This window comes from Apium graveolens, chromosome 1, assembly GCF_009905375.1.
Source record: "Apium graveolens cultivar Ventura chromosome 1, ASM990537v1, whole genome shotgun sequence".
In the NCBI taxonomy this organism is placed as follows: Eukaryota; Viridiplantae; Streptophyta; class Magnoliopsida; order Apiales; family Apiaceae; genus Apium; species Apium graveolens.
The window spans coordinates 111,106,164-111,250,342 of record NC_133647.1 but is presented as its reverse complement, the minus strand read 5'-3'; positions in this window follow the sequence as shown (position 1 = coordinate 111,250,342).

Sequence of the window (144,179 nt, the reverse complement as noted above, 5' to 3'; positions counted from 1 at the left end):
TTGTACAACTATCACTCAGTGAATAACTATTGACACGTAAGTAAACTCCATTAGTAGTCCAACTTATCGAGTCATCTTCAGTGAACTTATTCCCTAATAAGCACCTACATACTAGCTATAATGTTACCACACAAATGCCTATGAGAACAGACATCCTCCTGAAGGGAGCAAGCATAGTATGTACCAATCTCCGCGGATTGACTAACTTCCGATTAGTTATCCTATGATCAAGAACTATTTAAGTCTAAAGTTATCATCTTCTAGATCTCACTATTACAATCTCATTATAATTCTAGAAGTTTTACTCTAAACTATGGAACATCTTATTCAAAACACTTTAAATAGATAAATCCCATAATAAAATCTTTTGGTTGATTTAGCTTTAGAGAAAACATTGAGCATCTGCTAATTCAAGCTAGGTTGAAAGGAAGGGATCCACCCAATACAGTGATCAAAAAGTAAAAAAGCACAGGAAACAACAATGTACGCGTTGGTGGGTACTGTACACAATTATAAGAAAAAATACATCAAGAATATGTGATAGACATTTATTGAGCCCGGAGCCATTTTATATAATAAAGTAAATACAGAAACTCTGTCTCTAGTTGAGAACAATAAGTTAGTATTTCTGAAACAAGTAGTTGAATAGACTTCAAATAGGCTAAAATGACAATTGGCGTGACCAATTTGGTTTCCATACACCATGGCTCTGTTCAAGGAAAAAAGCATTTAACGGCTTTTGAAAAGCTCAGAAAATCTTACATTGGCTTGTCCGAGAGCAATGAGGATTACACTGTACAAAACATGAAAGACTAAAAGGACAAATATAAACATGTGCAACTGGTGTACCCCTTTAAACGAAATTAATGAAATTCTTCCCTGGCCCGATAAAAAGATTGTTAGGCCGGTTTCATAGTATATACTAGTGCACTACATAGTTACATATGAGAGGATGTATATTGACAGCACGATAGTGTTCATCCCTAGCAGCCAAACTTCCATACAATATCACGGTCTCTGCATATGAAAGCAGTTTTCTCCTGTCACCACCTTCATTTTCTCCCTTATTGTCATAGAGACCTCCCTCATTGTAGTCCTGGCACGGAACCAGTATCTTTCCAAGTTTGATAGGGATGCATATTTTGACAACGCAAGTCATCTCACACTTAGTAACAAAGATATAAATCCTAGTATCATCAATTCTGCATATCAACAGCAATCAACCCATAGTCAACTCTCTACTTCAGAATCACTTCAAACAAACAACTGAGTAATAGTATTTACTTGTATTTTTTCTAACCTGCTTTCATTCTTTCCAAGGCTTCTGTCATGGCCTTCTTTTATCGCTTATGAAATAACTGTCATAACCCAAATAAACAAGTAGTACAACATATTCATTAGGTTAAATCAATAAATCTCATAAGTCATTAGCCATATATAGAAATTCGATAAATGAATAATAACATTAATATACCTTGCCAAGAGAAAGAATTCCATGTTCAATGGAAATAGATATAACAACAAAAACTGCACATACCAGGGCAACAACCCATGTCAGTATTTCTTGCAGTGACCTATTGTCCAACTCCCCTTTTTCCATTGCAAGCCGCAAAAAGAAATGCAATGTGTGTGTTGTGTGCAGCAAGTTTATAGTTATCTTGAGCACTTCTGATAGAGCTAGTACTCCTAATTGGTAGTGAAAAAGTCTTCGTATAAGTTTTAACAATCAAGTTTTTATATTGCAGGTCGGGACATTGTTGTCTTCTCTAATTTATAAGCTAAATGCTCAGTATATTACTATGTGTAGAATGTGCATTCTACACATTCAAATTTGTACTTAAGAGCCTCTACAATTATCAATCAGGTACACCTGAACATAGATGTGAATGGCTTTATATATACTATAGAATTGTTAGATAATTTAAGCATCACTGACTAAACTTATTCTAAATTTTGCACCTAGGCAGTGTTAAAATTTTGCACCTCTGTAATAAATCACACAACAAAACACAAAGATACACAGATATATACATTAGTAATAACTCAGTGAGGCTCGTATAACACACAGGATTACCTAAAAGTTAACACATGTTATATGTACACATAAAAATGTACATAGGCGCAATGTATCCTCCTAATTTCTCATAATGACACATAATTCATAAATAAAAATATAAAAATAGATACCCACATATACATCAAAATTGACACTCACGTAAATAATTTAAACAATTACTCAACTAAATAAAAGTTTAACATGCTCAATTCAATCAATTACTCAACTAAATAAAAATTAGGGTTTCAAATTAAAACCCCTGTTTTAAAATAAGGGTTTAAAGTATACCCAATTCAAGTTTTAACCTTCTAATTGAGCTTTAAATTTTGGGTTGAACTTTAGAAAACCTCCGACGACCTTTTCAAAGTTCGGCGAGAACACACAGAGAGTAATGGAGAGAGCAGCCGAGCACATAAAGATTGAACACATAAAGCACAGAGATAGTGCGCATAAAGGAGAAAGAGAGATCAATATTTTTTCTTCGGTTGAGCGAGTTAGATGGAGTTGTTCTTCAGACGACGAGAGAGAGGGATATAGAGGAGAGTTTTTGATTTATTTGATTTTTCTTACATTTTATGTTTTTAGATATGAGAGTATGTATATGTGTTTTAATTTAAATTTAATTTTATTGTTATGTGTAAAGTAAAAAAAGGGGATATGAGGACTTTAAATTTTCTAAACGGGGGAGTTTTTAAGACGGAATGAATTATTTGGCTAAGGGGAAAATAGGGGAGGCACTCTAGATCATTTTTTTAAAACAGACTTATTACATCAGTTGGTATAAAAATACTGATGTCTATCTGATATGGAGTAAAATAAAGTCCTGATTGCGTAATTAATATCACAATATTATATCAGAATTAGGCTGATAGTAAAACCCATTAGAAAGGGCCCAAAACCCTGGATATTAATTAATTTCCTGATTAATTAATAAGGGATAAATCAACTAATAAATAAAGTCCAAGTAAGGACACAATTCCTTGGAGATTGGCCTCCACGAAATCTGATAGGATAAGGAATCAGTTTCCTATTTTCTAGGACTCCAAAGTCCATTCTAATTCAGAGACTTGCCCACCAAGTCTCCTAACTCTAGTCCAATTTAAGGATTCCCAACATCTATATAAGGGGCCTCACCCGACAAATCAGAACTACATTTTTTGACTTGATCCTTGGTAATCAGCAAGGTACGTAGGAATCTTATTAAGGCGGATCAAGACACGAGACACAAGTGCAGTCAAATCGAGCCTCAAAGCTCACGAACCCTAGTGATAAATACAGCAATTAATATACCCTAGTTTTCAATCCATAAAATTTGGCGCCATCTATAGGAAATCATAACAACAACCATGGTGAGAACGCGGAGTGGAAAAAATACCCCTAAAAGAACACCAGCTGGGACAACTCAAATAATTTCTTCAACAATGGAGATACCCCCACACTCGTCCTACGCCTCTACCCAAGGAGGAGTCCTTATAGGGGCAACCGAGGCTCAGCCACAAGGAGGAATCCCCCGGCTGTACAAGGGATGAATCCCACGGCTCCTCAAGGGACGAATTCCTAATTTCAGCAACTACATACACCTGTGAATTCTCAACCCGTTGGGTATGAGTATTCTACTATTGTGACCACTAACCCCCCATATGGGATGCCCATATACCCTGAGGTTGGATAAAGTTGACATGCTAATCGGAGTGAAGCACAAGGGCAGACGCTCCAATATATACGTGGTTTGGCTCCTATCCCGAATGATCAAGAATTATTTGGCTCTTACACTAAGAGAGACTCCGAATCATCAAATGATGATATGGCCCCAAGAAGGAGGCGTACTGGTAAGGAGTCGATGCCTGATGGTAACCAGCGTCCAAGGAGCACCCGAGGGATGAATTCCCAAGAAGTGCAGGAGAGAATCAGAGCTCACGAGGCTGAGATTCAAAGGCTGAAGCGCGACCTGGAGGTGCACCTGACACCCAGACCCCCACTATCACCGAGGAGGAGAAATCCTCCTCCAATCATAGACCTGGATGGTCCACAGCAAATAAGGGCTATTTTTCTAAGGACTGATCCAAGTGATCTTCTGCCCCTAGGAGCACCTGATGATCCCACACCACCTTTCACTGAAGAGATAATGAATGCCCATATCTCAAGAAAATTTAAGATGCCCACCATCAAAGCTTATGATGGCACCGGAGATCCCGTTAATCATGTCAGGATATTCTCTAATGCACTGTTGCTGCAGCCCGTGAACGACACTATTTAGTGTTAGATCTTTCCTAAAACCCTGTCGGGAATGGCTCAAAGATGGTATAGCTGTTTGCCTCTAAATTCTATTGGATCCTTCAAAGAGCTAAGTCAAGCTTTTATTAAGCAATTCATCTATAGGAGAGCGCATGAGAAAAGTTTAGCATTCCTCATGAGCATTGTGCAGGGAACAAAAGAGTCATTGATAGACTATCTAAATCATTTTACCAAGGAAGCTTTGAAGGTCCCAGACCTTGATGACAAGTTAGCTATGATAGCACTACAACAGGGAACTAGGGACGAGTTCTTCAAGATGTCATTAGCCAAGCGCCCCCTGAAAGCATGTTACAGCACCAAGACAGGACCGGGAAGTACATCAAAATGGAGGAGAGCATGAGAAAGACGGTAGTGAATAACGAGCCCGCTAGTAACAAAAAGTGAAAAACTGATCTGGAATATATTGCTAAGGACAAGTATCCTAGAACTGAGCAAAGCAATGATTCAACCCCGAAGAAGGGAGGTCCTGAACAAAAGTTCACTGAATATGCTAAGTTGAACGCTCCTAGAAGTCAGATGTTGATGGAAATTGAGAAGGATAAAGATGTTCGTTGGCCTAATCTTCCGAAGGCTGATCCTACTAAGGTAGATAAGAGCAAATATTGCAGATTTCTCAAGGATGCTAGTCATGACACCGATGAGTGTAGACAATTGAAGGATGAAATTGAGTTCCTCACTCGAAAAGGAAGGTTGAGTAAGTATACTGGAGATGGAGGATATATAAATAATAATGGAAGAAAGAATTTTGATGAACGTAGGAGGGATCAAGACGATCAGGGGAGAAATCCCCAGCCCAGGGGATCGGTGAAAAATGCAATCTTTGGAGGGCCAAGACCCCGAGGGCCAGTGATAAATACGATTTTTGGGGGAACAACTGCTGCGGGCTCATCCGGAAACTCGAGGAAAGCCTAGACTAGATAAGTTATGCATTTTGTCGTTGAAGCCCCAAAGAGGGATAGGACATGAGTCACAATGACGTTCAATGATTCTGACTTGGAGGGTGTTAAATTTTCACACGATGACCCTCTGGTCATAAAACCAATAATAGGGAACAACCCAGTGAAGAGGGTCCTAGTAGATAATAGTGCCTCGGTGGACATTTTGCTTCATGATACCTTCATAAGAATGGGTTATATTGATTCTCAATTAACCCCTACTGATATGCCGATTTATGGATTTGCTGGAGTGGAATGCCCCGGGTAAGGGATAATTAAGTAACCAATGACCATCGGTCAGGAACCAAGACAAGCGATACAGATGTTAGACTTTCTAGTGGTAAAGGCTCGATCAACTTAAAATGCAATCATGCAAAGAATGAGAATACATGGTTTCAAGGCAGTCCCTTCTTCCTACCATTCAGTAATGAAAATTCCAACCCGGAATGGGATTGGTGAAGAGAAAGGAGATCAAAAGATGGCAAGGAGTTGTTATGTGGCTTCTCCTAGGGAAGATTGAGTTTGGGGGGCAGGTTTACGCCTATCGAAGATCTGGATATTGTGAGAATGATGAGAAAAGAGGGAAGCCAGTAGAAGATTTGGTTCCGATTCATTTGGCTCCCGAGGATCCTGAAAAAATAACCTTCATAAGAGCATCACTAAAGGAGCCCCTTAGAGGGAAGTTGGTTGGGGTTTTACAAGAGAATAGTGATGTATTTGCATGGTCAGCAGCTGATATGCCTGGCATAGACCCGGAACTGATCACTCACAGGCTAAATGTGGATCCAAATCTGAAGACTGTGAAACAAAAGAAAAGAAGTTTTGCTTCCGGAGAGGCAGGTAAGCTATTAAGCAAGAAGTAGAGAAGCTCTTAGAGGTCGGTTTCATTGAAGAGATACAATTCCCAAAATGGTTGTCAAATCCTGTAATGGTAAAGAAGGCTAATGGAAAGTGGGGAATGTGCGTGGACTTCACTGATATAAATGATACATGCCTAAAGGATTGTTTCCCGTTGCCGAGGATAGATACATTGATAGATGCTACTGTTGGTCATGATATGTTGAGCTTCATGGATGGATTTAGTGGATACAATTAGATCAAGATGCATAAGAATGACATCCCATAGGTATCATTCATTACTAATTCTAGTGTTTTTTGTTATATTGTTATGGCGTTTGGTCTCAAGAATGCAGGAGCTACCTATCAAAGGTTAGTAAATGAGATTTTCAAGGACCTTATTGGCAAAACTATGGAAGTTTATGTTGATGACATGTTAGTCAGGAGTTTGATAAAGGCTGATCACATAATCCATTTAACGGAAGCCTTTGAAGTGTTGAGATATCACAAAATGATGCTAAATCGTGCAAAGTGTGCTTTCGGAGTGGGATCTGGAAAGTTTTTAGGTCTGATGGTCTCCAAGAGGGGAATCGAGGCCAATCCTGATAAAATAAAGGCTATCCTGGATATGGAACCACCACGTTCCATAAAGGACATTCAGAAACTCACTGGAAGAGTTGTAGCTCTAGGACATTTCATCTCAAAATCCGGAGACAAGTGCTTGCCATTCTTTAAATCCCTGAAGAAGGTTAAAGATTTCATATGGACTGAGGAAAGCTAGGAGGCATTTGAATAATTGAAGAAATATATGGTTCAAGCCCCATTGTTGGCCAAGCCAGCTCTGAATGAAACTTTATACTTATACTTGGTCATCTGAAACAAAATCTTTGAGCGTTATATTGGTTAAGGAGGAGCTTAAAGTCCAGAATCCCATATACTATGTTAGTAAAATTTTGCATGGAGCTGAGTTGAATTATTCAACTATTGAGAAGTTTGCTTTAGCCTTGGTGACGGCTTCAAGAAAGTCCCGTCCTTACTTCCAAGCTCATAAAATTGAAGTGCTAACAAATCAGCCCTTATGAAACATTATTCATAGTCCCAAAGCTAGTGGGAGGCTGATTAAATGGGCAATAGAATTGGGAAAATTTGACATCAAGTATAAGCCACAAATGGCAATAAAAGCCCAGGCATTGCCTGACTTCCTGGTGGAATGTACCATACCCAACCAAGAAGTCGGGGGGCAGGAAGATACTATACCTCAAGACATAGAAGATGATAAAGGAGACAAAGATTAGGGTGTTAAAGAAAAGGATAAAGGAGATAAAGAAAAGGGCGTTAAAGAAAATGAATATTGGGTTTCTTATTTTGATGGGGCATCAAAAACAAATTCAAGCGGAGCTGGGCTAGTTTTACAAAGCCCAGATGGGTTCCTGATCGAATATACTATGAAGCTAGACTTCCCAACTATGAATAATGAAGCAGAATATGAAGCCCTGATAGCTGGCCTCGGCCTAGCAGGAACACTGAGGGTCAAGAACTTAAAAGTCTGTGGGGATTAGAAGCTAGTCAGATCCCAGGTCAAGGGAGAGTTTGAGGCAAGAGATGATACAATGGCTAAGTATGTACGCCTAGTAAGGGCTGTGATGACTCAGTTCGATGAAAGCCACGTTGAGCGAATTCCAAGGGAGGAAAATGTTAAGGCGGATGTGTTGTCTAAGTTTGCTTCATCAGAGATAGAGAAAAGTTTAGGAAGCTTATACTTCCGCATTTTAAAAACACAGAGCATTGATGTTAAGCTTGTAACCCCTATAGGGCTGGGGACATCATGGATAGATCCCATTAAGGCCCATATTCAAACTGGTTGGCTACCAAATGATGTGACTGAAGCACAAAAATTGACTATTCGAGCACTGAGATACTCCTTGATTAATGGGACTTTGTACAAAAGATCTTATGTGGTTCCTTATATAAGATGTCTCAGACCTGATGAGGCACTTTTGGCTCTTAAAGAAGTACACGAAGGTATCTGTGGGCAACACCTGGGGGGCAGAGCACTGGCTCATAAGATATCCCGTTTAGGCTTTTATTGGCCAGAGATGATGGCCGATTCCAAATACTATATGAGGAAGTGTGAACGTTGTCAGAAATATGCACCAGTTATTCGACAACCTCCTGAGATGCTGAATTCCATTAATTCTCCCATCCCTTTTGCTATGTGGGGAATGGATATACTTGGGCCTTTTCCCATGGCCACAACTCAAAGGAAGTTCTTGATTGTAGGCATAGATTATTTCACTAAGTGGATTAAAGCCAAACCTTTGGCTAAGATCACAACTAAGCAGGTTGCACAATTCCTGTGAGAAAATATCATGTGCCGATTTGGAATTCCCTGTATCCTGATCACTGATAATGGAAGAGAATTTAACAATGAGGAATTCAAGAAGTATTTCGAGGAGAATAAGATTGAGTTGTGGTTTATCTCCGTAGCTCACCCGCAAGCCAATGGGAAAGGGGAAGTGGTGAATCATATAATCTTGGATGGACTGAAGAAGAGGATCGAGAAATCAAGGAATAACTAGGTGGATGAAATACTCCCAATACTATGGGCTTATAGGACTAGTTATAGAGTAAAAACTGGAATAACTCCCTTTATGTTAGCATATGGGGCAGAAGCGGTTGTTTCGGTGGAAATATCACACTCGTCCCTCAGAATCCAAGCTTACAATGCTGAAGAAAATGAGGAAGGGCAAAGGCTAGCACTGGATTTAATTGATGAAGTACGAGATGAGGCACAAGCCAAGATAGTGGAATATTAGAAAAAACTTCTTTTTACAACTTAAGGGTAAAAGAAAGGTTTTTCAAACAAGGGGACTTGGTTCTGAGAAAGGTGGAAGCTTCTAGCGTTGGATAGAAGGAAAAACTCGCCCCAAATTGGGAATGGTCGTACAAGATCAAAGGTGTTCAAGGAAGGTGATCCTACAAGCTGGAGACTATGGATGGTTTTGAAGTCCCAAGAACCTGGCACACAGAAAACCTGGAAATTTACTATGTGTAAGATGGATGAACATGACTCTCACTTGTCCAAGTGACAAGTAGGTTGAAAAGCACCTTGAAGCTTTTCTTGCTTAGGATTTCATGTTTTAGTTTTATAAGACTACTTTTTCAAATTTGAGGTTTATTAAGACTTGTGTAAGGGATGAGTCCCAAAAGTTTATTGAATTTATAAAATTTCCAAAATATGTTTAAAGTCCCTATGGCATAACAGATGAACTTAATGCAAGAATTCCAATAAGAGCATAATGTTTGATAAATAAATCAAGTTCGTATAAGAAATATAAAAGATAGTCTCAAGGATAAAATAAGATAAATAAGACACCCAGGGCTAATAAAACTCTAAGGAAAGGAGATGTCCTCGGCATCCATATTATCGTCCCCTCTACTCTCGCTAGATGTCTCATCAGTCCTAGTCTCTGAGGAAGAAGAGCTGTGGTCAGCTGATGAAGGCCTAGAAGATGACTTGGGAGGAGGAAGATGGTCCTGAGGGATGTCATCTAAGATGACTACATGGGTACGAAACTTCTCTAGTAGTGTCTCATCATCAGGGCACACATAGTCTGCTGGGTTGATATCAGGATAATCCTCGTTCACGGTCCCAAAGGTCGTGTCCCAGCCAGTCCTAAAAAACCCAGGGAACACCGTGTTGTCCCTCACCCTCATAGACTGAGTAAACTCCTCCGAGTCCAAATAAGAATCATTGGTTCTGTCCTTCTTGACCCTCAGCACGACAGGTTTAGCATTTGACTCTCCTAGCACCTCCTCCTTACTCTTCATCCTTCTCTCTAACGAAGCGTACTTCTTTTGCTCCCTCCTAAGAGCGTTATCTGAGGCCTTCTTCCACGATTCGACTTGCCTTACAGCAGCTTGGAAATAAGCATTAGACTGAAACAAAACATTAAACAAAAAATGTAGGTAAGAGAATGCTACAAGTGTATAAAAAAAGGAGTTTGTGAAGAGGGGTTGCACCAAGGCCAGAGATTGAGCGCCCATAAACTTTATTCTCTCCATATTTGGGCCAGCCACGATGTTACTAATGTCCTTGGGGGTCACACCATGGTAGGACCAATCCCATGCATGTTTCATGGATCCAACCACGGTATCCCCACGTCAGAACCCTAGAGAGGCTGGAAAGCACCAGTGGCAACAGAAGTTGGAGCAGTAGCAGAAACAGGGGCATTTGGGACTTAAGTTCCCCCTAAGGAAACCTCCACCATAGGCTCCTTATGCTTTCTCAAAAATCCAGGTTCCAAAGCTTTTTCCCAGGTATCCGACCCTGCGAGTCAGGCCTTTTTCATCCTCGCTGTCTCCTCAATAACGGGTAGGTTATCTTCATTAATTTCCTTAGCAGCTGTAAAAAGAAAATAGAAACAAAAATAAGTGGTGTCAATAATGCATGAAAAAAGAAAAAACGAGAAGGGAAGAAAAATACCCTGTACAGAAACTGAGGAGAGCCCCACTTGGATAACAGAAAACTCCTCTAATAAAGTCCAGCTGGGAGTGGAACCGTTATCCTGGATGAGCTCATTATAGATAATATTCTCCTCGGGGGTTAGGTGAATGGATTTGAGGCTACCATCGCTGACCTTCCCGAAGGAGGATCTGAAGATGGTGCCCCAGTCTCCATTCTCCCACCTAAGCCCGATAAAACTACTCATCCAATGTTGGTTATTGTCGGGGATTGAAGCACTATTAAAGATGTGTTTGCATTTGGGCCTTTGTCTAATATAGACCCAACCACAGGTATTTTGAGAACTATTGTAACATTGAAAGATTTTCCTAAACACATCTACTGACAAGGGGAAACCGCTCCTAAGACACAAGAGCATGAAACATAAAATGTTTCTCCAAGCATTAGGGGAAGCTGACAAGGACTAATTTGTAAGTCCTCTAGTAAGACAGGAATGAAATCATGAAAAGGAAATCTAAGCCCAGTGGTAAGGGCATCTGCATAAATGAATAAAGTGTCAGGCTTCCAATGGCACGTGCGGTCACCACATTCAGCCGAAACTAGCCTAAGAGGGGGACAAACGTTATAAAGTGTGTTAAGATTATAAAAATCTATATTGTACCATTTGTCACAGTAGTCAAATGAATCTAGATGTGCATTAGATGAGTATTCACCCGCCTAGTGTTAATCTTGTCTAATAAGGTCATATAAGAAGAGCAGATTTTGATATCGTTACCTCGTTTTGAAGCAGAAGTGATCTTAACCGCTCTCTTGGAGCTTTTATCTGCCATTGATGAAAATAGAAGATAACTTGAAACCTTGGAAGGAGGATAAGAATGTCGGAAAAGGATAGGTGATTACCGAAAAACTTCTTGAGGAAAAGAGGGAAGAGGAGTGTTTGATAAATGACAAATGAGAAGTGCGATTTCTCATTTCCCTCTGCCCCTTTATATAGTAACAACTATCCGGTAATTGGGCCGGTGAAATAGGAGATTCTAGAATAATAAATGTATGTATAAAAATAAATATGTATATATATATGTTCAAGAGAGTTCTGGAAAGCCCTAAGGAACCCATATATTTTTGGGCCTGGAGAGTATATCAAGCCTGTGTTAAAGGGCCCAAAGAAGCCCAGTATTAGGGCCAAAATCTAGAATTTTCTAAAGAAAAGAAGAAAAAGGCCCAAAGAAAGGCCCAGGGTTGAGGCCCAATTATGGTAAAAACAAAAAGGAGCCCAATTTACAAGAATTAGAAGTTAATCCTGACTTAATTTCGGTCAGGATTCTGGCAGGATTCCTGATCGAAGCAGTGTGGTCGAAAACAATCATGACCAGGTATTAATTGGCCCATTATTCGGTAAGAAAAAAAGGACGAGTATCAGATTTTTGACCGAAAATTTGATCAGGATTTTTGATCGAAGGTTTCAGGTCGAAAAGTTCACGATCAGAAAATACTGAGCAATTCTCCGGTCAAAAGATAATAAATCCTGACCGAATTTCGGTCAGGCTTCTAGTCGAGAAGGTCTGGTCGAAGTTGTACACGATTAGGATAAAATGAGAGCTTTATTCGGTCAAAACAGGAAAAATCCTGACCAAATTTTGGACAGGATCCTGATCGACTGTTTCTGCTCAAGATGGCTATCGACCAGGGCAAATTGACACGTTGGTCGAAAGGATTCCTGGTCAAATTTACATTAGAAAAGGGAAAGAAAAAAGAAAAAGAAAAGAAAAAGAGAATAAATTAAGGGAAAATTCCTGTAAATTAAGGAAAAATCCTAAAAATCAGTAATAAATCATGAAAATTAAGGAAATTCCTTGAAAATTCCTAAAAATTATGAATATTTTCTGAAAATTAAAGGAAAACTCAAATAAATCCCAGAAATTAAGGGGAAAATCCTCGAAATTAAGGAAAAATACCATAAAATTTCTAAATAATAGGAATAAAGGTAAAGAAAAGTAATGTGGAGGTTCTAAAACAACCCTGAAGCCACGTAAAAGGCAAATCGATGAAAATGTGTAGGTCACTCCACACTTTATGCAAAAACGTTACCCTGTAAATGAACAAACGAACTTAACTCCTGAGAAATCTTTTACGGTTTCCCAGAAGTTGGGGGGTAAATGATAAGGAGTAAAATAAAGCCCTGATTGGGTAATTAATATCGTATTAACTATATCAGAATTGGGCTGACTGATAAATCCCATTAGAAAGGGCCCAAAACCCTGGATATTAATAGACTTAGAAATATGTAATTTAGAACTGAAATAAACATAGACATATATATTACATTTTAATATATATAAAAACACAAGCATCCTCTTCTTTTTCACGTTTAGATTTAACTAGCTTGCATAAAACTATTTTATAAATCATGTATGTATAGAAGAGGAATGTTCAAACTTTTTTCATATACAAATGATTTCTAATCTAATTTCTTAACACATTTATATAAAAGAACAAAAGAGTACTTTGGAAAATTATTTATCCTTTACTCTAATACATATGTGTAACACCAGAGTCAACGTGGATAAGAATTGAAACTTTTGTTCAGATTATAAGGCAAAGTACTACTATTATGTGCACCAACAAAGTACTACTTTTATGGGCATGTGGTGGGCTAGTTGTTACCCAAGTTGTACACTAGACTTTGACTTCTTTTGAATTCGGAATCACAACTTGACATGGTTCTTGAAAAAGACTCAAAATTTGACCTGGGTTGTCACATACGGTATCAAAGCCACCTCTCGAAATTTTGATGCATCAAGTTGTCAGAGGCTGGTGGTATTATCCTACAATGGACAGAGATACAGAGGTTGCCACAATGGCTAAAGAGGTATTAGTTGGACCTATGGGTTATTTGGTTGGCCTGACGGGGATGTCAGGAGTTTAAGTGGGGGAGTTTGTAACACCCCAGTCCAACATCGATAAAAATTGGAACTTCGGTTCAGTTTAGAAGGCAAAGTACTACTATTATGTGTACCAACAAATCATGATATTTTGGGAACTTGTGGCGGCTAGTCGTTGCATAAATTGGTTGCATTTGGAACGGTGGGCTTCAGATTATTTGATACGATTTCCGAAAAAGGTTGAGAATTTAACCTGGGTTGTCATAATATGTGTATTAACACGTGTGTTGACGACACCATATATCTAACGATTAAAGAATACCTATGGAATATTTGTTTTGGTTTAAAAAATATAACCAATGACGGCACAACCAAGTGGACGCATATGTTAGATATATGCTTTAGAGTATATCAACACCAATTTCAAATTTTTTATATCTAACACAAGTGTGTGGAGAAACAGTTTTGTGTTTTGTGTGATTATAAACTTCTTAATATATTAAACAAATAAAAATTTAATAATAAAGATGAGATAAAAATTTATAAAATTAGAGTTTTCAATCCGATGAATGTCTAATTTGTGTTTCTTGTCTCCTAAAAAAATTCTTTTAATGCTATAAAATCGTCTCTCAAAATCTATAATATACAATTATAAGTGAAACATGATGTTGTTTGGTTGGTTGGTTAACACATTCGTAAAAAGTACACTAACACCTTGCAAAATAATGTTTTAAAAAAATCAAGTATCTAATATAACTACAAACTCTATGAATTGTTATCCAATTTAATATCTAATTGCACACGTTAATTTTAGTAATTCAAATTAATTTTAATAGGAAACCAACTTAATTCTTAATTATCTTTTTTGTAGGAAACTAAACACGTTCAACATTAATTTTAGTAATTCAAATTATAATATAAAAATATAATTAATAAATCAAAAAAATAAAAAAATTTATTTAAAAACTAATATCAATCTATCTCTACTATATTATACTATTATAAGAAAAACATTGTTTTGTTTGGTTAATTGGTTAACACTTTCCAAAAAAATAGCCTAAAGCTTATCAATTTTCATTAAAAAAATATAAATAAAATTCTACGCTACACAGTACGCTGACTCAATATATGCCTCTACTTCTCAGCAAAAAACACTTTTAGTTCATCGTGCAGACTAAAATTATATATAATTAATTTAAAAAATGATATATAGACAAGTTATACATCCATTAGTTGCGCCAAAGTACCCACAACACACTTGACCGTCGTTGTCACACCACTCGCTATTAAAAACCTACTTCATTGGCCATTTAATTATATCAAAAACATATTTGAATAAATTATGAAATAAATTTGAAAAAAGTAATATAAAATAATTTATATTAAAATTAATATCATAATTTCAAAAACTTATTTATTTTGTTTCGTAATTATCTTTTATAATAAAAATTAAATATAATAATGATAATAAAAATATGATAATATGTATTAAAATCAAACCATACATCACACATGTTATATGTTATTTTAAGCGTAATAGGCTATTTTAGGCTTAATAAACTATGATTGCCGCAAGGGCGGACCGAGGATTCTAAACCTACACGGGCTCGGGCAATTTTTTTTTCAATCGTATATAAAGATAAGATAGCAAACTAGCATATACATGTAAAGCAAAGAGTTCAAGAAAAATAATAAATTATTAATTTACAGTGGAAAAATAAAGTAAAATTTACTTAGAATAAAAATAAATATTTGACATAACACTCATTAAGTGCATTAAAATAAAAAGATACACATATTTAATTCAACGGTACATTGGTCTCACATTCAGTCACTTGCATTAGATTCAATTATAAATAAAAAGAAAACTAAATAACTTCAAAAAGAGGAATAAAATAAATCAATCAACCCAACTGATCAAATAAATAAATAAATAACTTACATAGTTAAAGGGCAAAAGTCGATTCTAGGATGATTGTTGAACAATATGATAGTGTGCCATAAAAATACCTCATTTTTTATTTGCAGTAGTGTAGCCCGAGAACGTGTCGTGTCCTTTTTCCTACTTTGTTTACAACATTAAATATTGTAATGGACTGCCTTACTTTTTCAAGATAATGGCCCATTTAGTTTTCATATTATTATGTAATGGCTGAAAATCTAAGTGGCATTATAAGTGGGGCTTCTCAAATATTTAACTGGGCTAATGTATAGTAGGCTCGAATCATATATAAAATTTTAATGGGCCGCTAAAATTTCATCTCGGCCGCATCCAACCCTAGCCATGGGCTAGGTGCGCCCGTGATCGGTTGTTTGCTTAATACCTTCCTAAAAAATAGTTAACAAGACTTATGAAAACATTATTAATATTAAAAATATGAAAAACATATATCTTTGCCTCTTCTAAAATGAATTAAATTATAATTCTCTACGAGTCGGAGACCAAATAATCTTATAATCAATTAATTCTTAATACTTAATACGCATCATATGGTCACAAATACTATATTTAAAAATTAAATTAAAAATACATGAAATTGGAAAAAACATAAAACTTGCATTCTATTACGGTCTTAGATAGGCCATCATGAAATATGATTCCTTATGTTGAAATAGAATTTCTGATATTTAAAAGCGCCGATAAAAAAAATTTATGTTTTTGAAGTAAAAAGAAAATTTGACTTTTATTTTGTACACTAAAATTTTCTTTTTAAAATAAAGAATTTATGGTATACATATAAAAATAAGAGTAGTAATATCACATTTTTAATATCTTTTGATTTTAATAATATTGTATTGACATTTGATGGTATTATTAAATTTTAATATAAATATATGAGAATCGTTACATTTATTATGAATAATATTCTAAGTCTTAATATTTTAAATATCCATCAAAAGTATAATATAAAAAATATAATATAAAATAATATATGTATCATTAATTTCAATACTTCATAGTTATTATATTTTATTTAGTTATCTTTTATCTTTTTTTATTTTTATAAAAATTTATCATATAAATAAAAATATTATATTATAATCACGAGGTGCATCGCACGGGTTACAGGCTAGAATATTATTGTACTTAGAACTATTTGAGCTCAATTATAGACTATTAAAAGAAAAGAATGATGAGTGTCACAACTCTCATATCATCTCCCGATCTAATACTTAACATGTGTCTATCATATCATTTATAAAAATTACAATTCTTCTCCCGATTCTTATTTTCTAACATCCAAATCGATAACTGAATGCATACCGGACCTGGCACCCCTCATAGGTCAGTCCGAAAAAGCTATTGATTTGGTACATATTAGTTTTTCACTTGTATTTATAAAGGATGTTACAAACACCGCCTCTTTTTGGATCAAGCCGAATTCTTCTTCTTGCCCGCAAACACATATGGAACCTAGACAATGCCTCTGCAATTCCGGATGGTAGAGCTCTGATACCATTTTTAACATCAAAGCCCGCGGTCGAAAATATACCAGACATAACCCACTACTTTTATATCTATCGATGTGGGATGTTACCGTTATAATCACTATAACAAAATAGGCCAATTACGACGTCCAACTTACTACGGAAAAAATGCGCGCCCAACTTACGACGGAAAAAAGTAAAACGGAGTTTAAAATTCGTTGTAAGTTATCAAAGTGGGAAATTTAACCTTTTCCCCAAAATTTTGGCGGAAAATTTTGACTTTTCTCAAAATTTTGGCGGTAAATTTGACTTTTCTCAAATTAGCACATGATTTTTGATAATTTCAATTTTTAAAAATATTATTTCATGATTAAACCATATTAATGTCAACATTTATTTGTTTGGGTGATATTTGAAAAATTTCAGAAAAATTTATATATTTTGATAAAATAATTTACTATGAAACATTGATTATATCAATAATATATATAGATATATATTGTCATCCATACAGTTGTATCGATGAAAAATCAAACCATATATACCATATTAATGTCAATATATAATATTGACTAGTTAGCTATACTAGTCAAGCTGATGCTTGACTGTTAAAATGTAAAACTAAATATTATTATTCCGATATGAAATTTTGGTTACATCACTAAAATATATACATATTGATATCCATACAGTTGGATCGTTGAAAAATATTTTTAAAATAATCGAAACACTAATTCAGGATTGAACACTAGTTAGTTGTACTAGTCAAACTGAAGCTTGACTGTTAAAATGTCAAACCAAATAAAATTATTTTGATATGAAATTTTATGTTATATCACTAATATATATCTATTAACATCCATACGGTTGGATCGTTGAAAATTATTTTTAAAATAATTGAAACACTAACTCAAGATTCAACACTAGTTAGCTGTACTAGTCAAACTGATGATTGACTGTTAAAATGATAAACCAAATAAAATTATTTTGATATGTAACTTTGGTTATATCACTAATATATATATCTACCTTCTTAACCACTTCTCCACCATCAAAGAAACAGAAAAGAAAAATTAAGTCTACACCTCCTCTAACCTCAATCAAATTCACTCAGAAGCCAAAGCCTAAGCCACAAGCCTCAAAGGATGATTATGTTCATATTTGTGACATAAAGGAATTTACGGACATTGAACTCTATCTGGATGAGCTGGAGGAAGTAAGGGGAATAGATGCCTATAGACAGCTACTAGAAAGACTAGTGTTCAAATACAAAGGAAGTGGGGAAAGGACTTGGCCCCTTTACAGAATTCTGGATGAAGGCTATTCTACCTTGGTTAGAGTCTACTCAGCTATAAAAAGGGATTCTGGCTTTACCAGAACTGCCAAAACTGAGATTCTCAACAAGATTCCCAGCATAAGGAAAACTTGGTGAAAGTCAAATGCCATGCCTAGAACATTACTCATCCCAGAGTGTGGAGTTACAGTTCATAAATCACCTCATTGGTTGATGGAGTTCAGAGACAATAAAGGAGTTAGAAGATTTTTCAGACTTGAAGATCAGCTCAAGATTGCCAGTAATGAAACTCTCAAGGATATGCAATCTAAGTTGGACATCAATGAAGAAGATGAAGCTGAATTCTATAGAAAACTCCAACTCCAAATAGAGGAGAATGACAGGAGGCTAGGGAAGAAAACAAGGGATCAAAGGAAAAGGAATTAATCTACTCAGGCTAAAGGATCACCCTTGGAAATAATGTAATTCTTCAATTCTGTCTCAGTATACACACTTTTGTAGCACTTTTGAATTGCTACTTTATTTCAGTTCATATGATTATTAAGTGTTTTGTTATCATCAAGTTAAACCCAAATTTATGCCTACAGTTCTAGTAGACATATATAGGGGGAGATTGTTAGGAATATGTGTATTAGTTTGATGATAAGTTCAACAAAACACTTAAGTAGAAATCTTGTGTTTGTAGCCTCAACGGATAAGATCATTATGGCTATCTGTTGAAGGAGTAGCTTTACTTAGAAATAAGTTTAGTATTGTAGCACATTTCACTCTCTGTATTTAAGTTGTAATTCTTAGTTGTTGTGGGAAATTATGAGTCATGTTGACTACTAGTGGATATGCAAATAGGAGGGCTAATTGTAAATATTTCATGCCTTGTAATTTTGTATAAGTGAAGTAGTATGAACTAATATTAAAGGCCTTCAACGGATGAGAAACAAAGCTTCAACGGATGTCTCTAAAGCTTCAATGGATAACATCTATCAACAGAAGAGTACATCATCGAATAAAGCTTCAACTGCTAATGTATCAACGGATAAAGCTTCAACAGATAAAGCTTCAATGGATAAAGCCATCAACGGATGAAAGCTTCAACGGATGCTAAGTTCAATTGCAATTGATAGTGACAATTCATAAGCTGACAGAGGCACATGGGTTGACAAAGACAAACTGGAATGTGGTAGCCTCTTGGAGGAATCAAGAAAAAGCAGCATTTCCATTCTGGTGCAAACAAGGAAGTATTCAAAGATTCACAGCTAAACCTAAATTGCATTGGATAGAGAAATGAAGAAGAAATATGAGAATAATCTTTTAATTGTATTTTACAGTTTTGTCTTCACTTGTAAACTTGGTGATATATAAACCAAGTAGCAGCTAATAATTAGATGGTGAATTTTCAGAGCTGTTTAGAAAAATCCAGAGAGAAAATCATCTAGTTTGTACTAGGACGCAGCTTTGATCAATTTTTTGATTCATAGATTTTCTGAAATAACACATCTCTGGTGGAACAACAAATCCACCAAAAAAGTTTTTAAGTTCTTTGTGTTCTTTACATTTATGCTTGAATATATATCTTTCTGTATTAGCTTAAAGCAATTCACACACATTTGTTCATTAAAACACTTAGTCTTAGAAACTGCTCAAAACTTGAAAAAATTTTGAGATTTACATTCAACCCCCCTTCTGTAAATCTCATTGTTAGTCCACTGGAAATAACAATTGGTATCAGAGCGAGCTCTTAACATACAAAGAGTTTAAAGATCTATTCTGCTAACATCATGAGTAAGAAGGATATTGGTGTAAAGATTCCAATCATGGAAAGAGATAACTATCATCACTGGAAAGTGAAGATGCATTTACATCTTCTCTCTCAAGATGAAAGCTACATCAACTGCATTGAAAATGGTCCTCACATCCCTCACAAGATGGCCACAGCTGCTACTGCAACAGTTGCTGTTGGACAGTCTATTCCCAAGCCAAAAGCAGAATGGACTGTTGAAGATATTGAAGAGGTTCACAAGGACAAGAAAGCCATGAACATTCTGTTTAATGGCCTAGATCAAGATATGTTTGACAATGTCATTAACTGCAAAACTGCTAAGGAAATTTGGGATACTGTGCAACTTATCTGTGAAGGTACTGAGCAAGTTAGAAAAAACAAAATGCAGCTTCTCATTCAAAAGTATGAATATTTTCATTTTGAAGAAGGAGAATCATTTAATGATACCTTCAACCGATTTCAGAAACTGTTGAATGGATTGAAGCTGTATGGCAGAGTGTACCAAGTCAAGGACTCCAATTTAAAATTTCTGAGGTCTCTACCAAAGGAATGAAAGCCTATGACTGTTTCTCTAAGAAATTCTCAAGATTATAAGGACTTCACACTAGAAAGATTATATGGAATTTTGAAGACCTGTGAACTTGAGATGGAGCAAGATGAGCTGTTGGAAAAGGGAAAAAGAAAATGTGGATCAGTTACACTTGTAGCTGACAATGAGAAGATTGAAGCCAGGAGTGAAGAAAAGACAATGCCAAGTCTTAAAATTGGCACAAGCAAATCAGAATCAAGGAAGGGAGAGGAGCAAGTAGCTGAGGTTAAAGACAATTCCAGTCAAGATGACTCTGATGATGTTGATGAACATCTGGCTTTTCTGTCCAGGAGGTTTGCAAAGATGAAATTCAAGAAAAATGCAAAATTCACTAAGTCAAACAAGAACATGATGGACAAATCTAAGTTCAAATGTTATAACTGTGGCATAAGTGGACTCTTTGCAAATGAGTGCAGAAAACCATCCTCTGACAAGAAGAAATTTGAGCAAGTTGATTACAAAAAGAAATATTTCGATTTGATCAAACAAAAGGAAAGAGCTTTTCTGACTCAAGATGATTGGGCAACAGATGGAGCAAATGAAGATGATGATATGGAATATGTCAACCTAGCCCTGATGGCTAATTCTGATGAAAATGAAACTAGTTCATCAAGCAACCAGGTAATTACTACTAACCTCTCTCAGCTTTCTAATATTGAATGCAATGAAGCCATAAATGATATGTCCAGTGAATTATATCATTTGTGTGTTTTCCTTAAATCACTAGCAAAAGAAAACACAAGAATCAAAGAGAATGATGTGTTTTTAAGTGATAGGAATGCTGTGTTAGAGGGTAAGGTAATTGAGCTTGAAAAGAGTAAAATCAAATGTTTGACTGTTGAGAGTGAACTAGAAGAATCTGTTAAGAAAGTAGAAATTCTTTCTAAACAATTAGAACTTGAGCAAGAGGTAATCAAGGCCTAGAAAACATCTAGGGATGTTAGTGCTCAAATTATCAAGGTTCAGGGAATTGAATCACTCTGTGAGAATGCCTGGAAGAAAACCAAAAAGGAAGTTGAATTAATTGATGGATTGTCAACGGATGTGGAATCAACGGATGATGAAAGTTATCCGTTGAAGGAAGAAAAAGAGCATCCGTTGAAGGCTCATCAATTAAAACAGGCAAGTGATTTTAAAAATAATAATTTGAAAAATCTCAATAAGAAGTTTGGTTCAACTTCCAAGAACTTTGTCATGGAAGAAGCTAGCACATCCAAAGATGACAGTAAGGTGAATATAGGACACATGACTTTAGATCAGTTGAAAAATAGGCTTAAGTTGGTTGAGGATAAAAAGGAAACTAAAAGAAAATCTAATAGAAATGGAAAGGTGGGGATTAACAAACACAACAATTACACACCTGATAAGTATGCTTCTAGAAAAAGCTGTGTGCATTGTAAAAGTGTTAATCATCTACCTGATAACTGCAAATCTGTTAAGAATGCTCCCATGCCTTTAACTCCTTCCATGCCTAACATGTCTATATCACCTCTGCATGCTATGCCTGTTATGTCTCATCAGAATTCTCATGCACATTTTGCAAACATTCCATATGTTAATAATCCTTATTTTACTGCATTCAGTATGCCTCAAATGCCATACAACAAGCCTATATAGAATAATATATTTGCACAATCTATGCCTTATCAAATTCAACCAAATGTGCTAAATGATTATGTGACTAACCCCACCCTTCAAACAACTGCATCTGAGATCAAGGTTGACCCAAAGTTGCCTAAGTCAAAAGATGCAGGAGGAATGAAGTCTAGGAAAAAGTCTAACAAGGCTGGACCCAAGGAAAGTTGGGTACCAAAATCAACTTGATTGATTTTGTTATGTGCAGGGAAAAAGAAGGAATCTATGGTACTTGGACAGTGGTTGTTCAAGGCACATGACAGGAGATTTCACCCTGCTCACAGATTTCAAGGAGAGAGCTGGCCCTAGCATAACCTTTGGAGATGACAGCAAAGGGTTCACTATGGGATATGGCTTGATTTCAAAAGAAAATGTCATCATTGATGAAGTTGCATTAGTTGATGGTCTCAAACACAATCTATTGAGCATCAGTCAACTATGTGACAGAGGGAATACTGTTTCCTTCAATTCTGAAGCCTGTGTTGTCACAAGTAAGAAGGACAACAAAGTGGTTCTAACTGGAGTTAGAAAAGGAAATGTGTACTTAGCTGACTTCAACTCTACAGATTCAGAATCAATTACTTGTGTTCTCAGCAAAGCAAGTCCAGATGAAAGTTGGCTATGGCACATGAAGTTGTCCCATTTGAATTTCAAGACAATAAATGATCTAGTCAAAAAGGACTTAGTTAGAGGAATCCCTCTAGTGGAATTCACAATGGATAGACTGTGTGATGCTTGTCAGAAAGGAAAGCAAAAGAAAGCATCATTCAGTAAGAAGCTTGAATCAGCAATTGATGAACCATTACAACTACTACACATGGAACTTTTTGGACTAGTCAATGTATTGTCAATTTCAAGGAAAAAATATTGCCTAATGATTGTAGATGATTTCTCAAAATTTTCATGGGCTTATTTTCTTGGATCAAAGGATGAAGCTAGTGAAATCATTATCAATCATATCAAGCAAGTCAACAATCATCCAGATTTAAAAGTAAGGAATATCAGGAGTGACAATGGAACTGAGTTCAAGAATTCAACCATGAAGTTGTTCTGTGATGAAAATGGGATCATGCATGAGTTCTCAGCTCCAAGGACTCCACAACAGAATGGTGTGGTGGAAAGGAAGAACAGATCACTAATTGAAGCTTCAAGAACAATGCTTGAAGAGTCAAAACTCCCAACATACTTTTGAGCTGAGGCTGTTAACTGTGCATGTTACACTCAGAATATTTCTCTAATCAATCAGGCAAAAGGTATGACTCCCTATCAATTGTTCAAAAGAAGAAAACCAACTTTAAACTTTCTTCATGTCTTTGGTTGCAAATGCTACACTCTAAGGAATCAACCTGATCACAAAGGGAAGTTTGATGCAAAGGCTAATGAAGGAATATTTGTTGGTTATTCTGCTGGAAAATCATATAGGGTCAACAATCTAAGAACCAACATTCTCATGGAATCTGTGCATATTGTGTTTGATGATAAAAAGATTGATGGACTAACAGATGAGGGACATCATGAAGGACTCAAATTTGACAACATTGAGATATATTGTGATTATAGTGAAGATGAGAATGATGGAGAAGGCACCTCGAAAAGAATTTAAAATCTGCCTTTAGACAATGCACAGAATGCTGCATCCGTTGAAAGTCATAATTCAGCTTCCGTTGATAGAAGCAATGCAGCATACGTTGAAAAATAAAGTGCATCATCCGTTGAAGTTCATAATGAAGTATCCGTTGATCACAGTCTGTCAACGGATAATCATTTCACTTCATCAAGTAATAGAACTCCCAATTCCTTTCAAAGGATCAACGGCTCAGGGGGAGTTTCAACCAATCAATATTCTATCTCACATCATGACAATACCGAGGCAACCTCATCTAGAGCTAATCTACCACCTCAATGGAAATGGACCAAGAATCACCCTTTTGAATTGATCATTGGTGATGCTACATCTAAAGTGCAAACTAGAAGGGCTACTCAAGATGAATGTCTATATAGTAGTTTTCTATCACAGGAGGAACCTAAGAGAGTGGAAGAAGCCCTTTTGGATCCAGATTGGATTTTAGCAGTGCAAGAACAGCTAAACCAATTTGAGAGGAACAAAGTATGGAAGCTGGTACCCAAGCCAAAGAACAAGAGTTCTATTGACACAAAATGGGTATTCAGAAACAAGATGGATGAAAATGGCATTGTCATAAGGAATAAAGCCAGATTGGTTGCTAAAGGCTATTCTCAATAAGAAGGAATAGATTTTGATGAGACATTTGCTCCAGTTGCCAGACTTGAAGCCATCAGAATCTTTCTAGCCTATGCAGCCTATGCCAATTTCAAGGTCTATCAAATGGATGTTAAAAGTGCATTTCTGAATGGAGAATTGGAGGAAGAAGTTTATGTAAGTCAACCTCCAGGATTTGAAGATCCAAATTTTCCAGACTATGTGTATTATCTGTTGAAATCACTCTATGGACTAAAGCACGCACCTAGAGCCTGGTATGAGACTTTGTCAAAATTTCTTCTAGATAATTACTTCACAAGAGGTACTGTTGACAAAACTCTTTTCTTTAGAAATGTTAATGGCTCTACAATACTTATTCAAATTTATGTAGATGATATTATGTTTGGTTCTACAGATAATAAGCTTTGTAAAAAGTTTGCTAAGTTAATGCAAAGTAAATATGAAATGAGCATAATGGGAGAGCTAAATTATTTTCTTGGTTTACAAGTTAAACAAGTTAGTGGTGGAATTTTCATTAGTCAAACTAAATATATTTTTGATATCTTAAAGAAGTTTGACTTAATGGATTGTTCATCTGCAAAAACTCTCATGACCACTGCCACCAAGCTTGAGTTAAACAAGGCTGAAAAGTCTGTGGATATTTCAAGTTATAGAGGCATGGTTGGCTCACTTTTATATTTAACTACTAGTAGACCTGATATAATGTTTTCTACATGTCTCTGTGCTAGATTTCAAGCTAACCCTAAAGAGTCTCACTTAGTGGCTATTAAAAGGATTTTCAGATATCTCAAAGGGACTCAAAATTTAGGAATTTGGTACCCTAGAAAGTATGGTTTTGATATAATTGGCTACTCAGATGCAGATTATGCAGGTTGCAAAATAGACAGGAAAAGTACAACTGGCACATGTCAGTTTCTAGGGAATAAGATTGTGTCATGGTTAAGCAAGAAGCAAAATTATATTTCTACATCAACAGCTGAAGCTGAGTACATTACTGCTGGTAGTTGCTGTGCACATATACTGTGGATGAGAAATCAACTATTTGACTATGGACTAACTATTGACAAAATTCCTATATTCTGTGATAACACAAGTGCCATTGCCATTACTGAAAATCCAGTGCAGCACTCAAGAACCAAGCACATTGACATCAAGTACCACTTCATAAGGGAACATGTTATGAAAGGTACAGTGCAACTTCATTATGTTCCAAGTGAAAAGCAGATTGCAGACATATTTACCAAGCCACTTGATGAATCAACATTCACAAGATTAGTAAGTGAGCTAGGTATGCTTAATTATTCATAAATTCATGTCCTCATTATAATCTGTATTGGAGCCTGAAATGAATGTGATGCAAGAACAAAGTTGGCTTTAAGTAAAGATTATTCTATCAATGGATATTCCCTATCCGTTGAAAGCCAAAATTGTTCTATCAACGGATGTTCATTATCCGTTGAAAGACAAATACATTTCTGGTAATTTCATCCTTCAACGGATGAAACTGTGTTAATCTTCAATGGATAACTATTTACCTCATCCGTTGAAGTGTTACATCAGTTACTTTAAGTGAGTCACAGTCGTTGATTCTTTTAACTTAACCGTCGATACATATACAGTTGTATGCATTTGTATTAAAGGCAGTTTTAAGAATTTCTACCGTTTATTTTATGATCAAACGGCTGTAATTTTCTTAAAAACTATTTAATTCAAGAAAGTATAAAAGCCCCCTTGAATTCTTATTTTCACTTTACGCTTTCTCGCTATTTTTCAAAAGATTTTATTCTCTTTCTCTCCCAAAACTCTCAATCTTTCTCTGCAACCTCTACTCACAACTATTGCACCAGTAGTCAAGATTACGTCTCAGTCTGGATTTGTTTATGAAAAGAACAATTTCGTAGCCTTGGTTGAAAAGAATGAGGCCCACTCTGATTATCACAAGATGATGGACTTAATCAAAAACTGCAAACTAAGCTATGTAATGCTGGAAGCCCCAACTATCTATTGTTAGGTAATTGAGGAGATTTGGACAACTGCAGAGTTCAATTCCATGGATATGACCATTGCTTTCTCGCTCAAAGGTAAGGATTACTGTATTAACTGTGATGATATACAGTCTTGCTTTAAGCTACCTGAGAATACCATGACACCACACACTGATAATGATGTATCTGCTATGATAGATTCTATAGGCTATTCTTTTGATTCTGCTAGTTTAGGGAGCATTAGAAGAAAGGGCCTTAGGAAAGAGTGGAGTTTTCTTGGAGATGCCTTCATCAAGGTTTTCTCTGGGAAGATTAGCAATTTTGATGCCATAACTTCATCTCTTGTTAATATGCTCTATATGCTAGGTACTTTAATTTTAGCAACTATGGCATGTTAGAATTAAGTTCCAGGTTAGGTAACAAAGCTAATAGACCTCATAACATCTACTATGCTAGATTCTTTATGTTATTGGCTAACCATGTTGCTGAAGGTTTGGTCATAACTAATGACAGCAATAAACTCAAATGTTGGGCACAAGAGAAAAGGGTCCTTGCAGACCTTTTGAGAATTAACCTCAACAGCCAGGTGCCATTGGTATATTTACCAATAATGAATGCACCTCAGGTAAGTGAGGTAAATACTTCTACAACTCCTACTTCTTCCAACCCCAATGTTTCTTTGCCTTCTAGTGTGGTAATGAAATCTGTGTTTTTGTCCCAATAGATTCCTACCAAAGCTACCAAAACTAAAATTCCAAAACAGAAGTCAAGGAAAACCACCTCTGTTTTTTCTCAAAAGACAACAGTTGTAACAACTACCATAAACCCTGAAGGGAGTGAACAGGGTGTGAGTGGTGAGGGGAGGGGTGAACATCAAGAAACCCCCAGGATAAGGTGGGAGAGGTAATTGGTAACCTAGCCAGCCAAGCCACAGTTTCTCAAAAGACTGTGGTGGTTCAAAAGGATTCAAATACATTCCTAGTTGCATCTTCCCAAAAGGATGCAGCTATTGAAAATAGTCCTCAACCAGGGACACAAAACAAAAGAAGGAGGGACACTGAAGCCACATATTCACCTATCAAAGCCTTTTCAAGAAGAAAGAAGGCTAAAACCCTAGTTTCAACATAGGGGGCACACACTACACAGATACATCCACCTGTATTTTTGCCTTCTCAAATTCAGCTTGATGTGGCTCCAGCAAATGTGGAGTCACAGTCCCATTCTCTCATAATAGACACACATCAATCACCAAATTCTCCATCACCATCTCTGGATGTGGATTTGATATTCACATCAATTCCTGATTCTCCCTCTTTAAAACTCAGGGAGGAGCCCCACTCAATTCCTGGTGATCATCATCTTTTAGATGATTTGTTGGATCATCAGCCAATTCTTTCAGACCTAGTTGAAGAATCTGTGCCACCTCACTTAAAATCAATCCACAAAGATTCAACAATTATGTCACTTGCAACATCTACATCTTTTCCTTCTTCAACGGATATCGCTCATCCGTTGACAAGTGGTTGTTCTTCGATGGATAAGCTTAACAGCAGTTATCCGTTGATATCATCAGTTTCTACTTCAACGAATACTCCCTATCCGTTGATGGTCTCTACAAATATAACTGAATTAATTCCAAGTGTAGAAGACATGGTTACTGTACAATCATTTCTAGGATTGAGGGAAGGGAGTGATAATTTGAGTGAGAGGCTGCGTTGCTCCCAGGAAAAAGGAGAGGTTGAGAGTCAAAATATGCATGCTATTTCTTCTAGCATGGCAAAAGTGATTGAGAGAAGTGCCACCTTAGTAGGTCAGGGTGAGGGTGTGAGGGTGTGTGTGAGCCAGGGGGAGCCCCTGATGCAAGAATATAGAGAAAATGAGAGAAAAGCAGGTACATAAGCTATAAGGGTGGATCCAACCATTGCTAGTGAGTCAATGATTGTGGATGATGCTGAGAAGGAAAGACAATTTCAGCAACATTACAAAGCTGAAATTGATAACATTTCCTTGGATGCTGGCACTTTTACTCATCCTGTTTCAGCCTATCAACTCTTGGCTGCTCAGGGCAATGTGGAGACAGAGCAGACTTTGAACTTAGTACACACAGCAGAATCTCTTCAAAGAGATAAAGCTGCTGTTAATAGGATGCCTTCTCAAGCTGGTGAGCCATCTGAAGAATTTGAAGTAAATTCTAATGATGATGATTCTATTTCTTTGGATGGAAGCATGAACTTAGGGGGAGATGAAGGCCTAAGTTCTGTTCCAAATTTACCTGAATGGGCATGGACAAAGAAATCTACACCAGGACAGTTTGGTGTAGCTTTGGTCAAGCAGGTTATGGCTATTCAGAAGGCCCTTCAGGAAACTTCAGATACTGGTACCAAGGCTATTCTTCAAGCTCATCTAGACTCTTTGCATCTCCTGCAGTTGCAGCACATCAGACAGAATTTGAGTGTGGATGTACTCAAAAAGGATATTGCTGACATGAGAGCCTACAGTTCTGAGAAGTTGGATTCAGTCATGCCTTATGGTACAATGCAAGATTTGTTGCTGAGACTGAGGAGAGAATCTGATGCTACCAAGAGGCTGGTCAAGTTGGAAGACAGAGTTCAAGTCACTGAAAACTCTAAGGTCACCATTCTTCAAAATCAACAATCTCAGACAGGTCTACTATTGCAGCTGGGAAAAGCACAAGGCTTGACCCCTATCCTTGATGATAACAAAAAGGGGGAGAATAAAGGGGAAAATAAAGGGGAAGGGGAAGGAGAGCCATCAATTAAAGTTCAAATATCTAAAGTGCTAGTTCCTGCCATGACCACTTCTCCTACACCTCAATTCAAAGGAAAGCTTGATGGAATTGATCTAATCCAGATAGCAACAGCTGAAATGAAAGTCAAAGAGCAAAGGAGGAGAATTAATGAAAGGATGCAACAAATTTTTGGTTCTACAACTTCAAAATCACAATCTGTGAAGCATAGCACAAAGGTGGAGCTAATCATTATGGAGCTCAAGCAAGTAAGGATGAATAAGGTTGGAGAGACCTCTTCCAAGAATCTGAAACCTATGGTTCTCAAGCCCAACAACTGATCCAACAAGGACTCTACAAAGAACCCTTTAAGCCTTGCTCAGTTGAAAGGAGTGGACTTTCCTCTTCCAAAGCCTGATGAAGACAAGGTTTTAGGTGGTAATATCATAAAGCACAAGGAGACCAAGGATGTGGTTGAAAGAATGAACATGGCTATTATCTTCAGAGAGGGAAAAAGCATCTGTGTGATACAAGGACATCCCAAATTCTGAATAGCCAAGAGGGAAGAAACCAGAAGGTTGAAGGAAGAAGCTGAAAAGCTAAAGGCTGACAAAAGAGCACAAGCAAAGCTCGAAAAACAGCTAAAGTCAAGTCAAACTGAAGAAAAGAAAGAAATTGAAGACAAGGGTGGAGATGTAGGTATGGGGGACATGTTAAGTGATGATGTGGAAAAAAGAAGTGAGGAAAGAAAGAAGTGGCAGAAAGGGAACAAAAAGAAGGTCAATGCAAAAAGGAAGATTGTAGATGAAACTGAAGAAACCCAATCAAAATCCAAACGACTACCTTCTATTCCTGAACCCATTATGCCTGACCCCTTCATAAACATCCATGGTGAAACAACCACTCCTAAGGAGGAACCAATTGATTAGGACACAATCAAATTGCCCACCTTCTTAACCACTTCTCCACCATCAAAGAAATAGAAAAGAAAACTCAAATCCACACCTCCTCTAACCTCAATCAAATTCACTCAGAAGCCTAAGCCTAAGACACAAGCCTCAAAGGATGATTATGTTCACATTTGTGACATAAAGGAATTTACAGACATTGAACTCTATCTGGATGAGATGGAGGAAGTAAGGGGAATAGATGCCTACAGACAGCTACTAGAAAGACTAGTGTTCAAATACAAAGGAAGTGGGGAAAGGACTTGGCCCCTTTACAGAATTCTGGATGAAGGCTATTCTACCTTGGTTAGAGTCTACTCAGCTATAAAAAGGGATTCTGGCTTTACCAGAACTGCCAAAACTAAGATTCTCAACAAGATTGCCAGCATAAGGAAAACTTGGTGGAAGTCAAATGCCTTGCCTAGAACATTACTCATCCCAGAGTGTGAAGTTACAGTTCATAAATCACCTCATTGGTTGATGGAGTTCAGAGACAATAAAGGATTCAGAAGATTTTTCAGACTTGAAGATCAGCTCAAGATTGCCAGTAATGAAACTCTCAAGGATATGCAATCTAAGTTGGACATCAATGAAGAAGATGAAGCTGAATTCTACAGACAACTCCAACTCCAAATAGAGGAGAATGAAAGGAGGCTAGGGAAGAAAACAAGGGATCAAAGGAAAAGGAATTAATCTGCTCAGGCTAAAGGAGCACCCTTCGAAACAATGTAATTCTTCGATTTTATCTCAATATACACACTTTTGCAGCACTTTTAAATTTCTACATTATTTCAGTTCATATGATTATTAAGTGTTTTGTTATCATCAAATTAAACCCAAATTTATGCCTACAGTTCTAGTAGACATAAATAGGGGGAGATTTTTAGGAATATGTGTATTAGTTTGATGATAAGTTCAATAAAACACTTTAGTAGAAATCTTGTGTTTGTAGCCTCAACGGATAAGATCATTCTGGCTATCCTTTGAAAGAGTAGCTTTACTTAGAAATAAGTTTAGTATTGTAGCACATTTCATTCTCTGTATTTAAGTTGTAATTCTTAGTTGTTGTGGAAAATTATGAGTCATGTTGACTACTAGTGGATTTGCAAATAGGAGGGCTAATTGTAAATATTTTATGCCCTGTAATTTTATATAAGTGAAGTAGTATCAACTGATATTAAAGGCCTTCAACGGATGAGAAACAAAGCTTTAACGGATGCCTCTAAAGCTTCAACAGATAACATCCATCAACGGATGAGTGCATCAACAGATAAAGCTTCAACTGCTAATGCATCAACGGATAAAGCTTCAACGGATAAAGCTTCAACGGATAAAGCCATCAACGGATGAAAGCTTCAACGGATGCTAAGTTCAATAGCAGTTGATAGTGACAATTCATAAGCTGACAGAGGCATATGGGTTGACAGAGACAAAATGGAATGTGGTAGCCTCTTGGAGGAATAAAGAAAAAGCAGCATTTCCATTCTAGTGCAAACAAGGAAGTATTCAAAGATTCACAGCTAAACCTAAATTGCACTGGATAGAAAAATAAAGAAGAAACATGTGAAGAATCTTGTAATTGTATTTTACAGTTTTGTCTTCACTTGTAAACTTGGTGATATATAAACCAAGTAGCAGCTAGTAATTAGATGGTGACTTTTCAGAGCTGTTTAGAAAAATCCAGAGAGAAAATCATCTAGTTTGTACTAGGACGCAGCTGTGATCAATTCTTTGATTCACAGATTTTCTGAAATAATACATCTCTGGTGGAACAACAAATCCACCAGAAAATTTTTTAAGTTCTTTTTGTTCTTTACATTTGTGCTTGAATATATATCTGTCTGAATTAGCTTAAAGCAATTCACACACATTTGTTCATCAAAACACTTAGTCTTAGAAACTGCTCAAAACTTGAAAACGTTTTGAGATTTACATTCAACCCCCCTTCTGTAAATCTCATTGTTAGTCCACTGGGAATAACATAATCAATACTTAATATTAAATTATTATATCAAAATATTTAATTTTTTCTGAAATTTTTGAAATGTCACCCAAACAAATAAATGCCAGCATTAATGTGGTTGGATGATGAAATAATATTTTTAAAAAATTTAAATTATAAAAAATCATGTGCTAATTTACGAAGGAATACGTCATAAATTATTATCTGCAAAAAATTTGAGAAAAAAATTTACCGCCAAAATTTTGGGGAAAAGGTTAAATTTCCCTGTTTGATAACTTACGACGAATTTTAATTTCCGTCGTAAATTGGATATTCGACTATTTTCTTTCACAAATATTTCATCGTAAATTCAGATAAAATATTTTTTTATTTAATTTCAAGATAAAATTTTAATAATAATATTTAACTTACGACGAAATCTTCAAATCGTCGCAACTTCAAATGATTTTTGTTTTCCCGCCAATTTTTTTGGGAAAAAGTCAAATTTCCCTCTTTGATAACTTACGATGAATTTTAATTTCCGTCCTAATTTGACGATCCGATTTTTTTCGTCGCAAATATTTCGTTGTAAATTTAGATAAAATATTTTTTTATTCAATTTCAATTTAAAATTTTAATAAAAATAATTAACTTACGATGAAATATTTAAATCGTCGTAACTTCAAATAATTTTTATTTTTGTTTAATCGTGTCATTCATAATTTTATTAATAAAATACTAAACTTACGAGGGTTCCGGGTTTCGTCGTAAATAATTACGACGTTTTACTTTTTTCGTCATAAGTTGGGCGCGCATTTTTTTCCGTCGTAAGTTGGCCGTCGTAATTGGCCTATTTTGTTGTAGTGTTTTGATCTATCCTTTGGTGATCTCTCGAAAGATTTACCATTTCCCCTGTCATATTACACACTCACAGAGACCGAACTAGAACAAAATGGTTACTTCCGTAGTCAATCAGGTGACAATATATATACAGCATACCATTTACTTTTTATCCTTTATTCCCTTCACGTTTAAGTTGTTTGGTTGTTCTTGATAAAGCTGATGATATACATCTTTTGTGCAGATTTTATTTCAACTCTTCCGTGTCCTTCAGGAGCTCCTACCCACGAAATATTGGCGCTTGATTGTGAAATGGTAAGGCAGGGTTCAGATGTTCAGTGTTGTTCGATGTTTCTGGCCTGGAAGTGCTATATCATTATTATATGTATATTATATTTCATTTCAAATATTGAAGTTATGTACTATATTCGTTCTTCTAATCAATTTACGGTATAGTTCCAGATCGGATTTTCTTAGTCAGACTTGTTAGTTATTGATGTTGCGGATTGAATTTTGATGGGATAATGACAGTTTCTCTATTGCATATGCTACAGCAGTATATGTGACTGTATATTCGGTACATATATTGATTAATAGGGTTGCAGTGAAAGATTTGGTAAAACTATATTGCTTTTTATCTGTTCATTTTGCTTGGTTTAGGTGGAAAGTTCTTAAAAAAACTTGTTCTATTGATTGGCAGGAAATCTGGTAAACCAAGCAAGAGGAAGCCATACTTGCCTGTTGATAAACAGTTCCTGATAACCAGAAATGGTAAATTTAATCTCAATATCCCTGGAATGTTTAGTTTCCTGTAAGATGTTTTTTTTTTCTTTTTTACTCAGTAGATAGTTTTTTTTGTTATAGAAACTTATTATTTTATAATTGATTGTGATCATTAACTTGTATTATCTATTCTAGTTATAGTATCTTTAGTTAATATAAGTATATAATATTGCCCCATGTGTTGTGTTCAATAAATACGTTTGGTATGTTGTTGTAAGAGGGCTCTCTCTAAGCAGTGTATAAAGCTGTCTGAATAGGGTTTAATACGTTGTGCGTAAATGAGAGTTTTCGTCACTTGCAGAAATTAGTTGAAGGATACTTGCTTAGGCTACTCAGAGGAGTGACATATTCACGCATATTCTGATATGGCATTTATAGGTGGGAGGTGCTTTTTGGTTATTCTCCCCATTTTAATTAATTAATTTCAGTTTATTCAGAGTTTTAAAGCTTAACTATTATATTTAAGAATGGCAGGGGAAGTCTTGTGAACCAGAGAGTGGGAAAGAGTCAAAGGAGAAGGATACATCAGTTGCCCTAAAGGTATACTTGTATAAAAAATCAACGTTCTCATACTCGCTAAAAAAAATTAATTATTAATTGTTTATTTTTTTGGTACTCGAAAAATGTATGATTAGATGAGAATATTTTTACTACGAAAACTTATGTTCCCCATTCTCTCTGTGCAAATTGTCAGCCTCGGTTTGTAATATAAACTGATTACTTTAATTTTTCTAAACTGATTACTTTAATTTTTTTAACCTCACCTATAAAATTTGACAATATTTTAGTTTATTTAGAAATCTTTCTTTTCTTTTCTTCTTTCATCTAATAAGTTATAAATGATTATACACTTATATTATATGTATATTGTCACTGTGTCACAGGCTATGGCTGAACAAATGGAGGAGCTCCGCATCAAGGTATCTGAACTAACTGTTAGATATTAACATGAACCTCCCTATATATTTCTACTTTCTATGAAGTATAAGTACCTATAGAGTAGTGTAGTATAAAAAGTCCTATTAAGAATTAATGAATGTAAACAAAAACGTGACCAAACATCCAATATGTTCTCCATCTTACAACTCTTTAAATCCAATATTGAGATTAGTTTTTATGGATGTATACAAAAGGTGAAAAGCTGAGCAAACATTAAATGTATTCAAAGACCCTTCAAGTGCTGGTCTGATTAGTTAGGCTTAGCTTGCAGGGATTTTATTAAGTGTGAAAGTACTGGGAGCTATATGAATTATATTAGTTGTATGATCAGTTCTAATCTTCTATCATTTCCATCATTCACATATTGTAATAAATAAAGAGCCAAATTATGTTTTACTGTTTTGTATTGGCAGGAACGTCATCTTGGGGATGTCAACAAACAGCTGAAAATCAAGGTTTCTTTTAAATTGTCTTTGGTACTCATTATCCCTATGAATTTAACATATGTGTAGACCTGTGATAGTGTATTTGCTATTTTTAGTGACAAGAAGTAACTTTTTGATTGTTTTGAAAAATGCAGCAAGAGTCAGGAGGACAAGAGTATAGGGGTGCTCTTGCATTTGGATTTTGAAAATTGAAATAATTATGTAACTTTAGATACTTGGGTATCATGTAACATGGATCACTAAAGATCCTTATTTTATCATTCAGGAGTGTTTCACTTACAACTTTGAACTTGTATTTGCTACTGGGTTTGATGTAATAAAATCATAAATGTATATGTTGTTGGAATTATGCTTAGGACAAAAGACTTTGGTTTAGAGTTTGTGATTGTATTAAACTTTGAAAGGTTTAGAATTTAAATTGGAAGATGAAAATGGCAAATCAGAATTTGGCTATTCTGGAAATACAAACTTACGACGGTCGTTCATCACATATTCTGTCGTAAGTTGGCCCCAGTTCCTAACATACGACAGTTTTTTCTGTCGGAAGTTTCTAATTTATGACGTAAATTTGTGTCGTATATTTATGTTATATTTTATCAAGGTGGGACCCACAAGAAAATATCCGACAATTTTTCCGTCGTAAGTAACTAACATACGACGATATTTTCCGTCGTAAGTAGATTTATTATTTTATTGAGTATGTGGGCCCCTTCTTCCTAACTTGCGACGCAATTTTATCTTGTGAAGAAAAAATGAACTTACTACTCGACCAAAAACGACAATTTTTTTCCGTCGTAAATGGCTCAATTACGACGATTTCAGTTCAAAAAAACCGTCGTAAATGGCCATATTTGTTGTAGTGAATTCCTATGACATAAGTAAAGGTTCAGGACTCCTGATTCGTTATAATTTCTTTAAGTACAATCAAAATGTTCGTGATTCCCTTAATTAAGTTAAGCTCTAAATGACACATTAACCATCATAATAAAAACATATTATAACCAAACAAACACAAGAAGCCTAAAAATTACATTACCCTTGGATCAAGAGATTAGCTAATCATGAGATGATAAAACAAACATATATTAACATTATAAACAATGAGCGTAAGAGTTAAATCATAAAAAATATAACTTTATAATTTACTTCGAAATCCAGACGAATCTCTTTGCGTTTTTATATTATCCAAGTGCCCTCAAGAGTAGGACTATCTAATTCTATTTTATTCTATAATACAATATATTATGATTCTTCTATATAATATCTCTAAAACCTAATAAATTAAAGAGTTTTATTAATTTTCAAAAAAATTGAAGTAATATTTTAGAACTCGAGTTATGGCCCAAGCATTGTTGTATTTGCATGTACGACAATAAATCCGAATTTTCTCATTCTTTCTCACTTTAGAAAATCTTTATTTCCCGTCATAAAGTATTAAACTCTAATTAGTAATAGTTAATTATTTATAAATTACTATAAACATGAGAATAAAATCCTATAAACATATATAAACAAATGCTCTATTAGCATACTTCACGTAATACCTAGAATAGCTTAATTTATTTTTCTTTTCACCATGTTTTATGGAGAAATGCTTGTTGATCCCTGATCTCCAAGAGCCCATGTCTGATGGTGATGGACTTAACTAAGTTAAGGGCATATTATATACATCTCTCCTTTGTTGTTGCAGAAATTGAAATTTCATCACACATTGTTGTAACCTCAGCAATGGGACCTATATTGTTAAACATTAAACAAACAAACACAAGTAATTAAAAAATATGATCACTGCTAATGGTGATATGTAATTATATACATATACTAAGAATCTTGAAAATCAGTCAATATACATTTTGATTAAAAAAATAGTATTATATGCCAATAAAGTAAAATCTGAGGGTTTCATTTGAAATATAATATCTGAGGAAAGGCAGGAGATATAAAATATGGGAAACCTGAGGGTTTCATTTGAAAACATATCCATACACATATTTTATAAGATTTTGTAGATTATACTTGTAACTCAATATTCAATAACAATTTTAAACAAGATTATTCTTGTAACTCATTATTCAATAAGAATTTTAAACAATTTACTAAAATTATGTGATAGTTAACGAGGATATTTGACCATATTAAAAGGATAAGTTATTTTTGACGGGTACTAGTAAAATCTATATATTCACATCCATCACAAATATTCATGTACAACCCATATTTATTAAAAAATATTAAAGTTAATCTCAACAATTAAAAAAAATAGTTACAGATAATTGTTTTTATAATTTTATAATTAAAATATGATATCTTATATTTTAAATTAATTTTGAATTAAAGGTGGCACCATGAATTCGAAATATTAAAAGGCTAGCATTTAATCACAAATTGGCATCGGTGCCGTGCAACTATTTTCGTAAAGGACTTAAGGATCATAAAGTTAACTATTATCTAAACTTAACTGAGTTATTAATACAAAGTTAAGGCTTTTTTTTGTAAATGTTGGGTTAATTCTATTATTTTAATTTTTTATTAAAAGTATTGCATTTATAATTTTTAATATTGAATTTGCAAAAGTACTATTGTATTACATAATATATGATGTTGCCTCAACTAGAATTTTAGTGCTTGCATTAGACTATGTGGGCTCACTGATGACGTGCCAATGTGAGACTCACTGCTGACGTGGATCTCAGAGTCCCACATATAATGTCTATGTTGTGGGCCCACTACTGACGTGTCACTGATGTGGGACCCACCGATGACATGACACAAGGTGTACGCCTGCCAGGTCATTCTATTATACCGAATATATATGGAACCCACTGTGGGCCCGTACTGATGATGTGGCAGCTATGCGGCCAGATGCTTAGGTGTGAAGTCCTAACATATGGAGTCCTACGTGGTGGTGGGTGGCCCCGGGTCTAATGTGGTTATTATCGAACCTACGGATGATGTGGCATTCCAAGACTCACGGCTGACGTGTTTGTTTAATATTTATGCAACAATATTTGATTTTGTATAATAGGCTTATTGTGTTGTAATTTGTCTAAATACATTGATATTTGTTGTTATAGTTGATGGTAAAAAAATAATGCACTATGGATCAAATCCAACCCTCGCGGGTGCAACATTATGTTTTATTCTATTTTTCAAAAACAAGCTTAATATAACACTTTTTTGGCGTATTGATTCATAAAAAAAAGTAACATATGAGCACTTTTGGTGTAGTGTTTGGTGTTTTAGTAGGTGTAAATAAAGTTACCATAGGTCTCTTGGTAACACAAATATGATGTCACAACAATTATAGTGGTGTGACTATAACATTGTGTTCGTAAAAATCTTTTGGAAAGAAAAGAAAAGAATTAAAAAAAAATTAATTTCTTCAGTTTTTTCTTGAATATTTTTTCATAAATAAAAGAAAAAAAATATGAAGATTGAAAAATAAGTTTTCTCTATTTTTGTTTCCAAAATTTTATTCCTACTTTTGGGATGATTGGGAGAGAAAAGAAAATTGGTAATCTTCTTTTCTTTTCTTTCCTAAATTAAGAGAACACAACCTCGGTCTATGGTTACAGTAATACTGATGTTAAAAAAATGGGAAAGTGTAGGTATTAGACCCTTTATGATTATTCTTTTATTAGTGTAATTTAAAACTCAAAAGTGTAATCATAAACCCCTATGGTAGCGCCCACATTATTTACGAACTGGTATTTCAAAAAAGTATGACCATAGCCCTTTTTTTAATTACAACAACACTTTTTTGCCTTCAACAACACTATTTTTGTGTTACAAGAATGCCATATATGTTGTAGTAACAATAAACACCGCATGTACTACCGGAGAAACGAATCATGTCACTGTCTTGCCAAATAGCACACTAAACTATACAACGATAGTGTGTTCCATAAGCACATTCCCCGAAGGTACATGTATAATATGCATCTGATCCATATCAGATAATATAGTTTGTACATTAGGGTTTGGCGTCTACTACATATCCCATCAGGTACTACAACTTGTGCGTTGGGATCAGCCGTCGTGTTAATCTCCATAAGCGTCACTCAAACAACCAAGCAACTCCAATAATTTTAGGATTTTTAAATGATTTGTGAAAAAAATCAAATATAAAGTGCGTGCGTATAAGAGTTAAAGTGACAAAGAGACGTAACGAAGAAATGATAAAAAAGAAAGTATTCGAAATGAAATGGATATTGAATTCGAATCCAATACTGAACTATCTCCTTAAAGCTCATAAGCCCTCACCTTATGTATGAGCGAACAACTTCACATAATTAAATGAATCACGGTGAAGGTCGCAAACGATTGTCACTCTCAACGAGCTTGAAAAGAATTAAAACTATGATTGATGGTGAATGAAAAGTGCAAAGAATAGATAATACGGGTTGTGATGAGCGACTGTATCAGATACTCGACCCTAAATCTATAATATTATATTTATAGTAGAGGAGAGATGAAGATTTGGGTGAGGGAGGGAGAGGATATAGAGAGAGGTGATAGTTGATACAGAGATGGTGAGAGGCATGTGGGAGAGAAAGAGATATTATTGTTTAAAATTTAGTTTTTAATGGTTTTCACTGAAACATTGGTGGATAAAAAGGGAAAACTAATTGGCCTAGGAGAAGAAAAATTTGGTAATAATGGGGAAAATTTTGACTAAAAGGGAAAAAAGAGGGCAAGCGCGCATTAAGTTTTTTTAGGTAGTTTTATACAATAATTGTTAAATAATAGATGTCTTCAAATAACAAAGACATGAGATTAACACACGGTGATGTTGCTACATCTTTTAACACCATTGCTATCAGCAACCGATGTCATTGTGTGATATCTATTTAACTTTTTCTTGTAGTGTAGGCTCTGAATAACTTGTGTTGTACTTTGTGCAATTAATTAAAATGCACTAATTTATTCAACTAATCTGTAACTGAATCAAATTAATGTTATTCCAAATCACTTATAATAATTCGTATCAAAATAGAATTAATTATTTGAGAGCCAAAACCCATTAAAAATTAAATTTAATAAAACTAGTGAGTGATTATTTGGACCAATTTTTTGCTACATTCATGTCCATATGTCACACACACCAGCAAGCTAGAAGGATTCACAAGCCTAATATTGCCTCCCTAAAGCCCATAATTTGCACCCCTAAGCATCCATGTAGATTATGGTGCAATATGAAGCCTACAAAAGTGAAACTACAAATATGTGTTGCTATGTAGAGGTGTGAAAATCTCTTTTCCATTTTAATGTGGAATTTAATAGTAACTAGCTAACTAATTTTCCAGTACTAATAGAGAAAGTTTAATGATCATATCTCATTTATCTCCTTGTCATTTGAGTGATATAAAGTGCCTAGGAAAACTCTCTCCATTTTTGACATTGAATGACAAACTATTATTATATTTTTTCTTGAATTCTATCAGAATTTAAAAGTTACACTTTTTTTAATTTTTATAAATTTCAATTATTTTTTTTTTAAAAAAAATGCATCTCTATCAAAGTATAACAATCATATATGTGTTACTCAATAAAATCATATTTATAAATAGATACATATATGTGACATATAAATAATATTGGGTGGACATCTATAGAACTCACAAATTTTATATTTCACTATATAGTTAAGTAATATATAATAGTAGTTCAATGTTATTATAGTTTATACTTGTTAAGTTATTGTTATGATACATTTTCAACCATTGTGCATAAAATCATGAATTACATATTTCAATGTATTGTTGACCTCATATTAGACAATTAGCAAACAAATTTTGAATCATCTCTTGTGTTTTCTTTAATGATCTTTATCTAAAAGTTCAAATATATGATATGCTTTCTAATTGTTTTCCATTATATAGAGTAGGGTATTTATTCAGTTTAGAACCAAATAACAATTCTAGGGTATTCATTAAGTTTAGAACACCAATAATAAATATATCACCTTCCATCACAACAGCAGCAAAAAAGAAAGTGACAAATTTTATATAAAATTAAATTATATATATATATATATGTATTTAATATTATTTACAAATTGAATAAATAAGATACATGCTAATATATAAATTTCATATAAAATTTCTAAATTAATTTTTCTTTAAACTTCAAATATTTAAATATAATCTGGTAAATCTAATGACTATCTTTCTCTTTGATTTCAGGTGTTTATATTTGAGCTTGCAATTAAAGGCTTCATTCTTAGGTATTTTTTAATTTAGTGTTTTGTTTTAAAGTTTCGTGTTCGTCTTAATTTATATTTAATGGTATTTGGTTTATTGTAATTTTGTTATATATATGTTACTATATATATAGGTGTCGTTCGTGTAAGATAATGAAACTGGAGAATAAACTCATTGCTTTAATAAACTTGATTACAGAGAAAAACTTAACTTAAGTACATTATGCCAACAATATAGAAACTACCTATCACGTACTGGACTCCTAAATAAACGCCACTAACTGATGTAGTTGATACTCATCCTAAGGACTCTCCAGTGCATCATGACTTAGTCAGCAAAACAAATACAAACACCAAACATTAATTCAAATAAACACCGAAATAAATCACTTATATTTAGATTATTCCAACATAACTCCCCCTTAATCTAAATCATTCTTTTAACTGCAAGTAGCTCCCGCATTTGGTCAAATTTAGCTGTGGCCATTGCTTTCGTGAGTATGTTTGCGCGCTGCTCTTCTGAACTCACGAACTTAATCACAATGTCACCACGCTCAATGCATTCTCGGATAAAATGGTAACGCACGTCTATGTGCTTACTTTTCCCATAAAATACCGGGTTTTTGGCTAAATCTATGGCAGACCGGTCGTCAACATATAACACCACTGGACCTGTGTTCTCACCTGTTATGTAACTCAATAAATTCTTCAGCTGAATGCCCTAACACGCTGCTGCATTTGCCGCCATAAATTCTGCTTCGAAAGTAGACAACGCAATACAACGTTGTTTTTGTGACACCTAGGTGATCACACTTTCACTCAAGTAGAAAACCAGCCCACCTATACTTTTCCTATCTTCGGTATTGCCTGCAAAGTCGCTGTCACTAAAACCTGATAGCAAATGGTTCCCAGACTTTCTCGAATAAACCAGTCCAAAGTCCAGCATCCCTTTTATATACCGTAATATCCGTTTGACAACGTTTATGTATAACACTGTTGGTCTTTCCATGTATCTGCTTACAACTCGAACCGCATATGAGATATATGGTCTTGTATGTACCAGATATCGTAAGCCCCCAATAATACTCTTAAATTTTGAAGCACCAATAGCCTTGCCAGTAGGATCATTATCTAGTTTTATTCTTGCCTCCATTGGGTATCGAGATGGATTGCAATCTTGCATACCATCCTTCTCCAACATCTTCCTTGCATAAGCTGTTTGTTTCAGTTTAATAAAATCCTTCGCTTGCTCCACCTCAATTCCGAGATAATATGACAGTTTTCCCCTTGTCACTCATGTCAAATTCTTTGCTGATTAATTTTTTGAATTCAAGTATGTTCTCAGCCTTCGTACCTATCATAAGTAGGTCATCCACATAAACACCCACTATGATACATTCGTTCCCTTCCTTCTTTGCATACACAGCGTTCGTATGGGCACTTTGTAAAATACATCCTTTCAAGGACTCTTCTTAATCATGCATACCAGGCCCGTGGGGCTTGGCGAAATCCATATAGAGCCTTTATGAGTTTATACACTTTATTCCTCTGATTCTCCTTTTCAAAACCTTCAGGCTCCATTACATATACTTCCTCATCGATTTCCCCATTCAGGAATGCGGATTTGACATCGAGATGATGAACTTCCCATCCGTTTTTGACTGATAATGCAAGTAACAAACGAACTATTTCCATGCGACTAACCGGAGCAAATACCTCCTCAAAATCGATCATCTGCCTCTGAACATGGCCTTTCGCTACTAGACAAGTTTTATATTTCACCACTTCACCATTTGTGTTCTTCTTTACTTTGTATACCTATTTTAAACCAATAGCTTTGTTCCCTTTTGGTAGCTCAGTTAGTACCCATGTGTTGTTTTTCTCGATGGCATCCAACTCAGCTTCCATTGCCTTTCGCCATTCACTCTCTTGGGCTGCTTCCTTGTAGTTCGCTGGTTCCTCAATAATGATCAGCAACACATCATCTTCTATCTGCACTTCCTCAGTCTCGTTGTAGATATCTGACACAAGTCTGAATCTTTTTTGTTCGGAACTATATTCACTCGAAGCTGAAGAGCCTTCTATTGTATTACTCCACTGCTGAACACTTGAACCTCTAATTTGTTGTGGGGTGACAAAACCATGCTTTACTTCTGTTGCATCACCTTGATCATTTGAATTCCCATGTATAGTCACAACATTAGCAAATATGACGTCCGCCTCATCCATTGTTTGTTGTTCCCAAGGCCACATCTTATCCTCTTGGAATACGACGTCGCGGCTAACATGAATTGAACCAGACACTGGATCAAACAGGCGATTTGCCTTTATCCCGGGCTTCTTTCCCAAATGTACCACTGATTTTCTATGGTCATCAAGTTTCTTGACATGTACCTGTGGTATTTTCATGAACGCAACGCATCCAAACAACTTTATGTGCTGCAGATTTGGCTTTGCTCCTTTCCAGGCCTCATAAGGGGTCTTTCCTGCTAATACTTTGGTTGGCAGTCTGTTAAGTATATAGACGGAGTGCCTTACAGCCTCTCCCCAGAAATGAGACGTTAGATTGGCTCCCCTTAAGAAACTCCTCGTCATTGCAGCAACTGTCCTATTCCTCCTCTCCACCACCCCATTTTGTTGCGGGGTGTAAGGTACGGTGTAATGTCTCAAGATTCCAGCCTCTTCACAGTATTTTGTAAATATTTGAGAGCAAAACTCCCCTCCTCTATCAGTGCGGAAAGTCTTTATCCTCCCGCTCGTCTCATTTTCAACCAGAACCTTGAACTTTTTGAATGCTTCAAATGTATCCTTCTTGTCCTTCAACATGTAAACCCGCATCTTACGACTAAAATCATCGACAATGAGGAAGAAGTACCTGTTTCCAGCAGTCGTTGGTGGTGATATTGGCCCACAAATATCCCCATGTATTAAATCCAGAACGTGTTTGACGTGGAACAAAGATTGTGATGGAAACGGTCTTCGTGTTTGTTTTGCCATGAGACAGCCTTCACAAGTTTTCTTTGGGTTCACAAGCTTTGGAATACCATGTACCATCTCTTCTTTTGACATAAGAGACAATGCCTGAAAATTGACATGCCCAAGGCGAGCATTCCAAGTCCAGGTCACCTCCTCTGCCTTGGTTCACATACACTGTTGTTGACCTTCTTCGAGTATTATTTTATAAAAATGGTTGGCAGACATTTTCACCCTCATAAGCAGTTGTCCTCCTTTATCATACACCCACAAGTAGTCACCTTTCAACACAACTTTGTTGCCAGCCTCCGATAATTGACCCAACGAAATGATATTATTGCACAGCGTGGGGATATAATACACATCTCTAAGTAAACAATCCTCACCATTTTTACACTTGAAAAGAATTGTAACTTTACCTCGAATTTCTACTATTGAGCCGTCACCAAATTTCACACGCCCGGTTACATTCGTATTCAATTCTTTAAATTTATCACGTTCCCCAGTCATATGGTTGCTTGCGCCATTGTCTAAGTACCACAACTTCGACTTGTCCTTGTTTTTTTCGTTCAGATTTGGCACCACACCTTCCTCATTCAGCAAGAATACTCCTTGTTCAACCTCCGTGCTTTCGGACAATAATAGAGTAGGTTCATCCTCTTTGATTTGTGACAAGTTTACTTCTTTACTCGTGTCTTTCTCCTGTTTTGGTTTTCGATACTCCATCACAAAATGTTCGAATTTTTGACAATTATAACACCTCATCTTGCTCTTATCGCGGCCTGGATAATTGCCTCTGCCATGGCTTGCATGTCCACCTCGATCATTATTGTCATTCTGATGTTGGTGATATCCTCGTCCTCTGCCACCATTATCACCTCTGAATTGTCCATGACCACGTCCCCGTCTATCAAACCCACCACGTCTCTTCTGATGCTTTGATGATTAACCATTCTTGTTAGACCTTTTCAACCACTCCTCCTCTGTCAAAAGAAGCTGTTGGCTCCTGTTCTCAGTTTGTCGTCTCACCCTTTCTTCATGAGCCTTCAGTCGAGCCACTACTTCTTGCAATGACATTGTTTTTATGTCACCAAATTGCTCTATTATAGATGCAATCTGAACAAACTTAGAGGGTACAGCCCTAGGAAGTTTCTTCACAACATTGGACTCTACCATGTCCTCACCTAACATGCGTATATTTGTTACAATGCCAGACAGCTTCATGTAAAAATCCTCCATCTCATCAGTTTCCTTCATTGATAGAAACTCAAACTCTGCTCTCAACGTCTGCACTTTTGCAGCTTTTACACGATCTGCACCCATACACTGAGTTTTGATGGCCTCCCATACTTCTTTGGCGGTTTTCTTCTCAGCTAGTGACAAGAGCATATCTTCTAGTATGCCTTGATAAATGGCTGCCAGCGCAACCTTATACGTCCGTACCGGAATAGGTGCCTTTGGATCATCGGGTTCCACAGCCTCCCACACTCCTTGGGCTTGTATTAATACTTTCATCTTTAACGACCGCGCAAAATAGTTGTTCTTCGCCAGCATAGGGTAGTTCAAACCAATAGGTCCATCTTTGCTCTTACTTGTGTCCGTCATATTTTCGTTGCTCCTTTTTGTATCTCTCACTGGTTTGGGCATAAATTTGGGCATTCACCATACCGAAGCTCTGATACCAGATGTTATATATATGTTACTATGTATATAGGTGTCGTTCTTGTAAGATAATGAAACTAGGAGAATAAATTGATTGCTTTAATAAACTTGATTATAGAGAAAAACTTAAGTACTACATGCCAACAATATAGAAACTACCTATCACATACTGGACTCCTAAATAAACGCCACTAACTGATGTAGTTGATACTGATCCTAAGGACTCTCCAGTGCATCATGACTTAGCCAGCAAAACAAATACAGACACCAAACATTAATTCAAATAAACACCTAAATAAAACACTTATATTTAGATTATTCCAACAAATTTATATGGTTTTATTGGGTTTTGTGTGTACTGTGTTATATAATTTCTCTCACTATCCTCTCTCTCCTTCACACTCTGGGCGTCTCCCTCTGCGCGTGTGCTTGTGTGCTTTTGTGTGCTTTTGTGTGCACTCGTATTTATGTGTGTATGGTTGCGGGTTTATGTATGTGGTTGTGGTTGTGTTTTTAGTTTTTATAGTTTTAGTTTTTGAATTTCTTTTTGTCAATTTTTGTAATGGACATTAGTTATTGTGTAATTTATTATTTTTGATTGCAGGACTTCGGATCTTTGAGTTCATTGAAATGGGTTTTGAGTTTGCACTTTATTTAAGCTATTTCCCGGTCTCAGTTTCTTGTCTAGTTGCTTGTATGATTTGTTGAATTTAGAAAATAAAGCTGTTATATTTGTTTTCCTTGTTTATTTTCTCATACGACTGAATTTGAAAGGTTGCATGTTAGATATATTTGATAATGTCATGACTAATATGATTTATGTTTAGTTTTCAGATCTTACTTAAACAGGATAAATTAGTACTTAAGGTTCATGAGATATTTATCAGAAGATAATATCAGAACATAAAGGAAACGCTCAGATAAGGAAGGCGGTTGATTGAAGGAAGAGAAGATCGAGACAAACGTAAGAAGAGATATGCATGAAGAAGGAATTCTATGAAGAATAGAATACTTGGAAGAAAAGATATCTGATTGATATATTTTAGGAAGCAGAATTATATTCCATATCAATTAGCGATTATCTTGTAACTGTGTAGTATATAAACATAGACATAGGGCTTACACTATAAGTGTTATCATTATCGAGAATATTATTCATTGTAACCCTAGCAGCTCTCGTGATATTTGTTCATCACTGAGAGATGACAGTTCCTTATTGTAACAGAGTTTATTGCTTTGAATAAAGTCTATTTTCTATTACTTGTGTTATTTGAATTCGATTTGATTGTGCTATACACTGTATTCAACCCCCTTCTACAGTGTGTGTGACCTAACAAGTGGTATCAGAGCCTATCTGTTAATACACAAACAGTTTAAGATCCAAAAATAATCATGTCTGAAGCAGAAACCTCAACTAAGCCCACCAAAACTGAAGAACCTCCAAAGACACAAATCCATAGTCGATAGGATGCTATTAGAGTTCCCATATTGAAACCATATGAATATCCCATATGCAAGGTAAGGATGACTATGTTTCTGGAAGCTACAGATCCAGAATATCTTGATACAATCAAGGAAGGACCTCACAATCCAACAAAACTCGTTGTTGCAGTTGCAGGTGAAGCAGCAAAGTCAATACCAAAAAAAAAGAGTGATTACACTACTGAAGATATTGCATCAATTGCTAAGGATGCTAAGGTACGACACTTGCTGCATAGTGCCATTGATAATGTAATGTCAAACAGGGTAATAAACTGCAAAACTGCAAAGGAGATATGGGATGCCATGGAAACAAGATGTCAGGGAAGTGATTCGATTAAGAAGAACAGGAAGACAATACTCACTCAAGAGTATGAACACTTTGACTCAAAGGCTAATGAGTCATTGAATGATTTATATGATAGATTTGTCAAACTCTTGAATGATTTGTCACTGGTTGATAAGGAGTATGATCTTGAAGATTTAAACCTTAAGTTCCTATTAGCTTTTCCTAAAAACTGGGATTTGAAAGCCACAATCATAAGAGACAATTATAGTCTTGAAGAAACAACTCTTGATGAAATCTATGGGATGCTCAAGACTCATGAACTTGAGATGGAACAAAGAAGTAAAAGGAAAGAAGGAAAGTCAAGAACATTTGTTCTTAAGGATGAAGAAGAATCCCCCAAGGCAGCTACCTCAAGGAAAGGCAAGGGTAAAGCGCTCTTCACAAAGTCTGATACTGAGTCATCAAGTTCTGATAATGATGGTGACTCAAAAACTGAAAGCTCTCCTGAGATGGATGTTGATGAAGAGATGATGAAGCTATGTGCTCTTATGGTGAAAGGAATCACAAGGATTGCATACAGGAAGTTCAGGAAGGGAAAGAAGTTTTCCAGGAAAGGTGCAACTTCTGATAAGAGGAATTTCAGAAAATTTGAAGGCAAAGGAGGGAAGTCTGACAGAGGAGATTACACAAATGTCAAATGCTACAACTGTGGTGAGAAAGGCCACATATCTCCTGATTACAAGAAAGTGAAGAGTGACAAATGCAAGGCTCTTGTCACAAAGAAGAAAAGCTGGACAGACACTTCAGATTCTGAAAGTGAGAAGAACTATGCCTTGATGACAAATGCAGATATGGCAAATACTGATAGCAGTCCTGAAGCTGCTGAGTTAAAGGTACCTCAAACTAATTATGCCTTTCATACTGATGATATTAATGAGTTGAGAAGATATCTTAAAACCATGTTCATTAGCTATAGAGATCAAACTTTAACATGTGAAAGATTAACTTCTGAAAATCATGCTTGTAAAAAGAGGAATGATTATTTAGAAAAAGAGTTAGTCATGTTCCATCAAACTCAGAAAGATAGAGATGATGTTTTCTATGTTTGGGATAAAGTACTTAAAATGAATGAATCTCTAAAAACTGAGTTAGAAAAGGAAAGAGAGATATCAGGTTTTGGACTAACTCTGGCAGAACAACTCAGAATTTGTTAAGTAGTGGAAACTGGAAAGAGGGCTTAGGTAATGGAGATGATAAGAATGATAAAGGAACTGTTGTTATTAAGCCTATAGTTGTTAAACAAAAGCCAAAGTTAAAACCTGTTAAGTTTGTAGCTGTAAAGTCTGAAACTAAGAAATCAAAAGTTAAAAAGGAATTAACTTCTGATAAACTAAAGCAGAAAAAGACAATTGAAGTAAACATAGGCTTAATGACCAAGAAGCAGCTTAAGCATAAGCTGAAAGAAGTTAAGAATGCAAACAAGGTAAAATCACCTAGGAAAAATAGGAATGGAAAGGAAGGTGTGAATAAAAACAATGATTATAAGCCTGTTTCTGATGCTCCTAGAAAAACGTGTCATAATTATGGAAGTTCTAACCATCTGGCTTCTTTTTGCAGGAAGAATAAGAACATAAACTCCTTACCTTCAAAGTAATGAGTTAAGAGTCAGTCTCTTAGATATAAGTCACAAAATCCTTGTTTTTATTGTGGTAGTTTATGGCTTTCCATTTATACTTGTTAGGAATATCATAGTTTGTACTATGATTATTATCAAATAAAACCTTCTTTAAAGAAAGTTAGCATGGTTCCTTCTAGTGTAAGTTCTGATTCAAAGTCTGATAGTGTAAATTCTGATAAGAAAAATGTTAACATAAACTATGATGCTAAATCCGCTGCAAATGTTAATAAACTTAATAAGGCCAAAGGATCCAAGAAAGTCTGCGTCCTTAAAAGTGATCAGTAGTGGTCTTTGTGATTGCAGGGCAACAGGAAAAAATCCTAGTTCTAGATAGTGGATATTCAGGACATATGACTGGAAATAAAGCCCTGCTATCAGACTTTGTGGAGAAGGCTGGCCCAAGTGTTTTTATGGAGATGGCAACATTGCAAAAACATTGGAATATGGCAATATCAATCTTGGAAATGTCATCATTAAAGTAGTAGCTCTGGTCTCAGGACTTAAATATAATCTGCTGAGTCTTAGTCAAATCTGTGACAGAGGTTATCATGTGGATTTCTTTGAAGAACACTGTGAAATTGTAAACAAATCTACAGGCAAAGTTGTTCTAAAAGAATACAGGCATGGTAACATTTATGAAGCCAAGCTTTCAATAAGTACTGATAGTTCTGCAATCTGTCTGATGAGTAGAGCATCAATTGAAGAAAGCTGGAACTGGCACAAGAAACTCTCTCATTTAAATTTCAACAATATAAATGAATTAGTCAAGAAAGATCTTGTGAGAGGACTTCCAAAGTCAGTATTTGCTCCTGATGGCCTTTGTGATTCTTATCAGAAGGCTAAACAAAGGAAATCCTTATTTAAGAGCAAAACTGAATCATCAATTCTTGAGCCTTATCACCTACTACATGTTGATCTATTTGGTCCAGTAAATGTCATGTCTATTGCAAAGAAGAAATATGCTATGGTCATAGTGGATGAGTTCACCAGATACACATGGGTGTATTGCTTGCACATAAAAAGTGAAACTACATCTATCTTGATTGATCATGTCAAGCAACTGGATAAATTGGTTAAGGACTCTGTGAAAATAATAAGAAGTGATAATGGCACTAAGTTCAAGAATTTTACAATGGAAGAGTTCTGCAAAGACCATGGAATCAAGAAGGAATTTTCTGCTCCTGGAACTCCACAGCAAAATGGAGTCCTGAAAACCCTGACAGTCTAAGTCCTGATACTGCAAACTCTGATGGATTAAACTCTGATGCCATTGAAACTGTGGTGACTACGTCAAAAGAGGATGCACCTGTACAGGGGGAGCATACTGAAGATACAACCACATCTCAAGAAGCATCAGAACATACGGCTGGCTATTCAAGTTCTGATAAGTCAAGTTCTGATAGCTCTGAAAACTTCAATACTGAAGGATCCAACTCAGAGAGCATAGTTTCAGGGGGAGCATCAGAAGATGTTGATGAAGATGGCATGTATCATGGGGGAGCATCCAGTTCTAGAGAAAACCTTCCATCTGCAAGGAAGTGGACTAAATCACATGCACCTGATTTAATTATTGGAAATCCTGATGCAGGTGTCAGAACTAGAACAGCTACTTCAAACGAATGTCTTTATAATTCCTTTCTCTCTCAGACTGAACCAAAGAAAGTGGAAGAAGCTCTTCAAGATGCTGATTGGGTGCAAGCAATGTAGGAAGAGTTAAATGAATTTGAAAGAAACAAAGTCTGGACCCTAGTGCCAAGACCAAAGAACAGATCTATTGTTGGTACAAAGTGGGTATTCAGAAACAAAACTGATAGTGATGGCATAATTACAAGGAATGAAGCAAGGTTGGTTGCAAAAGGATATTCTCAACATGAGGGAATTGATTATGATGAAACATTTGCACCAGTTGCTAGATTGGAAGCCATAAAGATATTTTTGGCTTATGCTGCTCAAAAAAAGTTTACTGTCTTTCAAATGGATGTGAAAAGTGCTTTTCTCAATGGAGAATTAGAAGAGGAAGTGTATGTTGAACAACCTCCAGGCTTTGTAGATCCTAAATATCCAAATCATGTCTACAGGCTTGATAAAGCACTTTATGGCCTTAAGCAAGCTCCAAGAGCATGGTATGAGACTTTAGCTCAGTTTCTTCTGGAAAGTGGATTTAATAGAGGAACTATAGACAAAACACTATTCTACCTCAACCATGGAAAGGACTTACTTCTGGTTCAGATATATGTTGATGATATCATCTTTGGTTCTACAAATGACAGACTTTGCAAAAAGTTTGCCAAACTGATGCAGTCAAGATATCAAATGAGTATGATGGGGGAACTCAGCTATTTTCTGGGCCTTCAAGTCAAGCAGAATAATGAAGGCACTTTCATTTGTCAAACCAAGTACACCAGAAACTTGCTGAAGAAAGTTGGAATGCAAGATTGTTCAAGTGCATCCACTCTCATGGCCACTGCAACAAAATTGGATAAGGATACTGGTAAATCAGTAGATATTGCTGATTATAGAGGTATGATTGGCTCTTTACTCTATCTAACTTCTAGTAGACCTGATATCATGTATGTTACATATCTTTGTGCAAGGTTTCAAGCAGATCCAAGAGAACCTCACTTAACATCTGTGAAAAGAATCTTCAAGTATCTTAAGGGAACAGCTGATTTGGGATTGTGGTATCCTAGAGAATCAGATTTTAAACTAATAGGTTACTCAGATGCAGATTTTGCAGGTTGTAAAATTGACAGGAAAAGCATAAGTGGAAGCTGCCAATTTCTTGGAGGCAGAATGGTTTCTTGGTTTAGCAAGAAACAAAAGTCCATTTCCACATCAACTACAGAAGCAGAGTACATTGCTGCAGGAAGCTGTTGTACACAGATTCTTTGGATGAAGAATCAGTTACTGGATTATGGGTTAACTTATTTTAAAATCCCTATTTACTATGATAATCAAAGTGCTATTGCTATGACAGGTAATCCAGTTCAATACTCAATGACAAAGCACATCAGCATTAGGTACCATTTCATAAGGGAACATGTGGATGAAGGTACAGTGGAATTGCACTTTGTTCCATCAGATCAACACAACTAGCAGATATCTTCACAAAACCACTATATGAAGCTACTTTTACAAAATTGGTAAATGAACTTGGAATGGTTTCAGGTTCTTTCTCTAAATCTGCTTAGCTTTTGTTCTGCTGCATCAGACATTATGATCAGTATTTACAGATATTACTATCTTTGTGTATTTTGTGCTTAATTGAAAATTGTTTAATTATTGATTGTTGTCTTATGTGAATTTCTAAACTCAGATAGTGATATGACTGTTTCTGTGACTATTCAATCCTATGAGAATAACTGTGCTAGATGCTGACCTAGTAGTCTTTAATATACTAGAGATCCCATGTTAGAAGTAATTATTTATGTGGAAATCTATTGACACAAGCAAATTCTGATATTGAGCTTAGTTAAGTTTGCTTTGTCTATCTTATTACTAAGTCAAAAACTGGAATAATGCTTCTCATCTGTTAAGTTCTGATGTTAGTAAATCTTCTGAATGTACTAAGAGTAATTCCAGTAAAGTGCTAGTTCATTTCTTATATTTAATATAAAATATTGGATTTTAATAATTTAAAATATTGATAGGGACTTTGAGTTCCAACAATGTTTTTTATATTGGTTCCTTATTTAATATTATATTACTAAAAGTATTTTTCATACACTACATAATATGTGCTCTAATATTATATTAATAAATGAAGGTTAGCACTTGCCAATAAAATGGGCATGTTAGTCATTTAAAAGTATTGGAAGAAGAATTTTAGTGAAATAAGAACTCAGTAGAATTTGTTGGAGCATATTTTTTAACTTCATTCCTTAAATTACACCTTAGGATAACAAATAGGAAATCTCGAGTTGCTCTAATAGCCAATTTTTTAATATTATATATAAGGATTAACTTAAGATACTTTTCGACTTTCTATTAGGGTTGTAAACAAGTAATACTGTTTGTGAACTACTCGAACTCGACTCGTAAAATCTGCTGATAAACTTCACTTACCAAAAGAAAAAGGAAAAGAACAAGGAATAAAAATCAGGTACTCCTTTGAGATCTAGAGTAAAAATGTGGAAGGGACGACCCAAGTGCATTGTTGGTATTAAGTAATATGCATCAGAAAAGCAAATAGTTATTTTTCTTGGTTACTTTTCACACTCTATGATTACTGGAGAAATACTCTGATAATAGCATAAATTCTGATAAGCAGTCATGACTCACTTACACTGAGAAGCCACTGTAAAATGGAATTTCAAAAGATGCATAAAATAAGCACAAAACAGTTGAGGTGGACTCATGCATGAACTCATTCAATAGTAGGCTTCAGAATAATGACAGATTTTAAGTAAAGTTCTTAGTTATGCCTTATTTCTAAGATGTACTGAAGTGAATCAGACTTTACTCTTTGTCTGATATTTAGCTTAATGCACACACTTACACTTCATATGAATGATGAAAATTACTGTGGTGATCAATTTTGTTTTAGATGAACAGTTTATGTGTCAGATTGTATAAATTCTGAGAACAAGTTATGATGGAAGTTCTGATGATTATGTTCTGAAGAACCGAAATCAGAATTTGTGTGAAGAATTACAGAAATAGGCATTCATTTTTCGAGTTAAGGAATCATATTCTGATGACTGTTAAGTTTTGATATAAGTCTAAGTTCTGATATTAAATTCTGATTCTTTACTTGACTTATTTATGGTTACAATCTGAAACAGTCCTATTTTACATCAGAATATGTTCGGGTGCGATATTAACAGTCACTACAATTATGGTTAGTGGTACATGTCCATGCCAAGTAATGTTTACTTGTTTCTTGTGTGCATTAAACCCTGTTTTACACTTTCAATGACTGTTTTTATTCTTCTCAGTCCAGGGAGACGAGGTAGAATTATTTCTACCTGTAAGCATTAAATTTTCCTTGCGTCTCGTGGCATTCTATTGCCTATATAAACCAACACTTTCTTCCAGCCAGTACATCTCTCATTTACACTCAAACTCTCAAACTCATTTCTTTTTCACTCATCATAATCATGGTTAATTACAAGTTAGCTCTGAACTATGATACTTTCTCTCTCACCATGAGCTGTCCAGAATGGCAGCAGGAATGGCATATTACTGCCATTCCTGAAGAGATTTGGGACTCTGTTCCCCAAGAGGTTCTGACAGACCTCTTGTTCTTCTATATGGATTACCATCGCCATGTTGAGTGATTGAAAGAAGAACGGTTGGAAGCTCTTCGACAGCAGGAGCGAATCATTCATCTCGTTGTTCTTTTTGTTGAAAGTAGGAAGAAGAAATAGGATTTGTAGCTTAGGACAATCTTGTAATTTTGTGCTGTAATTTAAATTTCATGAATGTTTTTTCTCAGTATATTAATGAAATTTTATATTTTTGCAATATTTTGTCTCTGAGTCATTTGAAATTCTGTTGTATTTTTAAATCCTGATTTACCCATATTCTGATGACCGTATTTATATCTGATACAAATCAAGTTCTGTTTCTGACGTGGCAGTACCTGTTTACTTGATTTTATTTTGGTCATTCTCTCACTTAGTGTATTTATACAGAATATTGGTCTCGCAGTAAAAATAACTTATTAAGTGGAAACAGTTTAAATTTTAAATTAAAACTGAACTACCTTAATTAATGGGATTACTTGGTAAGTGGAACAGTTTTTCCTTGGAAAACTGCATGTGATAAGTAATGATTACTATTTTCCCGTGCCCATTAATTATTCTTTACTGCTGCATGTCTGACAGGTGTCCAACGGTTACTTTTTCTACCGTGTATAAGTAAAAGAGAGAAAAGATTGTAAAATCTTTTATTTACTTTCACACTTTATCTCTCTTTCTTTACTTCTATTCACTCTCATCTCCTGATGTTTTTTTTTCCACAGACATTTTATCAAACACCTTACAGGCAACCTTATTTCTCAATTTTTCTAATGGCACCTAAGGATTTGATTATAGATGGAGTCAAGTTTGTACCCAACAACTATGCTGTAATTTTAAACCATGATGAAGCTCCATCTGAGTTGCACTTTGTGCAAGATCTTCTAGCACATAGTGAAATTGGGTATGCATTGACCCAACCTCAAGTCATTTCCAGCCAACAAGTTCTGACATTTTGGCGGACTGGGCATTTTGATAATGGTGGTGCTACTAGTACTCCAATCATTATTTTTGACGTAAATGATGTTGAGCATGTGGTAACTCCTGGAGCAGTTCGCAAAGCTCTACATTTACCAGAAGGCTGCATTTTCTCAACAGCGGAGGAACCAGTTCTACATCAGCTCATGGCCAATTTGGGGTATGAGAAGAGTTTGGCCAAGCTTGGACAGTTGAAAAGAGCACATATTAGAAAGGAATGGAGCTTTTTCTTCTACTGCATCACTAAAGCATTCGGCAATAAGTGTTCCAACTTTGATGCCATTCTTATTATGAGTCAGCACATCGGGTATGCTATTATTAACCAAACTCATTTTAATTTTGCGAGTGCTGTGCTAGGCTTTATAGGTGATAGGATGACATAGGATAGAAATATAGTATAGTTTGCTAGATTCTGTCAGCTTATATATACTTTTTGCTGTGCTAATGAACCTCAACCAGCTAGTTCTTTATTTCCACTGTTTAAACTTGGAAAACGGGCTTTTAATGACTTGGTAAATGTTGACCTTAAGAAGAAGGTAGTTAGACCCTTACAGATACCTCAGTATATAAAACAGATCTTGGTAAATGCTGATCCTCTATCCTACAGATCTGTCTACCCTGATGTTCAACCCACCACCACATCCCAGACACCACAACAAACATCAGAACATACCACACACACTCCTCAACCTACTCAACCCTCTATCAGAACACATCTTAAACCTTCACAGATAACTCACCCTTCATCATCAGCACATACTATGAAGCCTTCATCTTCCAAGCCCAAAAGGACAAAGACTGTACCTCAGACACCACAGAAGAGAAGGAAGATTGTTCTGAGAGATGAGTCAGACAGTGAGGAACAGGTTTCTGCATCAGAACCTGTTGTTAAAGAAGCTGAGAAGGTCCCTTCTCAGAAGGATACTGGAATTGGGGGATCTAAGCTTCTCAAAAGGCTTAGAAGAATGTCTTATGCTGAAACTCCCTAGGAATCTCCTTCTTCAAAGAGATACAATAAACAGAGAGCACAAAGGTACATGGCTGAGTCAGATTCCGAGGATGAGGAAGCAGCAGCTAAGGAACGAGATCAGGAATCTCTGATTTTAAAAGAGCCAGAATTTGCTGAAGCCACTACATCTACACTTCCATTGTCACCAACTCAAGAAGCTGCTAAAGATAAAGCATCTACACCACCTGTGTCTCCTGTAAATGAACCAGTATCTACTGCAGACCCAGGCACAAGTGCTGAAATTAATATTCACAAATTGGTTGTGCCTGAAGTTCTCTACTTAGAAGCTCCACCAGCTTCACTCAATCCATCAATAAAACCAGTTCCTGATGCTAATGATACTCCAGAATTATCTACAACACCTTCTCTGCATCTAGACATTGAAGATCAGATTATAGGTGAGCATCAGAATAAGGCTGTTGATCAGAACTTGGAAGCATATCAGCACTTAAAGGATGATGTTGAAGCCTCCAGAGCCTCTCATACTGTTCTTTTATTAGAGGATGCTGAATCTGTAAGTTCTGATGTTGCAAATACTGCTAATACTGGTGATGCTACTATAAATGTAGATGCTGATGAAGCTGGTCCATCAGGACATGCACCTCAAGAAACTGTTCCTAAATCTGAACTACTCAAAAAGTTTGTTCGAGGAGATGCACCAGTACCTTGGAGTGAAACTCCTAGATGACAGGAGTGGACTAAGGAATGGAACACAGCTACTTTTGTTCCTTCTCAATCGATTCTTGCTGAGCACTTGGCAAAAGCTGATGAGATGCTAATTAATGATGATTTCAAGATACAGCTTCGAGTTACTGCATTGAGTACTAGACATCTTCAAGGTCTACACTCAACAACTCATGCAGAGGTGCATAAAATTCAGGAAGAATTGCTCAAGCAAGAAATGACTAAGAAAATTGACAAGAAAACTTTCTTCCAACCTACATTTGACGGAGTTGCTTACATTGAGAAGATCCAAGAGAAGCACCAGTCTCAGATTGATGAAATTTTGAAAAATCAAGCTTCTCAGCAATCTCAACTCGATGAGATCCAATCCTCGGTGGAATTGCTTGTCTCTCTTCTTTTACCTGCTGATGCCAAAAAGGGGGAGAAAGTACTTAAGTCCAAATGCAAAACTGTTAAGACACTGAATGGGAAGGATGATGAAAAAGATGACCAGGGAAACTCTGGAATGGGTGGAGGTCATAGTCAAGGTAGAGGTCTCTCATCAAGAAGAGCTGAAGCTACAGGTCAGAGAACAAGTTCTGATACTGGAAAAAGAATTACTTCTGATAGTAGTAAAGGATAAGTTCTGATGAACTTTTGAATCTTGATGAAGAAATTTCAAGACAATTATTTCTGAAAGAAAATCCAGGAATGGACTTTGAGAGTCTATTGGAAGAAGAAGCTAGACTTAAGTCATAAAAAGTTCACTCTAAATCTGAAGCTTCTGTTGGTAAAAAGAAACTTCCAAAGGCCAAAGGCATTGTGATAAAAGAAAGGACAAATATTGAGGCAACCAAGGCCAAATCACAATTACATATAGATCCAAGGTCCAAGGGCAAAGAAAAAGTTGGTGAACCTATAAAGGTTTATGTGCCTCTTGTGGATGAAGAAATTTCTATTACAGATGCTGATCTTACTCTGACTTCAAGAAAGATTTCTAAGACAACCTCTGACATGGCTCAAGTTGTTTAGAGTCAAGATTTAGTAAAATGATGATATTACAAAGAAGCAAGTAATCTCTGATATAGTTCAAGTTGACTTGATATCAGAAGATAAATCAAAAGAAACCTCTGACATTGCTCATGTTAAATCCTCAAAGTTACTCCTATCAGGATTCACCAAATCCAAACAAACTCAACCTTTGAAGACTACAGCAAGTGGTTTTGAAGCAAGAGTGATTACTAAAAAGGAAGCAAGAGATAAATCTGGATTAGGTAGTGCTGATGAAAGAAGAGTACAGAACACAACCAATGATCCAACTTCCTTAAGTGAACCAGGTCTTGGAGCAACTCCTGAAAGATTGAATCAACTAGAATCTGTACAGATGGTTTACCATACCTACTTGAAAGAACACATCGTGTTATTCTTCATGACAGATGGTAGGGTTTACCATATAAGGGAAAATGTTATTCCACTGAAGTATTTTGAAGAACTGGAACATGTTTTATTTTTACTTCAAGTGAATGACAGAATAACAGAAAGTGTTGCAAACTATTTGAAGACTCAAATTCAGAGACAGAAAAGGCTTTACTCTGTAAAGTCTGACAGCACATATCTTCCAAAGTACAGAGATCACAACGGTGATATTGTTGAGATGAAGCCTAACTCTGCTAAGATTATAACTACCTTTCTTGGTTATAAGGCTGTAGAATTCAATTTTGAGTCTGACAAGGCATATTTGATCAGACTGGATCAGGACATAAGGAAATCTAGAATTAATGATCTCAGGGCTGCCATCTTCCAAACTGGTGAAGATTCTGCAGAGCTTAAAGATGCTAAAAGGAGGATGATTGATGAACTCAGATTTGCTGAGAGATGTTTGTTAAAGAACTATCTCAGAACAACTCCTGACATCAGAGAGATCGGAAAGTTAAGCCAAATCAAGATCTACAACTGCTCAAATTCTAATATGAATATAGACTAAAGTTGTTATCAGAAGTTAAAGTTGGTAAAGCTTTAAGGACTGTAAGTTGTAGTTATCTAGTCAAATTTTCATGAATTTGTACTTAATGTTTTTGACATCATCAAATATTTGTTAAACTTGTATATTATGCTAATTTACAAGTTGGGGGAGATTTTTAGATATATTTGATAATGTCATGACTAATATAATTTATGTTTAGTTTTCAGATCTTACTTAAACAGGACAAATTAGTACTTAACTGAAATCAGCACTTATACTGAAGTCAGAACTTAAGTCATCAGTACTTAAGGTTGAGGAGATATTTATCAGAAGATAATATCAGGACTTAATGGAAACATTCAGATAAGGAAGGCGGTTGATTGAAGGAAGAGAAGATCGAGACAAACGTAAGAAGAGATATGCATGAAGAAGAAATTCTATGAAAAATAGAATACTTGGAAGAAAAGATATCTTATTGATATATTTTTGGAAGCAGAATTATATTCCATATCAATTAGCGATTATCTTGTAAGTGTGTAGTATATAAACACAGACATAGGGTTTACACTATAAGTGTTATCATTATCGAGAATATCATTCATTGTAACCCTAGCAGCTCTGGTGATATTTGTTCATCACTGAGAGAGGACAGTTCCGTATTGTAACAGAGTTTATTGCTTTGAATAAAGTCTGTTTTCTGTTACTTGTGTTATTTGAATTCGATTTGATTGTGCTATACACTGTATTCAACCCCCTTCTACAGTGTGTGTGACCTAACACTGCATATTAAGATAAATTACAAAGTTAAAGAATTTTGCATAATTGGTTTTGATTTAAATGCCAGTTTGATGAGTTCAAATGAATACATCATTTTTTGCTTTTGTATTTCCACAATATACTTTTATTTATATATAAAATAATATTTATTTTAGGTTGTGTCAAGAGATGATGTGTTTGAAAAAGATTACATGGCTCGTCTTGCAAATAATGTAAGAATATTAGGTGTCATCACATATTGTCTACGATCATCTCATTGTCTCATCTACAATGGTCATACTCTATTTCATGCAAACTGGATTGTAGAAGTTTTATAAATCCTCACCCCAAATTCGAGAAGAAATGAGGATATAGGTTTAGGTTTAGAGAACGATATAGTTTTTGACATATTTAAAAGACATGTTTGTGTTCTATAAATATTCTTAGACAAGTTTTTTTCTAAATGTATTTTTCTCTCATTATCGCTGGAAGAAATTATGAGAAGTTTTTAAGGAAGTGAAAGTACACCGAAAAAACAGAGGCCGAACACATAGGTATAATATATAAGACTGCAAGGAAAAAGTTCTCATTTGAATATTACCCTAAAATTAAATATTTTACCATGATAAAAAGAGTGGAATAAACTGATATAGTGGATAATTTAAAGGATGATTTGGCTTTCGAAATACTGTGTATATTTTCATCTACACAATTTATTGCATAACATTTTTTCTGCTAGCATATTATTCTATAATGAAGAAATTTCAACAAAATTTCCTACACTAGGTGAGAGTACTTAAATTTAACAATTATTAGGCTCACATATATGATTCAAGAAAACTTTATATTTAATTATGGTGATGCCAAATTCTATATATACCAATTGCATGAGTTATGAGCTATGTATGTGTTTATGTCCAGGGGATGTGAGGTTATTCTAAGAACAAGGCTAATGAAAAGATTTTGAAGAATACATAAAGCTTAAAATGTAGTAGCATACATGGGCCGGGTTACAATTGCCTTTTTTTACCAACCCTAATTCAACGGAGTATAAAAGGCGGCACATTGCTTCACGGCAGAACAGAATGCGACAAATATAACAAGAACTCAGCAATCTGGAAAAAGAGAGTTAAGCAATTGTTGCTTCCTTTGGGGAGGATGTATACCCCCACATAAATATGTTATTACATATACTTGGTCTTATTACTAGTTAGACGTTCTATGAGACATATTGTAATACCAATTTTTATATTTATGGGTAAATGAAATGTGTCTTTTTTTTTAATTCACCCAGTCTGTTGTTTTAGTTAATTGTTATTTATAATTTCTTATTTGTATCAATCCTATGTACAACTAAAGATGCCCAACACTGACAATCCCCTACAAGTGAGTATATGTTAATTTGGCATACATAAATTTTTTAAGAGAGGACATGATTGGTGAAAATTAATATAAAATATGTGAAAAATTAAAAAAATTAAAAAGTAGAAATTTTTGTAAAATTAAAGAAAATATTATTCACATAAATACTTTTATTTTTTTGACGCTAAATCGAAAACTATTATAATATAAACTACCATAATACTTTCTTTTGAATTAGTCATAATTGAGAAGATAAATTTAATTTTTTTATACAATTCAATCATTTTTCTAAAAAAATGTATCATAGAATATATATTTACATATTCTAAGAGATTTTATCCGCATATGTATATAATTTTATAATTAACTGGGTATTTATTAATATTATTTTAGTGTTTAATGGCACGGATAATTATCCTCAAAGTTACAAGTAATTTGGCGTACTTGGAGGTGATCTCATATTATATTTGGCACTCACTACACCAAATATGACATATTGCAACCCCCTCTAAAAAATATTATCCCATTAAGTTTTTAAGTTGTGCTACTTATGTTTTATTATAACATTGTGTTACCTTAGCCAAAAACCCGATGTTACCTTAGCTATAAAGTGTTGTTGCTTGCAACATATTTCTAAAAGTGTTAGTTTAGGATATGAAAATACAAATATAACATATTTTTAAGTTTAAAAATTATTTAAATTAATTATAAAAGAATTTAAGGTAAGGTAAATTATAAATTGAATAATAAAGATACATGATTATATACAAATTTGATACATAATAAAATTTAAAAAATTTAATATAGAAATTTTTAAGCAGTATAATTTATAAATTTAAAATAGAAATTTCAAAAGTATTAAAAAGTAGAAATAATACATATTTGTTTTATAAACTATAAAAGCAATAAAATACATAAAAGTAAATAACCTTTTTTTCTAAAATAGTTATTTGAATATTATTTATTAAAAGATATATAAATAATTATATATATATAAACTAAATCCAACCAAACCAAACATACCCGGTATATCCCCTTAACGCACGGTGTGGGGATGGTAAGATGTACGCAACCTTCCCTTCATTCTCAATTTTAGAATGGAGAGGCTGTTTCCCAAAAGACCCCGCCTTGTGTGTGCGTGTAAAGCTGCGTAAAAAGTGAGATGAACAATAAATCATATATGCAAGGAGCGATACCAATTTAAAACAAACCAAAATATGATCACTTAAATTGAAGTTTTCGAACAAACCTTAGCCCATAAAATTTATTTTAAATACAAATCTGTGTGTGATTGCCAGATACATAAAGTAACCGCTCCATTTGTTAATTCTTGCAAATAGATGGCATGTATATAAATTTATCACTAATAGACTTAGAAATATGTAATTTAGAACCAAAATAAATAAACAGACATGTATATTCACATTTTTATATATATAAAAACATAAGGATCCTCTTATTTTTCAAGTTTAGACTTAACTACCTAGCATAAAACTATTTTATTAATCGTGTATGTATAGAAATAGAAATGGAGTATATAGAAAGAGGAATGTTTAAACACTTTTCATATACAAATGATTTCTAATCTAATTTCTCCATATATCTATATAAAAAAAACAAAAGAGTACTTTGGAAAATTATTTACCCTTTACTCTAATACATATGTGTAACACCCCAGTCAACGTTGATAAGAATTGAAACTTCTGTTCAGTTTATAAGGCTAAGTACTACTATTATGTGCACAACAAATTATGATATTTTGGGGGCATGTGGTGGGCTAGTCGTTACCCAAGTTGTATGCAATTGGTACACTAGGCTTCGACTTATTTTGAACTCGGAATCACAACTTGACATAGTTCTTGAAAAAGACTCGAAATTTGACTTGGGTAGTCACATACGGTATCAAAGCCGCCTCTCGAAATTTTGACGCATCAAGGAGTCGGAGGTAGGGATACGAAGGTCGGTGGTATTATCCTACAATGGACATGGATACGGAGGTTGTCACAATGGCTAGAGAGGTTCGACTTGGACCTATGGACTGTTTGTTTAGCATGACGGGGACGTCAAAAGTTTAAGTGGACAGAACTACTAGAAAAACATCAATAGACATCGGTTAAAAAAATCCGATATTTTCGTGGGTGATGTTAAAGACCCCCATTTACCATCAGTTTTAAACTGATGTGAAAGGGGACATATAACATCAGTTTTTAATATAAAACGGATATCTATATCTTGATGTTAAATTTCTAACGCACATCTATCATCTGTATATAACTATAATATGATATTTTTATTTCACTGAATAACAAAAGTACAATTATATATTTTGTTAGCATAAACCTACATCCCACATCTCTCTCTCTCTCTCAAATTCACTCCGTACATATTATAAACTTGTTAGGGTGGTGTATTTACAGACCCTCATAGCATTACCTCACTGCTTGCTTATGTAATCTATCAGCTGTCCCAGGTGCTTACATATACTTATATTTGTTACAAGCCTAACAAATTTGAATATGTGAGCTCCTGCATCTGCAAGTTTCAATAAAGTCTTCCTTCTTTCTAAGATTTAATTTTAAGAACGAGCTAGTCCACCTTGCATATAGTCCGGATGCTTTGACAATAGTATGCACCATTAAGAATTCAACACCCCAGTCAACGTCGATAAGAATTGAAACCTATGTTCAGTTTATAAGGCAAAGTACTACTATTATGTGCAACAATAAATTATGATCTTTTGGGGGCATGTGGTGGGCTGGTCGTTATCCAAGTTGTTTGTATTTGGTACACTAGGCCTCGACTTATTTTGAACTCAGAATCACAACTTGACATGGTTCATGAAAAAGACTCGAAATTTATCTCGGGTTGTCACATACGGTATCGAAGCCGCCTCTCAAAATTTTGATGCATCAAGTTATCGGAGACTGGTGGTATTATCATACAACAGACAAAGATATGGAGGCTGCCACAATGGTTATAGAGGTACGATTTGGACCTATGGGCTGTTTATTTGCCATAACGGGGACGTTAGGAGTTCAAGTGGGGGAGTTTGTAACACCCCCGTCCAACATCGATAAGAATTGGAACTTCAGTTCAGTTTAGAAGGCAAAGTACTACTATCACGTGCACTAAAGAATCATGATATTTTTGGAACTTGTGGCGGCTAGTCGTTGCACAAACTGGTTGCATTGGGAAAGGTAGACTTCAACTTATTTGACACGATTTTCAGAAAAGATTGAGAATTTGACATGGGTTATCATAATATGTGTATTAACACCTGCGATGATGACACCATAAATCTAACGATTAAAGAATACCTATGGCAGATTTATATTTTTTGGTTTAAAATATAACCAACGACGGACACAACCAAGTTCATGCATATCTTAGATCTATGCTTTGGAGTATATCAACACCAATTTTAATTTTTTTTATATCTAACAGAAGTGTGTGGAGAAATTAATCTGTTCTAAATTTTTTCTAGATCGTGCACGCGAAAACGGTGCATCAATTGAGTTAACGGTTTGAGAGAAATCGACATTTTAGTGAAAGTGGTATGAATAGTAAAACTCCCTAGTTGACCAAACTTTTAAAATGCTTTTAACCTATTTAAATTCATTTTATCAAAATAAAGCTTTTATGATAAATATTACAAACTCTCAAGAAGCTCCTCGATGTGGTTTCGTATTAAAATATTAATTTTTTGATTTATTTAAAATGTTATAGTGTGAGTCGCGTAATAATAACATTCAGTAAAGTCAACTCTTGAAGAACACTTTGACCATCCATTTTGAACAAGGATTGATACTTATTTCGATTCGGCCGTTCATTAAAAATTATGAAGTATTGTACTTATTAGAAATATTAGTCGGTGATGGGATTAGGAATGATGATTAAGATTATGATATTTGTTGATTAGAAAATCATGAAGTATTGTACTTATTAAAAAACGTATTTTGGATTTCTGGCAAGTTTTCAAACCCTACCTTTTAAAACTTTTGTGTTGTGTTTGTTTTCAAATAAATGTTATATATACATGATGTTGTATTACGATATTTTACGAATTGTGATATGTAACATCATACGATATGTTAATGATTTTGTTACATAAATATTACCGAATTTCAATAGATAACGCTATAGAGTAGCGTTGTATATAAAAGGTGTATATTTTAGACCGAGGATCGGTCAGTATAATTTGATGAAAACGGGAAGTATTCCGGAGGTGTTTTATTTAAAAATATTAACTCCATAGTAGAGCGTGATGTACAATTGTAAAACAGAGGGTCGGGAAACTTTTATAAAGTATAAACCCGGGAATCATCCCAGAGATATTTTGGACGATTAGAAGTCCGTAGGTATTTTATTCCTAGGGACTTGATGTCCCCTCGGAAAACATTAAGTACCTCGAACTTTTATTAAAACGATTTCCAAAGATCGTGTTCCCTCAACTTATATTATTTATTTAAACGATGATTATTATTTTAAATACTCATTTAAAAGAGGAAGTATTCTTGGAAGAATACTTATTTATAAATTTAAAATATTTAACATTTACTTAAGATTTAATCTATTTACTTAAACATAAATCAGTTGGAGAATATTATTCAAATACTCTTTTAAAATAGAATTGTTCGAGGCTGACTATTTTAATAAATATTAATTGATTATTAAATATTTATTTAATGATTTTATATGGTGAAAACTCATAAATCTTATTTTGAAATATTTTTTGAATTTCAGAAAATCATTTCGGTATGATCCGAACTTCAAAAAATAATATTTCAATATATATTAATTATTTTGACTATAATGTCAAAGGAAACTTCCCCTTAAATACTTATCTGTTGACAATGGTCAACTCACATTATCTTATTTCTTCCTCCGAAAATTCTCGGAAGGACATATATACATATACAAGATGAGTTGTATCTATCAACAAGTAAAGCACTTGATGAACTTCAATATAATTCAAGTTCCAGTTTTATAACAAGATTTTTTAAAAGGATAAGGAGGGGTAGACTCTAATACTTTGTATACTAGAGCGACTACTGGTGTTCCACATGTAAACATGTGAAGTATGTGGAAAGTCTGGATGTATGGGCCACACATAGTATGCCCGAATTCAGAAAGGGTGACAACTGGATGTATGAGAGTCATCCTTCTACTAATAGAAAAGGTTACAGATTTCTGTATTATGACTGATTATCGTATGCGGTAGCTCCGAAGAATCTCCAATTCTTTAAATTTGAATTTAGATGCAATACCGTAACTCAAGCCTATGAGCTGGGTTTACCATTAAGGTTTTTGCAGACTAATAAGTCAATCAAAAATATTTTTTCAAAAAGAGGTGTACATCACCAAGAAAATGATTCTCCTGAGTATATAAATCGAGAACATTGTCATGATATTTTGATATAAATAAGAAATCTTATTTGATTTAAAAAGAAAAATGTGTATACAACCAAGTTTTCAAATCGTCATATTATACGATGAAGTATTATATTAAAATTTATTCCCAAACCGTTATATACATTATGGCTGAGCATTATTGCTCACTCTTGCTTTCTTTTAAATGTCACAACAGAATATATAACCAGTATGCCAGTAAGAGACCTAGTCGACTGCAGCCGTGAGGAGAAGTACGTCCTTGCGTCATTGCTTCAGGGAAGCCAGAACATTTAGATAGGCTTCAGATAATTTTAAGATTATTATAACTTCATGTAGAGGTTACGAATAATAGTTTGAGATCCTGTAAAGTACATTTGAGTTGTAATAAAAGATGATTACATTTTGTACATCGTTTCTAAGGATGTAACTTGTGTGTGTGTCTGCACATGAGATTGGGGTCTGTTAGATTATTGAGTTAATACAGTTTACACATGATTGAAAGATTGCGTGATGACCCAGATACTTGGCCCCAGATTTGGGGGCATTACATCACGTGTAGTGCCCTCTCATGGGAAACCTATAAAGAAGTACGAGTAACAAGGCTGGTGTTGTCCAAATCACCATATGGTGTTGATAATACCGTTTCAACGTCAAATGCGCCAGAGACTCAACTCCGTGTTATATATCAAAATATTTTCGAAATCATGTAAGGTTTCAATTATCATCTTCCATTTTGATTATCTCTAGTGATTTCATTGGTCTAATTATAATACCTCAATTATATTTTCCAACCTAACTTACTCATTGATACTACATCCGGTAGTCCTACAATGCACTCTATATGAGCTCTTACGCTATGCTCACATCTAGACTTTGCTCCCAACAATCTCATCTCTAAGTACTATAACTTATTATTCTGATACCATTTCTATAACACTCCCAAATACGGGGTCAGGAATCTGGGTCGTCATGCAATCCTTAAATCATGTATAACATGTATCAACTCAATAATCCAATAATTCCATATCAAAGACCCTCAATCTCTCTATCACACACACAGGTTATATCCTTAGAAAAGATGTACAACAAGTATAATTTGTTATTACAACTCAAATGTACATTAGAGGATCTCAAACAATTATTTATAACCTTTACATGAAGTTAAAATAATTACTACTAATATCTTATACCTATATGAATGATATAGCCCACCTTAAACTAAGCTGCAAGTAGCTACAAAAAGTCTTTGAATCTTCCAAGTTTCCTCACCAACATACCGGTTATCAGTTGAGTTGTGACATTTAAAAGAAAGAAAGAGTGAGAAGAAACACTCAGCAATAATATAAAATAGTTGAAATTGACTATTAAATCTAACTGTATTTTCTAGTATCATATTATATAATTAGGAGAATAACTTTCTTGGTGATATACACCTCTTTCAAAAACAATCTTTCATTTTCTCAATTATTTTGCGAATACTTTCAATAAACCCAGCACCTAGGCTTGACTTAAAGTATTGTATAACAATTTCAATTTGAAATTTATTAGGACATTTATCGGAGCCGTATTATACGATGATCAGTCAAATAGCAGAATGTTATTATTTTCTACTAGTAGAGGGATGACTTCCTTACTCTCGGTTGTCACCCTTGCCGCATTTGGGCATTTTATACTTTCCCTTTCTCCCGAGTATATTTTGCATATTTCGCATGTCCATCGGTATTCATAGTAACTTCTCATACGGTAATAATTAGTAGTCTCCCCAGTACACAAAGTACTGGAGTCTACCTCTCCTTGTCCTTAAAAAATTCTATCATATATCTAGAACTTATTTTGTTCCCCAAGCATAATAATTGTTGATAGGTACATACCGATATATATACATACTTTCGGAAAATTTTGGAGGAAGTATTATGATAATGTGAGTCGAAATAATATTTTTTGACGATTTGCTGCAGAAAATACGGTTGTCAACGAATAAATATTTAAGGGGGAGTTCATTTTGAAACTTTAGTCAAAATATTTAAAATAAGTCAAAATTTTATTTCTTGACGATTTCAAAGTACTTGCATGATTTTCTGAAATTCAGAAAATTTTTAAAATTTTGATTTATGATTTTTAATCGCTTAAAACCTAAAATAAATATTTAATAATTCTCAATAATCATTAAATATATTAAACCCCGAATAATTCTCTATTAAATAAATATTTGAAATACCATTCATCGACTAAATAATATTTAATTTGATTAAATAAGATTCTTGGAGATCGTTTGATAAACCTTCGAGGTATTTGATTAACCGAGAAGGAGCATCGACTCCCTTGGAATATTTACTTTAATATCAAATAGAAAATAATTGTTTCAAATGACTCTGGAATATTTTCGGGTTTTTAATAATTATATATATGGACCTAGGGTACATGTTATAAACTTATTAGGGTGGTGTATTTACAGACCCTCGTAGCATTACCTCACTGATTGCTTATGTAATCTATTAGCTGTCCCAGGTGCTTACATATACATATATATTTGTTACAAGCCTAACAAATTTGAGTATGTGAGCTCCTCCATATGCAAGTTTCAATAAAGTCTTCCTTCTTTCTAAGATTTAATTTTAAGAACTAGCTAGTCCACCTTGCACATAGTCCGGAAGCTTTGCCAATAGTATGCAACATTAATCTTCGAACCTTGAATCTTAAGCGTATATAGCTGCTGCATCCATGCATGGTTTTATTTCTTTCATTCATGTTTCTCCTTCACAATTGTTTTGTTTGACCTAACTAGTTCCTGCTCATGGGATTTTAAGAACTTTGTCTGTTTTCTGTTTTTCAGGGGGAAGAGTTTGAATTCTGACAATCACACATAATGCTAAAAAAACTGCTTCTTCATCGAGAAAAGCTAGCTAAATATAGCATAAGAATTTTATTGTTATGATTGATATGATTTCAAAAATGTAAAATATACAGTTGATAGCGGTAACTAGCAATAATAATCTATAAGCTACGGAATCGCCTCCAAAGAACTTGTGTGTGTTTGGTTAGATTTGGCTAATTGACCTGCACTGTCATCATGTGCTCACTCCGATTCAAAAGTTTCACGGTCTTCCATCATGTTCAAGGAGAACACTTGATTCTCTCACCTCTAATCTCAATCCTGATAAGAAACGTACATGATGCTAAATTATAGTAAGAGGATAAATGAGGACAATAAAGTTTGTGGATAAAATTTAATTACTTGATACCTTATTTGTCTTCTCCCAAAAAAACTCAATTTTCAGTACATTCTTAGTGTACCATAAGCTCAATAGGTTTTTCCCAACCTTGAATTGTGTAACATTCTGATGAGCAAATTTCTGAGGCAGAAGTGCATTTTCGAGTGTGTTAGTAACATGACGTCTAAAATATTAATTGATTGGTAAAATATTACTAATGTCAAAATCGACAATATCTCGGAGGAACTAATCCTATACCTTTTCATACTTTTCAAGATTTGTCTCTTTCATGTTAGCTGCACTTGTGACCTAAGGGTGATAATCAAATTTATTATTTGGCCTCGAAATTTAATAAATATCTTAAATTAAATAATGGAAAAATAACAAGGAAGTATAACATATATTCCAACTATTTTCCTATTAAGTCAATAAAACCCTGCATGAGATGATTGGTAATTTATTTGTTAACGTTTTGTTAGAGATGTCTAGAAGACTATGTAGTGAAATATATAATAATATAGGATATTTTTTGCTATGTCCCATTTTAAAAATTGATTTACAAATATGTTCAACTTTTAATGGTAATTATAAATATATCCTAAAATTCATTTTTTTCCTAATTTAAATGTAATCATGATTTATTTTAACTTGCACGCATTTTTAAGAACTCTTTTACCAAATCTCCTAGAAATCATTTAATGTTTTTTATAATAAATCAATAATATATTAATAAGCAAAACTAAACCTATAGATAAAATTATAAACCAACTGAATGAAACTACATATCATAAATTAAAATACATACCATACTATTAAAAAAAACATTGCTAAAACTTATACCGACCAAACTCAAAAACTCTTTTGCCAATAATTACCATTAAACAAATTTACATAATCATCGTTGAATTTCATTCAAAATTACTATATAAAATCCACTACTTAGGCCGTGAATAAAAATTATCATCCATCTAGTGATCTAACCCTCCTTTCCTTATACCTTTTCCTTTTACCAGTTTGCGCCGGTTGGAGTGCTAGGTTGTTTTGATATGAGGTTGCTTGCACTTTCTACAACACCTAAATTTTCTTCTCATTCATTTTCTCATTACAAGTCTTGTGTGCCTAGATTACTTGCACTTGCTACAACAGGTTGGTTTCTTCTCATTTAATGTCTTATGATAAGTCTTTCTTTAATTCTTTCTCCATCTATCTTATTTTCTAATTATTAAAGGGGCGCCAATAATCAGTCTAGGCTGTATCATAGAAGAGTGGGTATTCAACTGGATTAAAACATTCCACTGTGTGATAAAACATAACAATTGCGCTATTAAATACGTCTTGGTACCATCCCTAAGGCATATGGTAATTTATAATTATCCACCGAATAACACTTAGAACATACCTCTATAAAAGTCCCTATAAAATTAATAACATGGATATATTACAAGTTACCCTATTATGGTTCAAATATTTACTCGACCAAACTATATTTGTTATAGAGAACCAAATAACTACAACTTTTTTCTCATGATCAATTGTGAAAATGTAAGAATGGATGCTTGTAACTTCATAAACCTTGCGTGCAACATGTCTATTGTACTTTAAACTCCTCTATTTCTTTTTGTTCACCTGTTCTTGTATTCTTAGTATTGTGAACCAAATCTCCACAATCCCAATCAACAAAATCATTTCTTCTCTTGTAAAAAATCTCATTAGGAGATACCCATACATTTATACAAATTTTCAAAGATGTTTTTGCTTAATTTTTGTAATCATATTATTTAAACTCTCTCAAATATTGTTGTTGAATGTTTGAAACAACTGTTAAGATCATATAAGGATCTGCACTGGTTCTTTGAATCCTTAACCATCAATTGCTCAAAATCTTTAATATTTTTCACCCTCATACTATCCATATTAGTCTCCAGTTAAAACATGTCAACTTAACAAGTTATAATTATTGAGAAACTAGTAAAAATTGATGAAAAAGATTTAGAAACTTGACATAGAAATTTTTTAGAACCCAAATTTTAAAAGTTTTACCGAGACCATCAACATTATCCATATTGAATAGGCATTGATGGCTGGCAGCACTAGTTTGAGTAGGATATCACGTGTCTTCAAAATAATATTTAAAATCAATCATTATCATTATAACGCTTTCACTCAATCTGTTAGGATTTTCAATTTATTTTGTTAGCCATTTCTATTAGCAGTGAAGTTTTTAGGTATTGCATATCTTGTACATTACAAACTGAATGCATCTTCCCTCCATAATTATTTTGATAGATTTATAATGCGTGCAACAGGGAACTAAATGGAGGGGGATAAATAGGTTAGAAAGAACAAAGTGGCCGGTGATTGTAAATGATCACTTAACACCCTAATTGATATGGACACTCTAGCTAGTTATATTAAATATTTAGTAAATATTTATTATTTTTACAACTTAAATACATATATATGAGTTATATGTGAGTTATACATATTCATAAATATTAAATAAGAGTTGATATATTTGAATAGTGATTTATTAGGTTGTGATATATTACACAAATTTCCTATAACACATGATTTTATGCATGATAGTCGAAAATATATCAAAATGATAAACATGTATACACTATAATAACACTCAAACCATTGACTATATTTTTTATATATGAAATGTTAAACACCGCTGGTATGCTTGTTTCTGAAGTTATGACATGGGAGAATAAGATTTTGATATAAAAGTATGAAAACACACATACTCATTTTTTAAGATGTTAAGGGATTATTATTTCAAAACCATAAAAAACCCACATAATCTCATTTTGATATTATCTTTGTTCAAAATGTCTTCAAACTTTTAACTAAATATAATTACCTATATGATAAAATTTCCAGTACAAGGAAAAGCTGAAAGGCATCTATAAATGTGTTTGAAAATAAAATTAAGAAATATGGTAAAAACATTCATCCCTTTTAACCTATCATGAATCATATTATTTTCTTTTTGGAATTAGATTACACTCTACTTTTATTGAAAAACAAATCATATTAAGATAGAAGATATACACAACTGTAGAGAAAAAACTTGTTCTCAATAATCCACACAACTAACTCACACAAAAGAGATATAAACGGACACTTGTATTTCACTCAAAAGATTATATAAAACTTGATTATTACAAATCTTGAAAGAGTGTGCTATTTATAGGCCTCCATAGAACCTACTACAATATTATTTAATATGCAACTCCCTAGGTACATTAAAAGCTAAAGGTCATGAACTCAAAGACCATCAACTCAAAAATCTTGAATCTTAAAGGTCTATTTTAGGTGCTTCCAAGAACATTCTACATTACTAAAATTATAATCAAAGTTTAGCTTATAATTATTTTAACAACAACATGTTTATTATTGTACCAAAATGGAACTATGTTTGCTACCATTTTCAGTAATTATAAAAATCTGTAAAAAGACCCAAATTCATTAATTTAGATTTATCACCAAAGAAAATTTTGAAGGGCCTAATTTTATTTTCTCCAATTATGTGTCTCATGATTTAAATAATCATTTTCTAGTATAAACGTGATTCATCTACATGTTTTCCATACACAAAAAACTACATGGGAAATTGGTATAAAAGATTTTTTATTTTGAGATATATATCAAAAATTGTTTCAAAAAAAGGTAGTCTGCTTTGTGTAGCTACACAATTCCATATTCCAAAACCTCAATTTGTGGTTCCCTAGTTTCTCAATCATTACTTTGAATTAGTGATCCTGTAAAAATCGCAGAGCTATAATCACTAAATTTATCACTAATAGACTTAGAAATATATAATTTAGAACCAAAATAAACACACAGAGATGTATATTAAGATTTTAATATATATAGAAACCCAAGCATCCTCTTCTTTTTCAAGTTTAGACTTAACTAGCTAGCATAAAACTATTTTATTAATCGTGTATGTATAGAAATAGAAATGGAGTATATAAAAAGAGGAATGTTCAAACCTTTTTCATATACAAATGATTTCTAATCTAATTTCTTCACATATCTATATAAATGAAAAAAAAGTACTTTGGAAAATTATTTATCCTTTACTCTAATACATATGTGTAACAATCCACTGAACGTCGATAAGAATTGAAACTTATGTTCAGTTTATAAGGTAAAATACTACTATTATGTGCACCAACAAATTATGATCTTTTGGGGGCATCTTGGGGCTAGTTGGTACCCAAATTGTATGCATTCAGTACACTAGGCTTCGACTTATTTTGAACTCAGAATTCCAACTTGACATGGTTCTTGAAAACGACTCGTAATTTGACCCGGGTTGTCACATACGGTATCAAAGCCGCCTCTCGAAATTTTGATGCATCATGTTGTCGGAGGCTGGTTGTATTATCCTATAATGGACAGAGATATGGAGGTTACCACAATGGCTAGAGAGGAACAACTTGGACGTATGGGTTGTTTGACCTCACGCGGACGACGGGGACGTCGAGAGTTTAAGTGGAGGAGTTTGTAACACCGAAGTCCAACATCGATAAGAATTGGAATTTCGGTTCATATTAGAATGAAAAGTACTACTATTATTGTGCATCAACAAATCATGATATTTTGGGAACTTGTGGCGACTAGTCGTTGCACAAATTGGTTGCATTTAGAACGGTAGGCTTCAACTTATTTGACACGATTTTTGAAGAAGGTTGTGACTTTGACGTGGGTTGTCATAATATGGGTATTAACACCCGTGATGATGACACCATATATCTAATGATTGAAGAATACCTATGGCAGTTTTTGCTTTTAGTTTAAAATATAACCAACGACGGACACAACCAAGTTCATGCATATGTTAGATCTATGCTTTGGAGTATGTCCACACCAATTTCAATTTTTTTATATCTAATAGAAGTGTGTGGAGAAATATTTTTGTGTTTTGTGTGATTATAATCTTCTTAATCTATTAAACAAATAAAAATTATATAATAAATATGAGATAAAAATTTTATGAAATTAGTGTTTTCAATCCGATGAATGTCTAATTTGTGTTTCTCTCTCCTAAAAAAAATTCTTCTAATGCTACAAAATCGTCTCCCAAAATCTATAATATACTATTATAAGCCAAACATGATTTCGTTTGGTCGGTTCGTTAACACCTTCGTAAAAAGTACATTAACACCTTCCTAAATAAAGTTTTAAAAAAAATCAAGTATCTGATATAACTACAAACTGTATAAATTCTTATCCAACTTAATATCTAATTGCATTTGTATTCTTTCTTATCTTTTTTGTAGGAAATCAAACACATTCAAAATCAATTTTAGTTATTCAAATTATAATATAAAAATATAATCAATAAATCAAAAAAATTAAAAAATATATTTAAAAAACTAATATCAATCTATCTATACTATATTATACTATTATAAGAAAAACATAGTTTTGTTTGGTTGATTGGTTAACACTTTCCAAAAAAACAGCCTAAAGCTTATCATTTTTCATTAAAAAATAAAAATAAAATACTACGCTACACGCTGACTTAACGTATACCTTTCCTTCTCAGCAAAAAATACTTTTAGTTTATCATGCAGACTAAAAATATATATAATTAATTTAAAAAATGATATATAGACAAGTTATACATTGCCAAAGTTCTCCACACTTACACATCGTTGTCACAACACTAACTATTAAAAACCTACTTTATTGCCCATTTAATTATATGAAAAACATATTTTGATAAATTATGAAATAAATTTGGAAAAATAATTTAAAATAATTTATATTAAAATTAATATCATAATTTCAAAATCTTATTTATTTTGTTCCATAATTACCTTTTATAATAAAAATTAAATATAATAATAATAATATTAATAATAATTATTATAATAATAATAATTTGATAATAAGTATTAAATTTAAACCATACATCACACAGGTTATATGCTATTTTAAGCGTAATATGCTATTTTAGGCGTAATAGACTATGATTGCCCCAGGGGCGGACCCATAATTCTAAACCTAATGGGGTGGGGCAAATATATTTTTTTTGCAATCTTGAATAAAGATAAGGGAGCAAACTAGCATATACATGTTAATCAAAGAGTTCAAGAAAAATAAGTAATAAAGTATTAATTTATAGTGGAAAATAAAGTAAAATTTACTCATAATAAAAATAAATATTTGACTTAACACTCATTTAGTGCATTAAAATTAAAAGATACACATATTTAATTCAACTGTATATTTGTACTCACATTGAATCACTTCCATTAGATTCAATTATAAATAAAAAGAAAACTAAATAACTTCAAAAGAAAAGAACAAAATAAATCAATCAACCTAACTCATCAAATAAATAAATAAATAACTTACATAGTTAAGAGCAAAAGTGGATTCTAGGATGATTGATGAACAATATGATATTACCCAATAAAAATACCTCTTTTTTTTATTTGCACATGTGTAGCGTGGGAACGTGTGCATGTCTTTTTTCCTACTTTGTATAGAACATTAAATATGGTAATAGACTGCTTTACTTTTTCAAAATAATGGCCCATTTTCTCAAATATTTAACTGGGCTAATATATAGCAGACTAGAATCATATATAAAATTTTAATGGGCGGCTAAAATTTCATCTCCCCAGGAGCCAACCCTAGCCATGGGCTAGGTCCTCCCTTGTGATCGGTTGTTTGCCTAATACCTTTCTAAAAAATAGTTAAAAAGACTATCAAAAACATTATTAATATTAAAAATAAGAAAAACATATATCTTTGACTATTCTAAAATGAATTCAAATTATAATTCTCTCCGTGTCGAAGACCAAATAATCTAATAATCAATTAATTCTTAATACTTAATACACGTCATATGGTCACAAATACTATATTTAAAAATTAAACTAAAAATACATGAAATTGAAAAAACAAAAAACTTACACTCTCTTACGGTGTTAGATAGGCCAGCATGTAATACCATTTCTTATGTTGAAATATAATTTCATATATTTAAAAGCGCCCATAACTAAAAAATTGATGTTTTTGAAGTAAAAAGAAAATTTGAATTTTGGTTTTTACACTAAAATTTTAGTTTTAAAATAAATAATTTATGGTGTACATATAAAAATAAGAGTAGCTATATGACATTTTTAATATCTTTTAATTTTAATAATATATTATTGACATGTGATGGTATTATTAAATTTTAAAATAAATATATGAGAATCATTACATTCATTATGAATAATATTCTAAATCTTAATATTTCAAATATCCGTCAAAAGTATAATATAAAAAATATAATATAAAATATATGTATCATTAATTTCAATACTACATAGTTATTATATTTTATTTAATTATCTTTTATATTTTTTTATTTTTACAAAATGTATCATATAAATAATAATATTATATTATAATCATGTGGTGCACGGGTTACACGCTAGTATATTATTGTGCTTACACCTATGTGAGCTGAACTATAGACTATTAAAAGACAAGAATTATGAGTGTAATAACTCTCATATCATCTCCCGATCTAATACTTAATATGTGTTTATCACATCGTTTATAAAAATTACAATTCCTGTCCCGATTCTTATTTTCTAACATCCAAATCGACAACTAAATGCATACCCGACCTGACACCCTGAAGGATTTTTAGCACATAAACGCAGCGAAAACGTAAATTTAAATCTTAAAAAAACCGAAACCCTCCGCAGGATCCATGCGAAAAATAATATTTAATTCGTAGTTCAGTATGTTTACCTTAAGAAGCTTTACGTTAATGAAAAGATGGAGGTCTTTAATGGCGATCCAAAAATGATGAACGGAGATCCTTAGCAGCTGCTCCTCAAGTGTGAAGCACTCCACCGGTATCCACCAAGAAAACGATGTAATGAAGGAGGAGAAGATGGAGAGAATTAGGGTTTTGTAAATCTTTTTGGTTTTAGGCAAAAATAGGGTCTATAATAGTATATTTATAGGCAAAATTTTCAGCTGAAAATTTTCCCATAAAATATTATTATTATTAACCGTTTATTATTCTTACTAATAATTAAATCACCTTTTAATTATTAATCATTTTTTCTAAACTCTTTGGAAATAATTCTCTCACTTGATTTAATTTCCAAAAATTAAATTCTTCATTAATAATATTAAGAACCTTTTCTTAATTAATTTATAATCAATTAAATCTCATTTAATCAATTATAAAATTTGCCAATTAATTATTTATTTCATAAATAAATAATTATCAGCCATTATTAATTAATTCCTCCACCATTAAATCATTCTCTTTTATGGTGTGATCCTGTAGGTTCAATATTAAGCCGGTAATAGAAATAAATAATAATAAAACTATTTTATCATTATTTATATAAATTCTCTAATTCATTAAATATGATTATTTAATTCATCATATTTATTCTACATCGTGAGGGATACTTCTCAGCGTATCGCGACTATCCGGATAATACGAATTCACTACTTAGAATACCAAGAACCCACTACGCCATAGATGGGCAAATAAGACACTTTTCTAATGTAATGCCTGTTTTGCGTTACATTAGACAGACTTTTTTGACCTATTGTAACACTAACGAAATAGCGTTACTTTACATGTAAAGTTACTGTTACGTTAGAGGGCTTGTGTTGCAGAAGAAAGCTAGTGTTACAATAGTGCTGACATGACGTAACGCTTTGCTTTATCATTATAATAATATTTAATTTATTTATTATTTTTTTGGGCCCCACTAGTGTACACGTCAGCAAAAGTGGGTCCCACCTGTGGGCCCCACTAAAACTTGTTCAAGAAAGTGGGTCCCACACTAATAGGTGGACCCCACATGTGGGCCCACACTGCCACGTGGCACTGCCACGTCAGCAAAGCGTTACGTTAACTTTTCTGTTACAACGCTACTGTTACATTTGCTCAACCCTGCCACGTGTGCACCGCCACGTCATTAAATAATTAAATATTTGATTATTTAATAAATAATTATTTAAAAAATTAAATAAATAATAATTAAATAAATAAATAATGGAGAAGTGTGCCCCACATGTGGGCTCCCCTTGTGGGCCCCACATGTGGGCTCCCCTTGTGGGCCCCACATGTGGGCCCCATATTAAACAATTATTTAATTATTTAATAAATAATTATTTAAATAATTAAATTAATCATAATTAAATAAATAAATAATAAAGATGTGGGCTCCACTTGTGGGCCCCACATGTAGGCCCCACATTATCCAATTATTTGATTATTTAATAAATAATTATTTAAATAAATAAATAATGATTAAATAAATAAATAATGGAGAAGTGTGCCCCACATGTGGGCTCCACTTGTGGGCCCCACATGTGGGCTCCACTTGTGGGCCCTACATGTGGGCCTCATATTAAACAATTATTTAATTATTTAATAAATAATTATTTAAACAATTAAATAAATAATAATTAAATAAAGAAATAATAAAGAAGTGGGCTCCACTTGTGGGCCCCACATGTAGGCCCCACATTATCCAATTATTTAATTATTTAATAAATAATTATTTAAATAATTAAATAAATAATAATTAAATAAATAAATAATGGAGAAGTGGGCCCCACTTGTGGGCTCCACATGTGGGCCCCATATGTGGGCCCCACATTATCCAATTATTTAATTATTTAATAAATAATTATTTAAATAATTAAATAAATAAATAATGGAGAAGTGGGCCCAACATGTGGGCTCAACTTGTGGGCCTTACATGTGGGCCCCACGTTATCCAATTATTTAATTATTTAATAAATAATTATTTAAATAATTAAATAAATAAATAAATGAGAAGTGGGCCCCACATGTGGGCCCCACATTATCCAATTATTTAATTATTTTATAAATAATTATTTAAATAATTAAATAAAAAAATAATGGAGAAGTGGGCCCACATGGGGGCTCCACATGTGGGCCCCACATGTGGGCTCCACATGTGGGCCCCACATGTGGGCCCCACATTATCCAATTATTTAATTATTTAATAAATAATTATTTAAATAATTCAATAAATAATGGAGAAGTGGGCCGACATGTGGGCTCCACTTTTGGGCCCCACATTTGGGGCTCCACTTGTGGGCCCCACATTATCCAATTATTTAATTATTTAACAAATAATTATTTAAATAATTAAATAAATAAATAATGGAGAAGTGGGCCCACATGTGGGCTCCACTTGTGGGCCCCACATGTGGGCCCCACATTATCCAATTATTTGATTATTTAATAAATAATTATTTAAATAATTAAATAAATAAATAATAGAGTAGTGGGCCACACATGTGGGCTCCCCTTATGGGCCCCACATGTAGGCTCCCCTTGTGGGCCCCACATGTGGGCCCCATATTAAACAATTATTTAATTATTTAATAAATAATTATTTAAATAATTAAATTAATCATAATTAAATAAATAAATAATAAAGATGTGGGCTCCACTTGTGGGCCCCACATGTAGGCCCCACATTATCCAATTATTTGATTATTTAATAAATAATTATTTAAATAAATAAATAATAATTAAATAAATAAATAATGGAGAAGTGTGCCCCACATGTGGGCTCCCCTTGTGGGCCCCACATGTGGGCTCCACTTGTGTGCCCCCACGTGGGCCCCACATTATCCAATTATTTAATTATTTAATAAATAATTATTTAAATAATTAAATAAATAAATAATGGAAAAGTGGGCCCCACATGTGGGCTGTACTTGTGGGCCCCACATGTGTGCCCCACATTATCAAATTATTTAAATATTTAATAAATAATGAATTAAATAATTAATTAAATAAATAATTAATTAATAAATCAAAAAAATAATGTCTGGATCATGGTCGGATCGTAATAGGGTTCATATGTAAGGATAGGATTCATTTAACGGTTCGACCCACATATCCGTCGTTCGATTTTTTTAATCGTTTTTCTCGACGATCCAACCGTACGGATGTTATTAAACTATCTTCCTAACATTGGGAAAAAATAATCAAAAAATATAATGCCCGGATCATGGTCGGATCGTAATAGGGTTCATATGTCAGGATAGGATTCATTTAACGGTTCGACCCACATATTCGTCGTTCGATTTTTTTAATCGGTTTTCTCGACGATCCAACCGTACGGATGTTATTAAACCGCCTTCCTAACATTGGGAAAAAATAATCAAAAAATATAACGCCCGGATCATGGTCGGAACGTAATAGGGTTCATATGTCAGGATAGGATTCATTTAACGGTTCGACCCACATATCCGTCGTTCGATTTTTTTAATCGGTTTTCTCGACGATCCAACCATACAGATGTTATTAAACTGCCTTCCTAACATTGGGAAAAAATAATCAAAAAATATAATGTCCGGATCATGGTCGGATCGTAATAGGGTTCAGATTAGGATTCATTTAACGGTTCGACCCACATATCCATCGTTCGATTTTTTTAATCAGTTTTCTCGACGATCCAACCGTACGGATGTTATTAAACCGCCTTCCTAACATTAGGAAAAAATAATCAAAAAATATAATGCCCGGATAATGGTCGGATCGTAATAGGGTTCATATGTCAGGATATGATTCATTTAACGGTTAGACCCACATATCCGTCGTTCGATTTTTTTAATCGGTTTTCTCGACGATCCAACCGTACAGATGTTATTAAACTGCCTTCCTAACATTGGAAAAAAATAATCAAAAAATATAATGCCCAGATCATGGTTGGATCGGGACATTAAAATATCGATTTTTCTAAAATTTAAGAGAAAATGAAAAAAATTAAAAAATGAAATAAAATGAAAACGTACAAAAGGTGCAGTGAAAATATGGGCGGCTAAATTTCCCCCCAAAAACATCACTCTCTTTCAGAAACATCACTCTCTCTCAGAAACATCACTCTCTCTCGACCTCGCTCACTCACCTCAGCCTCCCACCTCGCTCACTCACTCACCTCTCACCAACACTCCCTAACTCTCACCCATCTCACTCTCCCTAACTCTCACCCATCTCACTCCCCCTAACTCTTACCTCAGCCGCACCTCACCTCAGCCGCACGCTCACCTCAGCCTCACCTCAGTCGCTCTCATTTCGGTGGATTCAACAGCAATTAGGTGGTTCTCAGCAACATTTCGGTGGTTCGGGTTCTCTGCAACGGAGTTAGGGCATGCAATTAGGGTTTCGGAATTTTAGGGTTTCTGTTGGAGCTAGCAATTAGGGTTCAGAGCTGCTTTGTGGTTTCGATTTTGGACCAAGGTAACCTCTAATTGAACTTTATTTTTGATTTTATGTATTTATCCCTGCTTATTTAATATGTTTAATATGTGTTTGTGTTTAATATGTGTAATATGTGTAATACGTTTAGAGTTTGTGTTTAATATGAATGTAATATGTGTTTGTGGTCATCTCCCCCCTCTCTCTGTCTCTCTCTCTGTCTCTCTCTCTCTCTCTCTCTCTCCGTCTCTCTCTCTCTCTCTCTTTGAGTTTTATTGTTTTAGATTCTTATAATTATGGTTATTGCATTTCTTGATGTGATTACGTGCCGAGATGAATTGATGAAATTATGTTGCTTATTCACTGTTTTTTGTTATTTAATGTCCAAATGCAAGGCTTAACTCTGTTTGCCATTTGGTTACTGTGTCTTGTTTTTATCGTCTCTTAGCAGTACTAGGCCTTCCTTAGTTCCTTGTACAATTAAATAAATATATATTATTCGAATATTTAAGACATTAATCTAATCTCAAACTGATTTTATGTGCTATACAAGTCTTTGACTATTGATCTTTTACATTCTAACATTTATTCCCTGTGTGCTATTCAAAAGTTACAGTTGTAAATTGAAGTAAAAATTTTAATAAAAATCAAAGCATGGATAAAAATGGGGAATGAGATGTAGGAAATTATTAGTTTATCTAGTATCACTGTAGTATAGTGCACATAGAGGATTACACGGGCTTTTTTAGGTACACTTATAATCTTTTAACTTCGCAGGCTATATTATACAGTGTACTTATGGAAGATGATTATAGTAGCTGGATAGGATTTCCAAAATCTAGTAAAGAATATGTACGAGGGATAAAGGCATTTATGGAAAATTCATTTCCAATTCATGCTAAAGGAGAAGAAATGAAGTGCCCCTGCAAAGTATGTGTCAACCGTTATTGGCACACTCAAACAGTTATCTATGATCATCTCATATGTAGTGGCCCTTCTCCATTACATATGAAATGGATTTGCGAGTATCACATACCAAAATAGACGGTAGTACTGACTTGATGGATTCGGGGACGGGGATTGATTTCGAAGATAATTTAGGTGAAATGTTCAATTGTACGGGTAAAAAGTTTCGAGATTTAGAAAATGACTATGAAAGTCTAACAAATGCAAAGGCTAGAAAGTTTTATGGCCATGTTAGGGAGGGTAAACAACCACTATACCCCGGATCAACTAAATTCTCTCGGTTAAGTTTCCTGATCAAACTTTATCATTTAAAGTGTGCTCATGGAATTTCCGAGTCTGCCTTTGGGGAATTGCTGGAGTTAATAAGAGACGCCTTTCCTGATGCCCAAATACCTTTGTCTTTGAATGCTGCAAAAAATATGATCAAGGATTTAGGCTTACATTATGAAAAAATACATGCATGCCGAAATAATTGCATGTTGTACTGGGGCGAAAATAAAGACAAAGAAAAATGCGACAATTGTGGTGTTTCTAGGTGGGTGTTACCGGAAAAAAAAGGCAATGATGCTAGTGATCCGGGGCAGGTTGTACACAAAGTGCCAGCTAATGTGATGAGGTACTTCCCTCTAAAGCCGAGATTGCAGAGGCTATACATGTGCAAGGAATATTCGAAACTAATGAAATGGCACGATATGGGACGTCAACAGGATGGAAAAGTAAGACATCCGGCTGATACAGAGGCTTGGAAGACGATAGATGCTGACTATCCTGATTTTTCATTAGAAAATCGGAATGTTAGTTTAGGAGTAGCCTCAGATGGATTCAACCCCTATCGTTCAATGAACCTAAGTCACAGTACCTGGCCAATTGTATTGGTCAATTACAACCTCCCACCTTGGCTATGCATGAAACAAGAAAATCTAATTCTTTCGACACTAATATCTGGTCCAGATTCACCAAAGAATAGTATTGATGTGTTCATGCAACCTTTAATTGCCGAGTTAAAAGAATTATGGGAGGTCGGCGTTAATACTTATGATGCCTTGGCTGATGAAGATGTTAATTTACGTGCTAGAGTGCTATGGACTATTAGCGATTTCCCGGGATATGCTATGTTGTCCGGCTGGAGCACAAAAGGCAAACTAGGGTGTCCTGTCTGCCATTATGAAACTTCATCACTTTATTTGAAGCATAGCAAGAAAATGTGCTATATGAACCACCGAAAGTTTCTTCCTTCTGCACACAAGTGGAGAATAGATACTAAAAGGTTTAATGGCGTAATTGAAATGGGGCAGTGTCCTTCAGTTTTAACGGGAACTGACATTGAGGAGTTGTTGTCTGGGTATGTAAACCAATTCGGCCTGCAGAATAAAAAGGCAAAGAGTAAAACTGAGGGCCCTTTTAAAAAGAAGTCAATTTTTTTTTATTTACCTTATTGGAAGCATAATCCACTTCGACATAACCTTGACGCCATGCACATAGAAAAAAATGTTTGCGATAACATATTGGGCACTTTACTCAATATAAGTGGTAAGACAAAAGATCATGTTGCCGCTCGTAAAGATTTACAAGAAATGGGAATTAGAAAACCCCTCCATCCTGTTCTATCAGAAGATGGAGCATACCATGAAATACGAGCAGCAATCTTTGACTTGTCGAACAAAGAGAAGGAGATCTTTTGTTCAGTGTTGGAAAACACTAAACTGCCGTACGGTTGTGCCTCCAACATAGGGCGATATGTGCACACAAAGGAAAGGAAAGTAGTGGGGTATAAGAGCCATGATGCTCATTTCATACTGCACTACTTGTTGCAGTTTGCCATCAAAAAAACTACAAAGGCTGAGGTTGCTGTACCTTTGATGAAATTGAGTGCCTGCCTTAGAGCTCTATGGAGCAAGGTTATCGATTTGGAGGAGCTTGAGAAGTTGGAAACTGAAATCGTCGAGGTACTTTGCCAATTTGAGATGATTTTTCCATCAGCTTTCTTCGACATAATGGTGCACTTGCTTGTTCATCTAACTAGAGAAGTTAGACTTGGGGGACCTCAGCACCTTCGAAACATGTTCCCAATAGAGCGTTATCTTGCAAAATTGAAATCATACATTCGTAATAGAAGTAAGCCGGAAGGTTCTATTGCAGAAGGTTACATAGCTGAAGAATGTGTAACATTTTGTTCAAGATTTTTGGCTGCTGATGAAACAACAAAAAACAACATGTGCTCAACAGTTTTCGAAAGAGGGCCAACACAAGCTGAATATCATATCGGAACGAGAAGGAATAAAGATGGAACTATTATTCATTTGGAAGATGTTGATTGGAAGGCAAGTCATCGCTATGTTTTGTTCAATACTGGTAACAAAGAAGTAGAGAGGCTCCTCGAGTAAGTTTAATAAGCTCTAACGTAAATAATTTTAATTCATAATTCAAGAACTTTTTCTTTTCTGCACTGTTTTAACTTAGTATAATTTTAGGGAACATCAAGCCTTGGTGGACAGCCATGAAAATACGAACAGATACAAGAGGGCACGAAGACACACGGCAGAATTCTGGGACTGGTTACGAGAAAAGGTTGGGAAAATGGTGGAGGTTTCATCTGACTTGGGGGTGTTTGCGTTGGGGCCTAATCGAACAGCTAGAAGGTTTACTGGTTATGTTGTTAATGGCTATCGATTCCACACAAGTGATAGAGATTCTCGATGCACAACACAAAACAGTGGTGTATATTTGACTGCACAAACAACTAGTTTCTCTAGTTCTAGAGACGAGAACCCTATAGTTGGGGATGTCAGCTACTACGGATCGATAGAAGATATCATAGAACTTGATTACTGGGGATTATTTACAGTTGTCCTATTTAAGTGTCGTTGGTACCAACAACAAAAAGATCCACACGGTCACATTCGAGTAAATTTCAATAGGTTATGCCATAAATCTGATCCTCATGTCCTGGCCAAACAAGTGCAACAAGTTTTTTATGTGGAAGACCCAATCGAAAAGAATGTACATTACGTAATTAAGAAACTACCGAGGGAGTGGTGTGATAATGGAAACGTGGATGCACATGAAGATGTCAACGATACTGATCTCCGTGAGACTGAATTTGTTTGTGGACTTCAAACTCATGTTGATGAAATGAGTTGGTGCAGAGATGATATCCCTACAACAAGAGTTCCCATTCCCGATAAATGAAGCAACCAAACTGCTAAAAATTTATAAGTTTAAAATTAATCACAGCAGTGAACTTTATTTTGTATTTTCTCTGTGTTTGGACTATTTAGATGTAATTGAATATCTTAATTTATTTCTTCCATGAATTCTTCAATGAAATCCATCTTTGTAGTTTAAATTTTTTGTCGTCGTTGTCTGCTTTGTAGTTTATATTTATTGTCTTGGTAAGTTCAGCATGCCCTTGTTATATTTCGTAGTGTTGGGATTAAATCTCCTTACTGTAATTTAGTTGATTCAGTAGATGCATATGATAACTATTTTTCTTATTTTTATAATTTTGTATGTTAGCTGCAAATATCCTACACGTGTAATAAAAACAAATATAGGATATGAAGTAGATGCTTAATAACTTTTTGTGATCGAAATTGTGTTTGTTGCATTTGTGTCGAGTGCCAATTCATGAATATTTTGTTGTTTATTATTTGATCTAATGTGTGTTTACCAATTAGTTCGAGATATGTGTTTATGGCATACTAGGATTTGGAAAAGATACATTTGAAATATTTTTGTTTAATGGTCAGCCATTGACATCTCTTTGAACTCTGTGCAGGATGGCAGAAAAACACGTTAATATTGGATTGTACCACGGTGGGGAGTTTCAGAGGACAAGTTACTCTGGTGGAGATTGCTTGACTATTTATAATGTAGATGCTGATATGTGGGCTTATAATGATCTGATGGAGGAGGTGAAGGATCTCCTCAAACTCAATGAAATCGGAGGAGTCTATGCAAAAGAAGGAAAACATGGTGGTTGGAAGCTGCTGAGGACTAACCTGGACATCATTCAAGAGATAGAAAAGTGCAACGATGGCGAAGAGGTCAAGCTTTATGTAGACACAGTTGTTGACCCTGTAATTGAGCCGTTGTGTCAGATGCAGCCACACGTGATTGTCAGGCCGAGGAAAAGCCTGTTTGAAGGTATGCCTATTGCTGATAAATAATTAGGTCCCCATTAAGTACACATCTCTATCTATTTCTGTATCTCTTTATATATACATAATGGGACTTGGATGTCCATATTAGTTGAAGATAATTCTTTGACTTGGATTTTTTTCTTGCATAAATACAGTTTCACCGAAGAAAATACAAAAGCGGAAATATATTACCACACATGAACTCCAGCAGAAGCAGAACCCAAGGAAGATTGTTAAGAAGACACCTGAGCCCAGTCGGAGGTATGCGTTACGATCATCGCCAGCTCTGTTGCCTACTCAGCAAGATGCAACTGCTGGGCAAGGAAATGATAAAGGGTCTGCTAGAAGGAAACTGCAGTTACAAGATCATATTATTCTGGATAAAGAGGTATTTTTTTAATTTTCCTTCTTAAAAACATAAGTTATAATGATTATTATTGTGTTATGTCAATTTAATCACTGACCTTGGCTTCATAAATTATTGTAGTTGCCCCCACCACCATTGACCGAAATCAAAAGAAAAAGACCCCGTACTTTGCAAAATAATGAGAAAATGAAAGATCAGCTACAAGGTGATGCACGCCAAGTAAGATGTCCCCTTGAACTTGCTATACCTGACATCGAGGTATCCTTGTCAGTGTTCCTCTTTTTTTTCTTCTAACTAGGACTGTAACACTTGTAATATTCACTTAAACACTCCTTCCAAATTTTTAGAAAGAAAGTACAATGCATGGTTGAGCTACACTAATAACAGTGCTGATTTATAATTATTGCAGGTGCCCCCCCACCGCTACCAGCATGTGAGCAAGAAAGACTTAATCGAATGAAGGAAAGTGATAGAAGGTTGGAAGAACTTGGGATCAAAAAATTAGTGATTGATTTGAGAGCTCGATCAGCAACAGTTATTGAGAAATCCAAAGAAAAAGACAAAGCCTCTCCGGATGATGATGATTATAATCCGGAAAGTGAGGACGAACATGATAGTGATGATTCATCTGAGGTATGGATTTCTTTTACATTCTTCATTACTTTGGCCTTCCTTCCTTGTTTCTTAAGAGTGTAAATTGTGTTTTTTATTAGTTTAAGACCTGATATTTTGTTTATCACTATACCAAGTTTCCTATATATTTTGTTTTTATTTTATACTCTTTATTGCTTTGGCCTCACATTATATTTGCAATCCTAATAATTGTAGAGAACGAAGAATGGGAAGAAAAAGAACCATGTCCCCCCCTTGGACCAAGAACTCGTTCGCGAGCTAATGTCACCGCTGCAACAGAGAATGAACCATCGCAAGCTGGTAAAACATCTGACAAGGAAATGACCAGTAAATCTAAGCTCCTGAAACCAACATGTAGTAAAATCTTAAAATCCGCGAGCAATTCAGAATCACGTGGGTCTGTATCTGCTTATTTAGCAATGCGGGAACGTCAAAAGCAGGGCATTCTTCCGCCAACAACCGAGAATGTGCACGCTTCTAATTCGGAAAATGTTGTTGAGGAAGAAACTGAAGCAGGTACTTTTACTTTCTAAATATAACTACGCATGAATTATGCACACTAATTATTTATTGATGGAGAGGCAGTAAGAATTTAATTAATTATTAAATTCGCAGTCACCTTTTTTTGTGTGTGCATGTACTATGAAGTACCAAAGCCCAAAAAATGGAGAGGAAGGACAAAACTGCTAACTGTTCACGCAAGGACACGTGATGAAAGACCGGTGATTTTTTTGAACAAACAAAATGTACCTGTTTCAAGAGACGGAAAAGTTACGAGAGAGCTGAGTAATTTTCTCGGAACAGTTGCAAAGGACAATGTCTCTCTTACTTATGTCAACTGGCGCTTGGTTCCTGAACAATTGAAGAAGAAAATGTGGGACTATACTCGGGTAAATTCTATTACCTAAACCTCAGTTTCATTTATTTTTCAATTAACCCCTTCATTTTATTGATCTTGAGTTTATTATATATTAGGACCATTATATTATTCCGAATGAAGCTCAGTCCTGGGTTTATGAGATAATTAATAGATGCTGGAGGACTTACAAGTCTCGGATGAAGGCAAAGCATTACACACATCATGCCACTGATGATGAAAGGCTTGAACATAGGCCCAAGGAGATTCCGCTCGAGGATTTTAAATTGCTGATAAAGTATTGGGGAGATGAGTCGGTGAAGGTGCCTTCGTGCTTCTTTTTAATATGATTTTAATGATTTTAAAGATTCTCAAACTGGATTGTGCAATTTTTTTTAATAGGAATTAGCACATGATAACAAAGTAATCCGCGCTTCGGTAACTGACCCACACAATCAGGGTACCAACAGTAGTGCAGAAGTTGGAGAGAAGTTGGTATGATTCCTAAATTAACTAGTACATTTATGAATATTTCCCCTTTTATTTTGATATTATAATTACGGCCCCATGGTTAAGTTAAATTGGATTAAATTTTGATTATAGGATAAATTTATAATTTAATTAGATGTGGACATGTTCTTAAATCCAATTTTAAAATGGGACATGTTAGAACCCCCCCCCCCCTTTTTTAAATAATGTATATGTCCTTGTCGATATCATCATTATAACTAGCAATTATTTAGTTGTCTGATTAGTTATGATATTCAGATTATTACAAACCAATCCGCATTTATATAACTTTAAATAATTCACTGTGAACAACCCGAAAAAACTAATAAAATAGAGCTCACAGACACAATAATTTAGTTGTTCATGTCAAGTGCCATCAAACATTTTTGTGCTTTAATTCTTCAGAAATCAGATGCATGTCTATTTTTTGCTGGTATTTGCTTGAATTTAGATATTCAATTTCAGAACTGCATTAATATTGCCTTCATTGACTTCTCATACACACTTGGATTGTGTCTACTAAATAGTAATGACTACCTAGTTGTTTGTTCATAAATCCTTTGATTGAATGTTAGTGCTTAGGCATTTTTTAAATAGTTGATGTACAATTTTTCTTAAGTAAATCAATAGTTATGTGGTAACTTTGAGCTAGATAACCTTGTCTTTTTCTTTTGTGCTCTATAATAGAAAAAGACTGATCCTAATCTCGCCTCGCCATCACAAGCTGAAATTTATTTGGAATCTCATGAACAAGATGGCCGAACATACAAGACTACGGCTGCTCCGCAAAAAAGAAACGTAAGGACTTTACTTTTTTTATGGAGGTTAAATGCTGCACGGTAGTTCAATTTGTCTATTTCTTAAAATTAAGAGATAAAAAATGCTTTGCCAAGTATGTTTTGTTAGTTTAATTTATTTGGTAAAACAAATAACATAAGAGACTTAGCGGAAATAAAAGGCTGTTAAGTATTAGTATAGGCCACCTTAATGCAAACCTTGTTAGTAGTTGTGTAGTTGTGTAGCACAATTCTATGGTAAAATTGATTAATATTTAACAACATTTTTCTTGTAGAGAAAGAACAAGAAAGCGATGGAATCAGATTCGGCTCCTGCAGACACTTATTTGGAAGATTTGACTGCAAAGATCAGGGGAGAACTTGAGGCTGAACTGGAAGAAAAGGTTTCCAAGAAAGTGCAGGATAACTTGTCAGTTATTCTCAAAAAGATCGCAGCAGCTAATCCAGGCTTGAATCTGGACATTGGAGAAGTTGATGCTAATATTTCAAGCGAGGATGATGAAAATGGTACACCAATGACTATCGGGACTGCTGGGACTTCCAAGACTGCCCGGACTTCTTCTTAGATATTTCTCTTTACAAGCATTAGCTTGAGTTAATAGTATGGACAGTTATGTTATTTAGACTTTTGAATTATTGGTTTATAACTTTTGGTACTCACTGTAATTGGTGGTGGATGGTGTTTATTTGGTTTGGTTGGAGTTGGAATTTGGGGATTGTTTGGTGTTCTTGTTAGTATGATTTTGGTGGAGTGATGTAGTGAATCGTACTATAATTTTGGCGAAGTGGTTATTATGTTGGCGGAGTTGGTGTTCTGAATGCTGTAAGACTAGTTTGTTGGGGAAATATGTTTTGGTATAGTTGAATTGTTATTTTGTTAATGGCAGTAATGTGTTTATCAAAACTACATTTCAAAATGTTATCTATTAGTGTTACAATAGCTATATTTATCACTGTTACAAAATCTAAATTTGTGTTTCTTTTGCCAAAATACAGTGTTACATTAGATTTGTTTACTGTTACATCAGTAATAAAAGTGGGCCCACATGTGGGTCTCACATGGCAGTGGGTACCACTGATTAGCCAATCTATGTGGCAGTCCACGTGGCAGTCCATGTGGCATTGCTCGCCACGTGTCAGTGGGTCCCTCTATATGACGTGGCTGCCTACGTGGCAATCCAGTCAGGTGGGTCCCACATGATTTTTTCAAATGCTAAGGTAACACTGAATTACCGTTACGTTTGATTTATCTAGTGTTACCCTATCTCCCTAAGGTAATGTTTTTATTTGTGTTACGGTTGATAATCAAAACATTACATTAGATAGCAATGGCAACATTTGCGGATGAAATGGTTATTTGGCGTTACAATAGGCCTATTGCAACATAAAACGGGCCTAAGGTGATGTAAAATGAGTGTCTTATTAGCCCATCTATGGCGTAGTGACCTATTCAGTGAGTAGTTACCGTACAATCAATTCCTTCTACCCTGCAATTTCACGATTAAATACAAGGCATGGAACTTGTGTCAAGCCTATCTTATTTAATCACTTGCTTCCCCATTCACTATGCTTAGTTCTATTTAATGTAAATTTGAAACTCCTTTCTAATTTCATTCACTCTGGCCAGAGATTCCTAAACTAGCATAAGTGGATCAGCATTGAACATTCTCTTCCTTCAATGGAATGGGTAGATCCTTTGTTGATTATACACTATCTTCGTGTACAAATTCCTATACCCGGTAGAGCCCTTATATTTGTCCCTTGAGACTAAGAACTAAACCAAAGCATAGTTCAGTGTACACAAGATGACTGTGATGTCCTCAAGTCTAAGGATACTTGTACAACTATCACTATGTGAACAACTGCTGACACGTGAGTGAATTTCATCAGTTGTTCAACTGTGTGAGTCATGTTCAGTGAACTTATTCTATAATAAGCACCTACATACTAACTATAGTGTCACCACACAAATGTATATGAGAACAGACATCCTTCATAATGAAGCAAGCATAGTATGTATCAATCTTTACGGATTATTAATTAGCAATTAGTAATCCTACGACCAGGAACTATTTAAGTCTAGATTTATCATCTTTAAGGTCTCATTATTATGATCTCATCACAATCCACAAAAAGCTTTACTCTAAACTGTGGTATATCTTATTTAAACATTTAAATAGATAGAGCCCGCAATAAAAACAAAATAAGCCTTTTATTAATATCAATAAAATCAAAACAGATTACATAAAAGTTATTCCTAAATCCTCATACATGATTGGACTTAGGAAATATCTCTTTCAATCTCCCACTTGTACTAAAGCGAATCACTCTGGTATCTAATACCCATCTTGTCTTTATGATGATCAAAGTGACTCTGAGAAAGTGGCTTTATGAGTGGGTATGCTACGTTGTTATATGTGTCAACTCTCTCGACGTTGACATCTCCTCTTTTAACAATCTGAATTGCACCACCATTCGGAGTAAACACGTACCCTGACATGGATTTGCTATCACTTTCTGATTGAAAACTAGAGTCAGTATAACCCTCTATTTTCAACTCAGATTCACCACCAAAATCAAAAAAATGTCCTGAGTCCTTCGCAAGTACTTAAGGATGTTTTTCACTGCTTTCCAGTGGTGTTCACCTGGATTGGACTGATATCTGCTCGTCACACTAATTGAATAAGCAACATCAGGCCTTATACACAACATCGCGAACATGATAGATCCTATTGCTGAAGCATAAGGAATCTTACTCATACGCTCTCTTTCCTCAGGTGTCTTAGGAGACATTTTTTCGGAAAGGGACACTCCATGGCTCATTGGTATGAGACCTCTTTTGGAGTTTTCCATACTAAACCTTTTAAGCACTTTCTGGATGTATGTACCCTGGGTAAGACCTATCATTCTTCTAGACCTATCTCTATAGATCTTCATACCGAGAATGTAGGATGCTTCTCCCAAGTCCTTCATGGTGAAGTTCTTTGATAGCCATACTTTGACTGATTGTAGCATCGGTATATCATTTCCTATAAGAAGTATGTCATCCACATATAATCAAGAAATATTACCACGCTCCCACTAACCTTCTTGTAGACACATGGTTCATCTATGTTTTTGATAAGACCAAACTCTTTGATTGTCTCATCAAAATGGATGTTCCATCTACGAAACAATATATGGTTCGCAGCAGCTTACACACTAGGTGTTCATTTTCCTTGGAAAGAAAACCCTTTGGCTGTGTCATATACACTTCCTCCTCAAGTTCCCCATTGAGGAAGGCTGTTTTCACGTCAATTTGCCAGACCTCATAGTCGTAGTAAGCATCAATCGCAAGCAAAATCCGAATTAATTTTAACAGGGCTACAGGAGAAAAAGTTTCATCAAAGTCAATCCCTTTCCTTTGTTTGAATCCTTTTGCCACGAGCCTGGACTTATAGGTCTCCACCTGGCCATCTGCTCCAATCTTTCTTTTGTATACCAACTTCCACCCAATAGGATTAACACCTTCAGGCGCCTCAACCAGAGTCCATACTTGTTTGGTATACATAGATTTCATTTCGGATTTCATGGCACTATGCCATTTCTCTGAGTCAACACTACTCATAGCCTCATTATAGGTCACAAGGTCGTTATCATCAATGATTGACAACTCATTTTCATTCTCAATGACAAGGCCATAATACCTCTCAGGTTGGCGATACACTCTCCCTGTCCTACGAATGGGTTGTTCCACAGAAGGTTGTTCAGTCTGAACAAGTGTTTCCACTTGATCCGTAGTAGTTTATGCTTCTTGAACTTCATCAAGTTCAATTTTTCTCCCACTATTTCCTTCAAGGATAAACTCCTTTTCCAAGAAGGTAGCATGTCTGGAGACAAACACCCAATGATCGGTGTAAAAGTAATACCCCAAAGTCTCTTTAGGATATCCCACAAAATTACATTTTACGGATCGAGATTCCAGCTTATCTGGGTCAACTTTCTTGACATAAGCTGGACACCCCCAAATCTTAACGTGTTTAAGACTCGGTTTCCTTTCTTTCCATATCTCATATGGTGTTTGAGGAACAGATTTGGAAGGCACTTTATTCAGTAAATATGTTGAGGTTTCCAATGCATAACCCCATAGGAATATTGGAAGATTCGCATAGCTCATCATGGACCGAACCATGTCTAACAAAGTTCGATTTCTCCTTTTAGATACTCCATTTAACTGTGGAGTATATGGAGGAGTCCGCGGGGTGACTATACCATTTTCTTTGAGATAATCTAGAAACTCTTCATTCAAGTATTCACCACCTCGATCTGATCGAAGAGTTATAATACTGTGTTTAGTTTGTTTCTTCACTTCATGTTTCTATTCTTTGAACTTTTCAAGGCTTCAGACTTGTGTTTCATCAAATACATATATCTGAATCTAGATCTATCATCTATGAAAGTAATGAAGTACGAAAATCCACCCATAGCTTGCATAGACATTGGTCCACATACATCTATGTGTAGCAATCCAAACAAATCTGCAGCCCTCTCTCCATGTCCACTAAATGGAGATTTGGTCATTTTACCCAATAGACATGACTCGCATGTAGGATATGATTCAAAATCAAAGGGGTCAAGTAACCTTTCCTTATGCAATGTCCGCAGTCTATTTTCACTAATATGACCTAGCCTACACTGCCATAAATAGGTCAGATTTTCATCATCTCATTTTCTTTTATTAGTTTGTTCAATATGAAGTAAATCATGCTCTACGCCACATACATACATACCATTATTTAAAATGCCACATCCAAAAAGAACATTATCTCTAAGGATAGAACATTCATTATTCTTAATGATAAATGAAAAACCATCCACATCCAACATAGGAATAGAAACAATATTCCTCACAATAGATGGAACGTAATAACAATTATTCAAAATAATAGTCTTGCCCGTAGGCATATGTAAACTAAATGATCCTACAGATATGGCCGCAACCCTTGCTCCATTGCCCATACGTAGAATCACCTCATCATTTTCAAGAGTCCTACCTCCCTATAGTCCTTGCAACGAATTGCAAATATGAGAACCACAGGCGTTATCTAATACCCAAGTAGAAATTTGACCTAGTGACATATTAACTTCGATCATGAACATGCCTAAATCAGAAGCGGTAGTCTTACTACCCTTCTTCTTCTTCAATTCTGCATGGTAAACCTTGCAGTTCCTCTTCCAGTGCCCCAACTTGTTACAGTGAAAACAAACATCTAAATTAGGACCAGTAAACTTGTGAGCATCTAATATGCTCCGGAGTGATAGTGTAGAAGACATGACGAATATAGTAAATCTGTAAATGATAAACACATAACAACACTTAGCAAATATTTAATTTAATTTTAAAATACTATATGAATCGGGTCTTTATTCATAAGTGTCTCCCACTAGTTTATCTAATTTTTTCAACCCCCTAAGTGAAAAAACATTCATAATTCTAGTGGGAATAGGGATCCTACATTCCATCACACAACCTCGGCTGTGGCACGAAACGTCATGTGATGTTCAATAGGCAGACAACTCTTGTCAGTTACATCTTATGTTATTCCCTAGTATACGTTTAGCCTCTTGAATAATTGAGTCACAGCTGTGGCACGACAAACTCAATATTCTAAGTCAAGTCTAGCCCAACATTTCGTAAAATTGAATCAGCCTCCAACGGCCCACGGCTGTAGCACGTACCGACCTTTAGATTCTAATTCAATGTACACATCTCTATGTAATAGACAAGTATTTCTTATTTCGAAATCAAAGCCCTCGGCTGTAGTACGAAACGACAATGATTTAAAAATAAGAACCACTTTCTACCATGTTGGAAGGCTATGACCGACACAAGCCCGTTGTGTCATTGGCCAATTACTACTTGATATTATTTAATTTTAGAGGGATTATATTATGTTACAATCATAATCACATTATAAAGAGATTCTTCCTTTTAAATTAAATATTTCAAATCAATAATTGATAATCAGATGATTCCCAGATCGGGTGGAACATTGTCAAGAGGCGTCACTTAATAACCCTTTCTTACAGATAGAAATCTGTTGTTGACAGAATCATCATTTCTCTCAATATTGAAAATTCATATTCAATTACGTGTTTCATAAACACAAGAATCTCATGATCGTATTCATAATATTTATTGTTAAGGCAAGAAACGATTCCTATTCTAGATTTTTTAGAGCACGCCTTATATTGATTTAAGTTCACCTAAATCTATCATCGCATGGTAAACATAGGCATATATCTCATATATAAAATTAAATAAACAAGTAAATGTAAAGTAAAATAAAGTAAATGTGTTTGGTTATGGCCCCATCCTATGTGATCTTTATTAAGCTCATGATAAAGATCAAGGTCAATCTAATATGGTGATGGAAATAAATATAACTACTTATTACATAAGTCTTCTTCTTTGTTTAGACTTCTTGTATGTCTCATCTTCTTCTTTGTATCACCTTCATTGGATAGCCTTCTTGAGTCTTCAATTATATTACATGATTGAAAGTAAACTAATCTAATGAACTTACAAGAATAACTCGAGTTACATTCGAGATTTATGATTACAAAGATTGACGACATGCAAGTCGTATTTAAAACCAAAACAAAAACCATTACACTAAGGTCGAAAGGCCATAACCATCCACTATGCTCATACAACACATAAAAGCATGTTAAAACACATAATCTGATCTTAACATATCATATTATCCATGATCTAATCATAAAAAGAAAATATGACTAAAATCAGAAAAATGAGAATCAAATCAGAAAAAAAAGAATCACTGTTTACGGGCAGTAAACGACGTCAAACGTCTTACAGACGAGTGGCTGATAGCTTTTACTATCAGTTTTGTTCAGACGCTCGTTTACGTATGAAATAGTGTATTCGTTTGCATAAATCGGACACCACACCCAGATTTCAGCAAATCTGCACCAGCCAATTCAGAATCCGTATCTAATATGATTCTCATAATTAGAACAAACATAAATCATATAAATATCAGTATATATACATATTGCATAATCATCTTATGATTATACAACTCACATAAATATCATATATTCAAAACCATACATATATAAGCATATTATATCAACATCAAATCATGACGAATCACGTATATGCTCATATATCGAAAACAGTTAAATACATAAACGAATTAAAAAAATTTCGCAAGTAGCTCTGATGCCATTGAAGGGTTTTTATCACATAAACGCAGTGAAAACGTAAATTTAAATCTTAAAAAAACTCAAACCCTCCGCAGGATCCATGCGAAAAATAATATTTAATTCGTAGTTCATTTTTTTACGTTAAGAAGCTTTACGTTAATGGAAAGATGGAGGTCTTTAATGGCGATCCAAAAATGATGAACGGAGATCCTTAGAAGCTGTTCCTCAAGTGTGAAGCACTCCATCGGTATCCACCAAGAAAACTATGTAATGAAGGAGGAGGAGATGGAGAGAATTAGGGTTTTCTAAATCTTTTTGGTTTTAGGCAAAATTAGGGTCTATAATAGTATATTTATAGGAAAAATTTTCAGCTGAAAATTTTCCCATAAAATATTATTATTATTAACCCTTTATTATTCTCACTAATAATTAAAACACTTTTTAATTATTAATCCTTTTTCTAAACTCTTTAGAAATAATTCTCTCACTTGATTTAATTTCCAAAAATTAAATTCTTAATTAATAATATTAAGAACCTTTTCTTAATTAATTTATAATCAATTAAATCTCATTTAATCAATTATTAAATTTTCCAATTAATTATTTATTTTATAAATAAATAATTATCAGCCATTATTAATTAAATCTTCCACCATTAAATCATTCTATTTTATGGTGTGACCCTGTAGGTTCAATATTAAGCTGGTAGTAGAAATAAATAATAATAAAACTATTTTATCATTATTTATATAAATTCTCTAATTCATTAAATATGATTAATTAATTAATCATATTTATTCTATATCGTGAGTGATACTTTTCAGCATATTACGACTATCCGGATAATACGAATTCACTGCATAGAATACCAAGAACCTATTCAGTGAGTAGTCACCGTAGAATTAATTCCTTCTATCCTGCAATGTCACGATTAAATACAAGGCATGGAACTTGTGTCAAGCTTATCTTATTTAATCACTTGCTTTCCCATTCACTATGCTTAGTTCTATTTAATGTAAATTTGAAACTCCTTTCTAATTTCAATCACTCTGGCCAGAGATTCCTGAACTAACATAAGTGGATCAGCATTGAACATTCTCTTCCTACACTGGAAGGGGTAGATCCTTTATTGATCATGCACTATCTTCGTGTACAAATTCCTATACCCAGTAGAGCCCTTATAATTATCCCTTGAGACTAAGAACCTAACCAAAGAATAGTTCATTGTACACAAGATGACTATGATGACCTCAAGTCTAAGGATACTTGTACAACTATCACTATGTGAACAACTGCTGACACGTAAGTGAATTCCATCAGTTGTTCAGCTGTGTGAGTCATGTTCAGTGAACTTATTCTATAATAAGCACCTACATACTAGCTATAGTGTCACCACACAAATGTCTATGAGAACAGACATCCTTCATAATGAAGCAAGCATAGTATGTACCGATCTTTGCGGATTATTAATTAGTAGTTAGTAATCCTACGACCAGGACCTATTTAAGTTTAGAGTTATCATCTTTTAGGTCTCATTATTATGATCTCATCACAATCCATAAAAAGCTTTACTCTAAACTGTGGTATATCTTATTTAAATATTTAAATAGATAGAGCCCGCAATAAAAACAAAACAAGCCTTTTATTAATATCAATGAAATCAAAACATATTACATAAAAGTTATTCCTAAATCCTCATACATGATTGGACTTAGGACATATCTCTTTCAATCTCCCACTTGTACTAAAGCCAATCACTCTTGTATCTAATACCCATCTTGTCTTTATGACGATTAAAGTGACTCTGAGAAAGTAGCTTTGTGAGTGGGTCTGCTACGTTGTTATGTGTGTCAACTCTCTCGACGTTGACATCTCCTCTTTCAACAATCTGAATTGCACCACCATTCAGAGTAAACACGTACCCTGACATGGATTTGCTATCACTTTCTGATTGAAAACTAGAGTCAGTATAACCCTCTATTTTCAACTCAGATTCACCACTAAAATAAAAAAAATGTCCTGAGTCCTTCGCAATTACTTAAGGATGTTTTTCACTGCTTTCCAGTGGTCTTCACCTGGATTGGACTGATATCTGCTCGTCACACTAATTGAATAAGCAACATAAGTCTTTTACGTGTGTTTAGTTTGTTGAATAACATATGTGTACTCTGAGAGTTTGTAGGAGTTGTTTGTTGGCCCATGAGCCCATTTGCTTATTTTTAGGAGTTCAGTTGTTTCACTGCTTTTAAATTATTTGTAACTCAGATGAATGAAAATTGACATTGGCTTGAAACACATATAGTTTTGTTAATTCATTTTACACCTGAATGCTATATAAGAGTTTGTGATTTCATTTTTGCACAAGAGATATACACAACATGTTACTATAGTCGTTCGACTTGTATACATATTTTAATGTACATGGTATATATAGTTAAAATAAATTAATTCCATTTTTCCAACATGTACATATATATATGTATTTATATATAACTATTAACATTACTGGAGTTTTTCAAAAATACCGGTATTGCAGAAAATAGTACCATATGCAACATTTGCACCGTGGTATGCAACTTCAAGTAACCTCCTGTACAATTTTTGCAACCTCGTATGTAATTTCAAACAACCTACTCTACACCCTCGTATACAACATTAATCTTATTTTGATAAATAAGTTAAAAACATGAGTATTTTTGACAAATTCCCTAAAATTAATTTTAATTACATCTTTACAATTTTGGGAAGTAATATAAAAATTTGAACTCTAAGTATTTACTATGCGTTTATTATTGTACCAAAATGGAACTATGTTTGCTACCATTTTTGGTAATTATAAAACATGATAAAAATACCCAAATTCACTAATTTGGATTTATCACCGAAAAAATTTTTGAAGAGCCTAATTTTATTTTCTGCAATTATGTGTCACATGATATAAATAATCATTTTCTAGTATAAACGTGAATCCTATACATGTTTTCCATACACAAAAAAAATACATGGGAAATTGGCATAAAAGAATTTTTATTTTGAGATATAGATCAAAAAAAAATTAAAAAAGGGTAGTCTTCTTTGTGTAGCTACACAATTCCATATTCCAAACTTCAATTTGTGGTTCCCTAGTTTCTCAATTATTTCTTTCAATTAATACTCCTGTATAAATGGCATAGCTATAATCACTAAATTTATCACTAACACACATAGAAATGTATAATTTAAAACCAAAATAAACACACAAACATGTATATTAAGATTTTAATATATATAAAAACACAAGCATCCTCTTATTTTTCAAGTTTAGACTTAAATAGCTAGCATAAAACTATTTTATTAATTGTGTATGTATAGAAATAGAAATGGAGTATATAAGAAGAGGAATGTTCAAACTTTTTTCATATACAAATGATTTCTAACCTAATTTCTTCACACATCTATATAAATGAAAAAAAAAAGTACTTTGGAAAATTATTTATCCTTTACTCTAATACATATGTGTAACACCCCAGTTAACGTCGATAAGAATTGAAACCTATGTTCAGTTTATAAGGCAAAGTACTACTATTATTTGCAATAATAAATTATGATCTTTTGGGGGCATGTGGTGGGTTGGTCGTTATCCAACTTGTTTGCATTTGGTACACTAGGTTTCGACTTATTTTGAACTCAGAATCACAACTTGACATGGTTCTTGAAAAAGACTCAAAATTTGTCCCAGGTTGTCACATACGGTATCGAAACCGCCTCTCAAAATTTTGATGCATCAAGTTATCGGAGACTGGTGGTATTATCCTATAACGGACAGAGATATGGAAGCTGCCACAATGGTTATAGAGGTACGATTTGGACCTATGGGCTGTTTGTTTGCCGTAACGGGGACGTTAGGAGTTCAAGTGGGGGAGTTTGTAACACCCCCGTCCAACATCGATAAGAATTAGAACTTCAGTTCAGTTTAGAAGGCAAAGTACTACTATTATGTACACTAAAGAATCATGATATTATTGGAACTTGTGGCGGCTAGTCGTTGCACAAATTGGTTGCATTGGGAACGGTAGGCTTCAGCTTATTTGACACGATTTTCAGAAAAGATTGAAAATTTAACATGGGTTGTCATAATATGTGTATTAACACCTGCGATGATGACACCATAAATCTAACGATTAATGAATACCTATGACAAATTTTTTTTTTGGTTTAAAATATAACCAACGACGGACACAACCAAGTTCATGCATATGTTAGATCTATGCTTTGGAGTATATCAACACCAATTTTAATTTTTTTATATCTAACAAAAGTGTGTGGAGAAATTAGTCTGTTCTAAATTTTGTCTAGATCGTGCACGCGAAAACGGTGCATCAATTGAGTTAACGGTTTGAGAGAAATCAACATTTTAATGAAAGCGGTATGAATAGTAAAACTCCCTAGTTGACCAAACTTTTAAAATGCTTTTCACCTATTTAAATTCATTTTATCAAAATAAAGCTTTTATGATAAATATTACAAACTCTCAAGAAGCTCCTCGATGTGGTTTCGTATTAAAATATTAATTTTTTGATTTATTTAAAATGTTATAGTGTGAGTCGCGTAATAGTAACATTCAGTAAAGTCAACTCTTGAAGAACACTTTGACCGTCCGTTTTGAACAAGGATTGATACTTATTTCGATTCGGTCGTTCATTAAAAATTATGATGTATTGTACTTATTAGAAATATTAGTCGGTGATGGGATTAGGAATGATGATTAAGATTATGATATTTGTTGATTAGAAAATCATGAAGTATTGTACTTATTAGAAAACGTATGTTGGACTTCTGGCAAGTTTTCAAACCCTACCTTTTAAAACTTTCGTGTTGTGTTTTTTTCAAATAAATGCTATATATACATGATGTTGTATTACGATATTTTATGAATTGTGATATGTAACATCATACGATATGTTAATGATTTTGTTACATAAATATTACCGAATTTCAATAGAGAACGCTACATAGTAGCGTTGTATATAAAATGTGTATATTTTAGACCGAGGATCGGTCAGTATAATTTGATGAAAACGGGCAGTATTCCGGAGGTGTTTTATTTAAAAATATTAACGCCATAGTAGAGCGTGATGTACAATTGTAAAATAGAGGGTCGGGAAACTTTTATAAAGTATAAACTCGGGAATCATCCCAGAGATGTTTTGGACGATTAGAAGTGCGTAGGTATTTTATTCCTAGGGACCCGATGTCCCCTCGCAAAACATTAAGTACCTCGAACTTTTATTAAAACGATTTTCAAAGATCGTGTTCCCTCAACTTATATTATTTATTTAAACGATGATTATTATTTTAAATACTCATTTAAAAGAGGAAGTATTCTTGGAAGAATACTTATTTATAAATTTTAAATATTTAACATTTACTTAAGATTTAATCTATTTACTTAAACATAAATCAGTTGGAGAATATTATTCAAATATTCTTTTAAAATAGAATTGTTCGAGGCTGACTATTTTCAAAAATATTAATTGATTATTAAATATTTATTTAATGATTTTATATGGTGTAAAACTCATAAATCTTATTTTAAAATATTTTTTGAATTTCAGAAAATTATTTTGGTATCATCCGAACTTCAAAAAAAAATATTTCAATATATATTAATTATTTTGACTATAATGTCAAAGGAAACTTCCCCTTAAATACTTATCTGTTGACAATGGTGAACTCACATTATCTTATTTCTTCCTCCGAAAATTCTCGGAAGGACATATATACATATATAAGATGAGTTGTATCTATCAACAAGTAAAACACTTGATGAACTTCAATATATTTCAAGTTCCAGTTTTATAATAAGATTCTTTAAAAGGACAAGGAGGGGTAGACTCTAATACTTTGTATACTAGAGCGACTACTGTGTTCCACATGTAAACATGTGAAGTATGTGGAAAGTCTGGATGTATGGGCCACACATAGTATGCCCGAATGCGGAAAGGGTGACAACTGGATGTATGGGAGTCATCCTTCTACTAGTAGAAAAGGTTATAAATTTTTGTATTATGACTGATTATCGTATGCGGTGGCTCCGAAGAATGTCCAATTCTTCAAATTGGAATTTAAATGCAATACCGTAACTCAAGCCTATGACCTGAGTTTACCATTAAGGTTTTTGCAGACTAATAAGTCAATCAAAAATATTTTTTCAAAAAGAGGTGTACATCACCAAGAAAATGATTCTCCTGAGTATATAAATCGAGAACATTGTCATGATATTTTGATATATATAAGAAATCTTATTTGATTTAAAAGGAAAAATGTGTATACAACCAAGTTTTCAAATCGTCATATTATACGATGAAGTATTATATTAAAATTTATTCCTAAACTGTTATATACATTATGGCTGAGCATTACTGCTCACTCTTGCTTTCTTTTAAATGTCACAACAGAATATATAACCAGTATGCCAGTAAGAGACCTAGTCGACTGCAACCGTGAGGAGAAGTACGTCCTTGCATCATTGCTTCAGGAAAGCCAGAAAATTTAGATAGGCTTCAGATAATTTTAAGATTATTATAACTTCATGTAGAGGTTACGAATAACAGTTTGAGATCCTGTAAAGTACATTTGAGTTGTAATAAAAGATGATTACATTTTGTACATCGTTTCTAAGGATGTAACTTGTGTGTGTGTCTGCACGTGAGATTGGGGTCTGTTAGATTATTGAGTTAATGCAGGTTACACATGATTGGACGATTGTGTGATGACCCAAATATTTGGCCCCGGATTTGGGGGCGTTACATCACGTGTAGTGCCCTCTCATGGGAAACCTATAAAGAAGTACGAGTAACAAGGCTGGTGTTGTCCAAATCAACATATGTTGTTGATAATACCGTTTCAACCTCAAATGCGCCAGAGACTCAGCTCCGTGTTATATATCAAAATATTTTCGAAATCATGTAAGGTTTTCAATTCTCATCTTCCATTTTGATTATCTCTAGTGATTCCATTGGTCTAATTATAATACCTCAATTATATTTTCCAACCTAACTTACTCATTGATATTACATCCGGTAGTCCTATAATGCACTTTATATGAGCTCTTACGCTATGCTCACATCTAGACTTTGCTCCCAACAATCTCATCTCTAAGTACTATAACTTATTATTCTGATACCATTTCTATAACACCCCCAAATACGGGGTCAGGAATCTGGGTCGTCACGCAATCCTTAAATCATGTATAACATGTATCAACTCAATAATCCAATAATTCCATATCAAAGACCCCCAATCTCTCTCTCACACACACAGGTTATACCCTTAGAAAAGATGTACAACAAGTATAATTTGTTATTACAACTCAAGTGTACATTAGAGGATCTCAAACAATTATTTATAACCTTAAATGAAGTTAAAATAATTACTACTAATATCTTATACCTATATGAATGATATAGCCCACCTTAAACTAAGCTGCAAGTAGCTACAAAAAGTCTTTGCATCTTCCAAGTTTCCTCACCAACATACCGGTTATCACTTGAGTTGTGACATTTAAAAGAAAGAAAGAGTGAGCAGGAACGCTCAGCAATAATATAAAATAGTTGAAATTGACTATTAAATCTAACTGTATTTTCTCTTATAATATTATATAATTAGAAGAATAACTTTCTTGGTGATATACACCTCTTTCAAAAACAATCTTTCATTTTCTCAATTATTTTGCGAATACTTTCAATAAACCCAGCTCCTAGGCTTGAGTTAAAGTATTGTATAAAAATTTCAATTTGAAATTTATTAGGACATTTACCGGAGCCGTATTATACGATGATCAGTCGTATAGCAGAATGTTATTATTTTCTACTAGTAGAGGGATGACTTCCTTACTCTCGGTTGTCACCCTTGCTGCATTTGGGCATTTCATACTTTCCCTTTCTCCCGAGTATATTTTCCATATTTCACATGTCCATCGGTATTCATAGTAACTTCTCATACGGTAATAATTAGTAGTCTCCCCAGTACACAAAGTACTGGAGTCTACCTCTCCTTGTCCTTAAAGAATGCTATCATATATCTAGAACTTATTTTGTTCCCCAAGCATAATACTTGTTGATAGGTACATACCGATATATATACATACTTTCGAAAATTTTTGGAGGAAGTATTATGATAATGTGAGTCGAAATAATATTTTTTGACGATTTGCTGCAGAAAATACGGTTGTCAACGGATAAATATTTAAGGGGGAGTTCATTTTGACACTATAGTCAAAATATTTAAAATAAGTCAAAATTTTATTTCTTGACGATTTCAAAGTACTTGCATGATTTTCTGAAATTCAGAAAATTTTTAAAATTTGGATTTATGATTTTTAATCGCTTAAAACCTAAAATAAATATTTAATAATTCTCAATAATCATTAAATATATTAAATCCCGAATAATTCTCTTTTAAATGAATATTTGAAATACCATTCATCGACTAAATAATATTTAATTTGATTAAATAAGATTCTTGGAGATCGTTTGATAAACCTTCGAGGTATTTGATTAACCGAGAAGGAGCATCGACTCCCTTGGAATATTTACTTTAATATCAAATAGAAAATAATTGTTTCAAATGACTCTGGAATATTTTCGGGTTTTTAATAATTATATATATGGACCTAGGGTACATGTTATAAACTTATTAGGGTGGTGTATTTACAGACCCTCGTAGCATTACCTCACTGATTGCTTATGTAATCTATTAGCTGTCCCAGGTGCTTACATATACATATATATTTGTTACAAGCCTAACAAATTTGAGTATGTGAGCTCCTCCATATGCAAGTTTCAATAAAGTCTTCCTTCTTTCTAAGATTTAATTTTAAGAACTAGCTAGTCCACCTTGCACATAGTCCGGAAGCTTTGCCAATAGTATGCAACATTAATCTTCGAACCTTGAATCTTAAGCGTATATAGCTGCTGCATCCATGCATGGTTTTATTTCTTTCATTCATGTTTCTCCTTCACAATTGTTTTGTTTGACCTAACTAGTTCCTGCTCATGGGATTTTAAGAACTTTGTCTGTTTTCTGTTTTTCAGGGGGAAGAGTTTGAATTCTGACAATCACACATAATGCTAAAAAAACTGCTTCTTCATCGAGAAAAGCTAGCTAAATATAGCATAAGAATTTTATTGTTATGATTGATATGATTTCAAAAATGTAAAATATACAGTTGATAGCGGTAACTAGCAATAATAATCTATAAGCTACGGAATCGCCTCCAAAGAACTTGTGTGTGTTTGGTTAGATTTGGCTAATTGACCTGCACTGTCATCATGTGCTCACTCCGATTCAAAAGTTTCACGGTCTTCCATCATGTTCAAGGAGAACACTTGATTCTCTCACCTCTAATCTCAATCCTGATAAGAAACGTACATGATGCTAAATTATAGTAAGAGGATAAATGAGGACAATAAAGTTTGTGGATAAAATTTAATTACTTGATACCTTATTTGTCTTCTCCCAAAAAAACTCAATTTTCAGTACATTCTTAGTGTACCATAAGCTCAATAGGTTTTTCCCAACCTTGAATTGTGTAACATTCTGATGAGCAAATTTCTGAGGCAGAAGTGCATTTTCGAGTGTGTTAGTAACATGACGTCTAAAATATTAATTGATTGGTAAAATATTACTAATGTCAAAATCGACAATATCTCGGAGGAACTAATCCTATACCTTTTCATACTTTTCAAGATTTGTCTCTTTCATGTTAGCTGCACTTGTGACCTAAGGGTGATAATCAAATTTATTATTTGGCCTCGAAATTTAATAAATATCTTAAATTAAATAATGGAAAAATAACAAGGAAGCATAACATATATTCCAACTATTTTCCTATTAAGTCAATAAAACCGTGCATGAGATGATTGGTAATTTATTTGTTAACGTTTTGTTAGAGATGTCTAGAAGACTATGTAGTGAAATATATAATAATATAGGATATTTTTTGCTATGTCCCATTTTAAAAATTGATTTACAAATATGTTCAACTTTTAATGGTAATTATAAATATATCCTAAAATTCATTTTTTTCCTAATTTAAATGTAATCATGATTTATTTTAACTTGCACGCATTTTTAAGAACTCTTTTACCAAATCTCCTAGAAATCATTTAATGTTTTTTATAATAAATCAATAATATATTAATAAGCAAAACTAAACCTATAGATAAAATTATAAACCAACTGAATGAAACTACATATCATAAATTAAAATACATACCATACTATTAAAAAAAACATTGCTAAAACTTATACCGACCAAACTCAAAAACTCTTTTGCCAATAATTACCATTAAACAAATTTACATAATCATCGTTGAATTTCATTCAAAATTACTATATAAAATCCACTACTTAGGCCGTGAATAAAAATTATCATCCATCTAGTGATCTAACCCTCCTTTCCTTATACCTTTTCCTTTTACCAGTTTGCGCCGGTTGGAGTGCTAGGTTGTTTTGATATGAGGTTGCTTGCACTTTCTACAACACCTAAATTTTCTTCTCATTCATTTTCTCATTACAAGTCTTGTGTGCCTAGATTACTTGCACTTGCTACAACAGGTTGGTTTCTTCTCATTTAATGTCTTATGATAAGTCTTTCTTTAATTCTTTCTCCATCTATCTTATTTTCTAATTATTAAAGGGGCGCCAATAATCAGTCTAGGCTGTATCATAGAAGAGTGGGTATTCAACTGGATTAAAACATTCCACTGTGTGATAAAACATAACAATTGCGCTATTAAATACGTCTTGGTGCCATCCCTAAGGCATATGGTAATTTATAATTATCCACCCAATAACACTTAGAACATACCTCTATAAAAGTCCCTATAAAATTAATAACATGGATATATTACAAGTTACCCTATTATGGTTCAAATATTTACTCGACCAAACTATATTTGTTATAGAGAACCAAATTACTACAACTTTTTTCTCATGATCAATTGTGAAAATGTAAGAATGGATGCTTGTAACTTCATAAACCTTGCGTGCAACATGTCTATTGTACTTTAAACTCCTCTATTTCTTTTTGTTCACCTGTTCTTGTATTCTTAGTATTGTGAACCAAATCTCCACAATCCCAATCAACAAAATCATTTCTTCTCTTGTAAAAAATCTCATTAGGAGATACCCATACATTTAAACAAATTTTCAAAGATGTTTTTGCTTAATTTTTGCAATCATATTATTTAAACTCTCTCAAATCCCAATCAACAAAATTGTTGTTGAATGTTTGAAACAACTGTTAAGATCATATAAGGCTCTGCACTGGTTCTTTGAATCCTTAACCATCAATTGCTCAAAATTTTTAATATTTTTACCCTCATACTATCCATATTAGTCTCTAGTTAAAACATGTCAACTTAACAAGTTATAATTATTGAGAAACTAGTAAAAATTGATGAAAAAGATTTAGAAACCTGACATAGAAATTTTTTAGAACCCAAATTTTAAAAGTTTTACCGAGACCATCAACATTATCCATGTTGAATAGGCATTGATTGCTAGCAACACTAGTTTGAGTAGGATATCTCGGGTCTTCAAAATAATATTTAAAATCAATCATTATCATTATAACGCTTTCACTTAAATACATATATATGAGTTATATGTGCGTTAAACATATTCATAAATATTAAATAAAAGCGGATATATTTGCATAGTGATTTATTAAGTTGTGATATATTACACAAATTTCCTATAACAGATGATTTTATGCATGATAGTTGAAAATATATCAAAATGATTAACATGTATACACTATAATAACACTCAAACCATTGACTATATTTTTTATATTTGAAATGTTAAACACCGATGGTATGCTTGTTTCTCAAGTTATGACATGCCAGAATAAGATTTTGATATAAAAGTATGAAAACACACATACTCATTTTTAAGATGTTAAAGGATTATTATTTCAAAACCATAAAAAACCCACATAATCTCATTTTGATATTATCTTTGTTCAAAATGTCTTCAAACTTTGAACTAAATATAATTACCTACATGATAAAATTTACGGTACAAGGAAAAGCTGAAAGGCATCTATAAATGTATTTGAAAATAAAATTAAGAAATATGGTAAAAACATTCATCCCTTTTAACCTATGATGAATCATATTATCTTCTTTTTGGAATTAGATTACACTCTATTTTTATTGAAAAATAAATCATATTAAGATAGAAGATATACACAACTGTAGAGAAGAAACTTGTTCTCAATAATCCAAACAACTAACTCACACAAAAGAGATATAAAATGACACTTGTATTTCACTCAAAAGATTATATAAAACTTGATTATTACAAATCTTGAAAGAGTGTGCTATTTATAGGCCACCATAGAACCTACTAGAATATTATTTAATATGCAACTCCCTAGGTACATTAAAAGCTAAAGGTCATGAACTCAAACGACCATGAACTCAAAAATCTTGAACTTCAAAGGTCTATTTTAGGTGCTTCCAAGAACATTCTACATTACTAAAATTATAATCAAAGTTTAGCTTATAATTATTTTAACAACAACATGTTTATTATTGTACCAAAATGGAACTATGTTTGCTACCATTTTCAGTAATTATAAAAATCCGTAAAAAGACCCAAATTCATTAATTTAGATTTATCACCAAAGAAAATTTTGAAGGGCCTAATTTTATTTTCTGCAATTATGTGTCTCATGATTTAAATAATCATTTTCTAGTATAAACGTGAATCATCTACATGTTTTCCATACACAAAAAAATACATGGGAAATTGGTATTAAAGATTTTTTATTTAGAGATATATATCAAAAATTGTTTAAAAAAAAGGTAGTCTACTTTATGTAGCTATACAATTCCATATTCCAAAACCTCAATTTGTGGTTCCCTAGTTTCTCAATCATTGCTTTGAATTAGTGATCCTGTAAAAATCGGAGAACTATAATCACTAAATTTATCACTAACAGACTTAGAAATATATAATTTAGAACCAAAGTAAACACACACAGATGTATATTAAGATTTTAATATATATAGAAACCCAAGCATCCTCTTCTTTTTCAAGTTTAGACTTAACTAGCTAGCATAAAACTATTTTATTAATCGTGTATGTATAGAAATAGAAATGGAGTATATAAGAAGAAGATTGTTCAAACCTTTTTCATATACAAATGATTTCTAATCTAATTTCTTCACACATCTATATAAATGAAAAAAAGTACTTTGGAAAATTATTTATCCTTTACTCTAATACATATGTGTAACAATCCAGTCAACGTCGATAAGAATTGAAACTTATGTTCAGTTTATAAGGCAAAATACTATTATTATGTGCACCAACAAATTATGATCTTTTGGGGGCATCCTGGGGCTAGTTGTTACCCAAATTGTATGCATTCGGTACACTAGGCTTCGACTTATTTTGAACTCAGAATTCCAACTTGACATGGTTCTTGAAAATGACTCGAAATTTGACCAGGGTTGTCACATACGGTATCAAAGCCGCCTCTCGAAATTTTGATGCATCATGTTGTCGGAGGCTGGTGGTATTATTTTATAATAAACAGAGATATCGAGGTTGCCACAATGGCTAGAGAGGAACGACTTGGACGTATGGGTTGTTTGACCTCACGCGGAGGACGGGGACGTCGAGAGTTTAAGTGGAGGAGTTTGTAACACCGCAGTCCAACATCCATAAGAATTGGAATTTCGGTTCATATTAGAATGCAAAGTACTACTATTATTGTGCACCAACAAATTATGATATTTTGGGAACTTGTGGCGACTAGTCGTTGCACAAATTGGTTGCATTTAGAACGGTAGGATTCAGCTTATTTGACACGACTTTTGAAGAAGGTTGTGACTTTGACGTGGGTTGTCATAATATGTGTATTAACACCCGTGATGATGACACCATATATCTAATGATTCAAGAATACCTATGGCAGTTTTTGCTTTTGGTTTAAAATATAACCAATGACGGACATAACCAAGTTCATGCATATGTTAGATCTATGCTTTGGAGTATGTCCACGCCAATTTCAATTTTTTTATATCTAACAGAAGTGTGTGGAGAAATATTTTTGTGTTTTGTGTGATTATAAACTTCTTAATCTATTAAAAAAATAAAAATTATATAATAAATATGAGAATTTTTTTTTATGAAATTAGTGTTTTCAATCCGATGAATGTCTAATTTGTGTTTCTTCTCTGCTAAAAAAAATTCTTCTAATGCTACAAAATCGTCTCCCAAAATCTATAATATACCATTATAAGCAAAACATGATTTAGTTTGGTCGGTTGGTTAACACCTTCGTAAAAAGTACATTAACACCTTCCTAAATAAAGTTTTAAAAAAAATCAAGTATCTGATATAACTACAAACTGTATGAATTCTTATCCAACTTAATATCTAATTGCATTTGTATTCTTTCTTATCTTTTTTGTAGGAAATCAAACACGTTCAAAATCAATTTTAGTTATTCAAATTATAATATAAAAATATAATCAATAAATAAAAAAAATTAAAAAATATATCTAAAAAACTAATATCAATCTATCTATACTATATTATACTATTATAAGAAAAACATAGTTTTGTTTGGTTGATTGGTTAACCCTTTCCAAAAAAAACAGCCTAAAGCTTATCATTTTCATTAAAAAATAAAAATAAAATACTACGCTACACACGCTGACTTAATGTACACCTTTCCTTCTCAGCAAAAAACATTTTTAGTTTATCATGCAGACTAAAAATATATATAATTAATTTAAAAAATGATATATAGACAAGTTATACATTGCCAAAGTTCTCACACTCAGCACACTTGCACATCGTTGTCACAACACTAGCTATTAAAAACCTACTTTATTGGCCAATTAATTATATCAAAAACATATTTTGATAAATTATGAAAAAATTTGGAAAAATTTTTTAAAATAATTAATATCATAATTTCAAAAACTTATTTATTTTGTTCCATAATTACCTTTTATAATAAAAATTAAATATAATAATAATAATATTAATAATAATAATAATTATTATAATAATAATAATTTGATAATAAGTATTAAAATTAAACCATACATCACACATGTTATATGCTATTTTAAGCGTAATATGCTATTTTAGGCGTAATAGACTATGATTGCCGCAGGGGCGGACCCCGCAGAATTCTAAACCTAGTGGGATCGCGCAATTTTTTTTTTTCAATCTTGTATAGAGATAAGGGAGCAAACTAGCATATACATATAAATCAAAGAGTTCAAGAAAAATAAGTAATAAAGTATTAATTTATAGTGGAAAATAAAGTAAAATTTACTCAGAATAAAAATAAATATTTGACCTAACACTCATTAAGTGCATTAAAATTAAAAGATACACATATTTAATTCAACTGTATATTGGTACTCACATTGAATCACTTGCATTAGATTCAATTATAAATAAAAAGAAAACTAAATAACTTAAAAAAAAAAGAACAAAATAAATCAATCAACCCTACTGATCAAATAAATAAATAAATAACTTATATAGTTAAGAGCAAAAGTCGATTCTAGGATGATTGATGAACAATATGATATTACCCGATAAAAATACCTCTTTTTTTATTTGCAGATGTGTAGCGTGAGAACGTGTGCATGTCTTTTTTCCTACTTTGTATAGAACATTAAATATGGTAATAGACTGCTTTACTTTTTCAAAATAATGGCCCATTTTCTCAAATATTTAACTCGGCTAATGTATAGCAGGCTAGAATCATATATAGAATTTTAATGGGCCCCTAAAATTTCATCTCCCCGGGAGCCAACCCTAGTCATGGTCTAGGTCCGCCCTTGTGATCGCTTGTTAAAAATAGTTAAAAAGACTATCAAAAACATTATTAATATTAAAAATAAGAAAAACATATATCTTTGACTATTCTAAAATGAATTCAAATTATAATTCTCTCCGTGTCGGAGACCATATAATCTCATAATCAATTAATTCTTAATACTTAATACACGTCATATGGTCACAAATACTATATTTAAAAATTAAACTAAAAATACATGAAATTGGAAAAAACAAAAAACTTACACTCTCTTACGGTCTTAGATAGGCCAGCATGAAATACGATTTCTTATGTTGAAATAGAATTTCATATATTTAAAAGCGCCCATAACTAAAAAATTGATGTTTTTGAAGTAAAAAGAAAATTTGAATTTTGGTTTTTACACTAAAATTTTAGTTTTAAAATAAAGAATTTATGGTGTACATATAAAAATAAGAGTAGCTATATCACATTTTTAATATCTTTTAATTTTATTAATATAGTATTGACATGTGATGGTATTATTAAATTTTAAAATAAATATGTGAGAATCGTTACATTCATTATGAATAATATTCTAAATCTTAATATTTTAAATATCCGTCAAAAGTATAATATAAAAAATATAATATAAAATATATGTATCATTAATTTCAATACTACATAGTTATTATATTTTATTTAATTATCTTTTATATTTTTTTTATTTTTATAAAATGTATGATATAAATAATAATATTATATTATAATCATGTGGTGCATCGCACGAGTTACAGGCTAGTATATTATTGTGCTTACAACTATCTGAGCTCAACTATAGACTATTAAAAGAGAAGAATTATGAGTGTAACAACTCTCATGTCATCTCGCGATCTAATTCTTAATATGTGTCTATCATATTATTTATAAAAATTACAATTCCTCTCCCGATTCTTATTTTCTAACATCCAAATCGACAACTAAATGCATACCCGACCCGGCACCCCACCTAGGTCAGTCCGAAAAAGATATTCATTTGGTACACATTAGTTTTTTACTTATATCTATAAAGGATGTTACAAACACCACCTCTTTTTCGATTAGGCCGAATTCTTCTTCTTACGCGCACACACATACGGAACCGGGGCAATGTCTCTGCAATTCCGGATGGTAGAGCTCTGATACCATTTTTAAAATCAAAGCCCGCCATCGAATATATACCATACATAATCCACTACCACTACACCATAAGTGCACATAGGCAACGGTTTTTATCCAGCGTTGCATGAAAAGCGTTGCATTATCTACAAAATTTTCAGTTTATTGCAACACAGTGGTGAAAGCGTTGCATTACAATAAAGCTACCGTTGCTAATAACTGAGTGTTGCACACCATGCAACAGTAGAGGTCATAGCATTGCACTAGATATTTTTTTTATTTAATAAATGCTAATATGGAAAATAAATCTTAGGTGACATGTTGGGGACCCATGGGTACTGACCTGGCATGTGGACGTGGCATGCTGACGTGGCACAAAATGGGTCCACTTGCTGATGTGGCAGCTGACGTGGCACTTCGGGCGTTGCATTTGCTTTCTAGTGTTGCAGTAGGTTATTTAGTGTTGCGTTAGTTATTGTACTATTATTAAAATTTATTTATTATATTCATCTTCTAATTTTTTTAAAATAATTTTTAATTAATCCAACTGTACGGATGTTGTTTCCTACTAATTTTAGAGATGTTTTTTTTAAAAAAAATTAAATTTTATATCACGTGCTTTTTTAATAATCAAACCCTGGTGCACACGGGTTCACATTATGTAGTGATTCTATTTTTTTTAAATTTCTGTTCAACGATCCGACTGTATGGATGATGATACTTATTAATTTTAGAGATGTTTATATTTTTTTTTAAAAAAATTAAATTTTATATCACGTGCTTTTTTAATAGTCAAATTACGGTCAACACTAATTCTTGTTACCTAGTATTGTCCCGAGTGATTAATCTATTTTTTTTATATTCTTGTTCAACGATCCAATCGTACGGATGATGATACCTACTAATTTTAGATATGACTAAATATTTTTTAAAAAAATTAGATTTTATATCATGTGTTTTTATAATAGTCAAATTACGGTCAACACGGGTTCCTATAACCAAGTCTTGTCCCAGGTGATGATTCTATTTTTTTTTAATTTTTGTTCACCGTACGGATGATGATACCTACTAATTTTAGAGATTTTTAAATATTTTTTAAAAAATTTAGATTTTATATCATGTGTTTTTATAATAGTCAAATTACGGTCAACACGGGTTCCTATAACCAAGTCTTGTCCCGAGTGATGATTATATTTTTTTAAAATTTTTGTTCAACGATCCAACTATACGAATGATGATACTAACTAATTTTAGAGATGTTTATATATATTTTTTAAAAATTTAGATTTTATATCACGTGCTTTTTTAATAGTCAAATTACGATCAACATTGGTTCCTGTTACCTAGTATTATCCCGAGTGATTATTCTATTTTTTTAAAATTCTTGTTCAACGATCCAACCGTACGGATGACGATACCTACTAATTTTAAAAATGTGTAAATTTTTTTAAAAAAATTTAGAATTTATAGCGTGTGTTTTTATAATAGTCAAATTACGATGAACACGGGTTCCTATAACCAAGTCTTGTCCCGAGCGGTGATTTTATTTTTTTAAAATTCTTGTTCAACGTTCCAACCATACAGATGATATTACCTACTAAATTTAGAGATGTGTAACTTTTTTAAAAAGAAATAGATTTTATATCGTGTGTTTTTATAGTAGTCAAATTACGGTCAACACGGGTTCCTTGTAGATTCTTGTCCCAAATGATTTCTATTTTTTAAAATTCTTGTTCGATAATTCAATTATACAAATAATTGTTTCGATTAATTTTATCACTGTCATCTTATTTTGACATATATTTTACACTAGTTATACAATTTTATTATAATATTTAAAATTGTAAATATTTAATAAAATACTGAAAAATAATTAAATGATGTTGAGACACAGATCTGCACACTTTCCCTGGCCAAAAAATTAGGTGGCTATTTTCCCCCCTTAAAAAAATTCACTCTCTTTCCTTCTCACTCTCACAGTGTACTTTCCTTCTCTCCTCTCACTCTTTCTCACTCTCTCCTTCTCACTCTTTCTCTCTAAACACTTTGGGCGGCCAGATATCCGAGTTTAGTTTTCTAAATCTGATCTTCGAAGGCTGATATTCACTCTCTTCTTCTCTCCTTCGTTTTCAATTGGTGGATTTTGCAATGTTTTTTTTCTAAATCTGAGCTTCAGTTTCTAAATATGAACAACATTTTCTAAATTTGAGCTTCATTTTCAACTTGCAGATACTTTGGGGGCTTTACATTGGTGGATTTTGCAGGTAATTTTGCAGATATTTTAAACTTTTTTTCGATTTAGGGTTTATTTTTAGGGCTTTTGATTTGGGGCTTTAGTGTTTCGATTTAGGGTTTATTTTTAGGGCTTTTGATTTGGGGCTTTAGTATTTTGATTTGGGGCTTTAGTATTTCGATTTAGGATTTATTTTTTAGGGCTTTTGATTTGGGGTTTATAATTTCCTGTGTTTCAAACTTATAATTTAGGGTTTCTTTTCTCTGTTTTTTTGGCTTGTGTAATAATGTATGTATAACTGTAATTTAGTTTGATTTGATTTTGAATGTTATTGATGTTATATTGTGTGTTTGATAGGGGGATTTATATCACTTGAAGTAGCTTGATTGGTGCGGCGATTAAAGCGCTTGGTATTATTTCAAAGAATCTCATCAGGTTATACTCGAATCCTAACTTTGCGTATTTGTGTGCGTTATTTTTTTGATATGATTTTGCGGATCTATTTTAGTAATCCACTTAATCTATTTTGGACTGTGCATTGCTGGTGATGTATGTATTATTTTCATTTGATTTCATGTTTTATTTAGGAACAATTTTAGCCTTATACTACTTCTGGTATTAATTTACACTCACTTCTCTCTTTTTACAACAGTATAAATAAAGAAAAATGTCATGATCATATGTTATTCAGTTTTACAACAGTAGTGATGATTTTAGATTGTAATATTAACACTTTGAAGTTTATGTTCTTCTGTTGTACTTTAATCTATGAAGTTTATGTTGCTCTGATGTATTTTTATTTTTAATGTTAATGGATGCAGTAGCTTTCTTTTCACTTTTAGTTACCCTGATAAGCTCTGTTTATATTTCTATGCACTTGTATTCATCATTAGTTTTCAATTTAATGTCACTAGCATTGAAGATTAGAATCAGAAAGTTGAAGCAACAGGAAAAATTACTAGTCATCTTACAAATTCTTGGATAACTGGAATGGTATCATATTTATTTCATTACATCGAGTTACTGTATAACTATTATCTTATTGTACCGCATTGACTTGCAAGTAATCTAAAATTACTGAAGTAAATGCAGTGATAATAATAGAATTATATACTCACCATTAGCATAGTAATGCTCATCAACCTAAAATTCCTTTATGTACCAGTAGACTCCTTTGGTCTCACCTTCATCTTTCTCGACATAAATGCATTCCTTCATTTCTCTGTACATTGCCTTGAGAATTGGAGTCCCATCATACTGATAATAGTTTCCCAGTAACGGCTTAATTGCCTCTGTTGCACCTCCATTAACTTTCATCATTCTCTTGTTACTTGTACCGCCATATGTCTTGTTCAACTATTTCTTAACTACTGCATGACACATATTACTTCTTGTACACCTTGTGTTATTTGCTAGCTCTCTGTTAGTCAAGTATAAAACCTTAAGTTCATTGTCACACCTACTCTATTTTTTCTAGGTGAAGGTAGGTTAAAACTAAGTTTAGACATTTGTAATGGAATCTGAGAGTAACGTTTAAATAGGATTACCAAGATATAGCGCAGAATACGGACAAGGGGTGACAGATTTTTTAGATAATGCCTTCCCAGTTTGTGCGAGGGGCAACAAAATGAAGTGCCCTTGGAAAAACTGTATTGATCGTAAATGGCATACAAGAGAGGTCATCAATGACCATCTTGTTTGTAGTGGTCCTTTCCTAGCACATGTCAAATGGAGTTATGAAACCTCACAAATGAAGCCAAAGGTTAGTACTAACTTCATGGCAATAATATCGGGTCCATATTCTCCAGGCAATAATATCGACGTGTATATGCAACCTTTGATTACGGAGTTAAAAGAATTATGGGATGTCGGCGTTGAAACTTACGATGCCTTGACTGACCATAATTTTAAGTTGTGTGCACGCGTGATATGGACCATTAGTGATTTTTTGGGATATGCAATGTTGTCCGGCTGGAGTATGAAGGGAAAACTAGGTTGTCCTGTTTGCCATTACGAGACTTCTTCATGTTATTTAAAACACAGCAGAAAGATATGCTACATGAACCATAGGAAGTTTCTTGAGCCGACACATAAGTGGAGGCTGGATAAAAAAAACTTTAATGATGATATTTAAATGGGATGGATTCCACCAGTTCTATCAGGAACTTATATTAAAGAGTTGTTGCAGGGGTTCGAAAACCATTTCGGGAAGGGCATAAAAAAGGTTAAAAATGAATCATGTTATTTAAAACACAGCAGAAAGATGTGCTACATGAACCATAGGAAATTTCTTGAGCCTACACATAAGTGGAGGCTGGATAAAAAAAACTTTAATGATGATATTCAAATGGGATGGATTCCACCAGTTCTATCAGGAACTGATATTGAAGAGTTGTTGCAGGGGTACGAAAACCATTTCGGGAAGGGCATGAAAAAGGTTAAAAATGAATCTCCTTTCAAAAAGAAATCAATTTTTTTTATTTATCATATTGGAGACATAATCAACTTCGACACAACCTTGATCCCATGCACACTAAAAAAAATGTATGTGACAAAATATTAGGTACTCTACTTAATATTAGTGGCAAGTCAAAGGATCATTTAGAAGCATGTTTCGATGTACAAGAACAGAATATAAGAAAGCCCCTTCATCCTGTTTTATCTGCTGATGAAAAGTCATATGAAATTAGACCTGCAATATTTGACATGACAAAAAAGGAGAAAGAAATATTTTGCTCCGTATGGAAGAATACAAAACTGCCATACGGTTATGCTTTGAATATTAGTCGGTATGTAAGCATAAGTGAGAAAAAGGTGGTTGGGTACAAGAGCCACGATGCTCATTTCATGCTTCATTATTTGTTACAATTTGCCGTGAGAAGAACATAAAAGCCGGAGGTTGCATTACCGTTGATCAAACTGGGCACATTTCTCAGAGCTCTATGGAGCAACAAGATCGACTTCCCTCAAGAAGCTGTAAAAATATATTGTCGACATACTGTGTCGATTTGAGATGATTTTTATACAATCATTCTTTGATATAATGGTCCACCTTCTTGTTCACTTGGGCCGGGAAGTCGAATATGGAGGACCAGTGCAAATTAGGTCCATGTTTCCTATTGAGCGGTTCTGTGGAAAGTTAAAATTTTATGTTCGGAATAGAAGTAAATGGAAAGGTTCAATTGCAGAAGGTTATTTGGCAGAAGAATGTGTCACATTATGTTCAAGATTTTTGACTGGTGAAGGAGAAACGGAAGATACCATGTCTTATTTTACAAGAAATGCAAGTTTGGAGTATCATATTGGAACAAAAAAGAATCAAGATGGAAAAGTCTTTAAATTGAAACATGCAGATTGGAAGGCTTCTCATCAATATGTTCTATTCAACTGCGGCAATAGTGAAATATAGAGTCTTATTAGGTAAGCTTTCAAGTCCTTTTCTCATTTAATTCAGTTTTATGTCATCACTGTTTACCTTTCTTAGACTGTGTAAACTTCATTTTTCTAGGGAGCATCGAATGTCATGGGATGGTGAGGCAATTTCGAAAAAATTCAAAAGGGAAAGAATGCACACTTCAGATTTTTGGATATGGTTAAAATAATAGTTTCTGAGTAAGGACTCGATTTCTAGAGATTTAGAGGTTCTCGTATTGGGTCCCAATAGACCAGCGAGACGGTTTACCGGCTACGTAGTTGAAGGGTTTTTAGCACATAAACGCAGCGAAAACATAAATTTAAATCTAAAAAAAAACGAAACCCTCCGCGGGATCCATGCGAAAAATAATATTTAATTCATAGTTCAGTATGTTTACCTTAAGAAGCTTTACGTTAATGGAAAGATGGAGGTCTTTAATAGCGATCCAAGAACAACGAGCGGAGATCCTTAGCAGCTGCTTCTCAAGTGTGAAGCACTCCATAGGTATCCACCAAGAAAACGATGTAATGAAGGAGGAGGGGTGGAGAGAATTAGGGTTTTGTAAATCTTTTGGTTGAGGCAAAAATAGGGTCTATAATAGTATATTTATAGGCAAAATTTTCAGCTGAAAATTTTCCCATAAAATATTATTATTATTAATGCTTTATTATTCTCACTAATAATTAAAACACCTTTTAATTATTAATCCTTTTTCTAAACACATTAGAAATAATTCTCTCACTTGATTTAATTTCCAAAAATTAAATTCTTAATTAATAATATTAAGAACTTTTTCTTATTTAATTTATAATTAATTAAATCTCATTTAATCAATTATTAAATTTGCCAATTTATTTATTTCATAAATAAATAATTATCAGCTATTATTAATTAATTTCTCCACCGTTAAATCATTCTCTTTTATGGTGTGACCCTGTAGCTTCAATATTAAGCCGGTAGTAGAAATAAATAATAATAAAACTATTTTATTATTATTTATATAAATTCTCTAATTCATTAAATATGATTAATTAATTAATCATATTTATTCTACATCGTGAGGGATACTTCTCAGCATATCGCGACTATCCGGATAATACGAATTCACTGCTTAGAATACCAAGAACCTATTCAGTGAGTAGTTATCGTACAATTAATTCCTTCTATCCTGTAATGTCACGATTATATACAAGACATGGAACTTGTGTCAAGCCTATCTTATTTAATCACTTGCTTTCCCATTCACTATGCTTAGTGCTATTTAATGTAAATTAGAAATTCCTTTCTAATTTCATTCACTCTGGCCAGAGATTCCTGAACTAATATAAGTGGATCACCATTGAACATTCTCTTCCTACACTAGAAGGGGTAGATCCTTTATTGATCATACACTATCTTCGTGTACAAATTCCTATATCCAGTAGAGCCCTTATAATTGTCCCTTGAGACTAAGAACTAAACCAAAGCATAGTTCAGTGTACACAAGATGACTATGATGACCTCAAGTCTAAGGACACTTGTACAACTATCACTATGTGAACACTGCTGACACGTGAGTGAACTCCATCAGTTGTTCAGCTGTGTGAGTCATGTTCAGTGAACTTATTCTATAATAAGCACCTACATACTAGCTATAGTTTCACCACACAAATGTCTATGAGAACAGACATCCTTCATAATGAAGCAAGCATAGTATGTATCTATCTTTGCGGATTATTAATTACCAGTTAGTAATCCTACGATCAGGAACTATTTAAGTTTAGAGTTATCATCTTTTAGATCTCATTATTATGATCTCATCACAATTCATAAAAAAGTTTGCTCTAAACTGTGGTATATCTTATTTAAACATTTAAATAGATGGAGCCTACAATAAAAATAAAACAAGTCTTTTATTAATATCAATGAAATCAAAACAAATTACATAAAAGTTATTCCTAAATCCTCATACATGATTGGACTTAGGACATATCTCTTTCAGTAGTAAACGAATATAGATTCCATACCAAGTCCTGAGATTCACGGTGTATCACACAAAATAGTGGTGTGTTTGTAACTGTAGAGACCACTAGTTTTGCTAGTTCGAAAGATGAAAATCCAGTAGTTGGGAATGTTAACTACTATGGATCAGTTGAGGAAATTTTTGAACTAGATTATTGGGGGGGTTTTAACGTGGTCCATTTTAAATGTTGTTGGTACTAAGAGGAGAAGGATGAATATGGTCTTACTAAAGTAAATTTTAATAAGTTTTGCAAGTGCAACAAGTCTTTTATGTTCAAGATCCAATTCTAAAAATGGTTCATTATGTTATTAAGAAGTTGCCATGGGACGTCTGTGATGCTGAGAATGAGAATGCAACTGAAGAAGAGATCAGAACCACTACTTTAGATAATATCGATATTGATCCCGGAATAGAATTTGAAGTTGGCAACGGGAGTTGCTTCAGAGATGATGTCCCCCAAATACAAATTCCATTTATGTCTCCCTAGATCACAAAACTTGTTTCTTATAGAGAATTACTTTGCTCGATTTTAGTCATGTTTTATTTTCCAGATTAAAATGCATTGTCCACTATCTATTTGTAATTTGATCAAATGTCATGAAACTGTTTGATGTTTTAGATTTAGTGGTTAATTGTTATGTCAGATTTGAATCATCCTAAAATTGTTCTTACACATTCTGTGCATTTATGATATTTACGTTCAATTTTAACAGTTAGTTTCAGGAGATTATATGTTTTTTGTAGATTTGGTCTATATTTGTATTTTTTATTGTTAGCCTGTTCAATTTATTGTGTTTTTATTTCTTGACATATGGCACGTTGTTGGTGTTAATACCTGATTAGAAATATTAATCAGTGAAACACAACGACTAATTCTGAACTCTTTTGATTGTATAAAAATATCAACACTTCTTGTTTTAATTTCTGATACATATTTAACTAAAATATCAGCACTTCTTGTATAAAAATATCAGTACTTCTTGTATAAAAATATCAGCACTTCTTGTATAAAAATATCAGCACTTCTTGTTGTTGTGCAGTATACATATTTTTATTATGAACCCTTTTGATTGTATAAAACTATCAGCACTTCTTGTTTTAATTTCTGATACATATTTAAATAAAATATCATCACTTCTTGTATAAAAATATCAGCACTTCTTGTATAAAAATATCAGCACTTCTTGTTTTAATTTCTGATACATATTTATAAACTTGACTGACTTTAATGATTTATTCTTAACAGGATGGATGGCACAACAGTTAATATGAGGTTGCACCATGAAGGGAAGTTTAAGAAGACATCATATGTTGGTGGAAAACATTTCATTGTGATGGGCTTAGACATTGAATCCTTTTCTTATTCTGTACTTATGGAATTGGTCAAAGATAACCTCCATTTTACTAAAATTGGAGGTTATCAGAAAAGGTGGTTGGCAGCTGTTGTCAAATGATAAGCAAGTCATGGCTCTTGTGGAAGATTGTGCTCCTGGTTATTTAGTGAATATCTACATCGACAACATTGTTGACAAACAAATTGCGCCGGCTCCTGAAATGCAACCTCATATGATCACTCGGCCTAGGGAAAACTTCATCCAAGGTATTTATATATGTAATGTTTAAATCATATATAATGGTATGTACACTGAATTCTAAAGTACATTATTGATAATTTTTACAGCTTCCCCTGAGAAACCGCTGAAGCGTAAGTTTGTTACCACACATCAACCTCAGCAGCAAAAAAAGAAAATGGATAAAAAGTTGCCCGAAGTTGGTGGTTGGCAGGATATATTAACAAAAGAAAGTGGACAAAATCTACCTGTCAGTGAAAATGAGAAAGTAACTGCGAGAAGGAAGTTAGCCTTAGAACCATGGGCAGGGGATGTTGAAGATACTGGAAATAAGGATGTTGTTGAAAAGGTATTTAAATGATTACTTTTGAAAAAAAACAATATAAATGAATATATATGCTTTCCTGATTTATTTTGTACATTTCTAGTTACCACCACCACCACCGCTCTCCGAGTATTTAAAATTCAAAAAAGCTAGTTGCAGAGAGGATAGTGAAGATACTCGTATTGATATTGCTGAGAAGGTATTATTTACACCTTTTTTTGTATTAACTGTTGAATACAAATTTTAGCCATTTTTTCACCCAAACACAGCTTTTGTGTTACAAATTGTGTTAAATACAAATTTTAGCCATAATTGATAAAGATTGTGTTTTTATTATTGTTTAAAGTGTTTGATATGATAATCAAGAATCTTGAGCTAATCTTTAGTTGGGTTGCTTTAATTTTGTGCTAGCTTTTATTTTTAAAGATCAAAGATGTTGTTTTTTTGTTAAGGTGGTGCTTTATGTGTATAGCAGAGAGTAATGTGCATACAATTTGTATATATTAAGAGAAAGAAGTTAACCATGCATTTTCTAATCTAAATGTATATTACTTCTGATTAAGTCCAACGAACTCATCTGTTAATCATTCATTTTTTAATTTAAATGTATAATGTTTCTAATTAAGTCCAAATAACCTCATTTGTTAATCATGCATGTTCTAATTTAAATGTATATTGTTTCTGATTAAGTCCAAATGAAATTTAAATATTAATTCGGCTAGATGCTCAATCAATCATTTTTCAGATGATCGCGAATGATGTGTTTTATTTTCTAACATTTAGTAACTTTCACTAATAATCATATACTATCTAATTTTCTCATTTTTACCATCCAAATAAAGTAGTCGATTAATCATGCATTTTTCTGATTTATTTATCTACACTTGCAGTTACCACCACCATCACCGCTCTCCATGTTTCTCAAAAGAAACATGGAAAAAGTGAAAATGGCTCGATGTTGAGGGGATGCTGATAAAATAGTATGTTATTACCATTGCTTTTGATCGATTAGTCACCTTTTTTGATTTTCACCTATTTAAATTTATAATCTATTTAATTGTATACTGATGTCTTGTAGTTCCCACCACCTCCACCACTATACAAGTATTAAAAGTTGAAACTGGATAAAATGAGGGCAAATAATGAAGTTTATAAATCACTCGGGTTGCCTCATATAGTTTCTACTTTTAAAGATGCAGTGGAGTTGAGTAGTAAATCAAAAGGTAAAAAAAGGAAAGAGACAACTATTGAGGAAGACGACTCACAATATGTTCCAGCAAATGAAGGGGACGTTGAAAGCGATGATTCGTCTGAGGTATACGTTATTTGATTATTATTTTTTTGGTTATTGTTGGCTTAATTCACTTTAATACCAAGTATGGTTAATTAATTATAAACAAAAATGGCTGGACATTGAATCTGTTAAGCAAAAGAAAATTGATGTTGTGCCAAGGACTCGTTCACGAGCCAATGCAGCCTCTGGAAAATCTGGCACTGCAACTGAGAGGGAAGCTACAAGGGCTTATTGTCCACAACCTGTTAAACCGACATCTACCAAGATTTTTAGACATTCAAGCAATGATGGACCAGCTCCTAGTACGGTTGCTGCTTACTTCACATTACGAGACCGTCAAATGAATAATGATGAAGCTCCGATGAATGAGAATGTTGTTGAATTTGAAATGGAACAGAATACAGATGAGGAAGTCCAAGAAGGTAACATGTATTAGTCTTTTTGGTTAATTGTCATTTTATGTTTAGTAATACAGTTTCACTGATCGTACCTTTTTTTGTACCTGGTATATTAAGTACGTGCTCCTAGAAAACGTAGAGGACCGACAAAAATGACTAGGGTTCATGGAAGGAACCCTAATGAGAAAGTGGTCATCTCTTTGAATGCAAAGGGTCAAGAAATTTCGGATATAGAAGGAGATGTAGCAGAGCTAAGTAATTTCTTGGGGACATTGGCAAGTGATAATGTGTCGCTGACTTATGTCAATTGGCACGTTGTTCCCGATCAATTGAAACAGAATTTGTGGGAGTATACTCTGGTGATTTCTATGCTCTATAATATAGATTAAATCACTTTCCATATTTCTATATTATATTAATAAATTATAGTCATTCCTTTTATGCTTAATATATTACAGGGAAAGTATGTTATTCCCGATGAAGGAAGGAAATGGGTTTTTACTACCCTTAGTAATGCTTGGAACTACACAAGGCTCGTGTAAAAAAAGCTCATTACACTAAATACACCACCGATGGGGACAGACTGGATAATAGACCAAACTGGGTCCCGTTGGAGGATTTTAAAATGCTGTTAAAGTACTGGGACGATGAGGCGGTTCAGGTAGTAAATAGAAAAACCTTAATTACTTAAATAGTTGCTTAATAGAAACTGGCATGATCTGTGTACTTCTTTTTATTTTATGAAAACTGGTTTGATCTGCGTATTTTTTTGTAATTTTACAGAAATTGGCTAGGGAAAATGCTGAGCATCGTAAGTCATTGGTTGAGACGCACACGTTGGGTCCTAAACCTGTTGCCCTAGTTGTTGAAAAATTGGTAATTGTTTTTCATTTTGCAAGTTTATTTTTAACACAATGATTTACATTATGGTTGTTTGTTATCGTAAATAGGTAATATATTTTATCGTGTCCTTTTGGGTATGCTTGTGGTATGTAAGAATTTTTATATATTATTTATAACACGATGGGTGTTTTATTTAAGTGTGATGGTTTTATTCAAGTGTGGTTGTTAAAAAGATTTTTGTTTGTTTAGGGAAACAAAGATTAGTCTAAAGTTAAATTTTTTATCTATATGATAGTAGTAGTACTAAATAGTTAATACAAACATATTTCCAGGTTAAATTTCTCCTACATCCACACTTAAAAACCTTGTTTCCTTTTTATTTTTACTGATATTAGGTTTTCCGCATGCTGTCCTCTCAAGGATATTTACTCATGCATGCATCTCTTTTAACTTAGTTCTAAAAGAATGGAACAAGCATTCAGAATTTGACATAACAAGTTATTGATGCAAAGACCTATATTAATATGAGCTGAACTTGCTTCTTTTGTGTGGAACCCTTATTTCCTGATGCATAATAAATCATAACTATGGTGAAAGTAAACTTGCTCAAGTGTATAAAAATTTAAAGATATTATAAGAATAATAGCTTGGAAAAAGCTGAGTCACTTAACTCAAAGGCAGCAAGCCTGATATAGATTATATGTATTTTCTGAGTAGCCTCTTGTATCAATCAGACCACCAAACCATAACAGGCATCCACTTTTGTTTGTAGCATTTGTATGTGAATAATCTGTGCAATTACATTTCTTTAGGCATTCTATTTCACATTTTGCTCTAAGTGCCTGTGTATCTCAGGTTTTGAATATGTTTTTGCAGTATGGTTGCAGCTTTATGTCTTTCTCGATAAACGATTATGTCTTGATTGTATAGTCGTAATTTTATGTCTTTTTGTGGTCTAAATTCTGTTGCTGAATATTACTCCCTCTGTATTGATCAGCTTAGTATATTTGATTATTTAAATACCTCTATTTTTCAGGCATTTAAAGGACTAATTTTGTACATTTTTGACAGAAAAAGGCTTTTCTGAATCTTGAGCATCCAAGCGATGCTCAAATATATTCAATCACTCGTAAGCGAGAAGAAGGACGTGAATATAAGTCAAATACTGAACAAATGAAGGAGAAACATGTAAGTATATTTTATTGTATAGAGGTAATTTATATTAATGGCATATTTAGCTACTGCACTAACCAATTTTTTGCAGGCAAAAATTCAGAAGTTGATGGAAGAGGGAAAGGAGGCTGAAGCAAATGCAGTTGATTCTGATAGAAAGGCCCATGCACCTAACTAGCTACTTGGAAGGACCGGTACTAAGTCGGTCTCGACGTCAACTAAGGCCTCAACTGCACAATAAGTGCAAGAGTTAACTGAAAAGATAAGCGTCCTTGAGAGCGAATTGGAGGCCAAGTTCAACAGGAAATTGCAGGAGAACTTGGCTTGGATAGTGAAAAAATTGGGAGAAGCAAATCCTAGTATGACATTCAATCTCAAAGACGTATGTGCCACGGTTTCCAGTGATAAAGAGGAAAATGGTACTCCGGTCACTCAAGGCACTCAAGGAGCAACTTCTTAGTGACTTTGTTCTTTGGTATTTATATTCGTTTGAAGAAAGATTTAATGTACTTTTGGTGTTTTAAATCTATAATTGGGTGTATGTTGTTTGGTACTTTCGTATATTTAGAACTTGTTGGATGCCCGATAGCGCTGTTTATGTTGGATGCCCGATATGGCTGTTTTTGTTGGATGCGTGATAAGGCTGTATTGTTGGATGCCACTTATGGCATGTATCATGTAAAAACAAACCCGTTATGTCCAAATTTTATGTTTACAAGTGTTGCTTTTCTAGAATATGATGTTGCATATTGTATTATATTGTTTTGCATTTGATTATAATACTGTTGCAACTTAAAAAATGGTGTTGCATAATTTGGTATATACTGTTACAATTGAATGAAAATAGTGTTGCATATGCATCAAAATGGTGTTGCATAAATAATGTGGGCCCCACATAAGACGTGGCGAAAAGGGTCTCACTGCTGACCTGGCATTGTGGCCCCACATGCTGACGTGGCATTATAGGACCCAGCTAATGTTGTGCGTAGACGTGGCATGCTGATGTGGCTGTGAGACCCCTTGTTGCTGATGTGGCATCTGATATGTCAGTTGCCACGTAGGACCAAGTGTACTATCCTATCAGGTCTAATGCAACACTTTCTGTTGTTACCAATAGGTGATTTACAGTTGCAAAATCCACCTGATGTAATACTTTTAAGTGTTGCATAAAATGTTGCATTAGGTGTCTACGACCACTTCCACAATGGCAACCCCCCTCGGTGTTGCTTATTACCTTATGCAACACCATTTGGGCCTTATGCAACTGTATAGTAGGGGTTGCCTATGTGCACTTATGGCGTAGTGTACTTTTATATCTATCGATGTGGGATGTTACCGTTAGAATTCCTATAGACAAAACTAAAGCTTTCGGACTCCTGATTCGTTATAATTTCTACAATTACAATCAAAATGTTCGCGATTCCCTTAATTGGGTTAAGCTCTCAATGACACATCAACCATCATAATAAAAATATATTACAAGTAAACAAAGACAACAAGCCTAAAAATTACATTACCCTTTGATAAAGGGATTAGCTAATCATGAGATGATAAAACAAACATATATTAGCATTTTAAACAATGAGCATAAGAGTTAAATCATAAAAATTCAACTTTATAATTTACTTTGAAATCCGGACGAATCTCTTCGTTGCTTTTTATATTTTCCAAGTGCCCTTCAAGATTACGACTATCTAATTCTATTCTATTCTATAATACAATATATAATGATTCTTCTATATAATATCTCTAAAACCTAATAAAATAAAGAGTTTTAATGATTTTCGAGAAAAAGGAAGTAGTATTTTAGAAATCGAGTTATGGCTCAAGCATTATTGTATTTGCATGTACCGCAATAAAACCGAATTTTCTCATAAAGGAATATCTACAGCTCAAGAAAATGGAAGGAATATTTTAAATGTAGTATCTTTATTACATGATAAAGGAATATCGTGTCCTTGAAAATAGCTATGTCATTATTTGAAATAAATAAAAAATAAAAGATAATTATCTCCGGAATACTTTCGGGTTTTCTTAACCTTTACCAACAGACTCTCGGTCAAAAATATTTTCTCATACGCTACTCACTAACATTATCATTTTCTACCAATCATTAACAATCAGGTAAGTATTTTATATGAATTGTATATATATTTTTATAATTACTTAAAATAAATATATTCAAAATATAATCGCCTCCAGAATACTTCCAGGTTTTTAATAACTTTTACCGACTGTCTCTCGGTTTCTAATATAATGTCTCACACCACACACTAGCGTTATCATTTTAAATATGGTATTTTACTATACCAATATTGTCAATAATTGAGTAAACAATATATCTCAACGACGTAAAACAGTTTAGACAACATCATGCTCATATAGCAGTTATATAAAAATAACACAACACAACAACATTTTTAAAGGTAGGGTTCGTAAACTTGCCTAGAGTCCAAGATATGTTTTTGGACTTTCGCTCATTCCGGATTTTTCTAATCAACAAATTTCATAATCTTAATTAGTATTCTTAATCCCATCGACCACTTATACTACTAATAAATGTAATATTTTCCCAATTACGGTTATTTTACTAACTCGAGCTAACTAATAATCCTAGGTCGTAATGGACGGTTAAAGAGTTCCGCTAGAGTTGACTTTCCCGAAAGTTACTATTACACGACTTACACTATAACATTTTTAATAAATCGGAAATTTAATATTTCAATACGAAACCACCTCAAAGATCTTTATGAGTATTTTTAATATTTAAAATTTTTAGCTTTAAAACACGAATTTAAATAGGTGAAAAAAAATTTAAAAGTTCGGTCAACTACGAAGTTTTACTATTAGCACCTTGTTTAATAAAACGTTGATTTCTCTCAAACCGTTAACTCAATTATTGCACCGTTTTTGCGTGCCTGCCCCATATAACATCTAGAAAAAATTACTCAAAAGTAATTTTCTAGTCAAAGGGGTGAAAATCCTGAAGCATCTGTTCAAGGCAGTAGCCATTTTCGTAGTTTCACTTTGCATGACCTCGGCTCCCGCATTTTTATAGAATTAAAAATTCAACATCTTGAGCTTAAATTTTACAGAGACCTTCATTACTTTTCAATTCAATTACTCTTCCAGTTTTATAATTTTTAACAATGCTTAAGGGCCTCTTTTATGTCCTCAAAGTCAGTACTTTATAGTAGTTTCATTTTCTCAAATACGTTAGATAAACTGACTTTTCTCCTAAATCGTAAGTCGTATCAAATTGATATTTATATGGTTACAAACTACAAAATAATACCTTGACATTCATATCCATTAGTGTTTATAATATATATTTTACATTTTGAAAATATGCTTCAAGATATTCATAAAGGTGCACGAATATTATAACGGCTATACGCGTAACAGTTTCCTGTTTAACTATGTTAAATCCATTTAACAACAACCCAATCCTCAAATCCATAATATTTATAATTGGCTTGAATAGCTTCTAATATTCTAGTTGCATGGTGTGCATGGATGTACTACTTTCCAACTTACAACATACGCGTAATACTTAATTTCCTTTCGCAAGTTCGATTGTTTCTCGAAAACATTTCGCGTCATACATTCTTTTATTGTAAATTCCTTACTATAATTCTCGTATCCCTCGATGTCTCATAGAAAATGGGTTTTTTAAATATCGGAATTCTGTGAATACAAACGACTTTTACATACACTCATTTGTAACGTAAAAATGTAATATCAACTCCAAATCTTAATTTAAATACTTGTATATAGTGTGGTCGTAAAATTATTTATTAAACCGTAATATTACTATTCATGTTGGTCTTTTACCGATATCAAAAATTTGGAGTTTTACACAACTGGAGCGGCCATAATTACTGAAGAAAAGTTAGCTACGAATTTTCCTTCAAAAAGTAAAATCAATTTCGGAAACATATTTTGTATACTTTTATTATGAATAAATAGGGATATATATTATGATATATACATAGATAGACATATACAAAGAGAAAAAGATTATATTTTTCTGCTTGTAAGAGATTGAAGGTTTTCTTCTCTATTCTGATTAATATTTATTATTTGTTCTTATCTTATGTGTTTCATTAATCTAGTTATGAGCCAGTAGAATTGTAATCTAGGGTTAAGTTGAACCGTTGTTATAATTGATATATAATTTTCCCAATCCCCCAATTAAGTTATATTACGAGCTCTCGCTATACAGTTGTGCTTAATTAACAATTACATGTCAGATGTGATTATGTTTATTGTTTGAACCTAATATCTATTTATCAACGAAAGTTGGATTTAGGTGGTTGTGAATTATCCAATAAGGACATGAACTTCACCATAAAAATAGGTAGAACAGATTGTTAGGAAGCCATTAATACTGGAGAGAGGTTATTGGTATTTTGTAGGGCGCGTCTTTCCTCTTGAATATTATGGACTGAGTGGGGCGGGAAATCATAATTGCATTTATTCATGTTAGTTAGGATACTTAACTCTGGATATTTTTAGTTATTTGATTAAAACAACTTTTTTTGTTTAGGTAAAATTTTAGTTAAACAATCTCTCAATTTTTTTTGTGTTACTTTCTTAGTTAAATTGAGTCAAGAATTACAAGTGATTTGTACATTTGTCTCTGCGGGATCAAGTCTGACTTACCCTACTACATTATTAGAAGGATTTGTTAGGTATTATTATTTGATAACAACAACTTTGTCACTAACTAATACCATTTTTTATGTGTTACCGGGTAATTATAAAATTGTCAGACAGCTTGTTGTTAATTTCAAATATATGTTATCAGGAAGTTGACACATGATAAGTAAAGAAGAAAATAAATAACATTAAGTAAATAACACGTAGAGTTTTAGCCATGTTCGACCCCTATGTATAATGGTCTGTGTCATTTTCCCTTACCAATTTGGTAAGAAAAAATATTTTTAATAGTTGAAATAATATGATTACAAGATTTAATAATATATATATACCCCTTTATCCCTTGTTCCTGATAGCAGCTTGCTGATAACACCTGTTCCCTTGAGTGAATTGCCATCTAAACCCTATACCAAACATGTATACCCTTCCCTAGTAATATAACTCCCTAGACCCTTGTTATCCAAGCTCAACTACTCAGGAATAAATATTTGCACCTTGAACAATACAAGTTTAAATAGAAATTACAATCGAAACTATGAACTCTATGTATATAGATTTACGTGGATATGTTAGAACTCAAAATAAGGATATTCACTGAATGAAAAGTTTTATTTTCTAAAATGGTATAGTGTATACTTTCTAGATCAACCTCAAAACAAAGTATACCCAAGTATATTTATAGATCAAGTTAACTTTTAAATAAATTAACGATACTTCCAACCTTGACCAAGTCTCACGGTAGTTTTATATTATTCAAACAATTAAGATAATGTAAAATACATTTAACCTAAGATAAGATAAATTTGAAAACAATTAGAACAAAAATCTTTAGTTTAAATTTAATACCAATCCATAAGTACATTATTTGGATAAAAACGTTGTTAACAGCTTACTATAAAATAGGAAATGATTTTGTACAAACGAGTTTAAATATCTGAATAGCTCTAATATATTTAAAGATGTAAATATATGACAGAGTCCTTACACAACTCATTCCTATTAAGTCTCATTGAAATCCAAAAGTTATATTTATCCTTAATAAGTTCCATGCGGTATGTGAAAGCTAGGTGATTAACCCGTTAAAACTTTGTTAGCTTGCTCATAGAATAAGTCTATCATGAAATGTAATTTCAGCAAAACAATGTTAATAACATACACATATATTATAATCAGCTTTCTAATAGAATAAAAAACAAGCTATAAGTTTGCTCACAATGTGATCACTAAAATTATAAGGGTACAACCGGTGGTGGGTTGTTGGGTCCGTATGCATTTGGTTGTCGGTTTGGATTGTATAAATGGTAATAAACTCTAGATGAGCCTGAAGTGAAGAGACACGGCTAAGGTTTTGTAATTATGTTTATGGGCTCGAATTGGAATTTCGGTTCATATTAGAAGGCAAAGTACTACTATTATTGTGCACCAACAAATCATGATATTTTGGGAACTTGTGACGGCTAGTCGTTGCACAAATTGGTTGCATTTAGAACGGTAGGCTTGAGCTTATTTGACACGATTTTCGAAGAAGGTTTTGACTTTGACCTCGGTTGTCATAATATGTGTATTAACACCCGTGATGATGACACCATATATCTAATGATTCAAGAATACCTATTGCAGTTTTTACTTTTGGTTTAAAATATAACCAACTACGGACACAACCAAGATCTATGCTTTAGAGTATATCGACACCAATTTCAATTTTTATATATCTAACAGAAGTGTGTGGAGAAATATTTTTGTGTTTTGTGTGATTATAAACTTCTTAATCTATTAAACAAATAAAAATTAAATATTAAATATGAGATAAAAAAATTTATAAAATTAGTGTTTTCAATCCGATGAATGTCTAATTTGTATTTCTTTTCTACTAATAAAAATTCTTCAAATGCTATAAAATCGTCTCCCAAAATCTATAATATACCATTATAAGCGAAACATGATTTCGTTTGGTTGGTTGGTTAACATCTTCGTAAAAAGTACATTAACACCTTCCAAAATAAAGTTTTAAAAAAAATCAAGTATCTGATATAACTACAAACTGTATGAATTCTTATCCAACTTAATATCTAATTGCATTTGTATTCTTTCTTAGCTTTTTGTAGGAAATCAAACACATTCAAAATTAATTTTAGTAATTCAAATTATAATATAAAAATATAATTAAAAAATCAAAAAAATTAAAAAATATATCTAAAAAACTAATATCAATCTATCTATACTATATTATACTATTATAAGAAAAACATAGTTTTGTTTGGTTGATTGGTTAACACTTTTAAAAAAAAATAGCCTAAAGCTTATCATTTTTCATTAAAAACTAAAAATAAAATTCTACCCTACAGAGCAGGTTGACTTAATGTATACCTTTCCTTCTCAGCAAAAAACACTTTTAGTTTATCATGCACACTAAAAATATATATAATTAATTTAAAAAATGATATACAGACAAGTTATACATTGCCAAAGTTCTCACACTCAGCACACTTGCACGTGGTTGTCACAACACTAGCTATTAAAAACCTACTTCATTGGCCATTTAATTATATCAAAAACATATTTTGATAAATTATGAAATAAATTTGAAAAAAATAATTTAAAATAATTTATATTAAAATTAATATCATCATTTCAAAAACTTATTTATTTTATTCGAGAATTACCTTTTATAATAAAAATTAAATATAATAATAATAATAATACTAATAATAATAATTATTTTTATAATAATAATATGATAATAAGTATTAAAATTAAACCATACATCACACACGTTATATGCTATTTTAAGCGTAATAGGCTATTTTAGGCGTAATAGACTCTGATTGCCGCACGGGGCGGACCCAGAATTCTAAACCTAGTGGGCTTGGGCAAAATTTATTTTTTTGTCAATCTTGTATAAAGATAAGGGAGCAAACTAGCATATACATGTAAAGCAAAGAGTTGAAGAAAATAAGTAATAAAGTATTAATTTATAGTGGAAAATAAAGTAAAATTTACTCAGAATAAAAATTAATATTTGACCTAACACTCATTAAGTGCATTAAATTAAAAGATACACATATTAAATTCAACTGTATATTGGTACTCACATTGAATCACTTGCATTAGATTCAATTATAAATAAAAAGAAAACTATATAATTTCAAAAAAAAGAACAAAATAAATTAATCAACCCAACTGATCAAATAAATAAATAAATAACTTACACAGTTAAGTGCAAAAGTCGATTCTAGGATGATTGATGAATAATATGATATTTCCCGATAAAAATACCTCTTTTTATTTCGAGTAGTGTAGCCCGGGGAACGTGTGCATGTCTTTTTTCGTACTTTGTATACAACATTAAATATGGTAATAGACTGCCTTACCTTTTTCAAAATAATGGCCCATTTTCTCAAATATTTAACTGGGCTAATGTATAGCAGTACCTTTCTAAAAAATAGTTAAAAAGACTATCAAAAACATTATTAATATTAAAAATAAGAAAAACATATATCTTTGACTATTCTAAAATGAATTCAAATTATAATTCTCTCCGAGTCGGAGACCAAATAATCTCATAATCAATTAATTCTTAATACTTAATACACATCATATGGTCACAAATACTATATTTAAAAATTAAACTAAAAATACATGAAATTGGAAAAAACAAAAAAACTTACACTCTCTTACGGTCTTAGATAGGCCAGCATGAAATACGATTTCTTATGTTGAAATAGAATTTCATATATTTAAAAGCGCCGATAACTAAAAAATTGATGTTTTTGAAGTAAAAAGAAAATTTGAATTTTGGTTTTTATACTAAAATTTTAGTTTTAAAATAAAGAATTTATGGTGTACATATAAAAATAAGAGTAGCTATATCACATTTTTAATATCTTTTGATTGTAATAATATAGTATTGACATGTGATGGTATTATTAAATTTTAAAATAAATATATGAGAATCGTTACATCATTATGAATAATATTCTAAATCTTAATATTTTAAATATCCGTCAAAAGTATAATATAAAAAATATAATATAAAATATATGTATCATTAATTTCAATACTACATAGTTATTGTGTTTTATTTAATTATCCTTTATATTTTTTATTTTTACAATTTATCATATAAATAATAATATTATATTATAATCATGCGGTGTATCACACGGGTTACAGGCTAGTATATTATTGTGCTTACAACTATGTGAGCTCAACTATAGACTACTAAAAGAGAAGAATTATGAGTGTAACAACTCTCATATCATCTCCCGATCTAATACTTAATATGTGTCTATCATATCATTTATAAAAATTATAATTCCTCTCCGGATTCTTATTTTCTAACATCCAAATTGACAACTAAATGCATACCCGACCCGACACCCCACCTAGGTTTGTACGAAAAAGCTATTAATTTGGTACACATTAGTTTTTTACTTGTATCTATAAAGGATGTTACAAACACCACCACTTTTTGGATTAGGCCGAATTTTTCTTCTTACGCGCACACACATACGGAACCTGAGCAATGTCTCTGAAATTCCGGATGGTAGAGCTCTGATACCATTTTTAAAATCAAAGCTCGCCATCGAATATATACCAGACATAACCTACTACCACTACGCCATAAATGCACATAGGCAACGGTTTTTATCCAGCGTTGCACGAAAAGCGTTGCATTATCTACAAAACTTTCAGTTTATTGCAACACAGTGGTGAAAGCGATGCATTACATTGAAGCTACCATTGCTAATAACTGTTAGTGTTGTACAGCATGCAACAGTAGAGGTCATAGCATTGCATTAGATATTTTTTTTATTTAATAAATGCTGACGTGGAAAATAAATCTGAGGTGGCATGTTGGGGACCCATGGGTGCTGACGTGGCATGCTACCGTGGCCCAAAATGGGTCCACTTGCTGACGTGGCAGATGACGTGGCACTTCAGGCGTTGCATTTGCTTTCTAGTGTTGCAGTAGGTTATTTAGTGTTGCATTAGTTATTGTACTATTCTTAAAATTTATTTGTTATATTCATGTTCTAATTTTTTTAAAATAATTTTTAATTAATCCAACCGTACGGATGTTGTTTCCTACTAGTTTTAGAGATGTGTAATTTTTTTTTTAAAAAAAATAAATTTTATATCACGTGCTTTTTAAATAATCAAACCCTGGTACACACGGGTTCACATTATGTAGTCTTGTTCCGGGTGGTGATTCTATTTTTTTAAAATTTTTGTTCAAGGATCCAACCGTACGGATGATGATACTTACTAATTTTAGAGATGTTTATATTTTTTTAAAAAAAATTAAATTTTATATCACATGCTTTTTTAATAGTCAAATTACGGTCAACACTGGTTCCTGTTACCTGGTATTATCCCAAGTGATTAATCTATTTTTTTATATTCTTGTTCAACGATCCAATCATACGGATGATGATACCTACTAATTTTAGAGATGTCTAAATGTTTTTTAAAAAATTTAGATATTATATCATTTGTTTTTATAATAGTCAAATTACGGTCAACACGGGTTCCTATAACCAAGTCTTTTCCCAAGTGATGATTCTATTTTTTTTAAATTTTTGTTCAATGATCCAACCGTATGGATGATGATACCTACTAATTTTAGAGATTTCTAAATGTTTTTTTTAAAAATTTAGATTTTATATCATGTGTTTCTATAATATTCAAATTACGGTCAACACGGGTTCCTATAACCAAGTCTTGTCCCGAGTGATGATTCTATTTTTTAAAAAATTTTGTTCAACGATCCAACCATACCGATGATGATACTTACTAATTTTAGAGATGTTTATATTTTTTAAAAAAAAATTAAATTTTATATCACGTTTTTTTTAATAGTCAAATTACGGTCAACACTGGTTCCTGTTACCTAGTATTGTCCCGAGTGATTATTCTATTTTTTTAAAATTCTTGTTCAACGATTCAACCGTACGGATGATGATACCTACTAATTTTAAATATATGTAAATTGTTTTAAAAAAAATTAGATTTTATAGTGTTTTTTAATAGTCAAATTACGATGAACACGGGTTCCTATAACCAAGTCTGGTCCCGAGCGGTGATTTTATTTTTTTTAAATTCTTGTTTAATGATCCAACCGTACAGATGATATTACCTACTAATTTTAGAGATGTGTAATTTTTTTAAAAAAATAGATTTTATATCGTGTGTTTTTATAATAGTCAAATTACAATCAACACGGGTTCCTTGTAGATTCTTGTCCCGAATGATTTCTATTTTTTTAAAATTCTGGTTTGACAATTCAATTATACAAATAATTGTTCCGATGAATTTTATCATTGTCGTCTTAATTTGACATATATTTTACACTAGTTATACAATTTTATTATAATATTTAAAATTGTAAATATTTATTAAAATACTGAAAAATAATTAAATGATGTTGAGATAGAGATCTGCACACTTTCCCAGGCCAAAAAATTAGGCGGCTATTTTCCCCCTTAAAATAATTCACTCTCTTTCCTTCTCACTCTCACATTGTACTTTCCTTCTCTCCTCTCACTATTTCTCACTCTCTCCTTCTCACTCTTTCTCTCTAAACTCTTTGGGCGGCCAAATATCTTAGCTTAGTTTTCTAAATCTGAGCTTCGAAGGCTGATATTCACTCTCTCCTCTCCTTCATTTTTAGTTGGTGGATTTTTTAACATTTTTTCTAAATCTGAGCTTCGGTTTCTAAATCTGAGCAACATTTTCAAAATTTGAGCTTCGTTTTCAACTTGCAGATACTTTGGGGGCTTTGCATTGGTCGATTTTGTAGGTAATTTTGCAGATATTTTGAACTTTTTTTGATTTAGGGTTTATTTTTAGGGCTTTTGATTTGGGGTTTTAGTGTTTTGATTTAGGGTTTATTTTTAGGGCTTTTGATTTGGGGCTTTAGTATTTTGATTTGGGGCTTTAGTATTTTGATTTAGGGTTTAGTTTTTAGGGCTTTTGATTTGGGGTTTTTAATTTCCTGTGTTTCAAACTTATAATTTAGGGTTTCTTTTCTCTGTGTTTTAGGCTTGTGTAATAATGTATGTATAACTGTAATTTAGTTTGATTTGATTTTGAATGTTACTGATGTTGTATTGTGTGCTTGATAGGGGGATTTATATCACTAGAAGTAGCTTGATTAGTGCGGCAATTAAAGCGCTTGGTATTATTTCGAAGAATCTCATCAGGTTATACTCGAATCCTAACTTTGCATATTTGTGTGCGTTGTTATTTTGATATGATTTTGCGGATCTATTTTAGTAATCAACTTAATCTGTTTTGGACTGTGCATTTCTGGTGATGTATGTACTATTTTCATTTGATTTCATGTTTTATTTAGGAACAATTTTAGCCTTATGCTTCTTATGGTATTAATTTACACTCACTTCTCTCTTTTTACAACGATATAAATAAAGAAAAATATCATGATCATATGTTATTCAATTTTACAACAGTAGTGATGATTTTAGATTGTAATGTTAACACTTTGAAGTTTATGTTCTTCTGTTGTACTTTAATCTATGAAGTTTATGTTCTTCTGATGTATTTTTATTTTTAATGTTAATGGATGCAGTAGCTTTCTTTTCACTTTTAGTTCCCCTGATAAGCTTTGTTTATATTTCTATGCACTTGTGTTCATCATTAGTTTTCAATTTAATGTCACTAGCATTGAAGATTAGAATCAGAAAGTTGAAGCAACAGGAAAAATTACTAGTCAGCTTAGAAATTCTTGGATAACCAGAATAGCATTATATTTATTTCATTACATTGAGTTACTGTATAACTATTATCTTATTGTACCGCATTGACTTGCAAGTAATCTAAAATTACTGAAGTAAATGCAGTGATAATAATAGAATTATATACTCGCCATTAGCATAATAATGCTCATCAACCTAAAATTCCTTTATGTACAAGTAGACTCTTTTGGTCTCACCTCCATCTTTCACGACATAAATGCATTCCTTCATTTCTCTGTACATTGCCTTGAGAATTGGAGTCTCATAATTGCCTCTGTTGCGCCTCCATTAACTTTCATCACTCTCTTGGTACTTGTACCGCCATATGTCTTCTTCAACTATTTCTTAACTACTGCATGACACATATTACTTCTTGTACACCTTGTGTTATTCACCAGCTCTCTATTAGTCAAGTATAAAACCTTAAGTTCATTGTCACATCTACTCTATTTTTTCTAGGTGAAGGTAGGTTCAAACTAAGTTTAGACATTTGTAATGGACTCTGAGAGTAACGTTTGGATATGACTACCAAGATATAGCACAAAATACGGACAAGGGGTGACAGATTTTTTAGATAATGTCTTCCCAGTTTGTGCGAGGGGTAACAAAATGAAGTGCCCTTGGAAAAACTGTATTGATCATAAATGGCATACAAGAGAGGTCACCAATGACCATCTTGTTTGTAGTGGTCCTTTCCTAGTACATGTCAAATAAATTTAGAAACTTCACAAATGAAGCCAAAGGTTAGTACGAACTTCATGGTAATAATATCGGGTCCAGATTCTCCAAGCAATAATATCGACGTGTATATGCAACCTTTGATTACGGAGTTAAAAGAATAATGGGATGTCGGCCTTGAAACTTATGTTTCCTTGACTGACCAGAATTTTATGTTATGTGCACGCATGATATGGACCATTAGTGATTTTCCCGGATATGCAATGTTGTCCAGCTGGAGTACGAAGGGAAAACTAGGTTTTCCTATTTGCCATTATGAGACTTCTTCATGTTATTTAAAACACAGCAGAAATATGTGATACATGAACCATAGGAAGTTTCTTGAGCCTACACATAAGTGGAGGCTGGAAAAAAAACTTTAATGGTGACATTCAAATAGGACGAATTTCACCAGTTCTATCAGGAACTGATATTGAAGAGTTGTTGCAGGGGTATGAAAACCATTTCGGGAAGGGCATGAAAAAGTTGAAAAATGAATCTCCTTTCAAAAAGAAATCAATTTTTTTTATTTATCATATTGGAGACATAATCCACTTCGACACAACCTTGATCCCATGCACATTGAAAAAATGTATGTGATAAAATATTAGGCACTCTACTTAATATTAGTGGCAAGTCAAAGGATCATTTAGAAGCGTGTTTCGATTTACAAGAACAGAATATAAGAAATCCCCTTCATCCTGTTTTATCTGCTGATGGAAAGTCATATGAAATTAGACCTGCAATATTTGACATGCCAAAAAAGGAGAAAGAAATCTTTTGCTCCGTATTAAAGAATGAAAAACTGCCATACGGTTGTGCTTCGAATATTAGTCGGTATGTAAGCATAAATGAGAAAAAGGTGGTTGGGTACAAGAGCCACGATGCTCATTTCATGCTTCATTATTTGTTACAATTTGCCACGAGAAGAACATTAAAGCCGGAGGTTGCATTACCGTTGATCAAACTGGGCACATTTTTCAGAGGTCTATGGAACAACGTGATCGACTTAAATGACCTCAAGAAGCTGCAAAAAGATATTGTCGACATACTTTCTCGATTTGAGATGATTTTTATACAATCATTATTTGATATAATGGTCCACCTTCTTGTTCACTTGTGCCGGGAAGTCGAATATGGAGGACCAGTGCAACTTAAGTCCATGTTTCCTATTGAGCGGTTCTTTGGAAAGTTAAAATCTTATGTTCGGAATAGAAGTAAACAGGAAGGTTCAATTGCAGAAGGTTATTTGGCAGAAGAATGTGTCACATTATGTTCAAGATTTTTGACTGGTGAAGGAGAAACAGAAGATACCATGTCTTATTTTGCAAGAAATGCAAGTTTGGAGTATCATATTGGAATAAAAAAGAATCAAGATGGAAAAGTCATTAAATTGAAATATGCAGATTGGAAGGCTTCTCATCAATATGTTCTATTCAACTCCGGCAATAATGAAATAGAGAGTCTGATTAGGTAGGCTTTCAAGTCCTTTTCTCATTTAATTCAGTTTTATGTCATCACTGTTTAACTTTCTTAGACTGTGTAAACTTCATTTTTCTAGGGTGCATTGAGTTTCATTAGATGGTGAGGCAACTTCAAAAAATTTCAAAAGGGAAAGAACGCACACTTCAGATTTTTGGATATGGTTAAAAGAATAGGTTCTGAGTAAGGACTCGATTTCTAGAGATTTAGAGGTTCTCGCATTGGGTCCTAATAGAGCAGCGAGACGGTTTACCAGCTACGTGGTAAACGGATATAGATTACATACCAAGTACAGAGATTCACGGTGTATCACACAAAATAGTGGTGTTTTTGTAACTTTAGAGACCACTAGTTTTGCTAGTTCGAAAGACGAAAATCCATTAGTTTAGAATGTTAACTGTTATGGATCAGTCGAGGAAATTTTTGAACTACATTATTGGGGGGTTTTTAACGTGGTCCTTTCTAAATGTTGTTGGTACCAAGAGGAAAAGGATGGATATGGTCTTACTAAAGTAAATTTTAATAAGTTTTGCAAGTGCAACAAGTCTTTTATGTTCAAGATCCAATTCTAAAAATGGTTCATTATGTTATTAAAAAGTTACCAAGGGACGTGTGCGATGCTGAGAATGAGAATGCAACTGAAGAAGAGATCAGAACCACTACTTTAGATGATATCGATATTGATCCTGGAATAGAATTTGAAGTTGGCGACGGGAGTTGCTTCAGAGATGATGTCCCCCAAATACAAATTCCATTTCTATCTCCCTAGATCACAAAACTTGTTTCTTATAGAGAATTACTTTGCTCGATTTTAGTCATGTTTTATTTTCCAGATTAAAATGCATTGTCCACTATGTATTTGTAATTTGATCAAATATCGTGAAACTGTTTGATGTTTTAGATTTAGTGGTTAATTATTATGTCAGATTTGAATCATCCTAAAATTGTTCTTACACATTCTGTGCATTTATGATATTTAGATTCAATTTTAACTGTTAGTTTCAGGAGATTATATGTTTTTTTATAGATTTGGTCTATACGTGTATTTTTTGTTGTTAGCCTGTTCAATTTATTGTGTTTTTATTTCTTGACATATGGCACATTGTTGGTGTTAATACCTGATTAGAAATATTAATCAGTGAAACACAACTACTAATTCTGAACTCTTTTGATTGTATAAAAATATCAGCACTTCTTGTTTTAATTTCTGATACATATTTAACTAAAATATGAACACTTCTTGTATAAAAATATGAGCACTTCTTGTATAAAAATATCAGCACTTCTTGTATAAAAATATCAGCACTTGTTGTGCAATATACATATTTTTATTATGAACTCTTTTGATTGTAAAAAACTATCAGCACTTCTCGTTTTAATTTCTGATACATATTTAAATAAAATATCAGCACTTCTTGTATAAAAATATCAGCACTTCTTATTTTAATTTCTGATACATATTTATAAACTTGACTGACTTTAATGATTTATTCTTAACAGGATGGATGACACAGCAGTTAATGTGAGGTTGCACCATGAAGGGAAGTTTAAGAAGACATCATATGTTGGTGGAAAACATTTCATTGTGATAGGCTTAGACGTTGAATCATTTTCTTATTCTATGCTTATGGAATTGGTCAAAGATAACCTCCATTTTACTGAAATTGGAGGAATCTACGCAAATAGAGGA